This window comes from Dipodomys merriami, unplaced genomic scaffold (assembly GCF_024711535.1).
Source record: "Dipodomys merriami isolate MVZ:Mamm:240054 unplaced genomic scaffold, mDipMer1.0.p SCAF_9, whole genome shotgun sequence".
In the NCBI taxonomy this organism is placed as follows: Eukaryota; Metazoa; Chordata; class Mammalia; order Rodentia; family Heteromyidae; genus Dipodomys; species Dipodomys merriami.
Genome location: NW_027206512.1, coordinates 28883630 through 29027808, shown reverse-complemented (window position 1 = coordinate 29027808; position 144179 = coordinate 28883630). Strand labels below are relative to the sequence as shown.

The following is a 144179-nucleotide window of genomic DNA, read 5'->3' as shown; positions in this document are numbered from 1 at the left end:
TGTATTAACCTGAAGTTTGTCTTGCAGCTTGGACTGTTAGCCAAGTTATTGTAGGCTTCACATATTGCAAATGTGTTCTGTGTGGTGAAATTTGAAATGTAGGAATCTGAAAGGGGGGAGTCTGGGTTTTTAAGATTCACTGTATTACTATTCTTTCATAACATACATTGTTGTGGAATTATTTGTATATTAAAGAAGTTAAAATGATGGCCTTTGCCAGGGGAACTATAATGTAATGAATAAAAGCAAACAGAATCTGCTTTAAGAAATTAAAGCCATCAAAAATCCCTCTTGGGTTTAGTAAAGATAATTCACAGAAGTGGACTTGGCTAATGATGAGGTACCTGGCCAAAATGCAAAGGATTCTGATATCTTTCTGTCATTCAAAAGACAAGTAAGGAATTGTTTAATGTAATGCCTGAGATAAAACTTTGAATCTAATATTTCTGCCACAAGTACAAATTCACTTGGCATGATTTTAAGATGTGTGTCTAAGATTTAAGTTTACTAAATCCAACATTTCACTTGGGTATAAAGGTGAAATTCTGAAGACAAAATGTCTCACAGTGTTTTAAGGATACCATTTAAAATGCCAGGTAATGGATTGGCATTTAGTTGTCATTCAGAAAATGTTAATTGCATTTTTCATTTTACATGAGTTATTTAAAACTCAACAAATTTTAACAATCTGTCTTGACAGTGACAATCTAAAATTGTATTTTCAAATGGTGACATTGAACAAGGTAAAAATAATTCCTGTTTTTTTCTGGTCCTTGAAATATTATAATGGCTAAGTCTTATTCTAAAAAAAAACATGGATTTTATACTACTTAATTTTGCCCAGTAATAAAAGTAGTGGTGACTCTCATATAGTTTTTATTTCAAAAAGTTCTCCTTATGAACTAAGAGTGGGTAAGAGACATTCATTTTATACTGTAGGAAAAAAAAAAAAAAACAGTGCAAAGCAAAGCACGAGAGAAAGAGTGATTTTTTTCTTTAGCTGTTCTTCAAAGCTGGATTAAAGATTATTGAACTAATTTTTATAAGCATAATATGTTCTGAGACAATGGCCCTGTGATGCATTATTAAACTCTATTCAATGACAAATATTCCACAGATAATATTACCCTTATCTTGTATGTACTAAAACCTATAAATCATTTCAGAGATGGAAGAAATTAAGTTTCTCTCTTCTCTTTTTCATTTTCTTTATCTCTAATGCAAGATAAAAATTATGCCATCAGTCTCCATTTCCTTTCAAATACCCAAAAGACCTCTAATAATTCAAAAATATGTATTTTTCTGTGGAGGTCATATCTCCAAAATTTCCCTTGTTTAAAAATAAAAAATTAAATTAATTTGTTTCCACTTTCATTTAGTATAATTACAATAGTTCATCAATGGAAAATTAACATTTAAAAGCTGTGTACTTGGAAATGTCCTATATACAAGGTTGAAAATAATACCTTGGTGAATCAGTAAAAAATGTTGTGATTATAGAAGAAAATCTCATTAAGAAAAAAATTGACAATTATTATTTATTTTTTTATCCATCTTTTTTATTGTTGCCAACTTAAAAAAATGTGAAATTATTTAGATTTGTCTAATGGTTGGTGATACAGAGTACTTTTTTATTGTGAAAATACTGTACAGAGGGGTTACAATTACATGGACAAGATAATGAGTACATCTTATCAAGCAGTGTAGCCTCTTCCTTTGTTTCCCCTTCCCATCCCGATCTTCCTCCCCCCAACCCTCCTCCCTGCCCCTACCAAAGTTGTAAAGAATACTCAAACTGCTAAAGAGTATGTATTATTTAAGTGAGATCAAGTAGATTATGATCGGTGTCATCTATGTCCTTAATATGCCAGACCTGTAAAAAGCAGCAAATTCATCTGCTTAGATATTTTCATGAAGTTACTTGAAATTGTTAATTATACAGTAGTTGTCTTTCGAATATATCATAGAAACATCTGGCCTTTATTGCTTCTTTATAAGCAGAATGTCTAATCAACATAAATATCTAATGTCACAATTATATGAGGTTATACTTTTCCCCCCACAAAGCAATGGAGTATCAGGCATAATCCTGTGGGTAATCTATTCACTGAAAATAGAGAAGCACACAGAATTTAAATGGAAAGTATGACAGTATTATAAAAGACATTCTTTTAGTCCTCTGATATGATAATTTAATAATTCAACACTAGTGAGATGACATATTGGTATATTTCTTCTCAGTACGGCTGCTTCTCATCACACCACAATGCCAGTATTAAATCATCTTCTTCTTGGTGGTAGAAGAACTTTCATTTGAACAGTGCTTTATGACTTACAAAGAGCACTTTCATCCATTATGCTTTCTGTGTCCGGAATAATTCTGTTAGAAGTCAGATAACTCATAGTTTTAAAAAAATGAAGAAATAATGGTCCAAAAAAGACTTGTAGCCTAGTTACAACAGCTTAATACCTACCTAACCTTGAATCCTGTGAATGAACCCTTGCACTCATATTTACTGCACTAAATTAAACTCAAGGAAAATGTTCTATAAATTAAAAAATCAAATGACCAAGTATCATATTTTCTCAAGGATATTAATAAGCATTCAGTATTTATATTAATTTTTAAGATGAAATAGATGTAAATAATTTTATGCAATGGCAAAGTCTCCAGGAAAATAGTACAAGATTCAGATCCATGAATATATAGACATTATTTAACAACTTTCTTCTCTGTTTTTTTTTTAACCAGAGGGGAAATTCCATGCCTCACTTATCTACTACATTGAGTTTTCAAAGAAAATTTGTACTCTTATTTAAATCAGTCACTGCTATTTGGTTGTCAGGAGGCTTAAAATCGGATGCTGGTGGCTCAGACCTATAACTCTGTCTACTCAGGAAGCTGGGATCCAGACCATCTAGGTTTAAATCTAAGCAGATTAATCACCAGATAAAAATATTTTGTAATCCTAATTTATTTCCTAAAGTTTGTTAAGTGCATACAGTTAAGTTTATGTTTTTTTTAATTTCTTGAGCTATTCACAAGGTCACTTATTTGTTATAATAAAATGACAATAAGTACTGTTGTATAAATACATTTTAAATGACTTTAGAATATAAACATACTTTTCAAACATTCAAATATAATGTTGTACACAGTCTTGGAAGAAAACTATAATCATTTGACTAAATAAAATCTTATCAATTCAGTACATTGGGCTTGTATCTTATAGTAAAGTTCAGAAATTGAGATGGTATAATAAATACAGATATTTATTTTAGTATGCTAGAGCATTTTGTTAACGTCATTTAAAAATTTTCAATTGATTAAAATGAAATCTTAGCAGATGTGGTTAATAGATTTGTAGTTTGAAGCAATATGTAGGTCAGTGTCTGTGGAATAATTTGTTAGAAATGCACTCACTAAGAAACCGAATTTGGGTAAAACAACATTGAGATTCCACCTTACCCCAGTTAGAATGGCTATAATCAAGAACTCTAATAACAGATGCTGGAGGGGATGTGGACAGAAGGGAACCTTACTGCATTACTGGTGGCAGTATAAACTTGTTCAACCACTTTGGAAAGCAGTATGGAGGTTCCTTAAAGGACTCCACATAGAGCTCCCCTATGACCCAGCAATTCCACTTTTGGGCATTTACCCAAATGATCACAAACAAGACCATACTAAAGCTACCAGCACAACTATGTTTATTGCAGCATTATTCATCATAGCTAAAATATGGAACCAACCAAGATGCTCCTCAGTAGATGAATGGATCAAGAAAATGTGGTACTTACACACAATGGAACGACACCGCCTCATTTATTAGGAAATGGAAAGACTTGGAAAAAAATTTATTAAGTGGAGTTACTCAGTCCCAAAGAAACATAGGTCCCATGGCTTCCCTTATTTGCAATAGTTCGTATACATATAGGATAATCTTAACAGATTAGCTGAAAAGGTCAAAAACCATGTACAAATGACTATATAAGATGATGCTAAGTGAACTGAACCCCAAGATATGGACACAAGAGGTCTGCCTTTAGTGTGATTGTTTTAAATGTACCCTGTGAATTTATTTTGTTGTTGTTTTATTTGTATGTTCTCTTCCTTATGGCATACCCCCTGCTGTCACCGTACTTGATTTTGATACTCTGCATCTTGCATATACAGATATACAAGGGAAGTGGGATAACACAATGCTGAAACAAGGACACAGGATGACTCATTGCAACAAGGACCCACAGGACAGTATATTGGAAATGAACTTTACAACTACAGGTGGCCAGGGGGTTGAGGAGGGGTAGGAGTGTAGGAGATGGGGGAGGGGAGGGATAGTGGGAAAACAAGGAAAGGAAGGGCTACAATGATAGACAAGTAATGTACTCCTTGCCTCCACCATGTAACTGTCACTCTTCTCTACACATCTTTACAATATAATATTTTTTTAAAAAAGAAACTGAATTTGGGAAAACAATATTATTGGATATTATATACTAAATAGCAATAATGATACGTTGCTAAGATCAGAATTTTCACTAAAATATTTAAAACTCTTAACCAAATATGTAGCTCATTCAAAACTTGGCAATGATTCTGGGAACTGTGCTGAAGATATAAATATTGACATATTAGTGTATGTTGTTGATGCTAAACAAAATTGTTAAATATGAAAAAGCTACTTTTTGGGTAATGATTTCTAGTAATACAAAAATATACTATTTTAATATCTAATCTTGACTTCTAGTACTTAATTCTAACTTCAACTAGTTCAATATTTAAATATTTTTAGACATTTGCTGAGAACCCGTTAACATGACTCTTAGCTGCACACAAATTTGTTTACATTCCACTTACAAATAAATGTTTTCTTAATATAGTTTTTAATTGTTATGTGATGTATGAACAATCAATGTTCTAGGAACCAAAGTCAGATTCAAAGCCTCACTTTAAAACTGAATTAATGTCTGGAAAGTTCTATGAGAAAATACACTTACTTGATTAAAAATGTCCTTACTTGTGATGTTTCCAGTATCCCAAAAATATAAGCCTGGTCTGACAACTTGATGTCTATATCTTCTTCTGCAGTTGTTTCCTGCAGTCAGGCAGTAATCATTTCAATGTCTCAATTTGTTTCAGTAGTGGTTCTTCCTTTTATGTTTACAGAGAGGAAAAAAATAATACATATTGTTTTATGCTCATCACAGGTTGATTTTATGCAATTAAAATTCAATCTGCTTTAAAATAATCTGCTGAAGTAAATGAATCACCCATCCATTCTTATATTGCTTGGAAGCCATGATACTGCTATCCAGTCACTTTAACTCCAAGGTTTCTTTATTATTCAGGACTGTTTAACAAGTCCTGGGTTTGCATTTGAATCCAGTGTAAAATAAAATAAAATAATACAACAGATGTAAACAACCCACCATCTTCCATTCATGCTCTTGGCGTGGGGACAGGTATAGGTGAACTCATAGAAGATGTCTTATATGGAAGCGTAGCTCATCAGGAAAAGCAGAAGACTTGGTATCTTTGCAGCCCATGGGTTTTTCTATTTAGGTTAAAATTTGAAGAAACTCCTGTATAAACACAACTGTGAATATCTTTAAATATTTGAGTTACAGTTATATAACAGATTATTAAACTCGACCAATCCAAGTATCCTTCTCCTACAGGAAAATTGGATATGAAAAATATAGTGTCTCATTCTCAGGTCTCATGGTACTTCCTCATAAATAATCTTGCAATAAGATCTAAATAGCTGTTAAGATTCTCACCTTGCCCAACAATTTCTGTTATGTTTATTCAACTACTGCTAGAATTAACTTCATTCAAAATTGCTACTTAATCTTTTTTCTAGATAAGATCGCACTGGCTTCCATCCTCACCAACGAAAGTTTTTTTTAATTATACATTGTCATTACACTTAGACAATGCACATACATTATTCACTAAAAAATTGACAATTTACACATGAAATAATTCTGAATTTTGTTGGCATTCTTAAGTTTAATCTACATATGAATTGTAAATTTTACATACATTATAATTCACAAAATATAATCTAATGTGTTTATATTAATTTATGATTTAAATCTTTTTTGTGAATTGTTTCCCCTCAATTTTATTAATATATCACTGATTTACTCTTAATTTTCTTACTATTCCAATATATCAATAAATCTACACATACATATAGTATATATATGCAAATATTTTCTTATAGAAATCATTAATGGAGAGTCCAATTTGATATCATTCACAACTCACTTGTTTGTGTGTGTGTGTGTGTGTGTGTGTGTGTGTGTGTGTGTGTGTGTGTGTGTGTGTGTGTGTGTGTGTGTGTGTGTGTTGTTCTCTGTGCTTGAACTCAGGACCTCAGTACTTTCTCCATGCTTTGTTGCTCTGGCTTTTAAGTTGTTAGTGATCAGAATGTAACAGATTTTCTTTCTGGGTCTGGCTTTGAAATACAATCTTCAGATGATACATGACAATTGCAACTCAATCTTGTTTTCTTGTTTTTTATTTTTTATTTTTTGTTTTCTTTTTCCAGTTCTCGATCTTGAACTCAGGGGCGGGGCACTGTCCCTGAGCTTCTTTTGCTCAGCGCCACTTCTGGCATTTTCCGTTCAAGTAGTACTGAGGAATTGAATCCAGTGCTTCATGAATGCTAGGCAAGCACTCTACCACTAAGCCAACATAACCAGCCCTTGCATTTCAATCTTAAACACAAATTCCAAGAACTGCTACTTCGTGTACACAAAATAAAATTATTTCTTAACGTGTATACACACACAAAGAATTACTTTGAGAGCTTCTAATGAAGAATATCTTTTCAATTTGTGGATCAGGATTTTTTGTTCTTTAAACATCTCATGTTGCCGGGCATTGGCGGCTCATGGTGGTAATCCTAGGTATTCAGGAAGCTGAGATATGAGAATTGTAGTTGGAAGCCAGACTAATTAGAAAAGTCCCCATCAGACTTTTATCTCCAATTACCTACTGGAAAAAAAAATGTAGTGGTACTGTAGCTTAAGTGGTAGAGCACTAGCCTTGAGCACACACACACACACACACACACACACACACACACACACACACACACACACACACACACACACACACACACACACACACACTCAATTTTATGGAGGATTCATGTCCAGCAAAAGTAGAGAACATTGGAAACAGTCCTGTACTTCCAAACCAAGGATTTACAAAACTTTCTAGTTTTCAGTTTCCAACAGACACACTGTTAGAAAAATATGGAACAGTATGATCCTCAACATACATACATTGCTCACAGAGTTCTTTATTTCTTGATATACTTGAAGCTCCTTTAAAATTTTAATCTCTTCCTGTTCTAGAATACAATGTTCTACCATCATCATAGAAGGAAAGTCCATTTCCACTTCCTGTATTTTAAATACAGTCAAGAGGGATTTAATAACAATATACATTTATGTTTGAATGAAAGTAATATAAATTCAGTCTAAAGGAGAATAATAGAATCAGCTAGCTACCATGCATGTTCAAATCCGTTATTTTATCTAAGAGCCCTGTTCTTTAATCATGTAGAAAATTTTTCTAGCACTCAAAATCTTCTACTTCTCTTTAAACTGCATCACACCGAGGGAACAGTTGTACTTTTCCAAGTATTGAGACTGAAAATATTAATCAACTGATATAAAATAATTTATTTTATACTCTGAAATCACTAAACATAAATTCTAATCATTTTATGCTACATAGCATTTAAAAACTAATGACAATTTCTCCTTCTTTTTAGCTGCCTAAAAGTAAGATATGTAAGTGCACTAGAGGAAAATATAAATCAACTATTTTATTTTTTTGCAGTATTTAGATAGCATGAAATTTCAAAAGGATTTAGGTTTTTAAGTTGGGTTGTGTCCTCATATATGAATTATTGAATTTTTTAGGTTTCTAAATCAAAAACTCCTAATGCAATTTGGTGAATTCTAAGTAAATTTATAATTTAATTTAACAATAATGCTACAATAATGCCTATGGCTTATGTTGCATAAAATTATTTAAGTATAAAGTAAACAGTAAGAAATGAGAAATATATCTTAAGTATAGAAAAGTTTATTCAAATTGATAGTGCCTAACAAGATAAAATAAACATGATCCTATTGTATTGAAGATTTAGTTAGTCAGTGCTCAATTAGGCTTTCAATGTTCCTCAAGTTTACATTCCTGCCAACAGTGTCATGGAGTTCTATTTTGGCCACATTCACGCCACCCTTTGTTATTGTTAGCTTTCTAGTTGATGGACATTCTAATTGGTGTGAGATGGAAGTCAGACACAGAGAAACACAGGTTACATGATTTCCCTCACTGTGGCAACAGAATGTGCTTATTAATCTATAAATAAACATACTGGGTTACACTTAAATAGTTATAAATGAATTAACAGAAGTATAACAGAATCTATGGAAAATGAAAATACTGTAATACTTCAGAAAGAGTAAATCAAAATCTAACAAAATAAGTACTGGAAAATGGATACTTTCAATGTTGGGGGGCAGGCAAAAAGAAAGGGGCAGAAAATGAATGGGACAAATGCGTAGAATGCAGTCAAGAATGCATTATAACCACAGAACTGAGGAAAATAAGGGAAAGGGTAAGTGAAAGGCAAGGAAGGGGGAGGAGGGTGAAGATGTTAAAGAGATAACAAAATTCATTATGTGAATAAATTGCTTCGTTAAATGGGAAAAATCCATAAATAACCTAAAAATTAAGAAAAATGAGGGAAGGGATGGGGTGGAGGGGTGGGTAAGAATATTAAAAGGGGAGATATTGATAAAGAGGTGCTATATTCACCAGCTTCTCTGTTGAATTACAGCAAAGAAAACTCAAAGAAAATACAAATATATTTTAAAGTAAACTAACTATATTTTGTTTTACTGTTGCTTTAGTTTACTTGTATTTTTTCAGTTCTCATCAAATATCAGTTATGTTTTGTATGACTTTATAGTTAACATTTTAAATCAAAACACCTCCTTAATATTAATTGAATGCTGTTTTATTTATTTATTAACTTTTACCCTTTCTACTGTAACCTTCTCTTAAATAAACAGTAAGTGTCCATTGATATATTGGTATTCCTTTATTTTTCACAATTATATTGTGGCATGTTTTAAGAAAAAAACTGCTGAATACCCCCAGTGAATTATTAAAGTACCAAATTCCTCTTGTAAAGAGAGAGCTATACATTTCTTACCAATATTGTATATCACCATGTTATAACAGAATGACATTAATACAAACATTTAATGTCAGTAACTACCAATATTTATTAACTATGTCTTCATACATAATTCAATAACCTAGAAATGAAATACTGAACAGCAACATATCAAATGTTAGAAATACAATTTAATAATATTAATATTGTTCTAGTTGCATACAATAATGCATGCTTAATGATGAACTGTTGACAAATATCATCATAAATATTATTATTTAGTTCACATTGATATAAATATTGAAAAGATTATGGCCTCCCTATTCATATACTGAAGTATTATCTCTCCAGTGTGTGGTATTAAGAATTAAGACTTATGGGAAATAATTAAATCATGAAAGTGTGATCCTTATCCATGATATTAGAGTCCTAATTTATGTTAATTTATCTTCTATTTTAACACCTTTATCAAACATATATTGAATGTGAATATTTGGAAGATATACTTTTACTATGTATAAATATGCAAGATAATCTATAAACATATATATAAATGCATATAAAAGGCTTAATATTTTTATTTTCAAAGTTTAATATACTCATTAATGTAATGAATGTATACATATCAGTACCTTAAGGCCTTTAAATATTACTTTATATGAACACCTTGTACCTGAACAAAAAGGCAGGGGTTGGCTAGAGTAGCTGGATGTTTCCCTATTAGGGATGTTTCATGCCCAGTCTTGGAAGTAGAGAAGAATAACCAAGAAGATAAGGTGACAGGGTTAGGTCAAGTTGTAAGTGATCATGAATGATAGAAGAATATAAGTGAGCTCTTCCCATGGCTGAATTCACTTCGGTCAGAGTAGACTTATTTGAATGTCTTTGGAGGGGTATTCAAAGTTCTTCACTTGTTGACAGGTATAATGGGAAGGGTTGGTACTTCTTGACTCTTTAGACTGGTTCTTGGCTTGACTATGGAAGTTATCTAACTGGTACTGTTGATACCTTGATCAATGTAGGAGTAGCGATCAGAAGAGAATAGAAACCCTTCCATAGGAATTACATTTGGCCATAGGAGATCCTTCTGGTTTTTAATGAATATCCTCCAGGCTCCTTAGTTTAGATAGGAGCTGTTGATATCTAGTCCCCATATATTGTCCATATTGGACTATTCAGACTTATACTGGCTTCAGGCTCTTTATATGCAGTTTTAGTGTAAAAAGGAATGCCTGTTTGAAAAAAGGGTCACTCACAGAAGATTTTAGAAGGACCCAAACAGTCATCTTTTCTGTTTTTCTTTAAGTTTTGCTTACTGTCATCACATTTAAAAACTAATTTAAGTAAACATTTTGTTTTTTCCCTTTCCATCCCCTAATTATACTGACATAAAATTCAGTGAAAACAGGGGTCATACCGTGGTGGAGGGACATACAAAGCAACAAAAAAAAAATCACCTGGTTCCTTATAAATATGTTAGAAACAATAGCAAGCAGAAAAAAAACCACTTGTGTACCTATCTCGGGGTTCATTTCGATTAATTTCAGCTTATCTGGTCATATGTGCATAGCTTTTGACCATTTCTACTTGTCCCAGACATATATTAGCTATTGCAAATAAGGGAAACCATGGAACCTATGTTTCTTTGGGCCTGGCTTACTTCACTTAATATAATTTTTTTCAAGTCTTTCCATTTCCTAAAATAGGGAGGATGTCATGCTTTCTGAATGTTTAAATAAGGATACAGGTTGACCCAATGTAACAATGACATATACAAGAACTATGTTGAAAAACGAACTTTACAATTTCCGGGGGAGGGGTGGTGGTGGTGGAGAGTGTAGTGTGGAGGTAGGAGGGAAGGGATGATAGGGGAAAACAAAGGAGGAGGCAACAATGCTTGATAAGATGTACTCATTACCTTGCTCATGTAACTGTAACCCCTCTGTACAGTACTTTCACAATTAAAAAAACTTACTAAAAAAAGAATTCTTATTCCTAATTCTCATGACAGAAAGAAAGAAAGAAAGGAAGAAAGAAAGAAAACTTGCTTCAGTGTTCTAATGATATAATCTAAGAAAAAATACTACTTTATGACCGTGGACTATTGAAACTGTTTGAAAGTAGCAAGATCGTAACTTGCACATATTTAATGAAATTTCTTTGTCAAAGGTTTGAGTTTATCTTTTGCATGCAGCCATCTGCTGGAAAAGTTTTCATTGTCAGTCATACATTAAGATACCCTACTCGATAATCTTTTTGCTTTAGTAACTTTAGCAAGGGCTGGTATAAGTAGCACCATTTTCCTTTTTAACATTTTCTTCTTTGTCTTTGAGGAATGTGGTCTGAAAGTATGGGTCAAATTTAAGCAAAAATGTAGTGTATGCATTTGATCTTACTTGGAAATCTATATGTTTATATTTCTTTTGTCTAGTAGGTAATGTTCTAGCCTTTTAATATGCTGTTTAATTTATTTCATAGAAGATTTATTTTATAGAATGTCAATAATGAAAATTGTACAATTTTTCAAGGCAAATAAAAAATGAGTTAGTAAAGAAAAATGCTATGGTTTTTTTTGTTTTGTTTTGTCAGTTGTGGGGCTTGAACAGAAGACCTAGGTGCTGTCCCAGAGCTACTTTGTGGTCAAGGCTAACACTCTACCACTTGAGCCACAGTGTTACTTTCAGTTTTTTGTTTTTTTTTTTTTGGTCGGTCGTGGGGCTTGAACTCTGGGCCTGGGCACTGTCCCTCAGCTCTTCAGCTCAAGGCAAGCGCTCTACCACTTGAGCTACAACACCACTTCCTTACTTTCAGTTTTTGAATTGTTAACTGGAGATAAGATTCTCACGAGTTGGCTTTGGACCATGATCCTTGGATCTCAGGCTCCTGGAGCAGCTAAGCTTACAGGCGTGAGCCACCAGAGGCTGGTAAGAAAAGCATTTATTTAACAAATAACATACTTGTTAATTTTTCTTTTCAAATTTGAAAATATATTAAAGAATAGTGAAAAGTAGATGACAAAAGTGTTGAAAGAGTTATGCTTAGGATTTTGAAGCAAGTTTATGATAATGATTGTGCTTGGCCAAGTAATACCCCACAAGATGTTAATTACCAATATGTAATTAAATATAACTATTGATTGCCACTGAGACTCTGTCCCACTCCAGAATTGACCTAAGTATGCTCATATGTTAGCAGTGGTTTTAGAATCCTGAGTTATACGTTCCAGGGTATTCTGTGAAATTGCTCAATTTATTACTTTATGACAAAGTCATTCAGAAATCAAAATTCAATGTGTCTATGTACCTCTGTGGGATGGACAGCTTTTTCATGACGAAGCAATGGATGGAAAAAGGGAGATCAGTTTTAGTAGGCTGGCTACACATGGTAGGTGCTGGTGTTTCGGATCCTTCCTCAGGGTGTCTAGGAACCTATTTTATGGACTCTGAAAACATGTTGTAGCCGGGCACCCGTGGCTCACTCCTATAATCCTAGCTACTCAGGAGGCTAGATCTGAGGATCATGGTTCAAAGCCAGCTGGGGCAGGAAAGTCCGAGAGTCTCTTATCTCCAATAAACCACTAGAAAACTGGAAGTGGTGCTGTGGCTCAAGCAGTAGTGCGCTCGTCTTGAGCTGTAGAGCGCAGGGAAAGCGCCCAGGCGAGAGTTCAAACCCCACGACTGAACATGTTGTAATGAGGGGACTTGCAGCAGGGCTTCCCTTGGTCTATTTTTTGGCAGAATCTGGTTCATGTAAAGAACCATAAAAGGTTAGATACATGAGGCTTCAAACAATTTGGCTGTTTCTGGCAAAAATAATTAAAGCTGTGAGATTAGATGTTTCTCATGTCTAAAGTCCGACTGAATGATCAACACTGTCATACTCCAACCCCTTTGTTGTTAAATTTATTGTTGCAAATTTTGGTGTCCTCTACAATGCAATTTAAAAGGACCAGAGCATGTGCCCCTATTATACGTTGTAGGCAGGTGGACAGTTGAAGAGTAGCAAAAATGAGCTCATGTAGATGAACAAAGTGGATCTTTTTTGTCCTTGGTATTGATCTACTCACAGAAAGTCAAAGCGTGGTCATGCAGGGCTTTTATGTAAAGTATGAAAATGCCAGTCATTTAAAGATAGATGTAGACCCCCTGTAGAAGGGTATTTATTAATGAGAAGCTTAGCATGTTATATCCGAAATATTGAAGAAGAGGGTGTGGGATGTGGACACATACTCGTTCCCTTTTATGTCTAAGATGTCTTCTAGTAACATATCCTATTGTTTATAGATTGGTTACAAAATAATCTATAAATATTCAGCTATGACAATTGCTACAAGCAATTATTAATAAATTAGGATATGTAGGTGGGATGTGCATAAGATTCAGAGAATATAGAATATAGGTTTGACTCCTTGTGTAGCTATATTTTTACATTTTAATTTTCCATGACTACATATTAATACTGTCTTAATTAACTGACTCTTGTCACTTATAGTCTCACGTTTTCTTTTAGACTAATATAAACACAATTGTAAATGTATCCTTGTATGTTCATGAAAACTACAACTGGTTATTGACAATAGACTTTTTAAATATAATTCAGGTTTTCAAGAAAGAATAATAAACGAATATTTCATTTGAACTCAATTAGATATTACAACTATTTCCTCCAGAAGAATTTTTTCTATGAATTATAAAATCTCATTCTAAAGAAAAGAAATGCTTCCAATGACTGTTTCAGAACAAAAACAGTATTTAAATTAGAAATATGAGTGTAACCTTGATCTTGTCATCATCATACTACCTGACATTACTGTCTACTGCTGGTGTTCCCTCTCTCTGAAGCTGTTATTTAGACACTTACTTCCTTGAATTTTACTCAGATTGTGTAAAATATATTATTCAGATTGGGAAAATTATATTACTCTAATGTGGTGTGTCATATTATCAAGAGAACTTAGAGTCATAGATGAATAAGTCGTAACTTTAAACACAAGGAGAAACATCATTACAGGCTTCACTGGTGCACAGCCCATTTATTTAACACCTTGATTTCTCTGCTTCCATGAGGCTTGTTCAGGAGAAATTTCAGTGCTTCCAGTTTCACCTGGTGAGCAGCTAATAACTCAATGTAGTGATAAATGGGTTATTTCCCTTGTTGATTTCAATTGTACCTTGCAGTTGTGTTTGTCACATATTTCTACATAAAGGAATACAATTTCACCCAGTGACCAAACCATACAATCTAAGTTTTTCCAAATTCCCATTTGCATTACTTTCTTTCAAAACACATACATTCTTTCAAAATCATCTGCATGCCTATTGGTGCATTTGCAGATTCATTTAACATTATTTTTAGTTCTTGCTTAGCTTCACTATACAATTCATTCAGGGAAGACTATGCTCTAAGGTATCAATAATCCATTTAATTAAATTAATTTAGGTATTATCTTTAAGGATATTTCAGGATATCTAATAATTGTGAGGCTCAGCCTTTAGTCATCCCCACTATTTTGATGTCATGAAGATAAATGTTTGTATCAATAAAAATCGTGTGATTAATGTCATTGTTATTCCCCCATAATTAATTAACTACATCAGCCAGTCTTCATAAAGAAAAGACTTGGTTTACAACTCTGCTTAGATATTAATGATATACTTTCTTTCCAGATATAAGAAAACTGAAATATTTTTGAAGAAACAAAACAGTAAAAACTGATCTGCTTAATGTAGAAAAATGGAATTAATCTTAAAGAAGCAAACATTTGTAACATTACATTTTCTAGTAATCATTGTAGTCAGTGAAGAAATGTGAATTGCCATGTGATTTGCATTAGAATTTTGATATAAATTAATTAGTGTTGAATTCATTTATTTATTCACTAATTGATGTATCTTATTTTCTTCCATTTGAAACAAGCTCCCAGGGGAATATAATCTTATACAGTACAAAATAAATGTGTTGGAAATCAGGTGTGCAAACCACTCAAATGTTCATTCTTGTTACTGAAAGATGGCAAAAATCAAATATATTTAACAAGCATACAAGGTAGACTCATTTGAGATGAATAAAGACAGGATTTCTATAACATTTCATGTTCTTAAAAATCATTCTGATGCTGGGTGCTGATGGCTGACATCTGCTATACTGGCTACTCAGTAGACTGAGATCCAAGGATTAAGATTAAAAGCTAGCCCTGGACTGGAAAGTCTATGAGATTCTTATCTTCAATTAACCACCAAAAACCCAAAGTGGAGCTGTGGCTTATGTGGTAGAATGCTGACCTTGAACAAAATAAGCTCATAGACAGTGCCCAGGCACTGAGTTCAAGTCTCAGGGCCAACATAAAACCAAACAAAAAATATCAGATTGTTTTTAGTTTATACTCAGTAATGTGTGCATTTGTGTGCTTTCTTTACAATTTTCTCTCAAGTACATTCCCATTGCAAAGATGAAATATAATTTCTTCAGCAAAATGATTCACCTTATGGATTTATGAGGAAAAAACATACCTATTTTCCTTTCAAAGCTCTTCCTCTGGAGTCTAGTACTTATGCTTAGTTCAGTGTTGACTATTCATCTGAAGCGAGCTTCTGATATAGTAGGGTTGATAGTTCTGCATTACTGCACCCCACATTTTATTGGTTGAAAAGGGGTCTCACAAACTTTTTCCCCATGTTTTCCTTGAACCTTGGTCTTCTGATTTCATTAGGCTGAATAAGCAGGGTTAGAAATACAAGCCCCAGTCTCAGACACTTTTCAATATTTATTCAGTAGTTATAATACCATTATGTTTCGTTAATCACTATATAGTGTTATGAAAGTTTCTTTTTTCCTCAAAATCAATATATTGATATTGTACACCCCAGATCCTTAGATAACATTTCAAGAGGGACTCAAAAAAAATTGGGTTTCAATAGTTGTGGTGGTAAACACCTATATTCACATCATTTAGAAAGTGGAAGATCTCTAGCTAGAGGCCATATGGGCTATACTGTACAAATCTTACTTGATATATAAGAATGAGTGGGAGAAAATCCAAGCCAAACAAAACAGAAAGATAATTCACTTAAGAGGAGGTTATGAGAGTGGGGCTTCTCCAGTGGAGATTAACATTCTCTTTATCCTGCAAGACCCAAGGAAGTAGCTGCCATCTTCAAACCAGGAAGAAAAAAACAAAAACTTTACATTCCATTGTTTACATATCTGCAAAATTTCTATATATTGGAATTTCAATGTACATGCTAGCAGTTCAGGGTGTTATAGAAAGAACGGTTTGGGGAGCACCAATTATGTCCTCATGAATCAGAATTAAAAGCTTGCAGAAGGGCTGCATAGAACAAGCTAAGTCCTTTGCCTTTTGCCATGGATGATGTAGTAATAGGAGCCACCTTGAAAGAGTCAGCCCTCAGCTGACCTTGAATTTCCTGGCACCATGTTCTTAGACTTCCTACATCCCAGAACTGTGATAATTGTACATTTCTATCATTTATGACTTACCTTATTTATGATATTTTATTAAAGCATTATGATACCACTAAAAACCTTTTCTGAAACTTGACTATTTTAGTAACCTGATATTGGATGACTAGCCTCTAGAACTGAAGACAGAAATCCTTTGCTGTTTGATTTCAAAGAGTCTATGGGATTCTTTAGTATCTTCTGTAGAAAACGGAATACATTTTAGAATTATTGTATACACACATATGACTTTGGTAACAATTAAAATAGGCCTATATATCTTTGGGGAGAGAATTGAAATCCTATGTTGAATCCAAACATCTGTAAACATAATAGGTCTCTTCATGTCTTCAGCTCTTTCATCAATGTTTTATAGTTTTCTGAATAAACTATCATAAATATTCAATTGAGGTTATATTGAAGTAAATTTTTGAGTGAATACATATCACGTTATTGTTTTCCATGTGTACATGTTCAGTGGTGATGTCTGTTTATGCAAGCGAGTTTTGTATTACGTGTATCTTACATCACTCACTCTCTCCAAACTTGCTGTTTACTTTACATTTTACAATTTAGGTAATTGTTGACCTGTCAGAACTCAAGCCTGTCATTTATGATTTCATTTGTGTTTAGTTATTTTATTCCTGGTTGAAGGAAATAAATAATAATAGAATCTTAACAATGTTTATATGAGTCATAGGAAGGCAATATAAATTAAGCAGAAAGATAAGAAGGAGAATGTTATGCAGATCTACCAGTGCCTCCATGATTTCCTCAAGCATGATCATATTAGTCTTATCATGAAATAAATCTAGGTAAATTCCAATTAATATGACCTCTATCTAATACAGGACCAATTTTCCTCAACAGTCTCAAGACCATCAACACACACACACACACACACACACACACACACACACACACACACACACACACACACATCTTTCAAAACCTTTCCTGGAGATGCTGGAACATATTTAAACAGGTAACAATTAAGGATATCTAAGAAAATTGTCTGCTTTATTTAATAATATTGTATAAAGAGTAATGTTTTGTTTCAACAAAATGTGTGATATTAATGCCACAGGAAACTGAGTGCAGAATATCTGAGGAAATCCATATATAGAAAATATTATATACATATATGTATCTTATATAATCTTGGTGGACATATGGAGTGAACATATTCAGGAGAGAATTGTATTGTATTTAGGGAAGGAATTGTTGGATGCTTCTGTAATAATCCACACCACTGAGGGTATACCCTGCCCTAAGAATTATCAATAAAGATAGAAAATTGAAGAATTTTTTAGAATAATGAAAACTATTGGTCTGGGCAAAATGATTAAATATCAAAATGTCAGAGATTATCACTTGGGTTCAATAAATAGAGAGTAATAATGACAAAACAGAAAGTCATTGGGCTAGGGAGATGCAGTGAGTTTCGTTTAAGATTGCCTCTCAATGTTCATGAATAGTTATGTAATATTTTATTGAAAGGCATGTATGAATTATGAGATCCATATAAAAATACATGCATTCAAACATCTGCAACAGAGTGAGGAAAGTAAAGCTATATGCATTGATGAATTTGGACAAGGTCATTGCTTCTGTAGTTTACTTGCATTGAGGTTGTCTTGGTCATAATCACAGACTCAAATGATAAATGGCTTTCAAAAGCTGTTTTCTCCTTTGAAAGTGTTTGTCATAATTCCTAGGGTTGTTTCCTATTCAAGTGTGTATACATGGTCTTAATATTGTAAGCCTTTAAATGACAAAAAGGTAAGTTGATATAGCAGAAGTACTAGAGTAAATAAGTAAATAAGTACTGGAAAATGGAATTTTATTATTATTGTTATCATCATCATTTTGTGTGCCATTCAAGTACTGGGATTTGAACTCAGGGTCTAAAATTCTCCTGTTTGTTTCCTCTTTTAGACTGACAGTTAGTACTCTACCTACCATTTGAGTCATAACTTCACTTCCAACTTTTTGCTCAGTAACTAAAATATGAATCTTGGGGATTTATCTATCCAAGTCAGCTTTGAATCACAATCTTGTATCTCAGCCTCCTGACTAGCTAGGTTTACAGGTGTGAGCTGTCTGCTAAACTATCTAGGCTTTATCTGAGATCAAATCAGTTGAACATTTAAGTCATAAGTATATTCTACCTGCTATCAGATATTAAATTAGTGACATATAATCTGAACTGAAACTATAGCCTTTAATAACATTAGGGCATATGCCCTGTTTTATAGGGTTAATAATTTAGATGATTTGTATATTTTTAGTAATGTATGTGATCTATTTTGGAAAATACCTTGATATTGTTGCATTTCATAAATATACATTTTCTGACCCCAAACATCACACCTAAATAGAATATGCATTTATTGTAAAATAAATGAGTAAGCCAATTCATCATTTAAAATGCAATAAATGACTATACATTAGCTTTTGTCATTAGATATCTCTGTCACAGAATTCAGTAATTGTTAGCCTGGAAAATAAGATATTTCTTGGATTAAAAAGGTATACAATTGGTAATACCATTTTCATTTTCTGAGTTTTAAACCATTTGGTTCAAAGTCTTATCACCAACTGTATCACATCATTTTTTTCTTTGTCAAGTTTCCTTGACAAGAGCTGTATTTGTGGATGTGTTTCTTGACAACACTATATTTTTCCCTTGAGAGAGTACTGTTCTCAGCTGTGTTGCTGATGTCAGCAAATCCTGCTTCTTTGATCTTCATAAGGTTATGCTTTGAAAATTAATGGAACAGCTACATATGAAATAAAAATCAATTTACCATTTTCTACAGTGGAGAAAGAATGAATTATCAATAGAAAGTGTGGAGCACTGTAATGGCTGCAGTCTCCTCTCACTCTCCTTATTCTTTTTAATAAACTGTTCATGCTTTACTCTTGTAGTTTATGATATCAACAGGATCCCTTGGTAAAATTACAGCAATAAATTTCACCTTATGCTGGACAGATTTTACTTCTGCTTTTTTGCCTATCTGTCATCTTGTTTTGCAAATAATAAGGCATGACAAAATTGATTAAAGATTTCTTTTGCCTTCATGAAACACAATAACTGCTTTGCTGGGTGGGGGGTAGGGGAAGGCAATGTAAATGCAAAGCAAAATTTAGATCAAACTACTACTATGTAACTCCACTCACAGAGACAAACTATATTTAGGTGAACCAAGAGAGAGTTGTCATTATTATCATCGAATATTTAATTTTCATGTTCTCAGGTAAAGTGAATTTTATTATAACCATTTGGTAATAGTTGTTAAATACTTATAATAAATGCATTATTTACTACCATCTGCTGTTACATCTGGTTTATAATTCATGAGTCCAAAGGAATTTTATATGGATTCAGTACATAACAGATACTGTATATTTTTAAATCTGAGGGAAAAGATGGTGTCAAAATATCAGACAATAAATTTATTATTGTTTCCAAATACCAAGACCAGCAAATCCTTCTGGAACAAACTTTAAACGAAAATCTTGTACTTATTTCTTGCATTTAAAACAAACATCAATGTTCACTCACTGATTAGGGTTATTTATTTTGGTAAATTATCTGTTCATCATTAACTCTTAGAGTCTACTCCAAATCTCAATGTTTATAGTTGTTTTATAATCCACTCCAGCATTGGGCACTTCACTGCACATTCCTAGCTTTTAGCTCTTTTTATGTCATTTTGGTAGCTAACTACCTTTCTTACTTTCCTGTGCACTGAGGACCTGCTTTACAATACCTGGGATGTATCATTTTACCTCTAAATTCAGAAGTATTTTTGTGTTTTTATTTTATGGTTTAGATTCAGAAGTATTTGTTTCTAATTTATGGTTTTTAATTAATCTTCATTATTTTGCCTGTTCCCAAATTAACAAACTTTTATTTCTTTATATAAGTATGTGGTCACTATGATTGACTTATCTCAATGTGTCTCATTTTCAGAGACACTGTGCCTCATTCTACTGGAAATGTATTGCCATGTCGAATGTCTCTTCCATTACAATAATTAAATGATTATGATACCTACTTTGAAAGTGTGTCTTCTCAATTCTTGTTTCAAAATTTTGAATGAAAAACCAAGCTTCTGGCTTTTGTCTTTAGGTTTACAGTTGATGGCAACTCTTTAATCTCACTTTATTACTGGATCAAGTAATTAAAATAGTAAAAATGTATAACTATAGCATAAAATATATCTAAACCTTGGTTATTCCTTGGTGATCCATAAAGTTATGAACTCTTGAATTAGTCTCTAGAACTCTCTTGTTTCCCTCCTCACTCACGGTCCCTAAGATTTCTCATGAATTACATACCTATCTACCAAGGCTAGTCTCCTGTCCAAACTGCTACAAGCATCCCCTTATAATATGAGCTGCTTCTCTGCATGCTTCTTACACTGTTTGCCCTTTACCTGTGTTCACAGATCCAACTTCAACATATCAAATATATCTTATTATTAATTTCAAAACATCTGAGGTGAAAATAAGATCAAAATGTTAAAATGGCACCAAAATTAACAATTATATGGTGGCTAATATAATTCAAAACAAATAGCAAGTAGACTTCAATATTATTACATGCTAATTTGTTCTTAGAAAACAATCTTAGACTGACCTGAAATAGACAATCAGAGCTGTAGGTTTGTCTCAAAATGCTTTTCCATGTCTGGGTCTATCAGCATAAGTCTGACTAATGGAAATCTCTCAATGCCTTTGAGGACTATTATTAAAATTAATCAATATGTAGTACAGTAAGCTTTTAGAGTAGCAATATATATGTTTGGATGACACTGATGCTTCAACAGAAATGCCATGATAATTAGAACTTTGATAATAAATATTCAAAGGCCCTCATATTGAGAATCAATTAAAAATTTGAAATTGTGTTGAAGATTTTAGTAGCAGGTAGTCTAATGAAACACAGAATGTGAATTGGAATAGCAGATGAGATTAATGTTGTAAAAATCATTACTGAAATAGGCTCACAAGGTCCATTAAGAAGCACTGCCTGCATTTGTTTAAATTCTAGCTTGTTGTTTTCTTTATTTTTATTTTTGTCCATAATGGGGCTTGAACTCTGGGCCTGGGTGCTGTCCCTCAGCTCTTCAGCTCAAGACAAGCACTCTAACACTTGAGCCACAGCACCCACTTCCGGCTTTTTCTGTTTATGTGGTGCTGAGGAATCAAACACAGAGCCTCATGCATGCAAGGCAAGCACTCTACCAGTAAGCCACCTTCCCAACCCAAATCCTAGTTTTTAAGAAAGTAAATGTAATCTATTGAACTACTAATCCAGTAACATACATTTGAATAAATATGATACATGGAAACAAATTATGTAAAATAGTTGACTCTGAAATATTAGCTTTTTAATAAAGCTTTTCTTTTTATTTTGCAACAAATGAGTCCTTGTTATAATGCTGATCAAAAAGATATTTCAAGAAGCTTTTCTCTTAGGAATAGACAATACAGCTATTTTCTCTTCATTTTTAGTTGGAAAATGCTTTGTGAAGATTGAAATCTAGACATCATTTTCTGAAGCAAATTGACAGGATTATACCTCATATTAAAGATGGAGAGAAGAAAATTGGAAAACAATACAGCAAACCCACTTATATATTTTAAAAAGCATTTGTTTTTCCTGAATAGTAGTCAGCATACCTAGTCGGATAAAAGCAAGCAGGTTAATAAGGTTTTGATGCTCCCTCTTCATAATGCATGTATGGATGGACAAGATATGCTATCAATTTTACTAGGTATACTCCATTGAGGTAAAACTAATAGTAAGTACATTTTATTCTATTGTCGGTGTGGGACTTGAACTCTGGACCTGGGTGCTGTCCCTGCACTCTTCAGCTCAAGGCGAGTACTCTACCACTTGAGCTACAGTTCCACTTCCAATTTTCTAGTGGTTTATTTGAGATAAGAGTCTCATGAACTTTCCTGCCCGGGCTGGCTTTGAACTGTGTTCTCAGCTCTCAGCCTCCTGAGTAGCTAGGATTACAGGCATGAGCCACAGGTGCCAGGCTCCCATTTTATTTAGATTTATAGCTCTGGGGCTTGAACTAGGTCCTCCCACTTGATAGGCAAGCAATCTATCCCTTTTTATTTTAGTGTGTATTTTTTATTGGATTATTCATATCATAAGTTTCCAGAAAGCAAATGTGTCCAGAACTCCATGGATGAACAAGAGTGTTCACTGGAAAGTGAGAACAATGCAGAGTGATATGATGGCCACATTCTCAATGTACAAATAGTGCAAACTACAGTGTTATCAGAACTTAACTCACCTTGACCTCTGCAAACTACTTCACAAAAATGTCCCCATTACCTTACGTATGTAACTGTAACCCCTCTATACATCACCTTGACAATAAAATTAAAATTAAAAAATAAGACTGTGTACAAAGATAAATATAGACCAATGGCTTCTTTTAAAAAATAGCCAGGTGCCGGTGGCTCACGCCTGTAATCCTAGCTATTCAGGAGGCTGAGATCTGAGAATCGGGGTTCAAAGCCAGGCAGGAAAGTCCATGACACTCTTATCTCCGGTTAACCACCAGAAAACCCGAAGTGGTGCTCAAGTGGTAGAGTGCTAGCCTTGAGCTGAAGAGCTGAGGGACAGCGCTCAGGACCAGAGTTCAAGACCACAACCAAAACCACAAACTTGATAGTCTATTTTAAGATGTTCATTTTCAGTTAAAGTTGTAAAATTTTACCATAAATATAATAAATATAAGTTTGCTGCAGAGCAGCCCAAACCTTGATGAAAATTCTACTTTCTTATTCTATCAGAAGAAAAGACATTTCCCCAAGCATCAATTATCTTGAACGCTTTGGAACAAAATAAAAAAATTGTGTTCAGATTAGAGTTACATAAGACAGGTGAGAAGTATATTTCTTTTTAAGAAGGTTACCCTTTCCTTTCTTTTCTCCCAGTTTTTTCCTCCCATCTCCACCCACAAGTTTTATAGCTCTTTGTCAACATAGTGTCTAGTGAGTACCACTGTTGCATTTGTTCACCTTTTGTCCTCCATTCCCTGTCCCACCAAACACTGTCAAAGATAGACAAAAAAAAAAAGAAAGAAAACAAAACAAAACAAAAAAAACAAAGAAACTTTTTGTTTCCATTTCCTGGAGTTTCTTTCTATAAATATTATTTTATATGATCAGAGGCACATAGGCATTGGCCCTTTGGACTCCTCCTCTAAGAGGAGGAGTCTGTGTTTAAATGTCTAGAGTCCTACATAATTTATCTTGTCCCCGTATATTTTAAATCTAGTTTCTGTATATGAGAGAAAACATGGGCCTTTTGTCTCTCTGAGCTTGGCTTACCATACTTTCTATTCCAGGTCCATTCATTTCCCTGCAATATATTATGCCATAATATTTTTCTTTCTAATAGCTGTGTAAAATTCTGTTATGTATAGCTACCACACTTTTGGGATCCACTGACCTATTGCAGGGCATCTGGGCTGTTTCCAACACTTGGCAATTGTGAATAGTGCAGCAATGAACATGGATGCTCAAGTGTCTTTATGGTATGTGTCTGCTGATGTTCTGGGTAGATGCCCAGGAGTGTTATAATTGGGTCATAGTGAAGATGTATGTTTAGGTTTTTGAGGAACCTCTGAAATAATGTTTGAGTTCTCTGTCTACAGAATATTTGCCTTGTATTTTCTTGAAAGGGTTTTTTTGTAGGTGGTGATGTTTCCTGCTTTGAATAGATTTCTTCTAGCTCCTCTGTTCCTTGTTCCAAATCTAGTTCCCTCCCTTAAGTATTTCCCACCCAAAGAAGGAGAAGGAGAAGTGGGAGAAGACCCTCTCCACCTACAGGAGACCAACTCAATAAGCAGGTCCTTCACTGGCCTCACTCACTGCCACCCACAAGACTCTTGCCGCTGTTCTTGATCACAGTATAAGTGTGGCATCGGTTGGAGTGGCTTTTTTCTGTGTAGTTGTCTCTCCCTCATTTCTGTCGGTGTTAAGGTTTTGGAGAAGGCAGGGATAATCTCTTTACGATACAGACAAAGCATCCCTTAAGCAAAACTCCTTGAAATCATTGAAGCTTTGGATAAGTACATCTAAAAAGGAGATTTTAACATTTCTAAATCTTCTTAGCAGAGTTGATCGAAGTCTCCATGTCTAAAGATCCCATCTCAACAAACAAGCCACAGGTAGTGGTAAAAACTATAATACCAGCTTTGGTGGAAAGCAGAAGCAGAGAAATAACAGTCCAAGTCCAAAACCAGGCCAAATGACACACTTCCTGAAAAACAACTAAAGCAAAAAACAAAAAACAAAAATAATAAATGAGGGAGATGGCTCAAATAGAAGAGCATCTGCCTAACAAGCGGGACATCCTGAATACAAAAACACAGACAGGCAGTGTGAGGTAGGAGGCACCACCTCTGCCTTTTGGCCTGTGGAGAACACCATGAATTTCTCTTTTTTTGTACATTTTTTATTGTATAAATACTGTACATATGTAAATAGCTTTTGACCTTTTCTACTTGTCCTACACATGTACTAGTTATTGCAAATAAAGGAAAACATGGGACCTATGTTTCTCTGGGCCTGGCTTACTTTACTTAATATAATTTTTTTCCAAGTCTTTCTACTTCCTAACAAATGGGGCAATGCCATTCTTTCTGAAGGAGGCATATATATATATTTTTTTTCTTGATCCATTCATCTACTGAGGGGCATCTGGGTTGGTTCCATATCTTAGCTATGGTAAATAATGCTGTGATAAACATAGTTGTGCTGGTAGTCTTAGTATGGTCTTGTTTGTGATGGTTTGGGTAAATGCTCTATGCGGAGTCTTTTGAGAAACCTTCATACTGCTTCCCAAAGTGGCTGAGCAAGTTTATATTCCCAAAAACAATACAGTAGGGTTCCCTTTTGGCCACACCCCCTCCAGCATCTGTTGTTATTAGAGTACTTGATGATAGCCTTTCTAACTGAGGTGAGATGGAATCTCAATGTTGCCTTAGTAATCAAAACAGCTTGGTACTGCCACAAGAACATACCTGAGGACCAATGGAATAGAACTGAAAACCCATAAATGAACCCACAGACCTGTAGACACCTAATCTTCGATAAGAGAGCTAAAAAAATAGAATGGATGAAAGACAGCCTCCTCAGTAAATGGTGCTGGCAAAACTGGTTAATCACCTGTAGAAAACTAACGATAGATCCTTATATATCACCCTGCAACAGAATCAACTCCAAATGGATCAAAGACCTCACAGTCAAAGCAGACACTCTGAAAACATTACAGGAAGGAATAGGAGAAACCCTAGATCTCCTTGTCACAGGCTGAAATTTACTTAATAGTGACCCAGAAACACAACAAATCAAAGAAAGGTTAGACAAATAGGAGCACATGAAGCTGCAGAGCTTCTGGATGGCAAAGGACATAGCTAGCAAGATCAATAGAAAGCCTGCGGATTGGGAGAAGATCTTCACTAGCCATACAATGGACAAGGGTCTCATATCCAAAATATACTTGGAACCAAAAAATTAAATCCTCCAACAACAAATCCTCAAAGAAACAACTGATAATAAGTAAACTAAAGACTTAAAGAGAAACTTCTCTGAAGAGGAAATAAGAATGGCCAATTGACACATGTAGTATGTTGAACCTCTCTAGCCATAGAAGAAATGCAAATCAAAACAGCTCCATCAATTTCTGAGAATCAAGGGTGTGGAGGCCTTTCAAAACATGACTTTGCAGTTGTCCCTGGTTGTTCAGTCACCTGGGGCCCTGATAGAGTTGGCCCCTCTCTTTAGTCATATGGCAATAGAGGTTCTTGTGTGTTCACTGTTAGGCCTCTACAGAATTTTCATTTTTTTAAATTTTATTTTGAATGATCCTCCTCAAAAAGATCTCTAGGCTTATTGTCTTCAACCTTTTCCTTGTCAATCAATCCTTCACATATGGAAGAACAGTAGTACTCTCTAAGAATAATATGGGTACTAGGACTTGGTTATAGGTGATAAAGTTAGTACTGTAAGCTGTCAAGACTTGGCTCTTGTTTTCCATCCTCTACTCCTCCCACCCCTGTTCCCCTTGTACCCTCTACCCCCATGAAGAAACTATGGTACCCATGGGTTGGAAATGTTTCATAAGTCATGCAATGAGAACATATCTTTTTGAACAATGGCACCTCTTCCCTAGCTCTCTCCAATCTGTAACGTCCCATACCCACCCACGGTTCATGTGGTTCATTTTGAGCATAGTGTCTAATGATTATCACTGCTGCATTTGTTCACCCTTTGCCCCGCCATTTCTGTGCACCCCACTTGTATTTTGTTACTTTTGATGATTATTTTGGCAATTGTATTCATAGCATCATTATGCCTAGACTGGTGCTGTACCATTTGAGCTATATCTGTATCTGATCTTTTGCAGGATATTTGGAAGGAATCTAACTTTTCTGTCCATGCTGGTTTCAAACTATGTTCGTATAGATTCCAATGAGCTGGGTAGCTAGGATTACAGATATGAGCCACTGTTGCCTCTAGTCAGGAAATTTAAATATAATAGTTTAGTTTCTGGAAAAAGAAAAATGATAATACTCAGTGTGGAAATCGCACCCTCACAATTCTATTTTTTGATGTTACTACTTTCTTTGTAAGTATTTTAATGTATCCATATTTCAACTTTATATAGGAAAATATATTTCATAGTGAGATATATCACATAATTTGATGTAAAAACAATTTAAGCTTCTAAACATAAAATTATAGGTCAGTTGTTTACTTCAGTGATAACTTTATTATTGGGTAATTGCCTTATTCATGTGTTCTCGAAGGGCAAATTTTAAATAAAATTTAAACAGTTTTATCAGTAAGTCTGCATATACCTTCATATTTATTCTCAAAACTCATGAGAAATGTACATTTTTACAGGATTTTCTTTCAATAGCTTTAAAGTTTTCCATTCAGACATAGTGGTAAAAAAAATAGACTATGGTAAAATAGATGTGTTTGCAAAATTCTATTAATACTTATTTAAAATGTTCAGACATGAAGATGATAAGAAATTGCTGTAAAAGATGTGTCTCTCAGCCAGAAGGACAGAAAAAGCTCCTTATCTGTATATAAATAATGGCCAAGCTGTTGTATCCTACTGTTTCTGATAAAGAAGAGGTCATTTTTGTAGATATTTTCTGACAGAATGAGGACGTTCCTGTTATCCTTGATTAGGTGAATAATGTCCCATGGCATTTCTTGCACTGATGCAACTTAGAAATGACACCTCATTTGCTGCTCCACCTGACCTTCCTCTCCTCCTCATCCTATGTCTTCAGCTCACAATCAGCCTGAAAGGAATCTGCATGTCTAAAGCTCCCATAATAAAATGCACTTATTTTCTGGACTTACAAAATAAAAATGAGATAATTATCACTAATGATTCTTTCTGCTTATATTTGTCTCTGAATAAGTATATATTTCCAAATCAAAATCATTAATACTTACAATTACATACACTGGTGTTTGGTTTGAATGAAATTATAATTTTAGTTTTCCAAAGAATTTTTGGTAGTCCAAAGTACATATATAATATTTTATTTTAATTATATTTATATAATTTATATGCATCCAACTTTATTTTTATATTTAAGTGTAAAACTGTGAGAAATTAGTATGATAAATGATACTTTTCCTTAGGTGTTTATTTTTGTATCATATGAAAAAAATTATCAGGAAGACAAACGAAGTTTTGGGAGAAATAGTAAGTGCATTTTTCGCACACACATAAAATGCACACATTGAAATAATTTCATACACTTTAAATAGACATCATATAGAAAGCTAGCAAGCAAGCAAAAAAGACAAGCAAGCAAGAATGAAAGAAAATAAGAGAGACATCTGCTTTAGCCATATTTATAGAAAAGCATAGATTCAAAGGTAAAAAAACAAACAAATAATACTTCATATAAAAAGAATTGCAACAGATAGTTTAATTCTCCAAGAAATTTTCTAAATTCTGATAGCATAGACAAGATAATCATCAAGCTATACAAAACAGATTTGAACAAGGGCTATGGTGAATGAATTTGTAATTTCAAAACCCAGTAGAGAATCAGGAGAGCATGTAGCAAATTTACACAGCACAATATCAAAATATGTTGGAGCAAACGATAGAAATGGCACAGAACAGAGCAGTCACATTTCTTTGTCTTATTCACAAAACAATTAAAAAATCTTTACCAAATTCTGATTCATTTTTTATGTTTTTTATTCTTCAAATCCAAGGTACATGTATATTTGAAGTCTAAATGAAAGCTAACAGGATAAACCTAGAATCCTTCTGTATATTAGCAAATTGAATAATATGTGCCAAAACATCTTGTGGAACATGGATCACCAAAGCAGAAATTAGGAAATCACTTTATACTTAATTATAATGAATCATAACTACCCATCAAAACTTGAGCAATAGAACTAAAGTCATGATTATTGGAATATTTTAAAAATGGATTCATATTATGTAGAATAAAATTTAAAATGTGTTTCATAAATCTACCTCATAAAACTAACTAAAGTAAATACAATAGTAATGATCAGAATAGATATTAATAGCAGAAAAAGTAGTTTCCCTTTACAGAAAAATCAACAAAGTCAAACAGTACTTCTAAGAACTCTTAAAAGGTACAACCATTCCTAGTTTCCTTTGTGATTTCATTTTGTCTGTGTCACGTATAACATCTCTTGAGTTTCTTGTTGCCTTTCTTCAGCTAACTTTGTGAATAAGTAGCTCTTCTTTCTTTCCCTGCTTTCCTAAGGCCAAAGTGAGGTCTTTATGTACTTGCTATAAAATTCACTCCAACTCCAATTTCTTTGGTAGCACACAGAAACTGGTATTTCCTGTGAGGGAAGAGTTCCACTCTACTACCCAGAACCTTTGTGCTTTTATACCCTTTCTTACTGGAGTTAGGAATATAACTAAAACAAGCAAAATCACACCAATTTTATTAATTTTACATCTTCGTGTGGATCTTTGCCAGAGAATGAAATTTGAAGAAATGACATAAGCAAGGTACTGTTTAAATTTTTAGACGAATTATGATGTATTGGTGTAGGAATAATAGATCTCTGGGGTAGACTGTCCCTGTTGGATTTATAGACGAGGGCAAAAGGAAGATGAAGATCTCTTCAAAGATTTTATTTACTAAAATGGATTACATTATTATTATTACTATTACATCAATTATTATTCTCTTGTGACTAACCCTTTTTTCCCCAACATGATATAAGAGGTTGTTCCACTCCAAAGAATCTTTAGGGCTTACAACACTTAGGAAAAGACCCGATCAACTACCATTTCTGAAATCACATTAGAATGTCAGCATATTTTGAGCTGCCATATCCTTAACTCAATATTCATTCATTTTCAAATTCCATGTTTGTTTTCTTTTGACTCATGGGTTATTTAGAAATACATTCTTTGGCTTCTGAATGTTTGAGTACAGCTCATATATTTGTATTACTTATTTCTTATTAAATCCACTGTGGTCTCAGTATAAACTTTGTATTACTGAAATCCATTTAAATTTATTTAAACATTTTCTTGCTAACAGTTCTAATAATTATTTTATATCCTATTGATGATTAAAGCACAATAATTCCTTCTACTTTGAGATTCTATGAAGTCTTAAAGATTTTAGAAAATAAACCCTCTGGAATTATGAATAGAAAGTAGAACATTATGTAGTAAAAATGAATTTGAAGACTTCCTCAGAGAAATTCTAAGAAAGATGGTGTGAAACAATAGTTTTGTGACTGTTGTGAACATTTCTTAAATAAATATATATATATTTATAGAATGTAAATGTTTCCCTAGCACCAGATATATAGATTTCATTTCTTAAATAAAGATACAAAAATGTATCTTTTTATTCCCCAGAAAATAAACTTGGTTTACTATGTAATAATTATATAAACAATTCTGAGTTTTAATTTATTTTCATAAGTTTCAAGCACTCTAACAATAATACACTTTAAAACAAAATTCCTGTTTTTGCAGATACTTCTGTCTTAGGAAAATTTTAAATACATTTTAATAATGAAGCTTCCACTAAAGGAAGAGTAATACTAGGTTTCCTATGCACCAGTGTGAAAATTGAATTCTAAGCAGACTTTAAATAAATTCTTTTAAGTTATTATCATTAGGCAAAAATGCCTTTAATTGTACTTATTAAGCAACCTTTGTTCTAATCGCTTCTAATATTTAGAAATAACCACAGGATTTCCTTTCCCTTTTTAATAAAAACATAAATATTTTTATTTTGATTAATAAATAGTATTTTCATTTTTATTTTGGTTAATAAGATACTTTTTGTTAATCAAAATAATCATTGTAGTTATTGATTCTCAGTTTTTATTCCATGTGCATAAATGTTATAGGTGACATCAACCGAATTTCAGTTACTTAAAATTGACCTCATTATGAATCTTGGATATGTTTTAATTTGTAAAAAAGGATAAAGTATTCAAAAAATTTGTGATTTCCCTTTAGTTTTAGGGAAGAGAACTTTTACACAGATATGACAACATATACATTTAAAATGAGAAAGTTTTAATTTTGTATGTGTTATTTTAAAAATCATATAAAATATACTTTTCTCTGTGTGTATGTGTGTATGTATGTTTATACATGAGTAGCTCTCAGTATGTCAAGAAACAAAAATAAGTAATAATTTGTCCACAAATAAAATCTTGCTAACATACAAAATGACCCAGATGTCTGATATTTATCATGCCTCCTGAAAGAAAATTAAAGTACAAGCAAACCTTAAAAATTACTATTTGAGAAAGAAAGGGTGTAGCTGTGATGAAGTATAGGGATCAGGACCCTGTGATGATGTGGCTGGCTGGACAGCTAAATTAAAAAAAAAAAAAAAAGTTTTTCCTAGGCAAACATTTTTGTTAGTGTATGAAGTTGAAGACATAGTATTGTAAAACACCATGCCTTTGCAGATTGTTTTGGGGGTACTAATTACTATTCCAAATAATTATTCCAAAACCCATTTTTAGAATAATGATTAGATTCAATGAAAGATAATGTTTCTCTCCAGAATGTATGCAATTGGCATCTAGTAGACAATTTTTATGCTACTTTACCCAATCGCATCCATTTTTACTATATCAAAATATTTACTGGCAACTATTCTTAAATTCTAAATGAACACATAAAGCTGGAGTTTGATAAGAGTTAAAATATTGGGAGATACAAACTGATGGAGGATTTTATTTTTTCATTCCTACTTGAGGCTGCTTTTCGGTTATGTTTGGAATAGGTTCTTTTTCAGTAAACAGATTTTTTTTTTGTATTTTCTTGCTTTCTTCTTTGTTCCTTTTTTCCTTCCTTCCATTTCTCCTTCTTTCTTCCTCTCTAGTCCTTTTACTTTTAATCATTATTTGCATTTATTTTCCTTTTTTCTTTTTTATATTCTTTTAATTGTAAAAATACTGTACAGAGGGGCTAGAGTTACATGTAAACTAATGAGTACATTTCCTATTGAGCATTGTTACCTCTCCTTTGTTTTTCCCATCTCTCCCATCCCCACCTCTCCAACTCCTCCGACCTCCCCCCAGGTTGTACAGTTAGTTTTCAACATAGTGTTATGTACATCTTATTGTTACAATGGGACAACACGTATACTTATTTCAGCATTTTGTTATTTCCCTTCTTCTCCCCAAATTAGAAAAATGTATATGCAAGATGCAGGGCACTGACATCAAATACAAAGAAAGCAGGGATTATACCATGGGGGAAGAAAATATAAGAGAACCAAAAAAAAATCACATAGTACATTTTAAATATGTTAAAAACAATAGCAAAAAAGAAAAAGCCATTTGTGTCCCTATCTTGGAGTTCACTTAACATTATCTTATATAGTCATATGTGGTAGCTCCTTTTTTTCTTTTTTATTCATTTTTTTCCTACTTGGACTTGAATTCAAGACCTGTGCTAGGGAGAATTTCTGTTCTTTGTGTCATGCATCCTGTCTTGTTTTTTGAGGCAATGTTCTGTAATGTTGCCAAAATCTGTTTTTGGATGGTGTTTATACTACCCTCCCATTGTGATTAACTAAGACTACAGGTATAGATCACTATGCCTAGCTTGTTTCTGAGATAAGGTCTTGATACTTTTCTGCCAAGCTGGTCTTGAATTCGATGCTCTGGTCTCTGCCTCCTAAACAAACATCTGAGTTATTTAAACAGTTTCTTTTAGGCTTTAGGTTTATAGTTAAATTTGTAAGTTTTCTGAATTATCTCCAGCAAATACCTTTCTCTTTGACACCAAATCCATGGTGATGTAAACACAATCAAGGCACACAATCCATCTATGCTGTGTTAAATGATACTTCTGCAAAAGAGCACATCATCTGAAATAGTTACCTGAGGATGTACTGATGGAACAGGTAAGAGAAAAAAATGAGATGATTTTACAGATTTGTTTCATGCAAATATGATGTTTTTGTACAAATTTTTATGGTGGTTGGGATAAGAAAAACAGGGGCTTATGATAATTTTATGACTAATCATGAAAATTCACTATTGATGGTTCTTATATGTTGTTCAATAGTTTCATTCTAGCTTCAATTTTATTTCCTCCATAGGAGAAAAAATGTGGTAGGACAGGGAGTTCATAAGGAAGGACTGCTCCATATTAATATCTAAAACACAGCTGTTGATATTTAAACCCCAAAATTAGAAGACAATTGAAGGTTTTTTTAAAAATAATAAATAAATAAATGAAAGGAAGCATTGGCAAGAAACAGCTTGCCAGAGATAAAATACATAAGAAATTAAACAAAGCACAGATAATGTAGGCATGTAGGTAAATTTCTGAATATATGTATATTCTTTCATATACAGCAACTCTAAACATATACAAGTAAGTTTACATTATAGAAGATTTAAATGTATATCTGGTTGCTATCAGATTATACATGTTGATTTTGTATTGATATAATAACAATATGTTCATCAGTTCTGTATTCTTTGATGTCTTTGATGAAAACTTTTTATCCTATCCTTTTCTCCACAACAAAGGTTTCCTAGTCATAGAAAATGCTCATTATTCCAGTCTAGCACCAGGAAGGATTCAAATAAAAAATATAAAATATTCATAGTTGATTGATGCAGGCATTTTTTCCTATTGATGATCAAATTGATAATTGCATTAGTTTTATATGGTTTAATGCATTAATGATTCCTTTTAAGACCATTGAATGATATCATACTGATAGCCTACATACTGAGCTGATGGTAGGTAATTAAAATTATGAGGTGGCCTTCTATGTATTTTTAAAGCATACAGTCAGAAAACATAATGAATGTTTTTGATTGTTTATTTAGTAGCTGGTGAGGGGGAGCAGTCCTGGGGTTTAAACTCAGGACCTGGGCCTGAAGACTTTGTTCAAAACTAGTGTTCTAACACCTGAGTCACAGCAAACTTTGGTGGTGGTGGTTGTTGTTGTTTGAAAGTTAATTGAATAAGTACAACAGTGGTACTCACTAGACATTATGTGGAAAATGAACTGTGTAGAACTTGAGGTTGACGACAGGAGGTAAAAATTGGGAGAGAGTGAGGGAAGAGAAGAGATGGTTCAACAAAAATTGTATTTATTAGCTGACTGATACAATAACTATAGCCCCTCTGTATATCACCTCTACAATAACTATATATAACTATATATATAACTATATATAGCGATATATAACTATATATATAAAACTATGTTTTATATAAAACTATGTACATATAGTTTTATATATATATGTATATATAAAACTATATATATTTGGTCAGTCATGGGACTTGAACTCTGCGCCTGGGTGCTATCCCTCAGCTCTTCAGCTCAAGGCTAGCGCTCTACAACTTGAGTCACAGTGCTACTTCCAGTTTTCTGAGTGGTTTATTGAAGATAAGAGTCTCACAGACATTCCTGCTTGGGCTGGCTTTGAACCGTGATCCTCAGATCTCAGCCTCCTGAGTAGCTAGGATTACAGGCTTGAGTCACTGGTGCCAGGTTCAATAAAATATTTTTAAAAGATATTGTAAAGTTTGGGCATTTACCCCAACAATCGATTACAAACAAGACCATATTAAAGCTACCAGCACAATTATGTTTATTGTAGCATTATTTACCATAGCCAAGATATGGAACCAACCCAGATGCCCCTCAGTAGATGAATGGATCAAGAAAATGTGGTATATATACACAATGGAATTCTATGCCTCCATCAGAAAGAATGACATTACCCATTTGTAGAAAATGAAAAGACCTGGAAAAAATCATATTAAGTGAAGTAAGCCAGGCCCAAAGAAACATAGGTCCCATGGTTTCCCTTTTCTGCAATAACTAGTATATGTCTGAGACAAGTAGAAAAGATCAGATAAGATGATGTTAGGGAAATGAACCCCAAGATAAGGGCACAAGTGTTTTTTTCTTTCTTGCTATTGCTTCTAAAGTATTTATAAGGTACTAAATGATTTGTTTGTTGCTTTGTATGTCCCTCTCTCACGGTATAACCCCTGTTTTCATTGTATTTTATGTTGGTATAATTTGTGGAAGGGAAAAAACAAATTGTTTAAACAGGGATACAGGTCAACCCACTGCAACAATGAGATGTACAAGAGGCTATGTTGAAAAATGAACTTTACAATTTAGACGGGCGGGCGGGTTGGGGGGAGGGAGTGTAGTTGTGGAGATGGGAGGCAAGGGATGGGAGGGGAAAAACAAAGGAGACAACAATGCTTGATATGAAATGTACTCATTATCTTGCTCTCCTAACTGTAACCCCTCCTCTGTACAGTATTCTCACAATAAAAAAAACTTATTTTTTTAAAAAAAAAGATATTGTAAAGGTTAAAATGAGAAACATATGCAATAAATATAAAAGGTTTAAAAAAAAGTAATTTGCCAGGCGCCGATGGCCTGTAATCCTAGCTACTCAGGAGGCTGAGATCTGAGGATCAAGGTTCAAAGCCAGCTCCTGCAGGAAAGACTGTGAGTCTCTTATCTCCAATAAACCACTAGAAAACTGGAAGTGGTACTGTGGCTCAAGCAATAGAGCTAGAGCACTTGCCTTGAGCTAAAGGGACAATGCCCAGGTCCAGAGTTCAAGTTCTCAAAAACTTTCCCAATGAATTTGGCTTCAAACCACAATTTCACAGATCTCAACTTCCAGAATAGTTGAATTACTGGCCTAAGCCACCAGAAACCAGAAATAATGAAGATTTTAAAGGATAGTTCTTCCTTTTCTTGAATAGTTGGCTACATGTATCTTAATACCAGATGGTTACTTGGTAAAAACATGCTTACTTTGCAAAAATATTTTGCCATATTTGTGTCTCATTTAACAACTTCAGTGACAATATTTTATAACACATGTATTTAATCTGACAACTGGAAATGATTGATAAGCAGTGCTAACTTCAAAATTGATATAGAATTTCCTTCAAAATTTTACTTTAATTTTTATAATGTCCATCATCTTTAATGTATATATATGTGGTCACATAAACACTTAAAACAACTGGTTTGCAAAAACTAAACATTTAAAATATTCTATATTCTAATAGCTGCATAATTTTGCCATATTATATATATTATAAATGTATATATTTCAAAACATATGAATAATTTATATATGGGTATAAATATATAAATTTATACATGTATAAATTATGTATGTATAATTTATGAGTATAAACAAATCATTTACAAATGCACATTTCAAAATATTTCAAATTAAAAACATTTAATGATGCCAAAATAAAAACTGAATTGTTATATCAGAATTTTGACATAAGTAGATGATGAATAAATAATATACATGAGTATTTATGAAAAATTCACTTTTAATGTCTAAAATTCACAAGAAATTAACTAATAATACAAGAAATGTAACACTTCAGTGTATTAGACCATAGAGAAAGAACTAATTATCAAGGTATTATTTGATATTAGTACTATTTAAAAAATCTTAACTTTCAAAAATGTTCATAAATTTGTTCAAAGTTCCAGTGCTTGTGATAGTCCCAAAATTATTTTTCATTGATTAACTGTAACTTCACTTTCATTACTAACTATGTTAAATTTGGATCCATCATGCAATTGTATAATTTTTTCAGTAAGAACATTGTTGTTCATGAACTACCACAGCATTATAGCCAGTCTTGACTCTATGATTGGGAAAGTCATATATTGTGTTTCTGGATATGTTGAGAAAACACCTTTTATTTTTTTTACAATAAAAATGGAATTATTGCTGATTTCCTATGCACGTATGAATTGAATTTCTTCAAGTAAATCTTATGCTTTTTTTGTGCCCACAGAGACATCTGGATACTCATCAGGAGTGTAAAAATCCCAACTAGAAGGGAAAAAGAGAAATAATTACCCTTCTAAATTTATATGATGGATGCAATAAATTAAAATTGAATATATATAACAAATATTTCTCATATGTTACATAGCTTCTTGTCAATTTCTTCATATTCATAAGATATCATCATACGTTAAAACAGTATAGCTTGAATAAACATAGAGCATCTATAGGAAAATTTACATAAAACTCTACATTTTTATATCCCACTATTACAAAAATAAATAATTTTTATGAATGCTTACAATCACAGTGTTTCATATATATATGACTTACCCAGGTATTTTCATGACATATATAATAAACCACATAATGATTTAAAGTTATTATCAAAAGAACAATGAATGAAATGTATCTCTGAACATACAGAGAAATCATGCAGTTTAACTTTCTATTTCTTTATGAAAATGACTGGTATTAAAGAAGACCTTCTCAATTCTCCCTAGGCCAACTTTTAGATTCATTGGAACACAACATACCCAGCCTGAGCACATGTAGAAGCAATCCAAACTGAAGTGCATGGATACCATTACTTCTTTCCAACAAAATCTCAGTTCTTAATATATTTGATTTATGTTTCCTTGTTGCATTTAGACAATAATTATACAGAAATAAATGGTAAATATTATCTCAATACTTTAATATTGGTAAAAATCAACATCAAGATAAAAATAAAAGCATAAAATAATTTTACAAACATTCTAACTTTATCTTTATAGGAACTTATTCCAAGAAAGTACTTCTCATAAAAATGAATTTCTATCTTCACTTAAAGATTATAATGTCAATAAAGCTTACCTGGCAGTGTTTGAGTCATTATTGTAAAACTAATCCATGATCCAATCTGTGAAAAATAGACAATTTTAAAGCATGCACATTGGAAAAGCTATATGTAGAAAGAAATTTCCAGAAAAACAATGTTTACATATGAAAGTAAATTTTGAAATTGTATCATATAAGGCAAAGAATGGCATTAAAACTTTTGATAAATATTGAAATTCATAAATATAACTTGGGTTCTGGAAGCTTCTGGGAGGTTGAAATTGGCCAGGCAGTAATTGCAGACTAGTTCAAGTATATATACAAGACCTCTCCTAAACCAATGGCTGGATATGGTGATTGTGCCTGTCACTCCAGTTCTGGGAGAGGCTAAAATTGGGTAGATCTTGGTTTAAGGAAAAACTAGGCAGAAAATTAGGAGATACCATCTCAATAGAGAAAGTTATGTGTGGTGACAAATAGGTGCCATCATAGCCACAACATTAAATAGGAAGATTAAGCTGAAACTGGTGGCTCATGCTTGTAATCTGTGGCTTAAGTGGTAGAGTGCTACCCTTACACAAAAGGACTCAGGTTCTCAGTTCGTACCCAAAACAGGTACACATACACACACAAAGAAGTCCAGTTAGGGAATCAGGGTCAGAAAGCAAAACCTTATTTCAGAATAACTAGTATAAAAAGGAGCTGGTGGCTCTTGCCTTTAATCCTAGCTCCTCAGGAGGCTGAGATCTGAGGATAGCTGCTCAAAGCCAGCCAGGGGAGGAAAGGCCATGAGACTTTTATCTCCAATAAACCACTCAGTGGTGCTGTGGATCAAGTGTTAGAGAGCTAGTTGAGCTGAAGAGCTGAGGGACTGCACCCAAGGCCAGGGTTCAAGCCCCACGACCAACAAAACAAAAAAAAAATGGGTGAAGGTGTGGTTGAGTAACTGCGTCATAAATTCCAACCATACATACACACATACAAAGGCAACATTTCAAAATATTTTATGACAAGGTATTTATGAGCAATTTGTCCTTCCTGCAGTAAAAATTATGGCTAAAATACATTTGTATCCATGTCTTTGATAGGAATTGAGTTTATATTGTTGATCTTGCATTTTAGTGAAGATCTCCATATTTTTTATTTATTTTTTTGCCAGATCTAAGGCTTGCATTCTGGCCCTGGGCACTGTCCCTGAGCTCTTTTTTGTTCATGGCTGGTATACTCTTACCACTTGAGCCACAGTGCTATGAATAATTGGAGACAAGATGGAGACAAGAGTCTCACAGATATTTCATGCATGGGCTGGTTTTGAACTGTGATCCTCAGATTACAACCTTGTGGTGACTAGAATTGCAGGTAAGAGCTAGCGGTACCCAGCAAAGGCTTTCATATATATATATTACATATTAAAATATGATACATATAAAGCATATATATATATATACAATAAATTATCAAATACTACTTTACAGATAAATATGACATACCTCATAAGTGTAGTTAGGACATGAAACCAGGAAAAACATCCATGTAAGAGGGTTATAATTTGGACTTGGGAAACAAGCATTATTTCCTTTTAGAAAAAAATAATCAGTGATGTTACACATTGAAAGTTTGACTATATGCTTATTTTACACACTAGATAATATGTAAGCATAAATTTATGGCCATCTAATTTATAAACTCCAAAGGAATCTACTTTCAAATGTTTTGAGCGTTTTTATGTTCAAATTTATTAAAATGTTATGAGCTTTTCTTTATTCTCATATTTATTAAAACTTGAAAATTCAAACAGTAATGCCTTTCATTATTTTCAAATGTTTATTACAAAGGTAATGTATAGAGGGTTTACAGTTACACAAGTGAGTTAATGAATACATTTCTTTTACAACAGTGTTACTCTTCCCTCATTTTCTTACAGATTTTTCCCTACTATTGGTAGGAATGTAAACTCATTCAGCAACCCTGGAAAGCAGTATGGAAGTTGCTCAAATGAGTAAACATAGAGCTTCCTTATGACTCAGCAATCCCACACCTTGTCTTTTATGAACTGATCAAAAACCAGCCACACTAAAGTTACCAGCACAACCAGATTCAGTGCAGCATGGTTAAGATATAGAATCAACCTAGATGCCCCTCAGTGAACAAATAGAGCATGAAAATATGGTACATAAATGTTATATACATATGTATAAATGTGATGCACACACACACTCACACAATGGAATTCTATACTTTCATCACAAAGAATCACATTGTCCCACTCATAAACAAATGGAAATACTTGGAAAATATGATATTAAGTGAAGCAAACTATACCCCCAAAGACATAGGTTTCATGCTATAAGCTTTGGACTTGCATCATATTGTCTAACCACCTCCATGACTATTTTATTTAAAAAAAAACACCTCAGATACATGGAGGTAATCATTTTCTTAAGATTTATATAAAAGAATAAATATGATTATTTTGTATATATTTCTAGATATAGCTGTGTTTCATGCTAAAAGTACAAAATATGTTTTGATAATTGCATGTATCTTCAAAATCCTCTTTGCTATCAAAATGCATGTGTTTGATTAAGATTATTAAATACTTCAAAACAGTACTGAAGTAGTTAAAATCCAAAGCGAATTTTATAAGAATATTATTTAAATCAGAAGAGTCTGAAAAATATGTCATAAGAGTATTAAACTGAATCAATATAGTTAATTCTGAAATGCCATATGAATTATGTCTGCTACAAAATCAGGAATATTATTTACGGCTCTCATCATGTCCAGCATATTGTCACTTAATTTCTATTTTTTGTTTTCCCCCCTCAGGAAACATTTTTGAAAATAAGCAATGATTTCCAGTTGAACTTTGAGCTGTGACATTTGTAAAGATAAATATGAATTACAAAACTGTTGTTTTATTCACTGTACTAGGTATACTCAGAAAAACAAAGCACTGAAACTCTTTTAATTACAACACAAAAATCATAATAAAAAGTCACTGGGGTAGAAATATCAGCATAAAAAACATATACAAGTACTCTGTAGATCTCTGCAATACTCATCTTTAAGAAAGAAAAAATATGTATGGAATTTAATGCTACTAGTACTGCAGCACATCTAGGTAATTAAAGCTATTAATCTATTAATTAAAATGCTCACACATTACTCAAAGGACTAAACAGTTGAGAAAACTATGCAATTTAAAGCTACTGATTTTCAGAGATAGAATAAGTACACAGGACAGTATGAGATATGACTCCATAGATTCTGGTTTTCATCCCTAGAAGTGGGGAAAAATCAGAAGTATACAAATTCACATTTTTTAGCTTCTTTTTTAAAATATTTTTATTGTACAGATACTATACAGAAGGGTTACAGTTACATGAGTAAGATAATGAGTACATTTCCCCCCCCCTTTGTTTTTCCCCTTCTATCCTTTCCCTCCGCACCTTACCAACTCCTCCCTCCCCCATCTCGAATTTCAACATAGTGTCTTGTACATCTCATTATTACAATGGATCAACCTGTATAGGATGAAGTTAAGTGTAATTCACATTTTTTTTTTTTTGGTTCTGGTCGTGGGGTCTGAAATCTGGGGCTGGGCGCTGTCCCTCAGCTCTTCAGCTCAAGGCTAGTGCTCTACCACTTGAGCCACAGCGTCACTTCCAGCTTTTTTGTTTTTGCTTATGTGGTGCAGAGGAATCGAACCCAGGGCTCTGGCATGCAAGGCAAGTGCTCTACCACTGAGCCACCTTCCTAGCCCCTGTAATTCACATTTTTGTACATGTATTTTTCAGGTTAAATACTGACTATGTTATATGTAAAGAGACATATATGTATAAAAAGTAGGTTGATTATTTTCATTGTACTATCATACAAGTTTATTGTGTATTACTAAATAGTACCATCCATCATGATATTTTTTCAAAATATAGTTTTAATACAAAATCTGTTAAATGAAAAAATAGAGTATTCATTGCATTAAAATCTTATATAATCAGGCTTCATCCCTAATTATATTGATAGACTGACTGCTTTAAGTAGTATTGCTTGAAGAAAGATCTCACTTGTCATCCTGGCTCTCTGATTACTGCTTATTGAAGAGAGAGCAACCTATGCCAACACTACAGTCCCTTTTTGTTTTAATTTAAAACTTCTCTTGGATCAGTATTTTAAATTGATGACTCAGTTCAGGACAATCCGGGTTGTTCAACCTCTCTTTAGAATGTTCTGTTCTTTCTTTGCAGACATTTATTGTTACTGTTAATCTTTGAATGCAAACATGATTTTTTCCTCTTTATAAAGTCATTTCTTTACTATCATTGTAATACTTTTCTCCATCTTGCATTTCAAGGATGCAAGTTGGAGATCAGTATAATCTGCATTCATGAAAAATCATTTGCACCATAAGTTGGCAAAATGAATGACTGGTGAATTCCAGGTATATCACTCACAAACATGTCTGTGGTGAGTTAGGAATTATCATAATAGGTAGGCATCCTATAGTTGAATATATTCATACAGTGCTACAAATACTTGGAATGATAGGCATAGGAGAAAGAACAAACAGGATTGCCAGAATGAACATTAATATGTAAGTGGACATGAAATATATGTATCAATTGCGTATTTGATGGAAGAGTTAATAAACAATTGAGAAATAATGATATTGTTCCATTTGAAAAGAAATAGGGGAGCCTGGGAGGAGAGGGGAGGGAAGGTGCTGGGCGGCCGGGGGAGGGGGGGAGATGGGAAGAATGGGAAGAGATGGTAAGGGGAAACAAAGGAGGAGGCAACAATGCTCGATAAGAAATGTACTCATTACCTTGCTCATGTAACTGTACAGTATTTTCACAAATAAAAAATAAAATAAATAAAATTAACTAAAATAAAGTACCCAGAAAAAAAAAGATTAAGAACACTGAGCTAAGCGATGCGAAGGAAAGTGATTGGTGAGAATGTTGAAAAGGTGACATCGATCAAGATACATTCTATTTATAAACTGCTTTGTCAAATGGCATCTCCTTTGTACAGCTACATAAAGATAAGAAAGAAAAAATTTATAAAACAAAGGATGGGGTAACAATGCTTGATAAGAAATATAATCATTACCTTATTCTTGTAACTGTCACCCCTCTGTATAGTATCTTTACCATAAAAAATTCACAAAGGTCTATCAAAATCAAATACAGGGACAACAAGGAATATGCCATAGGGAGAAGAACATACAAAAATATCACTTAAAAATAACAAAGAAAAACCTCTTGTATCCATATCTCTTGGCATCACCTTGTATGGTCATATGTGCATAACTTTTGAGATTTTTCTGCTCATCTGATAAGATTGTCTTATATGTATTCTAGATATTGCAAATAGGGGAAACCATGGGACCTATGTTTCTTTGGGTCTGGCTTACTTCATTTAATGTGATTTTTTCCAAGTCTTTCCATTTCCTAACAAATATAATGTACATTAATCATATTCACATGCTCATTAGAACTGTACAAGAAGACCCAATGTTGACCATATCTATTTGAAGTTTGCAATCTTTCATTATGTACAGTAAGTTATTGGAATTCCCAAACTGACCTAAACTGTCAGAAGTCTTTGAGTCAGTAAATTACATAATTAGCACATTTTATAGAGATAATTAAGCAATACATTGCTTTATTGTCAATTTTATGTTACTCAACTTACCTAATTTCAGATATCAAAAACAGGAGTTTTGCCTAATATTTGCATGGATGGCATGGTGATATCCAAGTGCATTTCATTTTAAAGGAAGTACTATGTAATGCATTTGATTCAAATATAGAAAATAGGAACAAGCTGGGCACCGGTGGCTCAAGCCTGTAATCCTAGTTACTCAAGAGGCTAAGATCTGAGGATCATGGTTCAAAGCCAGCCTGGGCAGGAAACTCCATAAGACTCTTATCGCCAATAAAACCAGTAGACAACCGGAAGTGGCTCTGTGGCACTGGCCTTGAGCTGAAGAGCACAGGGACAGCGCCCAAGCCCAGAGTCCAAGCTCCACGACCAACAATAAAAGAAAAGAAAAGAAAAAAACAAAACAGGAACAAAACTAAAAAATGTTTCTTTCCTCATTCCAACAATTACTAAAAGTTGTATAGCTTCATAAAATAATTATTAACAACTTCAATCTGAGAATAAAAAGGAAAAGAAACTAACCTGTGTGATTTGGATGAGCTAACATCACATTGATGAAATGATTCCCAGCTTCACAAATCTGTAAAATATATTAAATGTTTTCAGTGTGAAATTTCTGTTCTTATTTAAATATATTGTAAACAAATATGAACCCAATTCAAGATATTAAATGGAGAGATTATATATATGTAAATATACATATGTTATATGTGTATATTATATTCTTATATTATATATGTATTATTATATGTATATATTTATATACTATTATATGTATATATTAATATAATATATGTATCTACAAATATACATATATACATGTATATGATTATATACATATTATATATATTATGATATATAATAACTGTAAGAAGAAATTTTATGACAAGCTGTATGTGGGCATATTAAATCCAATATTACTAATCATGGTAGGTTACAAATTACGAAGATATTTTTTGGCTCTCTTTGATAACTAATTCAATATGCCTCATTAATTAGAAGGTGCTAGCCAGACAAACTAGTGCATTCCTGTAATTTCAGCTTCTCAGGAAGGGGAAGTGGGAACACAATAAATTCAAAGCCATCCTGGGAAAAATTTAAGCAGACTTAATTCCAAAAATAAGTATAAAACAAAATGATTGGGGTGCATGTCTCTGTTAGGCCTGAGGCCATGGAAGCATCATAAACACTGGAAAAAAAAGAAGAAAAGGGATCAAAAAACAAAGGAAGAAATAAAGTAGGAAGGAGAAAGGCAGCAAGAGGAGAGATAAAGGAGACAAAAAGGAAAGGAGAGAGAGACAGAAAGAGACAGAGAGAAGGCTATTCTTGTATATAATTAGAGTTTGATGTAATGACACAGACATCTGAAAGATATTTTCGTGGGATCTCTTCATTATATATGTTTTACCAGTAATCCCTTTCATAGGGCATTATGATTCACCAAGATCAAGGGCTTGCTACCTACTCCTGGGCCTGCTACCTACTTCTGTCCCCAATTCTGAATGTGCACTATCTAAAGTGAAGAGTCACATTGTTTGCAATGCTTACCTTACCTGACAACACATTGGTTCCTCACATAAGGACTGTTATGGATAAAAGATTATGACATTCAACAATCATTATTGCTTAGACTTAACTTTTATCTACAATAAATCCCCAAGTGGAGCATATTATTGAAACAATTTCCAAATAGTCTTTTAAAACATATGCAATTCCATTATTTTCCTTTCAATTATTTCTGTGTGCATTTGTTCAGATATAGTACGTTCTATATGCTTGAATTTCTGAATGACTTAAACTAGTGAATAACAGCATATATTTTGATATATTCAAATAGGAAAGAAACAGACTGAAAGGGATTTATCACCTTTTCTATTATATAAAAAGATTTATTGTCTTTTCTGTTATAGAAAATGATTTAACACCTATTCTGTTACATAAAAATGCCATTGAACCAGTCATCTTCAGGGGATTAATTCATTTAATGTTCAATTTTTATTTGAAGAGCCAGGAAACAATGTAATTACAAATTTCATACCAAAAATCACATATTGTAGTTGGAGGTATTTTATATCCTAAATTTTCACAAAAAGGGCAAAGTTGAATTTTGGATATTTATTAACCTTCATTGGGCAAATTTTGTTTCATTTTGGTATTTTCATACATTTATACAATGAATCCCAATCAAAGTCAACATGCTTTTTCTTTTAATATATTCAGCAGGGGCTGGGAAGGTGGCTCAGTGATAGAGTGCTTGCCTTGCATGCATGAGGTCCTGGGTTCGATTCCTCAGTATCACATAAGCAGAAAAAGGCGGAATTGCCGAGGGACAGTGCCCAGGCCCAGAGTTCAGGCCCCATGATCACAATATGACATACATACATATATATGTATGACATACATATATATGTATTCAACAATTTTTATTATTCTGTTTGCATTCATATGAATAAAATACTTCAAGCATGTTCATCTTTATTTATCCCCACTATTATCCCTCCTCTCTTCTGCTGGAACTCAGCCCGCTGCAGAACCTCTATCACTTTCCTACCATTCTTCATTTATCAGTGAGCACTAATTATAACAAGGGATTTCAGATGTACATATATGTTTATAATAATACCTCTTTTAACTGCTTTATCTTTCCCTATCCTTACAACCCTACTAGTCATACCTTTCATTATGGTTCTTTATGCCATCTGTATATATACTTGAAATTTATCTTGAAATCCTTTATACTCCATCATTCTTTTTCCCGCTCCCATTCTCTTCATCCCTATAAACAGTCCCAAACTTACTGTGCTCTCAATCTCTCTCTCTCTCTCTCTCTCTCTCTCTCTCTCTCTCTCTCTCTCTCTCTCTCTCTCTCTCTCTCTCTCTCTCATTGTGTGTATATGGGTCCATGAATATGTATGCCCTTTGAATCTAGCATCCATAATATAGGAGTAAAAATATACCATTATTTCTGGTATTTGAAGAACCTTCCTAATGATATCCCTAGTTTTTACACTAATTTACATTCACACCAGGAGTGTATGGCATCAATGAAAACATTTGTTTTTGTTTTCTTGATGATTTCCATTCTGGCTATTTTTTGCAATGCCATCTTAGTGTATTTTAATTCTTATTTCCATTATAGCTAAGCATCTTGGTCATTTTTTCATGTTCCTATCAGCCATTTTGGATTTCTTTTTCTGAGAACTGTTTGCTCTGTTTCTTAACTGGGTTATTTGCTCATTTGAAGTTTAATTATTTGAGCTATCTTTATACTCTTTGAGTTATGTCTTGGTTCTGGAGATTGTTTTATTGTTGTACAGACAGTTTGCGGTAGTTCTACTTGACTACTCTTCTTTTTTCCTCTTGGGGAAATTCAGAAGTAAAAAAAAAAAAAAGTTAACTATGTAACTCCCAAGGTTTCCCTTATGTGTCGTGTATTATATTTAAAGTTTCAGGTATTACTTCAAGTTCTTTGATATACTTGGAGTTCAATTTGATATAAGGTGAAAGATAGAAGTCACATTTCTAGTCTCTTATAAGAAAATAACTAGTTTTGCTAATATCATTGGACAAATAGGTTGTCTTTTTTTCCCCAAATGTTTCTGTATATTTTGAGGTCATTGGTCAAAAATCTGATATCTGTGGTGTTTTATTCCTAGGCTTTCTTTCTACTCTTTGTTCTTCAGGTCTATGGGTTTCTAATGGCTGTTTAAGTAATAGTTAAAATGACCTCTTCTCATTATTTTCCCCCTGGAGTGTAATTTGAACTTTGACCTTGGGATACATCTGGCATTACATGTTATCTTGAGATTATTTATGTTACTCACGGTCTTTTATAATTCCACATGAATTTTGGATTGGTTTTTCTGTTTCTGTGATGACATTGTGGGTTTGATATGCATTGCACTGAATCTATAGATTGCTTTTGGGGAAAGAGCCATTTTCATGATATTAATTCTGGAAATTTCAGAGCATAAGATATCTTCCCATTGCTTTTTATCATTATGTAAATCTGTATGCAATATCTTTTTTCATTGCATTAATTGATAATAGTCATTTCATTCATTAAATTAAGATAAATAATCTACCAAATATTTCATTCTTTGTTTTGATTGAAGGATCACCTATTTTTAATTTCTTTGTAACAAAAATGATAGTGCCAATGGCAACAATAATCATAAATTATGTTTCATATTTTCTTATATTTGAAATTATTTTTTGATTTGTGAATTTGTTTTAATTACAGTATCTGATATGTATTCATAGTGTAGAATATGATTTGATAGGATAAGCCAACATTTATTCAGATGAATAAATCTCATTTGTTATAACGCATATTGTATGTTAATAAACCTCCACATATTTTCTGTTGAAGAAAATTGAAATATAATAGAATAATCAGGATAGTAAAATATTTATTAATAGGTACAAATTAACTTTTGAAAATAGTGACAAAACCTAAAATAAAACTTCAGAGATTACATTTATTTTGTGTGTGATAAAAATACATTATAATGTAATTATATTTGTAAATGTATTTGGTAAACTTATAAAATAAGATCTTTTATTGAATAAATTGTGCTGTGATAGATTCCACATTAAGTCATAAATGACAAACTACAGTATTTTATTTTAGAATTTGTATAAAACTGTTCTATCTTCTGATTTTAATTTGAATTATTACTATTCCTATCAGCATGTTTCAAGTGAAAACCATAAATTATATTAAAACATATATTAAGCTAACATAATGAAATTTACAAGTTTAGTTTCTAGAGAAAATTTTGCTGGACAAAATATCAAGCATAGGTAGGTAGGAAGCTTGATTTCTGTGTTTGCTATTATTATTAGAGGTGATTTGGAGGGCTGAGTTGAATGTAAAGGGCAAATGAGGACATCCTACAGAGCATTTGTTTTAATTCTGCAATGGAAAATACCTGTAAATTTTTATATGCTTTTTTATTGTAAAAATACTGTACAGAGGGGTTATAATTATATGAGTAAGGTAATGAGCATATTTTCTATTGAGCATTGTTGCCTCCCTTCTTTGTTTTTCCCCTACCATCTCTTCCCTCTTCACCTTCCCAACTCCTCCCTCCCTCCCCTGAAGTTATAAAGTTAGTTTTCAACATAGCGTCTTGTACATCTCATTGTTATAATGGGTCATCCTGTATCCTTATTTCAGCATTTTGTTATTTCCCGTCCCCTCCCCAAATTATAAAAATGTATATACAAGATGCAGGGCACCAGAATCAGTAGATGAATGGATCAAGAAAATGTGGTATATATACAATGGAATTCTTTCTCCATCAGAAAGAACAACATCACCCCATTTGTTAGGAAATGGAAACACTTGGAAAAAATTATATTAAGTGAAGTAAGCCAGGCCCAAAGAAACATAAGTCCCATGCTTTCCCTTATTCGCAATACATCTAGGACAAACAGAAAAGGTCAAAAGCTATAAACATATGAACATATAAGATGATGTTAAGCAAAATCAGCTCCAAGATAGGCACACAAGTAGTTTTTTTTCTTTCTTGCTATTGTTTTTAACATATTTATAATGTAATATGTGATTTTTTGTTTCTTTTGTAAGTTCTTCCCTCACAGTATAATACCTGTTAATACCTGTTAATCTTTACAATGAGTCGACATAAGTAGGAAAGTAATGTTATTCTTCATAACCCAGCCAGAACAAAGTGCTGGAAACTAAGGCTCTTCACTGTAGCTTACTATTTGTCCTTGATTTACCTCATTCATAAGCATCACTCTTTTCAAAAGCAGTTTCCTGGCTTTTCTGTGGTTCTTATTGCAAGGCTCCACATGCTACATCTATTAAAGCCGTTAATATATTCTTCCCATTGGACTCTTTACTAATCAAAAATTACCTCTTCTATGCCTAAGGCTCCTTTCACCCAAATCATACAAGACAAGGCGTGCCTACTTGAGACTCACATATTTTTTCTTCTCCAGGAATATTTGATTTTTCTAAAAATAAAATCCCTGAAATGAATGGCAACAGTAAAGACAAAAATGGGCAAAGTGATTTTCAGGACTTTAAATACTTACCTTAAATGTTAATAGCTACATGTTTAATTTGGTAAGTTGCTGAGCAGAGTAAAAGAGAAAATGGAAACAAATATTTAAAAAATACTTATTGAGCTAACTGGAAAGACATAATTGCTTTCTACAATGTGAACATAAAGTGGAGAGGAAACATTGGTAATGAATATAGGGATTTTTACTTACATAAAACATAACCCATTGACAACTTTGAGTATAGTAATTTTATTTGTAACTAGGATTAGATTGTGAGAATGAAAACGGTTAAAGTATGAAGAAATGAAAATAGTCTCCATAGGTCCATAGTTTCCTTTATTTGTTATAATTAGTATACACCTAGGATAATCTTAGCAGATGAGACAAATAGCTCAATAGCTATGTACCTATATGGCCATTTAAGATGATGCTAATCAAAGTGAACCACTAGACATGGACACGAGGCTTTTCTTTGTGGTTGTTCTTAATGTACTATATATTTTTTTTCTTTTGTGATTTTTCCCCCCTATGGTTTATCTCATGTTGTCAGTGCGTTCAATTTTTGTACCCTGTGTATTGTGTATAAATTTATTTGAATTAGGGGAGTGAAGGGGAACAAGAAAATGGTTAGTCAAAGGACAAAGGGGAACCTACGCAACAGTGATATTCACAAGGTTAGATGTTGGAAATGATCTGTACAACTTGGGGGTGGGATTTAGAATGAGGGATAAAATGAGGGAGTAACAAGTTCGACAAGAAACATACTTATTACCTTACTTATGTAACTTTAACCCCTCTGTATATCACCTTGATCATAAATTAAAATTAAAAATAAAAAAGAAAATAGTCTTTATCTACTATTTTGACAAGAGTAGAACAAATTTGCACCTAAAGCTTTTAAACATTAATATTCTATTCTCTATTAATTTTTCTGTATTTTTATCTGTTTATTTTTCCCTGTAAATTTCTGAATCCTGGATATACTAGAATGATCAAAAAGTCAGAAAATATTAAACAAAGTACAGAGAAAATATCTTTACAATATAACTTTAATTTGGCACAACTCATTGAAGTCAAATAATATCCAAGAATAAATTAGTTGCCATATTTTGGTTTCCATTATGTGCATAGATTTTGTTTCATTTACAATATATTTTGCATAAAATATCAGATAATTCTACATGGCAGTAAAATAAATCACAGGGAGCCAAAGAGAAAATTATAATTGTTAATAGATCAAAAAATAAAAGCTACACCTGACTAATCAAGAATCAACTACCATCAAAATAGCACTCTATGTAATTCTAATATGTCATTTTCTTGCCAGATGATAAGCTAATTCTTCATAACAACAGAAGCTTGATCAACTTTAAATGAGTAATGTATTTTTTCATTTGTTAAAGAAGTGACAAGATCAATAAATAGGAACCAGAACTTGGGCAAGTATAAAATGTGAGCAGAAATTAGTAATTTTCAATTGAGATACAATTTTGGTTTAATAGTGAATTATTCAGGGGCTGGGAAGGTGGCTCAGTGGTAGAGTGCTTGCCTTGCATGCATGAGGCCCTGGATTTGATTCCTCAGCACCACATCAGCAAAAAGAAAAAAGCCGGAAGTGGCGCTGTGGTCCAAGTGGTAGAGTGCTAGCCTTGAGCTGAAGAGCTGAGGCACAGCGCCCAGGCCCAGAGTTCAGGCCCCATGACTGGACCCTCCCCGCAAACAAAATAGTGAATTATTCAATACCAATCATTTTATCTCTCATTCTTTTTCTCTTGCAATTGAATTCACTGTATGCTGTTAAACTTTTAATATAAAATGAACCAAGCAACTCAATGGCAGCAATGGGAAAGAGGGAATAGCCGACACTACGCAAAAAGAAAGGAATGTACACATCACCCAATGTGGAAGAAATAACTATTGTCAAAACTCATAGAACTCATGAACTTTATAGACTACAATAGACAATTTGCCCCATGAAAGTTAGAATGTGTTTGTGACTTTAACTGATCATCCCTATCCCACAATACTGTAAAATTTGTGAAATTATGTAATCACTTAATCACAATAAAGAATTTGCCAAAAAAAAGGAGAAAATTTTTTGGGTGTAAAATATGTTGTTTATTCTTTTCTAACAATTTCTATCTATACATTAAGAATTCATACCCACAGGTTCTCAATTATCCTGAATGCGTTCAATTAACATGAATGACTTTGTGAATTTTCCTTATACATGGAATCCTGAAATATAGGAAAGTCTCCTGGACTAGATGATCTCTGCATATTTTATTAGATCATCAGTTATTAATCCTTTAATGTCATCCAGTTACTAAAATGTATATAAATTAGAAACATTATTTGTAAAATATTAAATCTCATTTGCATACATATGGTAGTTATTAAGAAATACCAGGTCTGGTAGGCTTCTTGTATTTGTCATCATTGTTTTTGTTTTTAGGAAAAGCATAGCATCTCTCATCTGATCTGTGATTTTCTACTTGCTATGGAATGAAATCATATTCATTATTTTCACTTTTACTTTTTTTTCATATTCTCAACACTACCTACCTATCCTGAAACAATAAACTTTTCTTTTTTTTATCTTATCTATTAAGAACAGTAATGAGAGAAGAATTTTAACAATGGAGGATGAATTCATGTGGGTATACTGTGTATTAAAGTGAAATAATTATGTACCTAATAAAATAAAGCATTTCAAACTATATAGTGTAACCACATTGACTTGTATAAAATTCAATGAAAATTCATGCTGGCTTATAGAATGTTGTGAAGAATCAGATTGAGAACAATCTGAAAATAGCTGATATCTTGGATAAAATCCCCAGAAGAAATAAAGTAGAGAAGAGAAAAAAAGAAAGGAAGGAAGGAAGGAACAAACAAATGAATGAACAAATAAATGAGAGCAAGAAAGAAAAAAGAAAGAAAAAGAAAAAAAGAAAAAAGAAAACCTTTGTGTTCATATTGAATTAGATAAATTCAACATTCTTTTTGAAAGAATTTTGGATATTTACATTCAAATTCGTATTTTTTTTTACTCCTAGAGGTTTGTAAGTTGGTAAATGTGGAGATAACAGGAGGAAGAAGTGACTGTGAATGTGGTTTTCCCCCAAATATTTGCTATACTTTTAATTCTTGAAAGATTTAGAATGCTAATGACTAGATTACAGAGTTATTTGACTTGCTCCATTGCATATATTTTCACATCTATCATATCAAATAGATTACATTCATCACATAGAAATTCTTCATATACAATGCATGTTGTAAGCTTACCAAAAACAAAGTTGAAGAAGTATCAAATAGACATGTGATACCTACCAGAAAATTGATAGCAGACACTGTGATTTGCCTGGTTCCAAATGCTAAGCAATAGGAAAAGAAGACATTATGGGAAAAAAAACTTTATTTTTCTGAGTCACACTCTGCAAAAATACACAGACTTATTTCCAAGTATTATTGGATATAACTACTCTCTAACCAACTATTATTGTATATAACTATCTCTAACCAATGGTGCTGTGCATAGTACATCTTCTCTACCATGACCAAAGTGTCTTTAGGTGGCTGCTTTAAATTCTATGCTGTTTTAAATTCTATAGAACTGGTTATATAGTCTTGGAAAAGTGTACACAGATACTTAACATTTTTCTAAGAAATAATGGTGTTGATTCTGGACCTTAATTTTTTTGTAGCTGAGATTATAAGCATGACCTACCAACTTTTTCCTTCAGGTGGAGTACCACTGACTTTATTTGGTGTAGCCTTGAACTTCAGCTCTTTTATCTCTACCTCCAAAGTTAATAGAATTATAAACATAATCCCTGGAAGTTGCCTGAAAATTTATACTTTTCTGCAAATGTTTTTTAACCACTGATTTATACATTAAGAAAATATGCTTTTATTACTTTGTATTTCATGTGAGAGGGTAACCTTTCCACAGCTCCTCTCATTAAACGTATATGAAATAACATATCTATGTATAAAGGTTTTATAAGCATGTCTTATGATGAATTAGTTAAAATCAATTATTGTCATTTAAATGGAAAAGAATTTAATGATTTGATTCCTCTTGTGTACTTGGGCTGTGGTATGAGAAGAGAAAAATTAATTCTAGATAAGAAAATGGAATTGCTCAGTCACAACAATAATATGAACTAGGATTTGATCTTGACTCACTGAGCTTTTCTCAAAATTGCTGCTGATTTGAGTCAAGTAATTACTTAATTAAGTTAAAAGTAGAAAACAATGTGTTGGAGAAACAAATGCTTTATTTTTCCATAATGAATAATATTTAAAATAATGATTATATTAATTTTAAACATTTGCTAATTAATAGTAAATAATTGTATAACTATATGAAAATTTTCCTTTCCAATCTTCACCTTTCCTAGTGTCAAATTTCATAGTATTGTATCATCAGTTAATTTGACTCAAGATTGTTTAGTGAGTAAAAAACTTGAAGTAAAAAAACAAAAACAAAAACAAAAACTTGAAGTCAGCAATTTAGTCTTTCAGGTCTTTCATTTGGATGAATTGTGATACAGGAACAGTTTAAACTTGACAATTTTAATGAAACTTCTAAGTATATCCTACTGCTTTTGTTCTCAATGAGATTCATATCAGAGCTTAGATATTGGTAATTTAGTGTGGGGTTAGTCAAGAAGGAATTTCACCTACATGGTGGTGTATATTGTGGGTGATTAATGTAGTAGGCAATCCAAGAAGTGAATATCCAATAAAAGGCACAACCCTAAAATTTAAAACAAAGCAAAACAATAATTATTAAAACAATTACTTATATTTTATGATTTTAAATTTATATACTGCAGTATTTAATAATAAATGTGTCTTCACACAAGACAATGGAATTTTATCTCTAATAAAATATGTCCATTTTTATGTATTTCATTAACCTTTGAGATTTTGTGACATGTTAAGTTTAACCTTCATAGTTTAAAAGAATGCAACAATTTTTCCTTTGAAAATATGGTCTAATCTTTTCACAAAATATTTTTAATAAATGAATAAAGGATAAAACATTTAAACATTTGTACTATTCTATTTTGCTTTAATAAGAAAATAAACTATCTTCAATTTGGGAATAGTTGGGTTTAATACACAACTCTTATTTTTATATGGTGATAAAATTTCACATCTTGGTATTTTTCTGGACTATCTACTATAAATAACCATGACATACAATAATGATTAATTTCCTATTCACCTAACTGGGAACACAAATAAAAAAGATCACCCACAGCTGTCATTTACAAAATACTTAATATACAGCAACAGCATTAGTCACAAAACCTTAGTCTTACAAAGAAAATACACGACTGAACATTTTACAAAAAAATTCAGAAGCAAAAATTTTCAAGAATAGTTAAAATGTGAAACATATTAACACTTACCTTCATTAAGTTTTTCAAAGGTGTATATCCTGTAGAAACTTTGTGAACAAATAAAGTTTCCAAAAGAAATCGTATGTAGTGAATACAATGGCAGAAGCAAGCCAAACTGGAAGAAACAAACAAACAAACAAAAAGAACATAACAGAAACACAAATAGACATTAATTCTTTCCTTAAATATGGGTCAACATTTTCATAAACTTTTAAATTTTTATTAGTTGGCCAAAATGTTCAGTTAGTTAGGAAGTGTTATTTAGGTTAATCAAGCATACTTCTTTTCATTTGAACATTTCATTCTAGAAATTTCCAGAATTTATTTAGTAATGAAAGTTAACTGTTATGAGCCTCCAGATTAACTCCTAATTAAACTAGAAATATTTTATAATACCAATCATAATTATGTTCACATCTGCCCAAGGAATAATCATAAATATAATTTCAAATGTGTGCACATCAATGTGTTAAAAAGGAAACAGACATTTTACAAGTTTAAAAATACTCAAATCCTACTTAGAATTCATTTGACATTTTATAATGCACCAATACCTTTTTAATTATCCAGTTATCCTTTAGAAAGTGCTAAGATTAAAAAACTTGAATTTCATTTTCCCTTCAATTATAATGCAGCATTTTGTTTTTATTATAATTGTTTGATGTTTTTCTGTGTGTTTTTCTATCTAACATGTATATAGCATTTTGTTTGTTGGTGTGTTTGTTTCTATGGTGTTCTAATTTAACATCTCATCATTTTTATATAGTTACTATTTCAAAAGTAGATGTCAAATATGATGTGCAACAGTACATATTCCAGTATATAATAATGCTTTCCACTTAGCTTTATGCTTACGTTATTATTTTAAAAAAGTAAAATCCCCCAAAATTGTTTCTTCACACACTCTATGCAAAATTATAAATCAAAGACATTAGATTTATTTTTGAACTGTCATTTATTTTAAGAAAATGGGTAATTTTTTATATGATCAACTGTGAATTTAATAAAAATAAAACATACTACACCTCATTAACCTAGTTAAGAAAGTAGAGTATTTTTCTTTATTTATTCATACAAATATAAGCAAATATCTGTTACTGAGATACACGATCTATCTATGTGCATGCTAATAATTCTGAATATTAGGTGATGACACACAATTAGATGAGTGCAGAATCAGCTTTGTACATAGCCCAGTTCCTGACATGAGAGGATGTTGTGGTTGCTCTCTGAACATTTCTAAGTAATAGAGCTGTCCATTTTGTAAAAAAAAAAAAAAAAAAAAAAAAGCACAATGTACTATGTGATTGTTTTTGTTTCTCGTGTATGTTCTTCCCCCACAGTATAACCCTGTTTACACTGTATTATAACCCTGTTTTAACTGTATTTGATTTCAGTGCTCTGCATCTTGTCTATACATTTTTCTAATTTGGGGAGGGGAAAAGAAATAACAGTATGTTGAAACAAGGATACAGGTTGACCCATTGTAACAATGAGATGTACAAGACACTAGGTTGAAAATGAATTTTACAACTTCAGGGGTGGGAGAGTTGGGGAGGTTGAGAGAGAAGGAATGGTAGGGGAAAAAGAGAGGAAGAGATAACAATGCTCGATAGGAAATGTACTCATTACCTTACTCATGTAACTGTAACCCCTCTGTACACTATTTTTACAATAAAAAAACATTTAAAAAGCATAAAAATTTAGCCCAACAATACAGTACAGTCTTGTACAAGAAACTTGGGATCTACATTGTCATTGGCTTTTTGTAAATTACAATACAAAAGTATAGAAACAAACATACAAAAAATTTAGAGCCTTGTTTAAACAATGTCACATTAGACAGCCCCTGTTATTCATTCAGCAAGTTGATTTCATTATAGAGCCATATTTTCTCTATTTAATTATATTTTACATCACATAAAACATTAAGATTTTCTTTATCCATTGTTAAATTAACTGTTAGTGAAATTTGGATTTGACACATTTTCCCCCAATTATAGCATTTGAAAATATCATCAGTTATCAAGTAAGTGTGAAGAGATGAGGTTTAAGACCAATGACTTCAATTTTACCGATCTGCAGTAGGTGCTCATGAGGTTGTAGGTGAAAAATTGGTTGGTGTCCAAAAAACAGTTAATGGGCTAGAGGTTCTGAAAGCAGATATGCCTTGAGTTTCAGTTTGAAGGACTTATGATACGTAAAGAATTTTGTGGTGTTTGAATCATACATAGAGATCTGCCTCTTGCATGAAAATTAGCAAAATTGAAGTTTGACTGGTTGTTATGACTCAAAGCAATTTTGGAGATTTAATATTTGAATGCATGTCATTGGATTGTTTGGCATTTTAAAATTGACTTTACACTTGTAAAAAGAGGCCATCCTGACCTGACAGTAGTACCTTAGCATCTTCAACATTACTTTATAAGGCTCTACTAAATTCCTAAATTTTCAAAATGTTTGTGTTTCTACTCTGAAATTATTTAAACTTTACATATTTACTGTTTGGGAACAATGTTGCATAATTGTTGCTTTAAAACATGCTGTGCTTGTGTTTAAGAATACTAACCACTGTTAATCCATTTGTTACCGAATGCTGCTAAAAATGATTTTTCTCATTATGCTTTATGTCACTTTCATGGTACATATTTGCTATAAAAATATGTGTTCCTATGTATCTACCATACTTCGGTTAATATACTTGTGTGCTATCTTGAAGTGTATAGTAATGCATTTATAAATGAATTCTAGCTTCCACATTTAAGAGAAAAATAGCTCAAATTGTGTAGTTTCTTAGGAAGGCTAATAAAATAAAAACTAGGGAACAGGTACTTGAAAGGGGAACTGGGATCAGTGGTTGAGCATAAAGAGGGGAAGAGGAGGAAATGCAGTTGAAATTTGAGGGAAGTTGTGGGATTGGAAGAATGATGAAGGGGTGGACAAGGATGTCTGTTCTCTCCATTTCTCTTCCTTATAGTATTGGAATGCCTAGCCAAAGCAGTAAGGCAAAAGGCAAACATAAAGAGGATACAAATAGGGAAAGAACAAATAAAACTCTCCCTCTTTGTAGATGGGATGACCCTATATTTAAAGGACCCTATAGACTCCACTCCCATTATTTGAACTGATCCAAAATTTTGGTAAAGTATTAGGGTACAACATTAACCCACCAAAATCAGTAAGTTTTCTGTAGCCTAACAATGAGAAGAGTGGGGCTGAAATCAGAAAAAAACTCCATTTTTAGTAGCCTCAAAAAAAATACCTAGGAATTAACTTAGAAGTTACAAAGATGTAACCAAGAAGTGAAGGACTTCTAGATAAAAACCCTAAAAATGAGAAAAAATAAATTAAGCAGATGTAAAGAAGTGCGGGGGAGAGGAGTGGAAACACCTCCCATACTCCTAGTATCACAATTCAACCCAACAATATCCCAAAAATATCCTTTAAAAAATAGAAGTAATCCAAAATTTCATATGGAGTAATAGAAGACCCCAAATAGCAAAAACAATTCTTAACAGGAAAAACAGTGCTGGAGGAATAACACTGTCAAACTTCAAACTCTATTGTAAAGCCATAGTTATAAAAACAGCTTGGTACTAGCTCAGGAACAGGTATGAGGACCAATGAAATAGAATTAAAGACCCAGAAATGATCCCACATACCTATGACCACCTAATCTTTGATAAGAGAGCCAAAAATCATCAGATGGAAAATCAATAGTCTCTTCAACAAATGGTGCTGGCATAATTGGCTAAACATGTGTAGAAAACAGAAGTTAGATCCTTATATATCACCTTGCATCAGAACCAACTCCAAATGGATCAAAGACCTCAAGGTAAGAGCAGATACCCTGAAAATATTATAGGAAGGGATAGGCAATATATTAGGGCTCCTTGGCACAAGTTGAAACTCCCTTAATAAAGATCCAGAAACACAACAAATCAAAGAGAAGCTGGATAAATGGAATTGCATTAAACTGCACAGATTCTACATAGCAAAGGACACAGCTAGCAAGGTAAACAAAAAGCTCACAGATTGGGAGAAGATCTTCACTAGCTATACAACAGAGAAGGGCCTCATATAAAAAATGTACCTACAGCTAAAAAAATTAAACCCCAGAACAAATCCTCAAAGAAACAACCACTCCAGTAATAAGTGGGCTAAAAAGATTAAAATGTTGTCATAATTTTGGAATGAAATATTCTCACTTAAAAATGTTCTTTGTTTGGTCACATGCACATAGACTATTGTGCCATTGTGATCCTCTCCTAAGAATCAAAATGAACTCTAAGAAATGGAAACAAAAAGGTTTTTTTTCAGTTATTTTTTTTTCCTTTGGATTTTTTTCTCTGATGTCACTGTTTTTTATTTCTATACCCTTTGTCTTGTACATCATTTTATATGATTTGGGGAAGAGAGGGAAATCACAGGAATGGTACGACAAAGGGTGAATCAATTCAAAAGTGATACTAGACACTGTGTTGTAAATGAAATTTGCAAATTATTAGGGAAGAGGGGTCAGGAGAGGAAAAAGTGAGAGAAAATGAGGGAAGGGGTTACACTCTTACAAAAGAAATGTGCTTATTACCTCACTTATATAACAGTAACCCCTTTGTATATCACCCTTATAATAAAATTTATTATAAAATGTTATTTAAACATGCATTTGAATTATAAAAGTAAATTACGAATCTTTATTGGTACATTGTATCTGTGTGTTCAATATTGCCTATGTTTTATAGAGATGAATTTATATTTTGAGCCCTATAGATTGATTCTTTATTATTTTAATTATTTCTCTTGCAGATGCTTTAAATTTTCTCATTTGTCTTGTATGCTCTGATCAGTATTATTAGTGAGTACTGTGGCATACTTAATATAGTTCATGTTTATAAAATTGCAAGTTTGTATAAATATTTGTTACCTAAAATAAACTTTCCTCCAATTAAGTCTTTTTTTAATTACATTTCCATACAATATTAATTAACAGTAGTTGCTTACTTCAGAAGGTCCTGGACTGTATTATGGTATGGCTACCCTATCTGTTTAGTACCTATTATTCTTTGAAATATGATTTTTTAATGCTTTCTTCATCCTGGTGCTAAGTGCCATGATACATTTTCCTGATGCTGATCAGATGACAGCAACTTCATATCAGATTATCAAAAATGGTGAACTGTCAATTCTCTACAGTGTACTGTCGAAAATTTCTGTTCTAAAATTTAGATGTATAAAGTGCAATATTACTTAAGATATTTTCATTTTTGATGGGTTTACCAATGTGTCTATCAGTCTGAGAGCATTCAGAGTCATCTTTTCTTTTGAATTTACAGTATATACTGTATATAATACTTACTGTACTACAGGGTGCCGTACTTTTTTAGAACTTTCTTTCACATCATATATATAGGAGATTCTCAGATAAAAGAGGAGGTATATTAGCAGAGGCCCTGTGTATTCAGCCAAAAATACCTGAAAATGAGAAGGTGGTTTAGACTGAGCAGTCAAATTTTGGAGATGATTTAGTAAACTTACCTATGAGGTGGTGAAATGGACAAGTGAATATCATTCTGCCATGTGAACTGTCTTTGACTCTAAATAGATTTACTAAGGTACTTGATTCTGTTTCTTTACTTCCCTCTTTTCTTACTTCATATTTTCTCTTTTTTCTGTCTGCTCCTAGAGGCACTATGGAGTGTGGACAAGATGAGTAAATATCTTCAAAAACTTATGCACATGTGTGGAAAATGAAATAATAAAGGTTGTTGAGTATCATTTGGGAAATGAGTGGAGATGAGACGATGACAGGTGTGTCTAATCAAGTAACACTGTATGCACATTTGTAGACATGTAAAACTGAAATCCTCTTGTACGGCTAATTGATACTCATGAAAAAGTGGGAGAAAAAGAAGTTTGTTCACAACCCTGGAGGGATTCACTATATCTATATTGCTTAAATAAATGAAATACATGTGTGTATATATAGCTCACAAACTGGTCATAGTGGCATGTAACTAAATCTAGTCAATAGTCTTCAATAAAGTTTTATCAAGTGGTATAAGGCATTTATTCAAACATCTGATCTAATAAAATAAAATTTGAAGCCAGGAACCAGTGTCTCATGCCTGTAATCCTAGTTACTCCAGAGGCTGAGATATGGGGATAAAAGCCATCCTGAGCAAGAAAGTCCCTGAGATTCTTATCTCCAATTAACCATCAGAAAGCCAGAAATGGCAGTGGAGTTCAAAGTAGTAGAGCATTAGCCTTGAGTGAAAAAGTTCAGGGACAACACAAGGCCCTGAGTTCACACCCCAAAACTGACAAAAAAATCAAATTTTGGCAGATGCTATTGAAATTTTTGAATAAACTAGAAATGAACAATGTCATAAGTAATAGTTACACTAGATTACATGACACTATTTATTACTATTTATTACATTAATAAAATCTTATCACATATCACAGGTCAGATACATGAAGTTTCTTTGGGTCAGAGGAAATTAAATTATATTCTTAGCTCTATCATTTAATTCAGGAAAGTGTTTTTGAATACTTGAATATTTAAGAATCTCAATATTTTATCACAAATACTGATACTGAAACATAATGGTTAGAATAATGACAAAATATGAAGTATATATCTTGAAGGCACTGGAGAATAACAATAACTTTTGAACAATGTAACTTTCAATATAGTTCATTTGATTGTAAATGTAAGAAATGATGAAAGTTGTTTGTATTAAACTTAGAAAGTAATCAAAATCATTACTGTATTAAAAAACCAAGGATATGTGCACAAATATTTATATGAGATATTCTGTATATGGATTTTTTCTTATAAAAAAGTAAAAACAAACCCAAATCAAATTTAAACAAGAATGCAGATGAATATATGAACAAAGTAAGTTATGAGAATTTACCTTCAATAGAAACTCCATTACAATTCAAAAGTAAAGATTCTATATATTTATAACTTATTATTTTGAAGGTGCAAATATAATTAAATTATAATTTAGCTCCATTATAAGATTTTCCTTGTATCCTTTTTCTACCATGTGTAATAAATTACTTTGTTCTTTTAATAAAAAATAAAAATCCAATGATTCTACCAGGCAAGCAAGTATCTGGGAGACTTTGGAATCTCTACAGACTTTTCAAATTTAGATAGATAGATAGATAGTTAGATAGATACATAGATAGATAGATAGATAGATGGATAGATGGATAGATAGATAGATATAGATAGATAGATAGACAGACAGATAGATATCTTTTTTACCTGTGGGGAAGTAATTTCACAAGTCCTGCGTATATAAAACCTATTGAGGTAATGTCCCTTGTACATCCCATTTGTATATCATTGACATATATTTTCCTGTATTTTCTAACACCTGCATTTCTTACATAAGATAACAAAATCTTTTATATAATTAATTGGCGTATTGTATTCTTTAAAGTATGAAAGATTGTTTCTGTATTTGTTTGTTTGTTTTTTGTTTTTGTTTTGTTTTGGGGTCTGGTCGTGGGGACTGAACTCTGGGCCTGGGTACTGTCCCTCAGCTCTTCAGCTCAAGGCTAGTGCTCTACCACTTGAGCCACAGCACCACTTCCGGCTTTTTTCTTTTTGCTTATGTGGTGCTGAGGAATCGAACCCAGGGCCTCAGGCATGCAAGGCAAGCGCTCTACCACTGAGCCATCTTCCCAGACCGAAAGGGTGTATCTGTACAGACACAACTACTGTAGGTTTTACTATGTAGTATAGGATTCATAGCTGGTTGAATCTATGTAGACACGGCCTACATATACAGAAGACCAAATGAGAGGGCAATAAACTGTTTTAATAACTATGAGCTAAAACAGGAAATTGAAATGTAATTAGGACTCATGTGCTTCTACCAGTCATTGCATCTCATATTTTCTAGCTTTGTAGTAAAATTTGAGGTCAGATTTTGTGCTAAAACCCTCATTGTCCTTTTTGCTAAGGATAGATTTGGCTATTGAGGGTCTTTTGTATTTCTATATGAATTTTTTTAAAATATCGAGGTAAAGAATGGATGGGTGATTGTTTCATGAGAGAGAATATGTAGGAATAACATGACAGAGTTCTCTTCTGCGGAGAAAAACAATTATTTATCTTGATTTGGGTGGTACATATATAAATTTATGCCAGAAACAAATTAAAACTGAATAAATAGACAAATGTAAATATAGGCAATGAAAGACCTTCAGTGAGTGAACACTAAGATCTTTTTTTATTAGTATATTGTTATATCATTATATTAAACTACCATCCAAGTCTTTTAGTAAGGGAGGGAGGGTTTTTCTCAGTTGTTATGATACACCCTTACGTGGTAAAAATAATATTCAAATAATAATTTTATCCTTGCTAAATTAGTTTCCCAAAACTTTACCAAATGTTTTTTATAGGAATGTATTTTTGTGTGCTTTCAAAGTCTAAATTATAGGATCATATTTTAATATTTAAGGAATACCTAAGAATGCTATAGAAGGTACAATCCTGCTTTTGCTTATGTAGTTAGTTGAAATAAAATGGGTGTGATTGCTATGTAATATGTATTTTTAGTATTTAATAGAACTGACTCACTTGAAACAAAAGAATGTCTGAAACATAGGGCTGGTTTAAAAATATTTAGCCTTTTTCCAGCGTTCCCTTTGTCACTTTCCTCTCAAATAAGATATAATTTTCTAGTACAGTAACCATAGAATCCTACATCACAGATTATCTTCTCAATGCTAACCCAAAATATATAGATAGAAATTTCCAATGAACTCATGGCTAGTACTGCTCTCTGAAAAAAAAAAAGAAAAGGTCTATAAACAAAATTCTTTTTTCATCATAAAGGTAGGCAGAGACTTTTGGAATATTTCAATGTTCTTGGTAAAAATCAGTATATCTAACAACTTCCAGTACTTTTGAGTAAGTTATATAATCAATACGATACTCAAAGGTTGTTCATGAGATGCATATACCAACTATACTTTTGGAGGAGTTAGAAAATTGTAAATTGTGTTTGTGGTACAACAAATTAGCACTTAAAAATGAAATACACTTTTTAAACTAAAATAATCATTTAGCAGTAACAGATATTCCTTCCAAAATATAGCTCATAAGACAACATTTTATTATGAAATGTAAATTTAATTTTCTCTTTTAGAGAATTAAGGAACAAAGCATGAACTAAACTAATAATATTTTTAAAACTTACACAGAATAAAATAACTTTTAATAGTATTAAAAGTCACATTTTAAATATAAAATGCAATGTAGTTGATAGCAAAGACTTTCAAAGTTTAAATAATACCTCAGGTGTTTTCTTTGTGAAAAAAATACACTATACAGCACACTATTTTTTGTATATCAGTGTCAAAATTATTTATCAGATTGCCTCATTCACTGACATTGAATCCTGTATTCTTTACTCTTGCTATTGAAGCATTGCTATGGTTTTATTCCATCACTCAGAAATTCAAACTTCAATATTTATGACTAATGTCAATTATTTTCACTGCGTTTGAGCCCTTCATCTACTTTATTGCAGTGCTCCTTTTTCTGATGGCATTGATTTCACATAGGACTATTCTGAAAACTTCTGTCATCTGAGAAAAGTGAAAGGTATATTTCCATAAGTGAAAAGAAGTTTTGCTCCTTCATTCTCAAACTTTCTGAAGTGTTGACTTCTTTCTAATGCTTCCATTTTTATTGTTGTTCTTTTTTTTTTTTTTTTGTATTTATTTTGTAGTTCATGGGGCCTGAACTCTGGGCCTGGGCACTGTCCCTCAGCTCTTCAGCTCAAGGCTAGTGCTTTACCATTTGAACCACAGCACCACTTCCACCTTTTCCTGCTTCAGCTCTTCAGCTCAAGGCTAGTGCTTTAACATTTGAGCCACAGCACCATTTCCACCTTTTTCTGCTTATGTGGTGCTGAGAAATCGAACCCAGGGCCTCATGCATGCAAGGCAAGCGCTCTACCACTGAGCCACCTTCCCAGACCCGTATTGTTTGTTTTGATTTTAATTAATTTAATTTTATTGCCAAAGTTATGTACAGAGGGTTACAGTTACTTACTTAAGTTAATGAGTACATTTCTTGTCAAACATTGACCTCCTCCCTCTTTTTTTCCCACTTTCCCTACACCTCAACTCCCTTCTGCCGAAGTTGTAACATTCATTTCCACCATATTGTCTTGTGAGTATTGCTGTTGCAATGGTTCAGCCTTTGTTCTTTGTCTCACCATTTTGTTGTTTCCCTTTCCTTTCCCAAATCAGATAAACTTATATTCAAGCCACAGGGTGCCAAAATCATATAGCGTGACAACAGAAGATTAATCAAAGGTGAAAAAAAAAAAAGAAAAAAATAACTTCACACAGTCAATGAAAAACAACAAAGGCCTGGCACCAATGGCTCATGCCTGTAATCCTAGCTACTCAGGAAACTGAGATATGAGGATTGCGGTTCAAAGCCAGATAGTTCAGGAAAGTCTGGGAGACTCTTAATCTCCAATTAACCACCAGAAAACCAGAAGTGGTGCTGTGGCTCAAGTGGTAGATGCTGGCCTTGAGCTGAAGAGCTCTGAGACAGTGCCCAGGCCCAGAGTTCAAGCCCCAGGAGCAACAACAACAACAACAAAATCCTCATTTCCATATCTTAGAACATCATCTTATATGGTCATATGGTTTTGATTTGGGTTTACTTTATTATTTGTGTCAATCATACTTCATGCTCTTGCTTTGCATTTACTCATGACTACTATTTTGTCACTTAAGCCACACCTCCACTTTTAGCTCTTTGCTGATTAACTGGAGCTTCCCATGGATCTTTCTTCCTGGACTATATTCAAACCTTTATCCTCTAAAAAAAGTTATGGAATGTTCATCTAGAAATCTCCTTTAAAATAAAATATTCTGCCTTTCCTCTTTCCAATGTCAAGAGGATCTCTGATATTCTAGACTCCTAGAGGCAAAAGGTACAGACATTGACAAGAGATAGGAATAGCAGATATGGAATTCTCAGTCATAAGATGGGTTGATGCTAAAAAGGGGGGAATTTATTTCTTTTATTCAACTATAATTTCGATCAACCCAAACTTGAAAAAAAATTATGACCACTGATAAGCAAAAGAAAATAAGGTTAATAATACCATTCAGGATAATACTTTTTCTATTAATAGAAATTACTTAAAACAAAATATGGCACATGAATATTGCATTGCAAATTACACTTACGGTGGTCCAACTGACTTGTCGACCCAGGTCTGTGAAATAGAGGGTGACAATTGAGGCTGATGCAACCCTTTGAATGGAAGTGCAGTCCTTCAGAAAAGGTCCACCTAACCCATAAACAACAAGAAAATCACATTTAAATATAATGACAAAGGTTTTTTTTTTTTGGTCAGTCATGGGTCTTGAACTCTGGGCCTGAATGCTGTCCCTCAGTGCTTCAGCTCAAGGCTAGTGCTCTACCACTTGAGCTACAATGCCCTTCTGGTTTTCTGATGGTTTATTGGATATAAGAGCTTCATGGACTTTCCTGCCCTGGCTGGCTTTGAACCACGACCTCAGATCTCAGCCTCCTGAATAGCTAGGATTACAGGCATGAGCCACCGGTGCCCGGCAGTGATAAAGAATTTCTTCATGTAATTTTATATAGAAATTATGTCTTCAAATTAAAATCAAAGATGAGCAATTCTATTCTGTAAAATATTTGTAGCTTTTTTTCAAAAGCACAAAACTTTCTTAGTTGAATTTAATCAAAGCTAACCAAAGTATATTTCAACACTAGCTACATTTATTTTATTTACAGGTTAGCTAAAATTTATTTATGATTTATGATTTATTTATTTATGATTCAAATTTATCATCCTTCATGATACCTGCCCTTAATTCAGGGCGTCTGAATAGGATAGGCTATCACTTTGTAAATTAAGGCATGTTATATGGTTTTAAAAAGTTATTATCCAGTTAGATGTAATTCAATTAAGTAAGATTTTAAAAGTCTTTATGTACAGTCAGAAAAAGAAGAATCCAGAGTACTACTGTTGATACATGTCCAAGATGAAGGTGGTTTCTGGTATAAAGAAGAGCCTCTACTGAGTGAACTCACTCAAGGAAATTGGACACACAAATATGGACAGCAAACAAACACAAACTAAAGCGGAAAACAAAACACCGGACATCAAACAGCTAGAATGTGGCTGGAAAGGAGCATTATTTAAGGATTTTCAGGTGAGAATTCAGTTCAACCAAAATTTTGTTCCCAAATTTTTCATCTCTTGTGCAGAAAATCCAACAGTTAACGTGAATTCAATCTAGTTAATGAAACTTGAACACCTAAAATGTCATCATCTTTTATAGAGAAATAGAAAGTTGATGCAATATTGATCAAAGTAAATAATTTGATATCCAAATGTTTAACAATACAGTGAAAACTCACGTATTAAAAGTTATTGAGAAAATATTAGTAAGATTAAAAAGATGATGGCTTAATACTTAATGAAAGTGTGCTGAAACTGTTTCCAACACATACTGACCTCCACCATAAGGAAGGAATTCATTTATACTATTCTGCAATGCTTGTCAATATTAAGAAAAAGAGGATTGACTTTATATGTGGTTTCACACACATACATATGTGTGTATACATATATGTATATATGTAACTGTACACACAGTTACATATTAATACAGACAACATTCAGACATACCAATAACTCTTCCATACTAGGCACATAAATCTGCCACCCTGATTTTACCACTTAAGTCTCCCAAGACTATGTTCTTTTCTGAAGGAAAATGTTCTCTTTCTAGATCATGTTTCAGCTAATTAAAGATCCCAAATTTCCTGCCCAAATTAAGCCACGTATAAGTTGTTTCGTCCCTAGGATGAGTTAGGTATTGGGTTGTATATCCTAAGCCCAGAATATTGTCAGAGCTGAAGAAGTTAAAGATTTTATGTATTGGCTACAACCAGTGATCAGAGATAAAGGGCAATTCAATCCATGTTTTTTGCATTTTCTAGTCACAATTAGAAATTCAGCACACTCAATTCTGGGTCATTGTGAAACATTTGCTAAGATAAGATAGGAATAAGATATATTTTTGTTTTATTTACAAGTTTTATGACAGATCATTGTAATAAAAGCTCTAATTCTTCACTGTCTCTCTATTCTTCTCATCACAGCATGGATTGTAGTTCCCCCGATTAACATCACCATCTACCTGCCCAACCCTTACCTATGCAATAGCACATCAGTTTGCTGGGACTAACAAAATATGGGTCAAATAATAAATATGGATCAATTAGTAATTTTTTTCAGTTTCAAAGTTGGATCTCAAAAATTATTGAGTGATTTTTTTCTCACTGTACATCCAAACTTTCCCTATACAAACTCTGTTATACCAAAGGAGGACAGACCATATAGCACATGCACATTAAAAAAAATCTGTTATTATTGTACCATAACCTATACAATAATTATTAGCCATTAAAATAGAAAAGTGATCCTAGATTAAAGAAATGTCTCATTGAAAATTGGTTCTTACCACATTCTAGCTGTAGGCCAATCCGAGAAGGATACCACTTTGGACCTATTAAATAAAATAAAAATACATACATCAAAACTAGGTCAGTTCTTATCAAAAGATTTACAAAATATTGGGAAATAAATACTTTGACTATTCAGTACTAACATGGAAATAATGTGATTACTTCTGATGAGTGGGAATTTTTCACTTGCAGATGTACACCAAATCTTGTGGCCTTTGAAACAACCAGTCTCCTTCATTTAACTTATTCTTTAATTAAAATTTTCACACATTTACTTGTAACTTGAGTATGTGATCTCATTTGAAATTTATTGAATATTCATCGAATGAGCTCTTCTTCTCTTATAAGACAGTCTATCATGTTATCATGTAATATTGATTTATTGAGTTATACATGCATTGATAGTAGCAAAAATGTCACTTTAGCGCATTCTATTTAATCTGACATTAGATTTAGTAGAAAAGTACTTTCTATACAGGAAAACTCCGATATGTTATCATGTCATTCCATAGTGAATTATTATTAGTTACCATAGTATAAATTGTTTCTTTTAAAATAATTTATAGTGAAGTGTCAATGGCTCATTTTATAATCTTAACTACCAACAACTCTGAGATAAGAAGATTGAAGATTGAGATATCCCCAGCAGAGAAATACAATAGAGAATTACCTCCAATTAACTGACAAAGGCCCGAACTGGCAGTGTGACTCAAGTTGTACTCCCTAACCAGTGGAGTAAGAGTCTGAAGCCCTGAATTCAAGGACATGAAAAATGTAATTCAAGAAGTTGCAACAAGCAAACCCTGGAGAAAGAGCTTTCTGCAATATCTGCCTTGTTTAGTGATGCCTTGCAAAGGTTTTTTTTTTTTTTTTAATCTCAAAACTTCAAGGGATACCAACTCTGTGATAACAAAGCAGGCAAGCATCCTGGGGATCAGTGTGAAAACAAGCAACTGGATTCACAGGCAGAGATCTAGTTGGGTAGGAAGGTGGAGTTCAAATTACAGTACAGAAGGAAGCTGAGGGCAAATGTATATTTGGAGCTGCACCCCTAATGAGTAAGATGAGAGGGGACCAGCTGTGGGAATACAAATAAATCAGAACATGTGGACAGCATACTAGCATCATTCCAAGCCTTATACTTTAGCCTTCCAGCACAGATTACTTTGGCCTGATTCTTTTGAATGGAGATTGTGTGGAAAGCAGCTGTTACTCTGGAATTTTCTCTACCAAATATGCATGCAAAAAGAGCTTGACAGACATATGGGATATTCAGCTGGGGCCCTCAGGCTGAGTGGTTGGGAACAAATCAAGGGTGGTTCCTCTATCTCTCATTTTGTCAGGCCTGCATACAGTAAAAGTGACTGGAACTCAGCCTGGCAAGAAAGGCAGGGCAATGTTCCTTCAGCAAATACACAAATACACACACACATACACACACACACACACACACACACACACACACACACACACACACACACATTACATCTAATCTATTTGAAGAGAGAAAAATGTCTTTCTCTCACACAAAGTAAAATGAAAGAGACAAGACTGGGATTAAAGAACAGATAGTAGAGTTTTTGTTTTTTGTTTTCATTTTACTCTCCTGTTTCTCTACTTTCATCATTAGATTATATAGATGTCCCAACACACACACACACACACACACACACACACACACACACACACACACACACACATACCAAAACAAATTAATTTCATATAAACACTAAAGCCCAAACAAAATAGGCTTAACATAGAACATTCAATAGAACATTCAATCCAGAAAGAGCCCATACAACCTTTTGCAACACTGAATACATTTTAGGTCACTAAAAAGGAAATAAAACAAGAAATAACATGTTCAAAAACTCTGAAATGATACCCTGAAATTTATGAATTTATAATATAATAAAATTTCAAGTCATTAGTAAGAGAAACTAAAAGTATATAACCAAACAGAAATAGAATGATATATTTTTAGCTAAACAATAGTCATTAAATAAGCTAAAGAAGAAATCTGAAAATCCTGGTACTCACATGAAAATAATAATACAATTTACAGGAATTTTTTATTAAATTAATCTAAAATTTATTAAATTAATCTAAAGAGAGTACCCACATTGAAAAAATCAGTGAGAAGAAGGTAAACATCTATATCCCAATTTCTTAGGAATTAAATGCAGGAGAATCATGAGTCTGAGAAAAGTTAGCAAGACCTTACTTAAGTTTAATAAATGTCTATTGATGTTGATCTATTGGTGGAGCAATTGCCTTGAGCACTTGAAGCTGTAGGTACAACCCCCAGTATCATGAAAATAAACAAGCAAGAAGCAAAAGCAGAGAGGTCTCAAATTATCATCCCAAAAAGGAGATCAAAATTAAATACAAGTTGGTATAGGACTACAGCAACAATTCTTTCAAGGTTCACTATAAAAAGAAAGCTTTATAAGAAATGCTCATGGAAAAAAATAATAATTCATTAGGTAAAGTTTTTGGTCAGCAGTTAAATTTTGTCTAGGATTATTTCTAAGCAAAATTTATGAATAGAATGGCATGCAAAATAGTGCAAATACTTTACCTTTCATCATTTTTAGAAAATATAAAGGAAAATGTTCTTTTGGGTTATTTTTGTGTTTACTAATAAAACTGGCACTATTTACAGAGGCATTAGTTACTTGGGGATATATTCTAGTGTAATTGGCTGAAAAATACCTTGATTGTTGTTTGTTTTTTATAGAGAGTGAAAATATAATGTTAAAAATAAAATGATATGCAGCAGAAAATTCTTTTAATTGATAATTTGGACAAATTAAGGATATTGAACAATTTATGAACCTCATGAGAATCTCTTTGTATTTGATAAACAGTAATTGAGTTCCTGTGAAGAATATGAATGAGTTGTCCAGTTCTTTCCATTTCAATATTCTTCACTGAAGGCATCATTGTGATAGTACTTATGGTACCTTTTATGATGAAAGTGACAAAGAAAAACTAACCACACCCTAAGAAAATGAATTTGTCTATAAATTAGATGACTGGATGATGACAGTTATTCTTTTTTTGGAATGAGCTTGAAAAGCAGCCAGGGAAATGATAGATAAACAGTAGTGCATAAAGCCTAAACGACATGCTACATTATTTGACTAATGAAGAAGCTTTTTGTCATTCAGAATGGATTCACATTGTGCCATTGATTCACTGCTGATTTATGTGCATTTGCAAGAGCATAAACAGTCTTCATACTCAACAATATGTTAACAACTTTTCAAATCAGATATTTTAACTATACAAATGCTGAGAAAATCTATAATAAATCACTAATCTAAGTTAAATTAATATCTAAATGGCCTAATTTAGATTAACATTAGATTCTATGCTCAGTTTATCATCTTTCTTATATAGCAAGATTTTTCCCCTAATTTTATCAGTTTTCTTTCCTAATATATCAGGTTTATTTTTAATTTAACCAATTAAAGGGAAAAAAGAAATGAAATAAATGAGTGTGGGACAATATATGTTGCCACACATTTTCCTCAATCACTTAATTATTTGATGATTTGCCTATATCTTCTAAAATATTTTGCTATTTCATTATTTTTCTTTTGCATATTAAAACTTGACACATTTTTGTAGAAAATAGATTCAGCATTTGACATTTAAATTATTAATCCTATGTGTGTATTTTTTATTCTGTGAAGCCCCTGCTTATAGACTGCTGTTATACCAAATCAATGTTTATTATCTATGTATTTCCTATAAATAAAAATAGAAATATGCTTTGATGATATGCATTGTAGTTAATCCCCACAATGTGCCAACTGACAAACTATTAAGATATGCCTAGCATGTTCATCACTGTTCACTATTCATAAACTAAATATGAAACGACTAATTTGACCAGATAATGTTCCATGTGTCAATTATAATAGATATCTGGATTCACAGATAGCAGGACTGTTAACGTCAAAGTGTATTTCGTAGAAAAGGAGAGCCAAAACAGAGCCATTATTAATAGTTAACATATAGTCAGATGGAAGAACATAGAAAAGTGAGATGAAAAATATCTGTGAGTAAGTTTAAGGTAAATGTTGTCTTTACATAATAGTAAATCAGAGTCTAGAGGAGAATCTGGGGGCTAAACAAGCTCTCGTGTAGAAAGCAGTTTTAGTGGTCCAGTGAAATGTGCAAGTCTAGAGAATCACACCAAGTGTGTCATCATAGCCCACAGAGTTTGACCAGAGAGAAAAATTCAGGCAGCTTCGTTAAGAAGACAGATTTGAGCACTTGCTGGTGTCCCCAGAACCCATATCAACAGACAGAGCCCCCAGAACAAAGGCACCAGAGACGCCGAGCGCTAGGATTCTACTCACCAACAGCAAGAACTGACAAGGAGCAGAAATCTTCATCCTGTTGACCAGAGACAGTCACAGAGTGGACCAAGGGAAAGGGATGAGTATCCCAAAGACATCCTCTCTCCTTTTCGCAGAGGAGCAGTGGGAAGGTAGCTGCCCTCCCACCACAGAACTTTATCTGATACTGACAAAGACTGGGCCAGAGCAACTACATCTTAACACAGGCCTTGTGTTAAGACAATAGGAGCCATTCAACAGGTAAAAGTAAGTAGACCTTCAGGGCTCAGCTCTACCCCTCTGGGAAAGTTGTCCTTCCTAAGCAGAGAAAGCTCCGCCCAGGGCATGGCAACTTTCTTCACTGGGTAAACAAATCAAGAGGCTGCCACACCCCTGTGTAGTATAGGCAGAAACTCCAGCTGCAGGAGGGTAAGAGTAAAAGAATTGGAAACTGGATAGAATAAATCCTGAGAATGGCTCCAAACTGAGCTGTGTCTCAGGAACTAGCCCCTTAGGGAAAAGTACTGACTGCTGAGAAGCCTCAACCCTACCTACAACCTAGTTCCATCATAGCAACTCCAAGCTAGAGGAGACAGCCATTGCCCTCTTTTGTGATGTTCAAAGTAGATCACTCTCCCACTGAAGTAGCCAGGGAGGAGGGTTATAAAGTCTGGGGTAAGGCAGAGCTGCATTCTGCCTCTGCAAACAAACTGATTTAAAAAAAACTAATCAAACCACAAGAAAACCAAACACCACAAGCAAACCAGATACTCCACCAAAAGACTGGTTATGGGCACAGGGGAAACACAAGATCTCCTCCTAAAAAAATAGAAGAATTCTTTTTTCTACTTAATTTTTATTTATTTTTTTTCATTTTGTCCAGTTAGAATTTTTTTATTGTGAAAACACTGTACAGAAGGTTACAATTACATGGGCAAGGTACTGAGTACATTTCTTATCAAGCATTGTTGCTGCCTCCTTTGTTTCCCCTTCCCATCCCTTCCCATCTCCCATCTCCCCCCTCCTCCTCCTCCTCACCTAATTTTTATTTTTTTTATAGTTTTCTTTTTTGTCCTCATTTTTATTTCAGGATTTTTAAAAATTCTCTTTTTACGCTTTTCTCTTTTGGTCCTTTTGATATTTTGCTTTACTTAATTGCTGTTCTGTTTATCCCCAGATACATACATCTTTGATTATGTATGTATCCTTCAATGAAGGATAACCTTCATTGTGGGCATACTTAATCCAGATATTGATTCTCCAATTCACAAACTCTCTGCCTTAACTCCCTTAATGTCTTTACAATTATATAATATTTTAAAGGTTTCATTTTTAATTTTTTTTATTTATTTTTCCTTTTTCCTTTTTCTTTATCTCTCTTTTCCTTTCCTTCTCTCCTTTTCTGCTCTCTGAACATAGGTCTTAGTTACCTTCCCTCTCTCCCTTTCCCTCCCTACATTCTCTAATCTTATTTTCTCCTCACAATTCTCCCTAAAACTATTCATTTCTGGTTTGCTGACTCCTTTGATTTTCTTACTCCATTGATCCCTAATTGATTGTTGTTGAACTAGATTATATCTGTGGAACTAGATTGTACATGTACTCATTTTTACTGTGTCAAACAATCTGTGCAACTACAGGGCTCTAGTTGATGCTTGCCTTAAGATAGTATTGTAGAATGGGATTGGTTTTGTTTTCATACCCAAATGGGCAGAACAAGCCAAAGAAACACAAGTAAAAAGGAAAGTCCAGGTATCTCAACTCCTATTCATGATAATTAAGCAACAGAGAAGTTAATTAATAATCCCAAGTAGAGCTCACAAATTGCTCTACAAATACTACTGGTAAAAATGCTGAATGATTAATACAGGAATGATTAATACAGGAATTTCACGAGTCTGAAGAGGCTACCTAAGGATTAATAGAGGAATTGCTTATGACCACATAAGATGATGCTACGAGAAATGAACCCGAAGATACGAACACAAATGGTTTGATCTTTCTTGCTGTCGTTTTTACTATAGTTATAATGTAATATGTGAATTTTTTGTTCCTTTTTTATGTTGTTTCCCCATGGTATAATTACTATTGTCACTGTTTTTGATTCTGGTGTCCTGAATCTTGTACATACATTTTCTTAATTTGGGGAGGGGAAGGGAAATAACAAATTCTGAAACAAGGATACAGTTTGACCCATTGTAACAAGGAGATGTACAAGACACTATATTGTAAACGAAATTTAAAACTTCCATTTGATGGGGAGGATTTGGTAGGTGGGGAAGGAAGGGTAGGTAGGGGAAAAACAAAGGAAGGGGTAACAATGGATAGGAAATGCAGTCATTACGTATGTAACTGTAAGCCTCTGTACAGTATCTTTATAATAAAAGAAAATAGTAAAACCCTACCTGCTGGGACTAGGGGTGCAGAACACATTGTAAATCCATACAGTCAAGCAAATTTAAATCTATAAAAATATTTTCATAAATTTAACAAATCAAAAACTATATAGAATAACAATTCTAGTTACTGAGGGATGATTGATGCCTTGCATTTCCATAGTCAAATAATTGTATTTGTAAATTATAGTCATATGAGCATAACTTTCTAATATATTCACATCAGTAATGACAAAATATAAAAATATCATTATGATGTGAAAAATCAAGTGAATATATTTAAATATAAGCATATTTTTAAAAACAAGTATTGGAAATGTAAGTGCATTAATATCCTACATACAAGGAATGAGGAATCCTATACTGCATCTACTCTATGAAGAAAACAATAGGTTTCTACTGCATTCTACTGCAGAATTGTTGACAAAATGTGAAGACGGTAACAGAGATATGAAAATAGAAATCTGATGAAAGTCTGTCCTGTTAAGTTTATGTACCTTAGTGAAGTGTTTGTTACAATAGGTTGCCAAGCAACACTGGAAGGGGTACTGAAGGAAGTATGTTTCAAGAGCTGGTTTACTGTCTGAAAGTTTAACACATTTGCAGAAATGAAAGTTCAGATTCTTTCCTGAATGCCGTACACTAAAAATAATTAAATTATGCATCCTGTCTTTCTGTAAGGTTATTGAGATCTACTATTTGAAACTGAACACCAAAGATTCTTTGGCCAACTAATATCTTCTATACATGTATGACTATGCTCCATGTGTAAATGTAATTCAGTGTTTTGATTGAAAATATGAAGGTTGCCGGGCACCAGTGGCTCATGCCTGTAATCCTAGCTACTCCAAAGGCTGAGACTGTGGCACATGGTTCAAAGCCAGCTCAGGCAGCAAAGTCCTTGAGATTCTTATCTCCAATAAACCACCAGAAAACTGGAAGTGGCACTGTGGCTCAAGTGGTAGAGTGCTAGCCTTGAGCTAAAAGGCTGAAGGACAGTGCCCAGGCCCAAAGTTCAAGCCCTTTGACTGACCAAAAAAAAAAAAAAAGAAAGAAAGAAAGAAAAGAAAAGACAAGAAAATATGAGGTTGATAATGGTGGGGTATTCTTAATAGTAGATCATGTATAAAGTATTTCCCAAGAGAAAAGACTGTTTTCATTAATGTTAGAAATTATTCCCTCACTTTATCCCAAGTAAACAAACATGGTGAACAAATGTAAAGACATAGCGTCTCGTACATCTCATTGTTGCAATTTAGGCGGGGGAGGGGGAGGTAGTGTAGTTGAAGAGGAGGGAGGGAAGGGATGGTAGGGGAAAAACAAAGGAGGAGGCAACAATGCTTGATAAGAAATGTACTCATTACCTTGCTCATGTAACTGTAACCGCTCTGTATAGTATTTTCACAATAAAAAAACTTATTAAAAGTAATAAAAGTAAAATAAAAGAAAAAATGTAAAAACACTGGTAGATAAACACAGGTAAAATAGATAATGAAAATAATGGGTTAATAACCAGCAGGGGTCCAATATTCAGCATGGCCCTGTGGCCCAGCCAGTTGGAGGGAGGGCATCAAGAGGTGAACCTCACAACCCCCAGGACCTGGCCACTGGAGGGAGAGGGGCATCGAGGTGCTGACCTCACAGCCCCCAGGGTGTGCTGCTGGTGGGGGGGGGGCCTGTGGTGCAGCTGAAAGGGGAGGGACATGCTGCCAAAGGTGCCAGGTATGCCTCCTAAAGGCTGCAGGGCATGCTACTGATGGGGTGGGGCGACCAGCCCCACATTGTGAGCTGTCAAGAGGTGATTACACAGTGGGCAGCTTGGGGGAGGAGTAGGAATGGCAGTTGAAAGCCATTAGTCCTGTGGAAGTAGAGGTGAGAATGACAAAGGAGTAGAGGGGAGAGGTGGAAGTAGAGAGACAGAGAGTGAAGTGGAGAGTAGAGAGAAGGTGGAGAGGGAGACAACAGGCACGGAAAGCAGGCAACAGGCCACAAGCAGAGCAAGGCAGGCCTGGGGAGGGCAGGCCTCCTCACAAGTCCATCTGGGAACTTCTCCAGAGGCCATTGGGGCCTTCTTCTTCTCAAGGCCTGTGGAGAGGCGCCCACTGGAGAGCCGGGCAGGCCTGTGGAGAGTGGAGAGGCCTGCAAAAAGGTGGAAAGAAAGAAAAGGAAAATCCTCCCCCTTTGGAGATTTGGTGCTTTGGGTTGGGGGGGTTTTCAGACTAATTGGGGGTTTGCAGACCAACTAATAAAGGTGAGAGCTGCTTTTTGGAGGCTTGGAGGCTTGGTGGTTGAGGTGGTTTAGCCCAGGACAAGATAGTCGCAGGCTCCATGTCTGGTGTAGTGTTAATAAATTCGTTATCTTTATCCATGCCTCGATAGATTGTCTCACTCTTTTGAGGTCATAAGTATATCTAAGGTATAAAAATAAATTTTAGAACTAAAATGTCAAAGAAAATCAACATATAAATTTGAAAGAAAATCAAAATACATAATGGCTGAGAGTAATATAGGACTTATAAAATGTCAAAAGATACATTATTTTAAGAAATGCTCCAAATGATTATATATCATATATGTGTATGTGTGCAAAATGAATAATGAAAATTGTATGAGCAAATTTATCAAATTGTAACTAGTTCTAAATTACATCCAAATGAGGTGTTGGCCAAGTATCTTTAAATGAAGCATCCTTTAAAGAAAGTACAAAGGCTCGGTGGTAGAGTGCTTGCCTAGCATGCATGAAGCCCTGGGTTTGATTTCTCAGTACCACATAAACAGAAAAAGCCAGAAGTGGCACTGTGGCTCAAGTGGTAGAATGCTAGCTAGCTTTGAGCACTGGGACAATGCCCAGGCCCTGAGTTCAAGCCCCAGGACTGGCCAAATACAAAGGCAAAAATGTGGACAATATTAGTCTGACAAGGATTTGGGTCTAGAGAACATTTTTTTTTCATTAAATGAAGTAAGATATCCATTTTGAGAATGAAGAAATAACTAACTGCATAATATTTAAAAAACTGTCATAAATATTAACTCTGTATTAACTGTATAATATTTAAAAACACTAACAAATCTATATAATACTAAAGAACATCTGTATAATTTCAATATATAAAATGTAACATTAGTAACCATTATAAAAACATAATATTCAGAAATGAGCCATAAAAAAGCAGTAGTTGTGTTAAATGTCAAGTTCTTTGAACACCTACTTTAAGATAATAAAATTAAAAACTTAAAAATGGGCATTATATTTGGATTCTATTTAAAAACCTTGGAACATTTAGGAAGAATGTGGAAATATCAAAATACTAGATTATAATAAAAGCATTTTACTTGAATAATTTTATTAGTAATGTTTTATACTTCCATCAAGTTAATATATTTCTTAAGAAACATTTCCTCAATAAGTTGCTCTTTCTCATTTTGGTATTTAAAGTTGTATACAACACTTTCCTTTCTAGCCAAGCAAAAACGCTGTCACAATGAAAAGTGTTTAGTTGAACAAAATAAAATAAAGTAACCACAGGTATTACCTATAAATTAGGATATTATATAAATGATTTTTTGAGGTAAAAGAAATAAAAATTATATATTTTAAATGAGTTTTAATGTACTACCAAAATTTATTCCTTTGTGTGATGTACTAAAAATACAGTTGTTGCTATATTATTGTGAATTAGTTATTTTATTTATTAGAAATTATTCATTCAGCACAGTATACTTCAGTAGAACAAAACAAACCATTTCATTCCCTGTGAATGTTTCTTTGCAGTCTTCTGAATGCCACATGTGTACTTAAGTAACCAGCCCAAAATGAAACAGAGAATGTCAGTAAGATATCTACTGTTGTAGTATTAGATACATGATAGTGTTTGTGAATTCTAAAAATAGGAATCTGTTTCTTCTCTCATCTTCACCATGAACTCAAAACATTTATTTCAAATCTGCATCAATAAAACACATAGAATTTTGCTGACCTTAAGAGAGTATGTTTCTGCTCGGAAGTTTGCTATTATAAAGTACTCAAGTAAGAAAGGAAGGGTGCTATCATACTGTATAATCTGCAACAGCTAAAGCAGGATTCTGGGGCCAATAAAAGACTTGGTTCTGAGAAAAATTTAAACCTGTAAAACAAATTTTCAAGATTCAAAATAAAAAGAGAACAACAAGATAAACAAGCCTCTACATCAATAGGATGGAAGGCATGACATAAAATTTATGTAGGAAAGTAAAAGACATAGATCACAAACAAACAAAAAATGGTTCATTATCTTGTCTGAACTTTATAGCCAATTTATTCAATGACTCACTGGAGTCTAAAGAAGCACCAGAATTGGACACCAGACCTAAGGTTAATAGAGTATGGACACAACAGTTAATCATGATATTTCTTCATCTGTTATCTGAGTTTGTCAATTAGCATAATAACACTTGTCCAAAGGTCAGAAACATCAAATTCCACTAAATGTTTTCTGAACTTTCTTGTTTTAATGAAAAATGCCTTTGCCTGGGGATTCATGCCTACAATTCCAGATGCTTTGTATCTTCTTCAAGAGTTAAAAAAATATTATTCATAAAAATCCACTCAATCAAATATCAGAAAATGCACAAGAATCCCTGCTTCTTACTAAATATTCCTCAAAAGCATGTGTTTTGCCATTTTCCTGTAAAATGTTTGCCATTGGTATTTAACAAATAATCCAGTTGATTCTTATTGCCATATCACAAATTATCTTATTACCTGCATTCATGATGAATAGTCTTCAGACCAGCCTTTCTGTCAATAATTTTATACCATTGTTAGGATTTTCATATCATTTTAATTTCCTGTCCTTTTGATATTAGGTCTACTCAAATCCTCAGACCTTCTATTGTCACTTATATTAATAAAGCTACCAAACACACAATTCCAACATAATCATTCTCTCCATCCTGCCTACTCATGCAAATAATTCTCTCAAGTATTTTTTATCTAGAAAATCTCCTAGCATTTTCACGGCAATAAATTCCTTAATTTTTCTCTATTTCATTCATTGTACACTACTTTTTCCACACAATTTTCATATCACTTTTTAGGATCCTCACATAGAACACTCTCTAGCAAACAGGCCTATTTACCTATACTACTACATCATCATTCCATTAAATGATGACCTCAAACCCTTCTTATATGTAGTCTCCTTGCTGAATTAAGGAATGACATCTTTACTCAAAAAATTATCTGATAAAGCACATTGACCAGATGCATGTATTACAGATCTTTTCCCCCTGTTAACCTGTTTTAAATTTTCACATCTAAAATTATTTTGTATATTGATTTCAGATATTTAGCATCCATTATCTTTTAAAATTATATAATTTTATGAGAACAGATACTTAAGATCATTTTGGATACAAAATGTATGCAGTGACTATAAGATTGCTGAATAGAAGCTGGGCACTCGTGGCTCATGACTGTAATCCTAGCTACTTAGGAGGCTGAGATCTGAGGATCACAGTTCAAAGCCAGCTCAGGCACAAAAGTCTGTGAAATTCTTATCTCCAATAAACCACCAGAAAACTGGAAGTGGTGCTGTGGCTCAAGTGGTAGAGAGCTCACCTTGAGCTGAAGAGCTGAGGGACAGTGCGTAGGCTCAGAATTCAAGTCCCATGACAAAAAAAAAAAAAAAAAAAAAAAAAGATTGCTCAATTGAAAACAATAAATAATTTTATGAAAGTAAAATAAGAATGTGAGCTTCTGGAGAATTAATAGAAACAATACATTATGTTTTTAATTAACTGTAAAATCATTCTTTATAATAACCCATTTTCCTGTCTGAAGACTGAGTGCTTTATTAAGCTACATGATCATCAGTGTGAGTGGTATATTCTGGGTTTACATCCTTAGACTATAATCTGTGTCCTGTCATTTTAAGAATATCTTTCAACACTTGGGAAGTGGTCCTTGAAAGGGGTAGAGTAGGCTCAAGACGAGATATTAGACAAATGAAGAGTAGAAGAATGCAGTCAAGAATTTAATGTATATTCTACAAAATAAAGAAGTGAGGGAAGAGATGGCTTGGAACATTGACAGGAGTGTCATTGATCAAGATGCATTGTATTCATAAAGTTCTTTGTCAAATGGAAACTTCCTTGGAGAACTAATTAAAGTTAATGTACAACTTCAAAAAAGAGCCCTTATCAATGTTTGTTCACTCACCAATTAAGCAAAATGAAAGCAAATACAAATCAGCAGTATAATAGTGATATCTATTAGTATTTTCTGATGATGATGAAGATAGATTGATCACAGACAGGATAGATTGAATATTGGTTTAAATTTTGATATAAGGATTGAAAAACTGAAATTACTTGTTTAGTGTTAGAAACTCTGTCCTTAAACAAAGTAATTCAATGAATAACACTTTACCCCACTTTCCCATTGGAAAGTTTGAGTTTTTATGTGAGTTTTAAAATAGACTGAAGGCAACATCACATCCATTAGTTTGCAACCACACACACACTTATAGTAAGAATTGAAAATGGTGTTGCCTATTTCAAGTGTACTTTCAAGCACAGCTCTTACCTAATATGTAATGTCTGAGAGGCTTTGAATTCATCTATATAGCAAATGCATAATGCAACCATAATTCACAACACAGAACAAATGGTAAGAGAATGCAAAGGAAAAGGAATTTTGATCTTAAAATTGTGTCTCAGGGTCTTTGATATTTCGTCACTTGTTTTAAATTATAAAATTATAACTTCTATTATTGCAAACATCAGAGCAAGATGAGATGGACTTTTTCTTTGTTTTTTTTCATTGTGAAAATACCATACAGAGAGCTTACAATTACACGAGCAAGGTAATGAGTACATTTCTTATCAAACATTGTTGCTCCTCCTTTGTTTCCCCTTCCCATCCCTTCTGTTGTAAAGGTCATTTTTCGACATAACGTCTTGTACATCTCATTGTTGCAATGGGTCCATTTATATCCCTATTTAAACAATTTGTTTTTTTTCCCTTTCCCTCCACAAATTATACCAACATCAAATACAGCGGAAACAGGGGTTATACCGTGGGGGAGGGACATACAAAGCAACAAAGAAATCATCTTATAAATATGTTAGAAACAATAGCAAGAAAGAAAAAAAAAACATTTGAGTCCTTATCTTGGGGTTCATTTCGCCTAACATCAACTTATCTGACCGTTTCTGCTTGTCTCAGACACATACTAGTTATGTGAAGTAAGCCAGGCCCAAAGAAACATTTGTCGGCAATGGGGGCTGAACTCTGGGTTTGGGTGCTGTTCCTCCTCTTTCGCTCTACCACTTGAGCCACAGTGCCATTTCCGGCTTTTTTCTGCTTATGTGGTGCTGACGAATCAAACACAGGGCCTCATACATGCAAGGCAAGCACTCTACCACTGAGCCACTTTCCCAGCCTGAGATAGACTTCTTACTTCAGTGATATGGGAACTGGATTTATCCATCCTAAATTAAGTGAAACTAAGATTTGTAAGTCACAAAAAGATCTCAGTTATGGTCATCTTCGAAACAGCTAAACTGTGTGCATGTCACATTCAGAGACGAAAAAATGAAATTCAACAATAAGCACAGATTTCTGAAAATTCCTTCTGGAGATTAGGAAGAAACATTTGTTTGCCTTCCCACATTTTAGGGTGGGAAATAAATACTGGTAGGTTTAATTTAATATGACTGGATTAAGGCATATGTATGTAGCTTATAAACAGTATTCCTCTGTGTGTGTTTGTGTGTGTGTGTGTGTATGTGTGTGAAGTAGGTGTGTGTGTGATGTTTCTGGAAGAACTTAGCATTTGGTAAAGAAAATAAAATTCATCGAGATGGGCAGGACCAGTCAAACCTGCCGAGAACTTACACAAAGAAAAAAGGCAGAGGAAGGTCATAAATCCTTGAGACAGAACATCTGTAATCTCCTGGCCCCAAAACGTGACAGTTGTGATTCTTCAACTTTAGACCTGAAGTTGGCCTTATGACATTGTTTTGAATGTTTGTGGAACTTTGGATTTTTTGAAAGTGTATAACTAACCAGTTTTTCTGAGTCTGCAACTTGCAGATGATAGCAGTTTTGAACTTCCATAAACATAATACCAATAATAGGTCTCTCCCTATATGTATCACTCTATATAATTAATTAGTAGTGCTTTTCTGGAAGATTATGACTAATCAACACTTTCTGCAATCTTATTAACTGTCAGTGACCTTTTCTGACAATATCCTGGGGATAATATGAAGAAGAAAACCACTCCTGAAGTTTTCTCACATAGCTGACAGGAATTTGTAATTTGATTCATGAGCATTGAAGTACTACCTAACTCTAGAAATTACAGAATGAGTAACATTGTAGATAATGTAAGTTGGTTAAAATAATTAAAATACTAATTAAAAGTCATAGATATAAGAAACACCATTAAATCTAAAATAACTACTGATATAAGCAAAAAGAATTAATATAAATATGGCTTGAACTTGCTAATGCATATTTTCCATAGATTCATCTATAAATCAGTTGTAAAAAGTCAAAGAATCTGGGAGCTTGTGGCTCATACATGTAATTCTCAGGAGGCTGAGATCTTGAAGATCATGATTTGAATCCCAGGTAGGAAAAGCTATGAAGCATGTATCTCAAATTAACTACCAAAAAAACAAAGTGGAGCTGTGACTCAAGTTGTAGAGAGCTACTCTTGAGTAAAAGAGCCCAGTGACAGCCCCAGGCCCTGAGTTCAAGACCCATGACTGACAAAAAAATTACTTATTATTTTCCCATGACTTCTGTTGTACATATTGTTTGATAGTATCATGAAAAGTTCAGGGATTATCATTTCCTATATGATAACTGGTCTACAATTCCAGAAAGAACAATACAAAGAAACAATGTAAGGGAAGGACAAGGAAATTACTTTCAAACACACAAAGGGTATAAAGTTGATCAGAATAGTTGAAATCAATGTAACACTTTGCCAAAAAAAAAATAGTAGGGGGATATAAGCAGTACTAAGCTTTGACATTTTAGTGGAGAATAAGGACAAAGTTAAGATCAGAGGGATTTGTTACATGCATCGCAGAATGAAGAATGTTCTTAGATCACCTGAGAACATGTATTTCTCTTATGTCGCAACAAAAAAATACCAGAAAAAAATGATAAATGCAATGAACTAAGAAAGTGAAGTTTTTAATATACTCTGCTAGGGACTCAAAAAATAACTAACATTCTTTAATAGCTTATTCAGATAAGAAATTTTGAGCCATACCAACAATTTTAGCTACATAAAGAATATAAAGATTGCTGTAGGTTTTTCATATTCTGTCTTTTATAGCAGTCATGGAAACATTTTATGAAAGCTATGGAAGCTGCAAAGTATCCTAGGAAATTTCTTGGAATTTTGAAAGGCTTAGTATGACATTTTAACCAATAAATAGCACTGTGACCAGGTTTTTTCATAATACACATACATTTATATTTGTGATAAGTTAACAAACCTGTCAGTGTTCAATGAAGAAATATGAACAAATTTACCCACTGGAGACAAATTTAATTTTAATCCTCCTTATCATCCACCAGACATGTCCATGAATTGGTCCCTTTCTCAAGGAAATTGCAGGAAGTATTTATACAATTTTCACAAGTCACTGGGCTCTGGTGGTGTATAATTGTAGCTACTCAGGAGGTTGAGATCTGAAGATTGCATTTCAAAGCCACCCAATGCAGCAATGTCCTTTCTTAAAATTCCCCATTTGTATGTGCATCCTACAATGTAAACTACTGGTGCAGTTTAATGTCCCAAGCTATAATTGGGATCTCATTGTACATTTCCAGACTATTTGTTATGTTTATATATTGGTACATACTTAATATCACTGAATGCTCATATTAGTGTTGAATATCCTGTTTACTTATGTTATATATGATGGTTTGCAAAAATATTAGGAGATATACTGCTAGAAAGTGCTGATCATTTTACCTGTCAAGGTTCTAGTAATAAAACTCATAACTAGTAATAATTCTTGTACTGCACTCAGTGAGATCCTGTTTATAAATGTTTTATTTTCTCATTACACTGAAACCTTATAGCTATCTGTTGCTGTACAATATCAAGTGTCATAGCATTGCATAATACCTCATAACATTCATAACAAGTTTCATTTATCTTTCATAACATTACTGATGCTTCCCAGGCTTGTTATGCTTAAAAAATATTTTATAATCCCCAAGCTTCTACCAAGTGGGTGAACAATATTTGCAGTTTAACAAGTATTTAGATCATCATTGCACTGTGTAGAAAGGGGATAGTTTATATATTTGAGGATGTTATAAAATGGCATTTAAAATTCAGTAAAAGATAGATTCATACATACATATATACAAACATACATACATACATACATACATACATACATAGAAAACCAGTCATCTGTACTCTCAAAAGAATTATTGTGGATAAGAAGAAAGTAACTCACAAAGCATGCAAACATCAGTAACATCACCTCAAGCTTAAATAAATATTTTTCTTTAAATTTTTGCTTGTGAATTTCAAATATAATTGCATTTTAAGCAGAGTTATGAGTTCTAGGAGTAATGAGTAACACAAAGGAAAAAAGAAGAAAGTGCTGAAGAAAGACTCTTCCTTAATCATTTTATGTTACCCTCCTTAAGAGGTTTTTATTTTAGAGGTTTTAATTTTTTGAGCTCTATTTATATTCTGGATATTTGGCTCTTGTCTTGTTTATAGGTTACAAAAATATTCTCCCATTCTGCATGCTTTATTTTTAGCTTATTATCTATGTCTTGTGCTTTGCAAGAACTTTGAAATTTGATGCAATCCCATTTATCAAGTCTTTCTTTGATTTGCCTTGCTTCTGGATCTATATTTAGAAAGTTCCTACCTGTGCTCAACATCCACAGTGTTTCTCTGTCTCTTTCTGTACATTGGTTTCTGATGCTTTATTAAATGGAATTTCCTTTGTACAATTACTTAAAATTAATAAATATTAAGATAAAGTAAAACAACAACAAAAAGTTTCACAATAATCTGGAATGACTCAAGTACATTTCAATAAATAGTCTGTAAGTATACATGGACTCTTAAAATGCTTTATCTTTTGTGCTTTATTACTGCAAGAAGATGTGACAAATTTTGATATCCATTATCTCATTAACATAGATAAAATGACTTTTGAAAATATTAAAATGTTTTATTCAAACTACTTAGATTCTGAAATTTTCAGTTTCTTGAAAATTTACTTAAACTCACTGTTGATTTCCCATGTAATAGTTGTCATCACAATAATTTATACTGTTGCAAAAATTAACAATGAATTGGCAGCCCTGCTTAGGGATTAAGTTTTATTTGATTTCTTAGACACACGTAATTCAATACAAGGAGAGTATTAGGTGGAAGGAATTTTTGAATCATACAAATAAATGGAATAGAATATTAAATATTTTTATATTTTGCATAGATAAGAATTTCTTTGAATTATTTGTTATCGCTCATGTAATGTTTCTTTGAAAATGAATATTTTGAGAAAACTGAAAACACAATTTTAAATAAATTAGAGTGAGAGAACATAGGGTGAGAACATTGAAATGGGTGACTGATACTTGTCGAGGTATATTGTATTCATAAACTGCTCTGTTAAATGGAAACGCCTTTGTTCAACTCTCTAAAGATAAAAAAGTTAAGAGAAAATAAAATAAAATAAAATGAGAGCATTGAAGGCTAAAACATCAGTCAGAAATTAAAAGTGAGACCCTTTAAAATCAATTCCATAAGAAATTGGCTCCCATACATTTTCCATAGTTATTTTTAACATATTCTTACAGATAATTTTGAACCTATATAAAGATGATAGTAATATTACCCCAGGATATATATAAAACTTACATGTTTTGTGAAATCTTTGTTTAACGTCATGAATAGTAGATGTTTGTGGCATCTGGAAAGAAAAGAAAATAGAAAGGGTTATGATTTAATAGGTGCTATTTTTATATACTTTTGTTAAATATAAAAATTATTCTAATAAGTGTAAATCATGAATTATAAAACCGAAGTTTTGTTTTGTTTAGCTTTTACATTACTCCTATTTTTTTCAAATCAACACACAGATTGCAAACACTGAGAATGTAATTTAAAGATTATAGTCATATACCAATAATGATGTTATTGTGTGAATTCAACACTCAATCTCAAAACATATTTTGTTCTTTTCTATCCAAAATATTCTATTTTCAAAGCTCATGAGTGTGAATTAAAATTTAACTTGATCCACAGGGGGAAGTATACATGCAGAGGAATGAACTAAGGAAGTTAAATGTTTACGTGCTTATAGATGACAGACAAAAGTGTGTGTGTGTGTGTGTGTGTGTGTGTGTGTGTGTGTGTGTTTTGTGGTCGTGGGGCTTGAACTCTGGGACTGAGTGCTGTCCCTCAGCTCTTCAGCTCAAGGTTAGCACTCTACCACTTGAGCCACCGCGCCACTTCCAATTTTTGGAGTGGTTTATTGGAGGTAAGAGTCTCATGGACTTTCCTGCCTGGGCTGGCTTTAAGCCATGATTCTCAGACCTCAGCCTCCTGAGTAGCTAGGATTATAGGCATGTGCCAGCCATCTACTTCCAGCTTAGAAGAGGAGATTTTTATACCACAATTTCATGAGACAAAGTCATCTTTTTAAACGTTAGGCTATATTTAAAAAGATTCAAACTAATAAAATATGTATACTGAAATATATTATCTGAATTAAAAAAATATACAATGGTTGTGTGTGTGTGTGTGTGTGTGTGTGTGTGTGTGTGAAAATACCATACAGAGGGGTTACAATTACATGGGCAAGGTAATGAGTATATTTCTTATCAAGCATTGTTGCTTCCTCCTTTGTTTCCCCTTCCCAATAATAATCTAAAAATAACCAGAAAAAAATGAATAATATAATCATACTCATCTAAATTTCACAATTCCTCAGGATAATTTATCTAAATACTAAAATCCATCACATTTTATTTTTTTGCTTTCTATTAAACTTAAACACACAAAATGTAGTGGTCCTCACCTTGCATACATTGGCATAGAAAAAAGCCAGCCAACATTAAAAACATATGTAAAGGGTCATTCTTCAGTATATATTTTCTTTATTTGAATATGTATTGGCAATTAATCAGACCAATGATCATCAATATATATATATTTTCTTCAGTATTTTTTATAACAAAAATCTCATGGCTCGTTGGAATGGTTAAGTGAAAAATTCAAGAACTGTCTTTCAAAGAAGTTCTCATTAATATTGTCATATTGTAATATGATAAATTATCAATGCTCTATTATTATAATAAATGCTTTTATCTTGCCTTTCTTTAATAAGTCTTAGACAAATATTTGACATATTGCTCAAAAATTTTACCTTTTTTTTACAAATTATTATTTATATAGATAGCTGTAGATGTCAGTACTACTGTATGATATTAAAACCCATATCTGTTACTTTATAATTAAAAAGTAACTAAATTTTTCTATATGTATGAAATATTCAAATATTTATAAATTTTAATAAAGATGATAGCAAATGCATAATAATACCCTTGTATATATTTTACTTTATTTTAATTTTTATTATTGACTTTTGAGATTTGAATTGCCTATTTTCATTGCGGTTTCACAGAATATGTTATTTCATCTTTGTATAATTTCTTACACAGCATTTTTGCATTTTTCTTCTGACAGTGTGCCCCAAAACTCACAATTGAAACTCAAAATTCTCATAAAACACAATTCTCACAATTCATTATTACCCAATTAGCTCAAGGAATATATGAGTTGAAAGAAAATTCTCATTCTGAGTAGTATCTCAATTCAGGCTTGATAGGTGTTGACCTAGATCTTTATGAGGGCTCATTATCTGTGTTTACTGCAGTTGGTTTAACCTGAAAGAATCTAGAGAATAATGTTACTATGTTACTGTTGAGTATGTTTCAACAGATAACGAACTACATAGTGTTATAATAACATCTTTACTCTTATACAAGTCAAAAATATAGTTGTAAGCACAAATTCACATGAAAAGAATAAGAATGAAGTTTCTAGACCTTTCCTCAAGATAGAATAATTAAAATGACAATGTGCCTTGCCATAATCTATTTTCTCAAGTATGCACACTTTTAAGACTAAGATTATATTTATCCGAAAGAAACCCACATGTTGAAGTGGATTGTCATACCAACTTTTGCAACAATTTTTTCTTAAATTTCTACTTGACTTTGACATACTATAAATATGCTGATGCATAAATCTTTTGGAGTGCCTTTTCCAAAGTGCTTTTGCACAAAAACATTTAAAAAAAAATAAAAGAATTAAGTACTGAATGCTTCAGACATCTACTCACTTAACTAAAAGATCATGTTTATCCATTCTTTCCTCTAGTTGTACTCAAAGCACAGGAAAATACAACTATGATAATTAACAGAATATATAAGATTTTTTGATTGCTGAATTAATGCCTCAAGTGGCTTTATCAAAGAGTTCATTCTTATCATCTTATTTTCACCCAGGTCTTCAAGATCTAGAAAAGGACAAATGATCATTAAGGTAATTTATTCAATTTTATGAATTACACTTAATTGTAAGAATTGGAGAAATAAGTGCTTCTCTATTGGAAACTTTCAAATTCTCTTCATTATATGTCTTTCTCATTAGAAATATTAAGTATTAAAATAACAAGGAGAAAAGTCAAATGGTATTTATTAGCTGAACTAAGAGTGTACTTCTAAATTTTAATGGATCATTAATGAGATTGGCTTACAACTTAAGATAAACTTTAAGTTGATGAACAAAGAATAAAAATCAGTCAACAGTGTGGTTTAATTTGTCCTTGTAAAGTTTTATTTCACAGGAAACATTCTCCTCATGGTAAAACTACATGATGGTAATTTTATGAGGGCTTCCTATATGAGAAGTTGTCACGAAAATACTGAAAGGAACGAAAATTAAGTGGAAAGAAAAAAACTTTTAAATTTATTAGAAGGAAGAATTCTCTTATCTATTTGTTTATTTTCTTCTTTACTCTTAATGTTACAACAAAGGTGACGCACAGAGGGCTTACAGTTAGATAAGTCAGATAATAAGTATATTTCTTTTTGTAGTTTTGTTACTCTTATCCTGGCAGTTTCCTAGTTTTTCCACAAGTCACCCAGAAAGGGTACTCACTAAGCACTATTCAAAACAAACGTATTATACAACTTGTGGATGGGGAAAGGGCATGAAGGAAGAATTCTAATATGCAAACTACAAACTGATATTGAATATTGCAAGAGTGAGAAACATATCTACCAGCAAAAATAGAAGAATAAGTGACAAATGGAATCATTAATTATAAAATGTAAAGATATTTAAACACAATTATAAGTACACTTGTGCATATTCATGCACAAAAAATCCAAAATATCCAGTTCACACAGCATTCCTTATGACAAGGGCTCTTTCTGCTGTTTTTAACCATATAAAAGGAGAGTCTTAGCCTAGGGAATCTTGGCTTAACATTTATTAACTCAGGAAAGCAGGAAAACAAAAACAAAAACAAAAACCCCTTGAGATTGTTTTTTTTTTTTTTTTTTTTTTTTTTTTTGTCAGTCATTGGGCTTGAACACTAGGCCTGGGCACTCTCCCTAAGCTCTTCAGCTCAAGACTAGCGCCCTACCATTTGAGCCACAGAACCACCTCCAGTTTTGTGAGTGGTTTATCGGAGATAAGAGTCTCATGAACTTCTTTGTCTGGGCTGGCTTTGAACCATGATCCTCAGATCTCAGCCTCCTGAGTAGCTAGGATTACAGGCATGAGCCACCAATGCCCACAAATTTTTTTCTTTAAATGGCTTTATGTGAGTGAATAGAGTATGAAATTGAAAATTTTGTTTATGAGGCACAATGGTTTCTTATGTAAATGAACGCTATTTTGCTAGTTTATAGTCTTCAGTTTATAAATACCGTATAATTAAGCAGTCAATTGTGAATTATTTTTAATCATATTTTTCTTACCATTAAATAGTTGCAAAAAGGAGTTACCATTAAACAGAGCAAATTATGAATGTAGTGCATCTTGACTGAAGTCACCCCATTTCTCCAATCCCTCCCAACCTAAACTTTCTCCTCAATTTTCTCACAATTTCCCAAGATATACATTGTTCATGTGCTTTGGGGGATTTCAAAGAAAGGAGGGTAAATGAAAGAAATTTTTTTCATAACTTTAGAATTTATTTTTGGTTCAATTTCATTTGGTTTGTTTTGATTAATAGAGTGTTTTTCTTGTTATTGCTGTTCTTTTAAGAGCAGCCTTTCTGTGTAGGCCACTCTTGAACCAGCTGAGTAGTCAAATTGTCCTAAAATTTTACTTCCTTCTCCTGAGTACTAGGATTACAGGAGAACACCACTACACTTGATATAGACTGATTGTCTCTATAGAATACCAAAAAATTCACGATAGAAATCCTCTTCACAACAGTATGCTTCTTTCTGCAATTGTATACTTAACATCCATGTCACATAGCAGGCTCTAAATATATCAATCAGAACAGAATATTATATGTACTGATCATTATTGTATATATCATATATATTAAAATAATGAGCACTTCTACCTTGCTAATTAAATAATGCTCACCTTATTTTTCAAAATATGGTTTTGATAAACCTTATTTGATAAATCTCCCAATTAATAAACCAGCAGTATAATATCATCTGAGAATTTTTAACATTCTTTTTATTCAAACTCAGATTTGGAATTGGGCTTTCTAGAAATCCAGTCTATACTACACACTCATTAAAAATCTATAATATTTAGCATTTAATGTATAGGCTAAATACTTAACACATTCAACTAATTGAATTGCCCTATGGGAAGAATACATTATTTTCTTTACATGATATACAGTTTCATGAAAGCATTATAGCCCTAATGTCCATGCAAAGATTTAAGAAGAAACATTTGGCAGTTATATATATATATATATATATATATATATATATATATATATATATATATAAATTCTTTCCACCTTTTTCTTTGTTAAAGATTTTGAAGTGATTGAAATGTCTTCAATAATGAACTGACAAACATCTTCAAAGAAAGCTATCTTTAATTCTACTTTAATTGAATTTTAATACAATGTGCCTGTTAGAAAAGTCGAGGTAGAGCTGTATAATTCAGCCATAACAACTGATTGTTATTTTCCACACTTACACAGACATGGGACATAGTGGCTCACTGTCAGCTCTGTATGTTCCTCATATATCTGCACAGATAAAGCAGACATCTTTCACGACATTGTTTATTTGTAAGGCAGTTTTAAAAGTGGTGGTATCAGTTGAAGTTCTACCAGTTTCCCAGTGATCATAAATGCAGTCTTCAGCCTGCATTTCACAGAATGAAATAACGTACATCAGGAACATAGCAACTTCAAATCCATCTACCTATATGAAAATCAGTTTTAAAATCTTCATAAAAACTAGCAGTTACAGAGTCTGATCATCTAAAATTTGGCTCAACATAGCTAACATTTTCACATGATTTATTTATATGGAAGCAGTGCAAAATGGCTTCTACTAGTGGAATCAAGCTAAAAGTCCAGCATACAGATGACATGACATACACCTCCCAGATTCTAGGAAAACTTACAATTTTCTTCATAGTCAATGATGATTGCATTTAAGTCTCAGAAATGTCAGAGTTTATTAGCTGAAGTGGATAAATATTTTGAAAGTAAATCTCATACATTTATTTATTTATTTTTGTCAGTCGTGGGGCTTGAACTCTGGGCCTGGGCTCTGTGCCTCAGCTCTTCAGCTCAAGGCTAGCACTCTACCACTTGAGCCACAGCAGGACTTCTAGTTTTCTGGTAGTTTATTGGAGATAAGTGTCTCAGGGACCATCCTGCTCGAGCTGGCTTTGAACTGTGATCCTCAGCCTCCTGAATAGCTATGATTACAGGCATGAGCATCTGGCACCTGGCTCTCACACACTACTTTTGTACTTTTTTCCAGCACTTTGAGCTAACTTTCCTATAGGTTCATTTCATTGGGAAGGCCTATCTTCAATCATCTATAGTAACTCCTTTGAAGTGTTCATTGTTTCTGTGTCCCAACTCTAGATCAGTAACTTCAATAGATCTGTACCAGGTCTTTATCATTTACTCTAAACAATACATTTTACCAATTATTTTAATTTTCAATGTTGAGATTAAGATATATTCCCAGGCTCTCCCTTTCCGTCCACCAGTGGATAATTAAGATATTGTTATATTGTTTAAATATGTCCTGTATAACAATTCCATTCTTAGCATCCTAATTCATCAGAATCATATGTGATATACTTGGCTCACAAATTCCAAAATTCAGAGTCTCAAAACAAAAAATAAACAAACAAAAAGTTGTTTTTTTTGTTTGCTTGTTTTGTTTCTACATGACCATCATAAGATCCACTCTTTTCCTGTTTTCCAAGTTTGGCATAGAAGGGGAACAGTCACCATCATCTCATCGATTGTTGACAGAGGGTAGAAATAACTATTCCAAATTGTTCTTGATTTCAGTCTTGACATAAAATGTCCTCTATAAATTCCTTTAATACATCCTTATTTGTGAAATATGTCACACAAGCTCATTTAACCTTAAAGGTTTAGAAATGATTTGCTTTTTACTGCAAAAGGTGGAGGATTTTAATCTCTAATGTTCAGTGCAATATATATATATATATATGTACATATATACATATATATATATGTACATATATATAACTTGTTTTAAGTATTACAGGCTTGTAATTACAAAAATTCACTTTATAAGACAAATGCAATTACTTTGGTTATAATTTAATGGACGTTGTAAATGGAAATGAATGTGGAGATATTTAAGTTTATTAACATGTCGTTCATTAGAAGAATTTTAGATAGGTCTATGACTTCGCTTCATATCATAGGTGAAACACCCTTAAAGTTTTATTTGGCTAAGTCTACTCAAAGTGTTAGTAAATAAATCCATGAAGAACTGCAAGGAACCAGTAGAATCTTATTTCATTCCCATTCTACACATAATCCTGGTAAATTAGTTCAGTGAGAGGAATTAAAACAGTCATGTTTCAAAGACTTTCATTACTAATACTTGTAGCGTCAGATGATGTGGGTTCCTTCTTAATCAGACAAATTTTATAATGTGAACATATACTTTTCTTGGGAGAATATTTATTATTGAATACCAATTTTGTCATTTTTATCAACCCAAAATATTTAAAATTTGTATCATGTAAAATGTGGAAGAAGACAAAAAAAGATGATATTATCATGCCTTCTGCAACTTAGAGTTCACTGTACATTTGGTTTACTTTTTTGAAAAATTGTCTCTGTCTTAGAGAGTTTGCACTCTTCAAAATTCATGTTAAGAGTGTGATTGTCAGTGAAATAAATTTTGTAGATGTGTCCTTGAAATGGTAATTTGATAAGGACTCTAACCTACATGATAGGCTCAATATCCTAATAAAAGGAATGCCAAGAGTGGCATCTCCCTTTTGGATCTTCTGCAAGTCTGCAATACAATAATTGATACTCTTCCTGTTGCCTTTGAAGTACCATTTTTAGAAGTAGAGACAGAGTACTTACCAGAACCACATTTGCAAGTGTTTTGATCTCCAAACTTCCAAAATTGTGAGAAATATTTTTAAAATACAATACTGAGCTATATTTCATCACAGTCAACAAGGATTGCTGGCAGGAATTTGGAATCTAAACTCATTCTTAGCCTTATTAAATTCCTAAAATCTATATTAATTTGGAAAAGAACATGAAATAGCCATATCTCAGTGGTTTTTATAATCACAGCATAGACTAAGGAAAAAATATGTCAATGTTATCCATGTATGTGTGGATAAGTATGTGTATAGGGCTTTTATTAAAATACATATATAAAAATCAGTTTCTTTTCTGCAAAAATGCATATGCTCTCCAAGGCGTGTTTTTCCTTGAGCTAAATGAAAGTGAAATGGACAATATCTTCTGATATAAAGTATATAATCAGTTGCTTATATAATGTGAATTGTGTTACCCGTACTGTTAACATGGGCATATATGATGATCATAAAATCATAATTGCAAACATTGTTAAAATAATTCCTTGCTATATTATTATGCCCTCTCCTCCAATTGGTTCATAACAATTATGAAACAGGTTCATTCATTAGACAATTTTCTTTTTCTTAAAAAATCATTCATTTTTCGCCGGGCGCTGGTGGCTCACGCCTGTAATCCTAGCTACTCAGGAGGCTGAGATCTGAGGATCGTGGTTCAAAGCCAGCCCGGGCAGGAGAGACCGTGAGACTCCTATCTCCAATAAAACCACCAGAAAACCGGAAGTGGTGCTGTAGCTCAAGTGGGAGAGCACTCGCCTTGAGCTGAAGAGCTGAGGGACAGCGCCCAGGCCCAGAGTTCAAGCCCCACGACCGACAAAAAAAAAAAAAAATCATTCATTTTTCTATTAAAGTAATAAAATATTTAATTACTTAGATTGAAAGATGTACTGATTTATTGTCTAAACAAATAGACATGTGGCTAACATAACCTTGTTATGTAAGTGATATTAAGTTGCTTTCAGACAAGAACAAGAAAACAACCCAACTTCTACAAGATATATACTTGACAAGGAAGTGGCGCTGTGGCTCAAGTGCTCACCTTGAAGTGAAGAGCTGAGGGACAGCAGCCAAGCCCAGAGTTCAAGTCCCACAACCGACAAAAAAAAAAGAAAAGAAAAAATATATACTTGACAAGCTGAGATGTGAGAATCATGGGTCAAAGTCGGAAGGGTAGTCTTTGAAATTCTTGTCTCCAGTTAACTAGAAAATAGCCAAAAATGCAGGTGTGGCTCAAGATAAAGTGGGAACCTTGAGCACAAATGTTAAGCAAGAATGAGAGGCCTTGAGTTCAAGCCCTAGTACTGACATACCCACACCATTTTATATATATATATATATATATATATATATATATATATATATTTAACTATTATATATATATATTTAACTATTTTATATATATATATTTAACTATTTTATATATATATATATTTAACTAATGCGCATTAAAATTGAAATTAGGTACTTATTTAATTATTTAAGTCTTATGAAAAGTTGTTATAGAAATACTCATAAAAATTACCTCATGATTATTTGTACAATGCTGCAATTCTTAGTGAAAAAAGCTAATTAATATAGCTCTATTTTTATAATTATAAAAATTACATTTCATCTTTATCACTATAAAATAAAGCATATTTTATTTTAACAATCAACAGCCAGAGCTAGAGCTCTTTTACTGTTAATATTCTATTAAGTCATGAGTTAAAAATAATTCTCCATAGAAATAGCTCTGAAATAAATATAATTTAGTAAGAAAAAATGAAAAGTTTTATATGTGCAGCAAAGAAGCAGCTTGGGATCTACTTATTTTATATCAATAAACTCTGCTAATGTCCTTCTTAAATCAATTAAGCTCAAATTGAACTGACATATATACTATTTTTAACAAATAAAGGACACTTTAAGAAAACCTGTACTTGTCAAAATATGTAGTTCAGTAACCAATTATATTAGATTATTGTTTTCCTAAAGTCAAATATCTTGTAATTGTGACATCTAAAGCCTCAAAGCACATAGTAACAATGATTTATTTTAGAGACGCTAAGTTTAATATAGAATTCCCTGATTTAAGAGTAAGAGCAATTCTAATTTGCAATATCTACTATCTAGCCATGGTAAAGACTTCAAAATAATCTGTCTGAAATAGAACTCACTTTGAGAAGACATCAAGTGAGTGTCACATTCACAGGCTTTATGTGGACACAGTCTAATGGGCTCAGATTAGTCTCTTAAATCCCAATAGATCAACAGGGATTGAAACTTATTTGAGGATTTTCATTTGAAAACCAACCAATAAAATATAATATAATAATAGTATGGAGACTGAGGTTCACACATTAAAATCCCTAAAGTGGGTTAGTAGTATGTCTTAGAATTCTTAACTAAACTCTTTAGTGGTGTCTATGTAACACAATATTTTCATTTGAGACATGAAAGACCACAGATGTAAAGCCCTTGAAAGAGATGATTTCTACTTTAGGAGATTGCCCTTTACTCTCATGCATATCCCCATAATAATCCTTCTGTGTAGTGAGACTCTGGAAGAGATTTCAAGAGCTACTCTTAATTTTTTTCAATAGAACACTACCTTCTGGCCTCTGGAATTTTCTCAATGTGAGAATTTCCCTTAGTGTCTATAAGAGGCTGGCCCTGAGACCCTCCCACACTGATGCCTGCTTAAGACAGGTAAGTGTTCCCATCTCACATGCACATCCTCCTGTGTGGTTTAATCCATTTCTATTTTCATGACACCACAAACGTGCAAATGCTGCATAAACAATGGTTTCATTATACCTTTTAGGAAATAATTACAAGAGCTATGAGCCAGTACATGCTCAACTAGAAGTTTAAAATTTTCAGTTAACTATTGTTTAAATCTCTGTAAAAAGAACCATCATAAAGGTCTGACTATGTTGAAGAAAGAACAATTTATAAAGGGAGGAAAGAAGAGAAGAATCAAAAAAGATGTGATAATGTTCCAGGATTATGCCTCTGTAAAATAATATTGTAGATGATGGATTATCACCAAACACTAGGGATGATATTATCTTCACATATGCTTTTGATTCTTAGAGATGTATCATGTCACTATGCAAGTAAATTTTTCATGGAGCAAAGTAAGATCTACATAACTGTATGTAAATCTGAGATTACTCACAATTGTGCGCAATTTAGAACTCTGCATAGGTACTCTCATTATACAAATTCTAAGAAACAAGAAATACATTTAATTGCTTCTGTGTTTCTAATAATGCAAATAGGGCCTCAGGGAGCACTATTTTTTGTGCATGAGAATGTTAAATTTTAATGTGGTATAAATATTGTTATCTATACCTGCTTGTGTTTGCCCCTTTAGGCTACTCCAAATCTTTAGATAATTTAACATGTTAAGTAATATCATATTTATACTTCAATGATGCTGAAATGCCTCCTAATTTATTAAAGGCTAACTTTGTGAAGAAGTGGTAATGAAAGCCAAGGTAATTCAATGATTTTAGCACAAAGTAAATGAAAACAATTGATTCTAAGAAAGCAAACAAAATCTGTGGAGCCCTCTGGGATGGACTGCTTAAGCTTTAAGCGAGGCCTCCTAGAAGTGCCCATGTCTTCTGCCATACAAAACCTGCAGGGATAATATGCACGAAGAAGACCTAACTAAACACTGATTTTGCTAGTGACTTCATTTGGGACCACTTGGCCTACAAGGCCATGAGAAGTAAAGTAATTTGTTTTTTTTTTTCTTTTCTCTTGGAACCTCTGTTCATTCTTTTCAATACATCACATTTTTTAATACTTATACACATATATATAATTTATTCTATCTTATTGGCATGCAATATATACATAATTATAATTCAACACATGTACACAATGTATAAGCATCAAAGGAGGGTAATTATTATGAGCATTTTTATTGCCCCAAATATTATCGTTTATGTGTGCTAGAAACTTCAAAATTCTTATTCTTCTTAGTTGTTTTTTTATTGTGAAAATACCATACAAAGGGGTTACAATTACATGAGTACATTTCTCATCAAGCATTGTTGCCTCCTCCTTTGTTTCCCCTTACCATCCCTTCCCATTCCCTCCACCCCACCCTACCCCCATCACATTTTTCTTTACAAATAATCTACTTGAAAGGTTGCAATAATTATCCACATAATTTTAATTCACAAGTAAACTACTAAGTTTAATGGTAGAACACTGGTGTAACATATTCAATTCTCAATGTCTGATCTTCATTTTCCCAGAACCGGAGTATGCATGTTTATGAATGTGTATGTATATGTGTATCTGCATGTGTAGATATGCATATACATATGTATACACATCTACACATACAACCTCAGACCTGAGCTAAATATGTTCACATTCAGATTTCCACTGAGTTATGTATCTATTTTACAAGAATCTGCAGTTTAGATTGAACAGCAGTGATTTCCAGTGTCCTACTTGTCATAAAATAATAAAAATTAATTAGTTAATTAATAATAAAACCATAAAAATATACAGTATGTCACATGAGCCTTAGGATCTGTTATACAAGGAAACATTAACTCAAGATCATATTTTGATCCTTTCCAAACCTGTTACCCTTGACAATTAAGTAGATCATATTTTGTCCTAGTTCCTAAGTATCTATCATTGTCCCATATTTATATGCATCCTATTTACTATGCAGGACATAGATAAGAATTATTTCTCAAGGGAAGTGTTTTCACACAGTTTTCTTCCTTTCTTTGCTTTGCTTGAATTATCTCAAATACATAAATAATAAAGCACTCAAGCAAATATTGGAACAAATATCTACTTATGCATAGATAACTGATTATCAAACTCAAATGTGTCAATGGGGAGAGGTAGAGAATATTGTAATCTGGCAAATCTAAACTAATCTCTAAATATGTATTCTATTATATTTACCTATACTGACGTTCTAAATGAAGTATCTTGTCTCATATATAAGGAAATAGTAAGGTCATCTTTGCAGACAGACAATTGTATATTTAAGTGAAAACTGCAACCATTTCTTCTAAATGAATTCACATAATCTATTTGCCACATAATTCTTATTCATATATATGTATAGATTGGTTTCCAAAATATGTTTGTCATACTTATTTCAGGAATGTATAGCATCTAATTATTTTTTAAAAAGACTAAAATGAATATCACAAAAATTAAATTACAATAGACTTAATTGGAAAAGATTATTCAAATTATTTTCTAACTCAGACTAAAAAGACTTTAAATTAGTATTTCTAAAAGATCCTCAGCACATAAAGCATAACTTTCATTTTTAGGATACTAAACACTAACCAAAAATAGTGCTAAAAATTAAATTCAATAGAGAAACTTTAGATGATAGTGGAGGATATTTACAAGAGTTTGGTTAATGTAAACATAAAAATCAAAACAGAGAAGTATAATAACAGTAGTGAAATAAAATGCTAAGCCCATAAAACCATAATTTGCAAGGTTGAAATACAGATTAAAAATGTCTTTTACTTCCAAGAATAAAATGAGCAAAAATTAGGGAAAATAAATATTGTCTCTAATTACATTACATACTGTTAAAACATGATATGACTGATTTCTCTAAGAAAATAAAATTTCCAGTAGGGAATGTTAATCCATATATACTGATTCTTCTGAAATTAGAACACATGCTCTGTTATAGAATTCTCAGTTACATTCATAAAGATTGGTGGGTATTGGTGCTTCCTTGGGTTCATAGAAATTAATTATGTTAATTTCCATTCTTGGGAGAAATGATTAAGCTCAGTTCCCATCATTTATAATTGTATATGAATTTTGATTACATATTTTATCTTAATTTAGCATTAAAGAGACTTTCAACATACCTACTTTATGTGTTTGAATGTTAACTGATGCTATTTAATTTCAAATATCTAAATTATATAATAATTATGGGCCCTCTTTTATGTCAAAAGGGAAAGAAAATAAGCAGCTATCTTAAAACAGCATGTCTGAATCAGAAGTCAAATGAGTCTACCATGAAATTAAGTTGAAACTGAGAATTTGGGCTAATGCAAATATTGATATCTGTTAGTTACAATGTATAAATATTCACAGAATGTGAAGCTTGATTCTGCTACAATGTTTATCTCAAATTATGCCCAAAACATCTTCTCCTCTCTATAGGAAGTCTAATAATGCCTAAATCATTTTTCAGAAAAAAAAAATATTAAAGGTCAGGGATATTGAAACTTGTCTCAGAACAAAAGAAAGCACATTCTCAGATTTATATTAAAATTCTGGTCTAATAGAATTCAAAATTTGTGACTTAAATTATGCATTGCTAATTAAAATGATTTCTTATTCGAAGCAATAGAACTGAGAAGACAAGGGGCTGGGAAGGTGGCTCAGTGGTAGAGTGCTTGCCTTGCATGCTCGAGGCCCTGGGTTCGATTCCTCAGCACCACATAAGCAAAAAGAAAAAAGCCGGAAGTGGTGCTGTGGCTCAAGTGGTAGAGTGCTAGCCTTGAGCTGAAGAGCTGAGGGACAGCACCCAGGCCCAGAGTTCAGGCCCCACGACCGGACCCCCCCCCCCAAAAAAAAAAAGAACTGAGAAGACAAGAAAAAAGAAAAGAATGGAAGGAGAAGATTAGAAATAAAGGAAAAAAAGGAAATGAAAGAAGAGAAGGAGGGGAAGAATGGGAAGGAGAAAGATGAAACGGGGGAGGTGGAGTTAGAAGAGGAGGAGGAAAAAGGTGGAGGAAAAGGAGGAGGAAGAGAGGATGTTCTAAAATTTTTCATATTTTATAGGTGAAAAAAATTACTGAGTTTGCTACACACCAAGACAATACATTAAGAAATTTAGTGGAGGTCTAGGAATGTGTCTTAGAGGTAGAGTGCTTGTCTAGAATACATGGGTTTGATTTCTCAGTACCACATAAACAGAAAAAGCTGGAAGTGGTGCATTGACCCAAGTGGTAGAGTGCAGCCTTGAGCAAAAGAAGCTCAGAGACAACATCCAAGCCCTGAGGTCAAGCCCCAGGAAAAAAATAAATCAATGGCAAAATTAGGAATGTTCAAATTTCTAAATAATTAAAGTTACATTTTATTATCTTCTTCTTCTATAGTATTTCTTACTGTTTTCTGATAGGATGGTGGCTTTTTTTTTTTTTTACTATAATAATGACTGGAAAATCATTGAGTTTTTTTTTTTTTTTTTAACATTTTTGAGCATTCTTTAGAATGGGTTTGTGTTTGACATAGACTGCAAACAAAAGAAATAAACAGTGAGCTTGAGGTCAGTTTCCTTGGAGAAAGATCAAAGGGAAGAAAAGGGAAGATTTGGGAAGCATTTGTCAGCTCAGCTTTTAGTGCTCTTACAGTGCTCTTGAATCAATGTCTTATCACCAGATAAGCTCTGACACTTTCCAAAACAGAAGTGAAGCAGGAGAGTCAAAAGCTGAAAATAATGCACTGTTAAATGTTAAGATTTAATGTTCTTGTCTCTTATATCTTTTGGAGCTCTAATATACTCCTTGAGAATATATTTTAAACCCAGCTAATTTATAAGCTCTGATTAGTTGTATATTTTTTTAAAAATTACATTCCTGGAATAAAACTAAAATTTGAGTAAATGTCTTCATCTGCCACATAAAACGTATGTTACCTTATCATCAGAGCATGATTATCTGTTAATTAAATATATACTATTATAAAGCTAAATTTGGAACTTAGAAAATGGTGGTAGGTAATAGAATTTTACATTTACTCCAATGGTGACTTGTTTTAGTAAATCACACTTCATATTATAATTATAATGGTTAAACGTGAATATGAAGCCTGAAAATCATTTAGCATACACTGGTTCAACACTACGTGAAGAACTAGTTTAAATACAGAAAATATTAGAGTTAGAACAGCCACATTTGTGAAGCAAATATCTGTAAATGAATGAATTAAATAATGTGAAAGCATGTTAGGCGTCCTTGAGTGGAATACAGAATAAAAGAAAGATAATAGAGAACCCTGGCAGACTTTGCAGTCTGAATGATAAGGAAAAGCTTTCAGGAAAATGTGTGATTTGATTCTGAGGAAGGCATGCAGTAGTTTTGAGGACACAGCTTCACCTGCTGGTTGTCACATAAGAAATATTAAATGTGATTGAGGTAAAAAAAAAAAAAAAAAAAAAAACAGAGTAAAGGTTTACAATGCTGCCAGGAGAATTGAGAAATTCTAAGAGTGTGGATACATTTTAAAACACCTTTAAGAATATGGCTGGTATGTGTGGCATGAGATTAAGGTGAACCCTGACTCCTCCAGGTGCTTGATTTAGGAATTTGAAAAATGCAGTTACCACTTATTTACTTGAAGAATTCTATGCCAGATCAATGTTAGTGCTCAGTTGTAGATACCATGAGATTTGTACAGAAGATACAGATAGATAGATGATAGAAAGATAGAGACATTAGATTAATTAATGGTTTTATAGATGGAGAGTTGATTAGGAGAAATGTAAACTATGTTATACAAATGTAAACCACAAGTGGATTAATAATAGTTAGAAACAGGTTTATTATGGTAAAGAACTATAAGTAAGAAAAGGGTTTTATAATGGATTTTGTTCAAAGTTCACACCTTATAAGTCAAATGATGAAAAGAACAGGAAAGAAAGAGAAAGCCATAAAGTAATACAGGATACAAATGTGTGTGTGCACATGTACATGTATAAATATTTACATACACGTATTATTGTACTAGTCTGAGACTCAACAAGAGTATTTGGAGAAGCCTAAGTATAACTGATATACTCACATACTCCAGAAGAATGAGCCTTTAGGTTTAAGGAAGTCATGCCTCCATATTTAACTCATCAAGCTCATGTCCTAAGCAATGGAGGCTGATACAAAAGTGGAGTAGACTTACAAAGAAAAAAAGAAAAAGAAAAAAAAGAAAGCAACTAGGGAGATAATATCATCAACACTTGAAGAAAACAATTAGAAATAGAACAGAAAGCTGTAGGAGACAGCCAAGAAGGTGTATAGTTGGTTTTCTTTTGTTTTGTTTTTGATGTGAGGGTAGAAGGGGGAAAGGAGGAGAGGAGGAAAGAAAGAGAGAGGAGGGGAGAAGAAAAGAGGAGGAGAAAGATGGGAAGGAAGAGGAGGAGGAGCAGTGTGAGAAGGCCAGGGAAGAGGAAGAGAAGGGATAAAAGGAGAAGAGATTAGAGTAGAAGAGAGGAGAGGAGATAAATACCAGTCCTCTTGAGATTCAAATCTAATGAAAGGGGTTGACACTGATAAAGAAAAGTTGTATTCATGAATACCTGCTTTGTTGAATAGCAGCTCCTTTGTTCAACTACTTAAAGATAAATTTATTTTTATTGTTTTGTTGTTTATTGTTATTGTAAACATATATGCAGAGGGGTTTCGGTTTTATGTCAGGTATCAAATATATTCCTTTTTGGAAAATCTCACCCCTCCTTTTATCTCAGGTTTTCCCTCCTGTCCTCACACACAAGCTGTATAATTCATTTTGAACATGGTGTCTAATGAGTACCATTGTTAAAGATAATTTTTTAAAAGGTTCAAATGTGAGCTTTCCTAAGAAAAATCCTCATCTCTGAAGAATATGCTTGTGGATGCTTGTTAGTGAAATGTAGCTTAGTTCCCAGGAATTCAAAATTTCCTGATTACTTTCAACTAAAATCTCAAGTACAAACAAAATAATTAGGAACTGATTAGTTTCTAGTTTCTTAATTTAATATTGCTCTTCTGGAAGATTTTGAATGGGGTTTGGGGATTTTGCAAGCCCCAGTCATTTCCAGATGAGCAGCTTAACTTCTAAGTTTATGTAAAAATTAATTTTTACATTTTACAAAGATTAAATTTAAAAAATCATGTCACTTAGGAAATCCATATATCAAAATTCTATTTCATATTGATTAGTTACCTGTAGTCTGAGGAGAAATATACAAAATCATACAATTTGAAATTACATGGAAATAAGTGGTTTTGAATATTTTAATATTTACTTATGACTTGTAAATGCTTTATTATTTTGTGTCTAGAAATAAATGCTATACCCAAATAACAGGTGAGTCAAACTGTTGAAATTATAAAACATGGAAATATGTACCATCTTCTTGGACATTGTAATAAATAAACAATTTCTTCCCCTTCTTTTTTCTTATCTAGAATCCTAGCTAGGACATTTTTAAATGTCACAGTGATTTTTGTCTTTAGAATAACAATTATATGCTAACATTTTTATAATGACAAGTAAATGAAATATTTACTAAAATTATCAAGGCTTCTCAGAGTAAGCGACTCTTTTCTTTTTAGCTGATAAAAAAGCAGAATGTTTGAAATATTGTCCTTGGATATGTACCTATACAATGTACACATGGGCTCCTACTTTAATTTGATTTAATTGGGTTATACATATTTTATCATTCCTTTTTTGAAACAGCTATGATTATGAATATAGACGGTATTCTTTTCAAGAACTCAAAGCTTAGTTTGAGACAATTAATTTTTCATTGTGAGAGGATTACTTTTTAAGCAGGTACATATCTCAAAATAATGCTTTACATTTACTAATTTAGTGTATGACAGCCCTTATATCAATCTTGCTATTAAAAAATTTCCATGGCTTTTATTTTCCACTTCTACAAATAAAATTGAAATTCTATGGTAACTCAAAAATGAAATGTAGTATGATAAGAGAGACTATTTTAACTCAGACTTCACAGACGAACATCTTCTATTTTACATCTGTATGGATAATGGTCACCAAAAGCAGGAAAACCAGAACTTCCCTATTAGTTACCATTCAATTCACTTAAGTTGACAGTGAATGATGAAGCAGTTACTTTTCCTGAAACACATGATTATGTTTTCCTGTTCATCTTAAAATTAAAGCTAAAAGTCAGGAAAGTATTTAAATACAATCCTATTGGCATTTAAACACCTGATTTATAATCTGTGGGTCCAATAAGAAACATTAAAATAAATAACTTGTAATTAAAAAAAAACACTCACCTTATCCAAAATACATATCTGTTTCCTTGTGTGAGCATCAAGTATTTCGATCTCAAAGTGAGTGGTTTTTGAATGTCTGGCTGCTTGATTTGACTTCAGAGGGCCCGCTGAGAGCACAAGTTGTGACAAAGAGTGAAAATTTCTCATAGTCTTCATTATGGGCCGCGGAACTCCTGGAAAGACTAATTCTCCCTTGCGTTCAAGGGACTTGTTCTTTTTGAACATTGTGTGAACTTGCAGGAGAAATCTGTCATGTAAACAGGAGCCACTTGCAAGAGTGTTCCCTCTGCACCAGTTAAGTCCCGCAGTGAGCCCCAGGGAGGGCGAGTAGCATGCCTTTCCCCGCAGTCCAGTTTTATTTAGCAGGCTCGAAAACAATGACTGATCTTATTTCTATATATAACACTTTTGAGAACTGCTGCAATGTAGATATTACTTTACCAGCATTTGATTTATTTCTTCCTTGCTCCTTTTTTATCTCTGCTTCTTATTATGGCTACTCTTATCTGAAATTCCAAAGCAAGAAAAAAAATAGTGTTCTTATTATCTCCGAATTCTAGATACACTAATCCCCAAATATATACATACTAGCACAAATTCATCGACATTTAGATACATTTATAGTTAGCACAGTCTCAACTTACAGTCTGAATTTAAAAAATATACATTGTTATATAACACATTTTAAATGTCTACAGGATTTAAATGTCATATATGTGTTTTTCCTTATATGTGTATACACATATTTATATACAATACATATACATATAGGTGTGTTTTTCTAGAGAAAAATATTTTCATTAGTAAACTTTGACTATTTCTGAATGGTTGATCTAAATTCATCTAATCTATAGCTTTTTAATTTCATCTACTTCTAAGTTCAATTCTCTCTGTGTTCTTATCTTTGCAATGAAAGCTGTATATCTAGCAAGGCATGATAGAGCATACCTCTAACACACTTGCTAGCACACCAAACCAAGTAATAAAATATTTACTCCATACAGGAAATGAAAAATGGCATAATATGAAATTATAATATGTGAAAAGTTATTTTGTAATTTGGGGCACAGGAACTAATTTCATTTCAACATTTCCACCATATTCTCTCATTAGACTATTGTTTTGTTGATACACAAATTCAACACTAAGGACTTAGTTCTGAAAAATTCAAATTATGTAGGATTAAGTACGAAACCTGATAAATTGCAAGTACTTCTAGAGAGACTCAGGGCATTGTTTTAAAATCTGGTGAAGAAACATATATAAAACTTTTATTTACTTATTTATTTTAAATTTTATTCTAAAAGGTGATGTACAGAGGGGTTACAATTACACAAATTATATGAGTACCTTTCTTTCTCTCACTCTCTTCTTTTCCCTTCCTTCCTTCCTTCCTTCCGTCCTTCCTTCCTTCTTTTCTTCCTTCCTTCTTTCTTTCTTTCTTTCTTTTCTTTCTTTCTTTTCTTTCTTTCTTTCTTTCTTTCTTTCCTTCCTTCTTTCTTTCTTTCTTTCTTTCTTTCTTTCTTTCTTTCTTTCTTTCTTTCTATGTTTCTTTCTTTCTTTCTTTCTTTCTTTCTTTCTTTCTTTCTTTCTTTCTTTCTTTCTTTCTTTCTTTTTTCCTGGTCCTGGGCTTGAATTCAATGCCTAGGCATTGTCCATGATCCTCTTTATGCTCAAGGATAGTGCTCCACCACTTGAGCCACAGATCCACTTCTGGCTTTTTCTCAGTAAATTATTGGAGACAAGAGTATAATGGAGGGACTGGGAAGGTGGTTCAGTGGTAGAGGGCTTGCCTTGCATGCATGAGGCCCTGGGTTCAATTCCTCAGCACCACATAAGCAAAAAAAAAGCTGGAAATATTGCTGTGGCTCAAGTGGTAGAGCGCTAGCCTTGAGCTGAAGAGCTGAGGGACAGCGTCCAGGTTCAGAGTTCAGGCCCCATGACCAGACACAAAAAAAAAAAAAAAAGAAAAGAAAAGAAAAGAAAAAGAGTTTAATGGACTTTTCTGCCCAGGTTGGCTTCAAACCATGATCCTCAGATTCCAGCCTCCTTACAGCCTATGAGTACAATTATTTTTGGACAGGGTTACTCACATTCTCTTTTTATCCCCACTTTCTCCTCTTGATGTCCCTTCCCCCAAGTTATAAAGTTCATTCCCAACAGTGTCTAGTGAGTATTGCCATTGCATTGCTTCACCCTTTGTCCCTGTGATTTCCCTTTCGTTTCCCAAATCAGATAAACATATACAAGACAAAGGGTACTGAAATAAAAACAATGGCACCAGGGGAACACCCTCCCCTGGCCCAAGAAGAAGGAAGGAAGGAAGGAAGGCAGGCACAAGACTGTAAACAGTAAAACCAACAAAAAACAAAACAAAACAAAACCTCTTGTTTCCATTTTTTGGAGTTCATTTCAAAAAGCATCATTTTGTATTGTCATATGCCAATAACTATTGTGGTCCTCTCCTAAGAATATCCTAGAGCAATTTCAGTTATTACCAATGAGGGAAACCATACAGCTTATGTTTTGTTGGATCTGGTTTACATCACAGCCAAACTCATTCTATGGAGCCAGCACAACTCTCATCTCAAAACCAGACAGGGCCAGGCGTGGAGCCACCTGTAATCTTAGCTAGTCAAGAGGCTGATATCTGAGGATCATGATTCAAAGCCAGCCTAGGCAAGAAAGTCCGTGAGACCCTTATCAGCCACCAGAAAACTAGAAGTGGTCTATGGCTCAAGTGGAAGAGCCACAGCCTTGAGATGGAAGAGATCAGAGACAGTGCCCAAGCCCAGAGATCAAGCCCCATGGCTGGAAAAACAAAATAAAACAAAACAACAACAACAAAAAGGAGACTCATCAAAGAGAACTATAGACCAATCTCTTTGACGAACATCGATGCAAAAACGTCTCAATAAAATTTTGGCCAACCGAATTCAACAACTAATTTTAAAAAATGATGCACTATGATCAAATGAGGTTCATTCCCTGGATGCAAAGCTGGTTCAACATATGCAAGTCAATTAATGTAATTCAACATATTAACAAGAACAAGGATGAGAACCACATAATTATGTCAATTGAGGTAGAAAAAACATTTGACAAGACCCAACACCTCTTTATGATAAAAACTCTGGAGAAGCTAGGAATCCATGGAACAGTCCTCAATGTAGTAATAGCTGTATATGACAAACCTACAGCCAGCATTATACTTAATGGGGAAAAATTAAAACTATTTCCAATAAAATCAAGAGCAAGCAAAGGATGTCAGCTCTCTCCACTTCCCTTCCATACAGTTTTGAGATTCTTAGCTAAAGCAAGAAAGCAAGAGACAAGAAATAAGTGGATCCATATAGAGAAAGAAGTAAAACTCTCCCTCTTTGTAGATGTATTTAAAGAACCCCATAGACTTCACTCCCAAGTTACTTGAGCTGATCCAAAACTTTGGCAAAATAGCAGGGTATAAAATTAATCCACAAAAATCAATAGCTCTTCTGTATGCCAAAAATGAGAAGATTGAGGCTGAAATCAGTAAAGCTTTTAAACTACATCGTTTCTCACTCAGAACAAACACCAAAGGAAAATATTGCTGAATGATATTGTGAATAAAGCATAAAATGGAATTGACTTCAATTAGAAGAAATTTCTATGACTATATATGGGACTATTATTTACTGCTATAAATAAATAAAATATTTGATTATTATTGTACCACCTTTAAAAACATTTTAGGCTTTAACTTGGTCTTGAATTTAGCAGCCCAACACTCTAACCCATAAGGCATGACTAGTATTTTTTTTTCTTTTTTATTCTTTTTATGTTACTGTATTTTATTTTAAGATAGAAGCCCTTGATTTCCTAAACTGGAAACTTGATGTCTTTATATAAACCTGTATATAGGCTTATGTACATGTCCAGCTTAGCTGGGATTCAAGGCACGTAGCATTATGCCAAGCCCAAATCTTATGTTCTTATTACTAATTGACCCATCAGTCTATATTGGAAGATGGTACATTTCAACAAGACTGTGGTAAAATTACAATCTGTAAAGCAAGGAAAGTGGGCAGAGATTTAATCTTTAAGAAAAATGTGGGAAATATGTTGTCTTCCTTATGGTGTACTTGTAAACTTACTTGTTAACACTATCTTGTAGAATTAAAAAATCCAGAGAAGAGGAAAAAAAAAAACAGGAAGATTTACTTACTTCTGTCAACTTGACATATATGGCACATATATTCTTATATTGATTGAAATTTTATATGTCTACTAAAATGCTTGCTATTAAATGATTGCCACAAAGATACCATAAGTTCTTTAATACATTTTTGATGAAGGTTTACCTCTTGCATTCTATTAAATTTCTTGATTTTCATTTGTAAAAAAATGTTGGTGTTTTCCTTCTCTTTTATTCTTAAGATCATCCTGGAGTTTCTCAAGCACTCCAACCTGCTTTCTTCAGATTGGCTTTCACAGCCCTTGTGCTCCATGTGTGAGCACTCACTGGCTTTGCTTTAGCAGCTTTGGCCAGTCATTTCTTCTTTCAGAAATTTCTTACTGTGAGTCATTAGGACTTTAAAGCAATTTTATCCATAGCTTATAATAGCACTGAGGGAAAACAAAGCAAAACAAAAACAAACAAAACCCCCCCTCAGCTTTTCAGACTTTAAAAGAAAGCATTTCCTATATAGCATTATCCCTAAATAATGTGGTAAATTGTTAGATAATGAAGCCAAAAGATGTGGTTTAATTAAAGAATAAAAATACACAGTGTTTTATTTTGCAATGCATTTCTTTGTTTCCTTAAATTTTAAAATACATAACAGAGATAATAAGAAAGGGAAAGTGTACACTTAAATTCTTGATCTCCATAGTTTAAAACCAAGTAATGTTATTTTCACTCAAATATATTATACACATTTCTAAGATTTGCAGTTTTCTTTTTCCTTTTTTTCTTTCTATTTTGTTTCTATCCTTCCTTCCTTCCTTCCTTCCTTCCTTCCTTCTTCTTTCTCTCTTTCTTTCTCTTTCTCTCTTTCTTGCTTCCTCTCTAATTTTCTTTCTCTTTCTCTTTTTCTTTCTCTCTTGCTTTTTCTCTTTTTCTTTCTTTTTTCTTCTCTCTTTCTTTCTCTCTCTCTTTCTCTCTCTTTCATTCTTTCTCTCTTTCTCTCCTCTCTCTTTCATTCTTTCTCTCTCTCCTCTCTCTCATTTTCTCTCTCTCTCTCTCTCTCTCTTTCTTTCTTTCTTTCTTACTTTTTCTCTTTTTCTTTTTTTCTTTTGTTGTGTACCAGGAAAAGTAAATCCAAGGACAACGTATATTGGTTCTAAAGTTTTGATGAATGGAGAAGGGAAGAATGGAAAGAAACTGCTTATGAGTCAACTGTTTGTTTTAGAGTTGAAGAAATGTCTCAAAATTGGTCAGTGGCAGCTCCACAAATGTCCTAAACAACCTTAAAATTGTCGTTAATAATTCACCCTCAAGTGAGGTTACCTCACGTTCGGTGAACTCAGAAATTTAAAGTACAATTTTTCTGGGAGAAGAAAAATTATAATCATCACCTTGTCAACCCTTGTGTGTTGATATTTCTTTCTCAGACAACCAGACAATGATATAAACTCACAGATAAGTAAATATTTGAATTGTTTATCATTGTTCCTTCTCAAAACCTAGTATATCATATGAGAATTCTCTATTGAATGTACCTTGATATTAAGCAAAGCAGACAATATAAGTGAGTCATATATTGTTGCAGGTGAAAATGGACTACAATTTAATGTTTTGTAATCATAAAATTTTTAATGGTCCAAAGAGGCATAGTAAAATACATACTCCACTGAAAGCTAGAACATATTTTATACCATAAGCTCTACATCTCACAAAACTGACCATTTTTAAAGAATTTTAGAGGACTAATGAGTCAGTTTACATGAAGAAATAAAAATACTGACTTTTATGTCTTAAGACAGATTATATTATTTAACACTTGAGAAGAAAAAAGATTAATATACTAGTCTATCAATACAAATACATATACTAAAATGTCATTAAAAGTAAGTGTGGAAGACACAAGAGATTTTGGTTTTCAGAAAAAGGGAACATAGTGACTAGACAATATAGCCAACACTTGTTTAAATGTTTTAACAGGTTTTTATTTCACAAATGTTAAGAGAATGTTATAGCAAAGTTGTTTTTCTACATAATAGTACATGTACTTTATTTAATGGACTATACTCTAGGCTTTTCGCATTCTCCATAATTATATACTAGTAGTTTGGATTTCTAAATTTTTTTCTCTAGCAAAACCATCCTGTAATGTCTCTATATTTCACATAATTTGGGTTGATGTACATTGGCTTGTCACACCTACATGATATATTCATTCAGTTATTCTGACAAGGAATGACACAGAAGAGAAGAGTGACATGAAATATTAGATTTATATCAAATGTGAAACAAATGTACAGCTGATACAATAAAGAAATGATTACTTATATTTTGCAGTATTACATTTTTAGAGAAAAACACAACTATCATTGACTGATTCAAAAGACTCAAATGAAGCTTTATCTATAATCATGTTTTTCCATAAGAGCTTAGCCTGCTGTGTGATTTATGTTATAAACTGCCATTATATTAAATTATTTTGCATCATGAAAATAGCACATTTTCAAACAGGTGTCCTCAAAATCACTAATTATTTCTATGTGACATTTTGTTCAACATTATTTTATTTTATTTTTTTATTTTTTATTTTTATTTTTTGTGAACATACTGTACAGAGGGGTTACAATTACATGGACAATATAATGAGTACGTTTCTTATCAAGCATTGTAGCCTCCTCCTTTGTTTCCCCTTCCCATCCCTTCCCGTCTCCCCCCCAATCCCTCCCCCATCCCCCCCACCCCCGCACCAAAGTTATAAAGTTCGTTTGTTCAACATTATTTTAAAAATGAACCTTAAAATATGTATTCAAATGTTTTTTTTTTCTTTCATGCTATTGTTTCTAACATATTTATAAGATTATTTCTTTGTTGCTTTGTATGTGGAGGGGAAGGGGAAATCAAATCGTTTAAATAGGGATACAGGTCGACCCATTGCAACAATGAGATGTACAAGTCATTATGTTGAAAACGAACTTTACAACTTTGGTGGTTGGGGGGAGGATTGGGTTGGGGGGCGGGGGGAGGATGGGAAAGGATGGGAAGGGGAAACGAAGGAGGAGGCTACAATGCTTGACAAGAAACGTACTCATTATCTTGCCCATGTAACTGTAACTCCTCTGTACAGTATTGTCACAATAAAAAAATGGCTAATTTTTAAGGTAAGTTATTTACTACTGGAATTCCTGATAGTTTTCTGAAATTTTGTATCTTAATAGACATCAGAAAAGACCTCTTCAAGTTATTAATATGTTCTTCTATTTCAAAACACTTGGTTAAGAGAAAACTAAGTTCCTCTTAATTGTTTAATCGTTGTTCTTAGTTGTACATTCATTTTCACTTTGAGTTTATCTTGAGAAAAAATGTTTTTCTCATTTTCCACCTAATTTATGTAGGTATGTGTGTACTTTAATTGAGGAAATATTATTGAAATGAACTAAGTGCCTGTGGCTCACACCTGTAATTCTACCTAATGAGAAGGCTGAGATGTAAGTATTGTGGTTGGAAGACAACTCTGGCAAGAAAGCCACTGAGATTCTTATCTCTAATTAGCCACTAACTAGGCAGAAGTGGAACTGTGGCTCAAATAGTACAACAGAAGCTTTGAGCACAAAGCTCAGGAACAGCACCAGGTCTTGAGATCAAGCACCATGATTGGCAGAAAAAGGCAAGGAAGGAAGGAAGGGAGGGAGGAAGGGAGGAAGGGAGGAAGGGAGGAAGGCAGGAAGGGAGGAAGGCAGGAAGGGAGGAAGGGAGGGAAAGAAGGAGGGAGGGAGGGAAGTAAAGATTTTAAGAAGTTCCTTTTTCAGTGTCATTACTCATAACCTTAAATCATCTATATTGAAAATTTAAAATTTCCATTGTATAGAAACACCAGTCTGTAAGGAACTATGCAAACACAGGTCTTTTGCTGGGTTGAGTGCATGAGGTTGTACCCTTGTCTTGTATAGTGGAATGTTGATGGGGTCCAAAGACAGGATAAGCAGACATTTTTTTTTATCTCTAGAGAAGTGTTAATTCAAACAGCTCCCTTTTCAATAGGGCACCTAGCTTCAGCTGAGCTCCTAGGGCTGACTGATAGACATTGTTAGTTCCTTCACATGAAAGTTACAGCACAGATTCCAGGTTAACCCCCTAACTAGGATGTAAGCTTATGACAATTGAAAATTTTTGATAGTACTGTTGGTGTTTGCATTGCTGCACCTTCCTGGTATTTTCCCATTACTTTAATTGTCTTTGTTGAGAGGCTAGCACCACAGTTTATAGAATGCTTTATTTCTTTTTCTGTGGTGTCATGTCTAGTCTCTTACATGGTAGCTGATGGATTTCTTCTCATGTTGATGGTACTGAATACAGCAGAGACACTCATAGTGATTCTTTTAAGTGGTTTGAAAAGAACTGCAAAATATACCAATAGATATATTTACTGTCAGTAGGTTATATAAAATTTCAAAATTAACACTTCAGTGCTACCATTCACTTTTATTCTGTGATGACTAATAGTTTTCATAGTATTCTCTCCCCTCAGGTTGGCTTTTGTTAGTTTGTTTGATTCAGTTAGAAGGATTCCTTTTACTTAGACCAAAAGTATTTGCTATTTTCCCATTCTGAACAACATTTGTTTCTGTATTGGACTAAAAATGAATCTTACATGTGTGGCAACAAATTATCTTCATAGAATATTGAAGAGAACAATGCAATCATACACAGACCAGGTTGTACATTTGAGGGAAACCATTTAGTCAAGCTATTATACTAAAAGAACAGAAGACTGTAGGGAAATCAAGAATGTTATCACAGAAGTGAGTGTGTCCTTATACGTGTTATATCTTCCCACTGAAATGGAAGCAGCATCTAGCAAAACAGCTAGATTACTTTGCTTATTTATATGTAAAACGTTTTAGGTAATCAGTCACTATAATTTCAACTGTTACATTTCAGTGTTGGTTAAAAAATGAGGAAATACTTATATATAAAATAAGTATTATTTTCAATTATACCCAAACTTAAAAGAAGATACTATTTTTCAAAATTCCAGATATTGTTAAAGATAATAAACAAAACCTAAAAAAACACATGATTTTATCCAGAATAGTTTTATTACTTCATAATATCAGAAGAAGAGAGAGACAAAGGGAGGGAGTCTAAATAAGCAAACTACTTCACCTGCAAATTGGTAGAAAAATCTAGGCCTTTATCAGACAATAATTAAAACTGTCTTTAGAGATAAGGAACTTATAATTTATTTTGTTTTCATTGAGCAATAGATTTCTCATTTTTGACACAAGATTGCTTCAAAATTGCAATCTATGAAAGTAATTAGTTGGATAGTGTTGTTACTTTCCTATCTAGCAGGAATAAGTCCATGGCACCTAAATTTAGCTACAATAAATAGACTTCCTTTATCATCTTGCTAAATTTTTACTCTATTTTCTTTTCAATTAACATACAAATAAAAGTAGTCTTCGCACTTCAAAAACTTTATTTCTTATTGTGCTGATCTTTATGAGAAATATTGTATGTGGATGTATGTGTGCCAGTCCTAGGGATTGAACTCAGGACATAGTCAATGTCCCTTAGCTTCTGTTCTTCTTAGCTTCTTTTCCACTTGAGCCATAGCTACACCTCAGAGCTGTTGCTGGATAATTTGTAGATAAGTCGAGGTGTTTTATGCTCAGCTTGTTTCCATCCTCAATCCTCAGGTCTCACCTCCTGATTACCTAGATATGAGCATGAGTTGCCAGCAGTGGGGTATAATTTTTTAAGTCAAGAGGAAAAATAACATATATTCCCAATTAATAAGTATATCATAAAACAAGTTTATGTTTTATTTCTTTTAAAATGTTAATTGACAGCAATATTTTATTGAATATTGCTAGAATGTAAAATTTTAATCTAATGTAATATAAAATATTAATGTTCTGTTAGATTATGAAAGATATAGTATTCATTTAATAAAAAGTTAATACTATGACAAAACAAAGGAGATTCCATAGAAAATTGCTATCTAGGGCTGGGAAAGTGGTTCAGTGGTATAGTACTTGCCTTGCATCCATGAGGTCCTGGGTTCGATTCCTCAGCACCACAGAAGCAGAAAAAGCTGGAAGTGGCACTGTGGCTCACGTGGTAGAGCACTAGCCTTGAGCTGAAGAGCTGAGAGACAGTGCTCAGGCTGAGAGTTCAGGCCCCATGACCAAAAAAAAAAAAAAAGAAAAGAAAAGAAAATTACTATCTGATTGTATCAGACCTTAATCCATTTTTACTAAATATATTCTGGACATATTAATGTATGAGTTTATCAGAGATGCCTTTCTTAAATTTTTTGCTGCTTTAATGAAATAGCTCTTGACTTTAAAGTTGTACAAATTTTAGTTTAGTTTTATTACTTTTTATTTTCACTATTAATTAGAAACAATAAAGAAAGGGAGAATACATAAGTGCAAAATCTTGATTAGTTAACATATCAGTATTTGTTCTAACATATTAGAATAAGAGAAAAATAATACATAGAATATAGTCTACACACTAGACTATGCTGATTTGACAGAAGAGTGGAAAATAAGCATTGTTTTGAGTTTTCTAAAAGAGATAAAGAACATTGAATGTGTAGGAAGGGTTTGCAGGTGTAATGAAGAGCAGCATAGGGAATTGATTACTATATAAAAAGTATTTACAGTAACTTAAAAACTTGAAAGGGATAATGACTAAACTTAGAAAAAATGATCCTAGAATGTGAAAGTAAACAAGAAATTATAAAAATTATCAGATTATTTGAAAGTAAAGCAAGTGAGGTAATTCCTATGCTTTACATTTCAATTAATAACTTAAGGAACATTAACAAGAACAGAATAGATCAATTCAACAAAACCCAATCCAGACAAAAGTATAGACATAAGCTTAACATAATCAAGCTTGGCATTCTGTTCACAGCTGGTCCACTACCACGCAAACCACAACTTCAGTTCTTAATTGTACTGGTTAATTGAAGATGGAATCTTGCAGAATCTTTTCAGCTATGGAAACCTGGATTACAGATATGAGTCACCAGCTCTAGACTCCCTTGGTATTTTTTGGTACCATATTTTGTTTTAAGATAAATGACAAAATGTTTTCAGTGGAAATTATATTTATTATGATGAATACTTAATTATAGTTATATAGTTATATTGTTAATACTAATTAATTGTAAACAACTGAGCAGTTACACATGTTAAAAAAGATTATAGAATAAGTACTGTTAATGTCTTAAAATATATCCATTAAAGTCACACCACTCAATAAGTGATGCCAAGAGAAATTATTTCTGGACGCTGAAAGATGATTTCAAAATATACATGATAGAAATTTGAAGGTAGTAGTATATTGTCTTAACTCTTGATTAAAACAAATTTTGTCAAATTGTCCTACCATTTACACTAGAAGTATACAATAAGTAATTAGGAGTACACCATGAGTACCAAGTGGATAAACAGATACAAAGCTACAGGGTCTAACATGAAGGTAGAGCCATGAGTTCAATGTAATTGCCGATACGTTCTACTATGATAATATCTAAACTCTGTGGAAATAATGTGCCAGCTACTTGTTACCATTTTCATAAATTATTTTATATTGCTAAAAACAGATTCTATAAAAGCAACTTTCCCCAAGCATGTAACGTGTGGAACCACCATTATAATTTCAGAATAGAAAGAAGATAAGGAAGAACATCACAAAACATAAACATAAGATGCAAAAATGCCTTCTTAGAACATCATCAAATTCCACCATAAAAAGTAAAAGCAACACAAAACCCAGTTTCATCAATCAATTAAAAACTGAATGTCCACATGGAAAGGTAACAGAAATAGGAAGAGACATGTTTGATCCACATACAGATTAAAAATGTCCAAAATTACATGTCAGCGACATACAATTGGATTTTAAATAGAATTATATCTAATATAAAGCTTATCAGATTGCCAAAAATATTTCCATACTCAAATATTTGAATATAGTCAGGCAGTTATGTTGATAAATATGCTATATAATGAGAAATTTTAAGGATGTAATTCTCTTCAATGTTATCAATAACTCATTTTGAATATCTGTTTTCTCAGACTTATAAAATGACTAAGAATAAAAAGACATAAGTCTAATAGACATTCTTATCCCTAGAGAAACTCTCAGATACTGGCATGAAAGCTGGATCAAAAGCCCATAACATCATTACATGATAAGGTAAAAGGTGTTTCTCAATGAGACTATAGAAAAATTAATCATGCTTCATTTATACAATGGGATATTATGGACCCATAAAATGTAATGGACTGGAACAACACAAATTGACAAAGATGAGCATCACAAATATGTCAAGCAAAATAACAATAACAAGAGCAAATCAAGCAGCACAAAAGAAAACAATCACCAAGTGTAATATGATTCTTAGGAATATTAGAACATGTGAAGCAAAACTGTATCTTTTATTTAAAGGTGTACACCTATACAAAAATAATAGAGAAATACTAGAGATGCTTTTGGGGATGGTGCATTATAAGCAAACTACACAGGGCATTTTATTTCTACTATGAGCATTCACTTCTCATACTTGTTTATGTATTCATTTACTTATTTATTTATTCATTTATTTATTTTGTATGTGTGCCAGTCCTGGAGCTTGTACATAAGACCGGAATGCTGTGTCTTAAACTTTTGTGCTCAAGGCTAGCACTCTAATTCTTGGGCTACTGTAAACCATAATGTTCTTCAGGTTAAGCCATTGTATCACAGTGCAGGATTATGTGCTTTTTATAACTGAATCCTTGGAATCTTTCCAAAAGGTTTATATTAAACTGTTATCGTGATCCCAGGATGAACATGACACTGGTACATGTAAAGACCTTAGAAATATGGTAGTATTTCAGTACTATTATTACTTGAGTCAGAAAATAATTTGCACTTTGAGTGCTAGAGTTCTCTCAAGTGCTTCAAGAATATTTTTTTTCATACTGTTTTTTAGTATGGTCATGTAGTAATCATTATTACAACTTAACAATTGTTTCAGTGTGAAACAATAATTTAATTTAAGAAAAGTGTAAACTATTGACCCAGGATCATAATGAGAACTGAAATTTAATACTTTAAACTTTAACATAAAAATAAATATCTTTACCAGCATTTGTTCTAAAAGGCCAATTTAGTAGTCAATTATCCTGACAAGAGTCATTGCTTACCACCCGATAGCTGGTAGGCTTTCAAGTTATACATTTTATTTGTCACACTCTGCTTATCATATCTATAATGTTCTGTCAAAAACTGCCATCTTCAAGGAGTTATCTTAATGAGTGAAGGAATAAATTCTAAAATAAGAAGATGTAAAGACAATTATAGCTTGCCTCCCAAAATAGAAATACATTGTACCTGGAGGTACCTACCTTATTACTCTATGACTTCAATATGAACAGAAACACAAAAATCCCCAAACCTGAATAGTACTCCACCAAAGGCAGGCAGTTTTATAGGTATTTGCAGATAAGGTTTATGGTAGTAGATTAATCTGATGCAGCATAAAGAGACCAAAATAACGACTGTTAAGGTTCTTTCAAGCAAATGTACAGTCTGTGGTTAAATAAGTCTCCATTATTAGACATTACACTGTTGAAATTCTTCACTCACTGAAAATATCCCTCACATTTTTTTCGTTCAACAGTATTTCATAAAATATTGTAGCAATTTTTGAGATGATATACATATTCTCAGAGAAAATAAAGTTGGGTTACTTTAATTTATTGTAAACTTGATGCATAGAGGGGTTACAGTTACATAAGTAAGGTAATAAGTATATTTCTTGTCTAACAGTGTCACCCTTCCCTTGTTTTCTCCCACTTTCAGTCCCCCTACACTCACCTCGCAGCTCCCCTTCCCCCAAGTTAGAAATGAATTTTACAACTTGAGGGGTTACATTAAAGAAATTGTTCCTGTATGATCTTCAAATATTTAGTGGTCTGTTTTCACTGAGTGTTACAGTGATTGAAGAGTTCATTATAACTAACAAGATGTTGACTTTGTAATAATCAGATGTCTTGCTCTTATTTCTTTGTCTTTAGTATGATTTAATAACTCTTATATCTGTACTCTTTCTACAAAATTCTAATATGTGGTGTTTACCTAACAAGACATATTCTATTTCTAATACTCCTTGGACAGATAAAACATCTTTTTACTCAAAACCATTATTTAAAGACAAAGAATCATTATCAAAACATAACCATTATCATGTTCTTTTGAGGCTCTTGATCTCGTTTAATCTATAAGGAAGACTAATCTCTACATATGAAGTATTAATAAGGGGATAATTCTTTTTAGCATTTTATGAAAGATAAACAATGTGCCTGAGAACAAGAGCAAATAAGCACAACTAGGCAGACAATTTTGGAGGAAATTGAAGCTATCCTTTCTTACCCAATTAAAGGAAGCAACATTTGAAAATTAATTATGTACATATATGTACATATACACCTGTATATGAATGTAGATAGACTGATTAGTATATTATGCGTAATAAAGAAGAATGAAATTAGAGTTATTTGTACTTGAGGAGATGGAACTGGAGACCTTTGTTTTAAGGGAAATAAGTTAGATTTAGAACAAAATTCCAATGCTTTGTCTCACTGTTGTCTATGAAAATATACCTAAAATCTAAACATACACAAACACATATTGCGATACAAATACATACATATAAAACATGTTTGCAATTGTAAAACTAGAGATTAACGGAAGGGGAGAGGAAAAGAAAAAAGTGTGAACAATGTTGGCATTCATTGCATCTCTAAATGAAGATTGTAAAAGTGAACTGAAAAAGCAACAATGAAAACAAAACCCTTCCTGGGACTTGTTGGATACAAGGGAATATGGGGATGGGAAAATTGAGAGTAAGAGAGAGGGCCAATCAGATTCAAGGACTGTAAATATATGTGTGAAATACTACAGTGAAAACTCTAAAATCGCAAACACTTAACAAATATTGAAAAGAACATAAACAAATCTATACAGGATGCAGGTGCTAGTGACAGTGGGGAGAGCAACTTGAGAATGTGAAGGAATATGATTGAAATACTTGTGTGAAAATGGTAAAATGTAACGTTCATAAGATTGGTTTGGAAAACGTGGAAGGGGGTGGAGAGGGTTTTGGAGGGATTAAATCTGGTCAGGATGCATCATTTACATACGTGACAAGTCAAAATAAAACATCATGGGTATACTAATTGATGCTAATATTAAAATGTGGATACAATTATGTTTCTAAACTGAGTCCCAATTATTGATTTGACATTATCATACACTAACATTGCTAATCCTACATACTGGCAAGATTATGTGATTATATAACTTCTCTTCGAAATTACCATTACCAAAACTTAGCACTAATATTTTCCTTACATATTACAAAAAGATAAAGTTTTGTTACACAATATACCTATTGTGTTCTCTAAAATTTTTCTCTAAAAGTAAGTCATTGGATTTTCAAATTTAGAGACATAGCTCTACCTAAGAATTAGACACTAGTGATGATTTTAAATGGGTCAGGAAAAAATACCTGATTATTTTAGGTTTGTCTGTTGGCATGAATTTCCTTAAGAACTTAAATTGCTATAGACTTAATATTTCCATAGGAAATGACAATAGAACTGTATTAAAGTTACAGTTCCCAGGCCCTTTCTACTTTTTAGTTATTTTTTGGATAACTGCTCTTTTTTTTGCCTGTAGTTAGCCTTGGAATTTGTGCTACCTCCCACATGGCTAGATATGACACCCAGCATTGTATCTTCCCTAAAACAAACCTACAATGTTTTCACCCAATTTCCTGCATGGTCATAGAAAAGTCCAAATGAATTAAAAACTACTTGTACTTCAAAGATGTTTCATTTTTTTGAATAATCAAAGAACCATAATTTAGATCAGATTGCCATATATATCATAGGCAAATGAGTTCTCAGATAAATGTTATGAATAAACAGGGAAACAATATAAGCTGAGAGGAAGCTTACTACCATGCAGTTTTATGTTTGACAGTTGACCATATTATGAGGTTTATCATTTATTTCTATATTACCAAATAAGTACATTCCAGTACATTTAATTGGATTAAATGGTCCCAAATAACTTAATTTGGAATTTATCACAGATAATACCTGCTAGCACTGACTATGTATAAAGTTTCTAAATATTTAGGGAACTCCTAATGAGATGTAGGGTACCAGGATTCAATCCAGTGGGGCAGCACTACTGTACTACTATATGTGTGCTATGTAGGTTCTGTCACAAAAGTTTATTTTATGTAATTGTTGGATGTGAAGTTATTCACTGTAAAATTGCTGGGCCATACCTGCTGATACAATGTTCAAGTGTGTTTCAGACTGAGAGAAAGGATGTGTGCAAAGAGGAGAAAAAAATCAAATGAGAAAATGTAAGGACAGCTGAGAACCCACATCCTTTATTGTGCCTGTGATATTGATGGTATGTGGTTTGCTCTGAATAACCTGGTACCTTTACTCCATTTTCTAGAAGCCTCTCTCAAAAGTGGAAAACTGAGGGTGGATCCAGGGAATGGTAGAGCAGTTACAGGTTCATGGCTACCTCCTGTCAAAGAAGCAAACCAGTAAAATAGTAACAACTTATGCAACTATACAATAATTGCTACTTCATTTCAGCCTTCATACAATGATTGAGCAAAAGCCTGAAATCTGTCCCGTATTCTTAGGGAGACAGAGAGAAGAAATCTTGGTATCAGTCATCATTTCCAGGTTGATACCACAAAATCTCCTTCACACGGAACACAAAACAGGGTACTCATATTCATCTGTTTTACTGTCAGATCTCCAATTTTATTGTCAAAATGTTCTGTTGTTTTATTTTTTTTCAGTATGAAATTTGAGCATCAATACAGTTTTTTTGCAGTTATGTGAGATACTTCAGTTTCATTCTAAATTTCATGAATATAACTGCACTAATATTTATTGAGTAATACAATGTTTGGATATATGTGGGAAGAAAATAATCATAGTCTTCATTATTAGAGGAAGGGAAAAGAAAAATCTTCTTTCTACTGCAGGGAACAAATTTACATAAAGGAGAATCTGAGACTCTAAGCATAATGTAGCAGAAACTTTATTGTACATACATTAAATGATCTGTAAAATAAATTCTAATAATCTGCTGCTTTTTAAATTCCTAATACTCTGGCTCATGCATGCCATAATTAATCTCTTATCACTTTTGCTGAAAAGAAAACATTATATTTATTGCATTTTCCATAGTAATTTTCATTTTCAGATGACTAAGATAGTATTATCGGTTGCTTAATGTACAAGCATCATAAGGGGGTTTTAATTGAGTATTTTCTACATAATGTATCTGATAGAAACGGTCTTAGGTTCCTACACTAGTCAAACATGCCCATCAAGGCTGATGTGCATACATTCTCAGTGTTCTCACTAAATCAAAATATATATTATATTATAATATTTTATACATGAGATAGAAAACATATCAATACTGAGAAGATCTGGTTATATCCACATGTGTGGATAAGTGTAAGATCAAATTATATCAGTATTAATACATACCAGTTGAGAGCCCCAACATTAATCCCCATTGATAATTACTACATAACTGGGAATGAGCTCAGAAAATAAACTTGGCTTCTGCCTGGGAACTCTTTGGCCTCAATTGCTTCTATTTTTGCCTCTTCCCTTCTTCACTGACCTTTGCTGTCCTGAAATCTCCTGTCAACACTCACCCTTAGCTCAAGGCTTTGAGAACTGGTCCCCTCAGGGTGAAGATGTCCTCTGCTCACCTCATCTGCCCTCCACACCCTGAATCTACTGCCACTGGTGTTCATGGATAAAAACAAACAAACAAAAAAAAAACAACAAAAAAACTAGAATTCTATGTACAAAAAAATATTAGTTATTTACAGAAAAGCGTATGAAGTTGTTTTTTTTATTCCCACAACATTGCCATTCTAAATAATCATAATTGATGCAATAGAAAAATGTTAAATGGTTAGATTATTTAAAAGTCAATAATCAGTAAGAAATCTACTGACTTAGGACTGTCTATTGATATAAATATTAATCCTATTTTTAAAATACCATCACAAGGGTCTACAATGGTGGTTCATCAAATGCTTGATACAGTGATTTTGAGAGATAACACATGATATCAGTTATAATGCCTTCAGTGAAATTTAAAACAAAAAGCAGAGTAATTATGGAGAAATTCAACTTCTTTGAACATAGTAGCATACACACACATTCTTCTGATTGTCCTGGGTGCAGGCTGATATCGAATCACAATTGTAACCATTTTTAGTGTGTGCAAATGCAGAACATTCTGAGTTTATGCAAAATATTAAAATGTGATATTATAAAATGGTGCATGTCAATAATATTCTGAATTATCCAGAATTTTGTATACTTTTTACTTAATTTTGACTGTAGATGTCAGAAGTTTCTGTGTGGTTTCATTGGCTACTGAGCATTAAAAAAATAAAATAATTAGTATTATCAAGTGCACTTACTGACCCATTGTAACAACATGTTCACATGCCATTTTTTAAATCTTTTAGATAAAATTAGATTTTATCATTTTTATTCTTAAATGTAAGTGTATTTACTGTATGAAAATGGTTGTCATAGCAGCTGATTTTCAGACAATATTTATTAAATCTTCATAGGATGCAATAACGAGATAATCTAGTGATTATGGGCTTGACTTGATAATCACTTGGGAAACAATCTTTTTTATTGTTACCCTTATTTTGTTATTTTTTCTTTAAGTATTATTTTATTACCATTGCTCAGGTTTGGGGAAATAAGTGAGTATTAAGAAAAGAAAAGAAAATAATTTTAGAATAATGAAAAGGAATTTGATAAAGACCCATAAAAATTACTTTTTTTGGCTGAATTTTCCCAACATTTTATTCTCAGGTTCTTTTTAAGAAGTGGGAATACTGATATCCTTCATCTGTCCCTGGAAGTGACAACATTCAACCTCATTTCTGAAAGGGCATAGATATACTCATTGTTTAATATTAGGGGGAGGCACTACAAAAATAGTACATGATGAAGTTGTAAGTGGTTCATGCCTGTAATCCTAAAGATAAATGAGGCCAAGATCTACAGGATTGTGGTTCAAAACTAGCCTGGGCTGAACATTTCAAGAGACACTTATCTCCATTTCCCCAGAAATGTTGGACTAGATGCATAGTTCAAATTATAGAGTGCCAGCCTTGAGCCAAAATGCCTGAGCATTGCATATAATATGGATTTTTTCCTTGCCTAAAATCTCTGTTTTATTTTAATTGATATAATGTCCTTATGAATTGACCAATGTTCTGCTTTTCTTTAGGTTCATGCTTTAAACAGAAAATTCTCCCTCCCTCTCTCTCTCTCCTCTCTCTCTCTCTCTCTCTCTCTCTCTCTCTCTCTCTCTCTCTCTCTCTCTCTCTCTCTCTCTCTCTCTTCTATTTCTCTCTCTCTCTGTCCCCATCTACTATTTATTCTGAGCAAAGGAACTTCAAAGCAAAGTTTAAAAAAATATGAAAAATATGAAAATGATCCAGGATGAAAGAATAAAACATCATATAAAGATAAGTTAGATTATTTATGTATTTACCAGAAACTTCACCTGCTATTGTTTTGTTTCCACATATTTTTATCTATATCTTCTTGTGTGCTGAAATAAATATAGGTATAGAAATCAATTTTACACTTTTGTGAATATTTTGTTTTATTTTTGTTTGTTGTTGTTGTTTTTTATTTAATCTGTAATATATTCTCTGCCATTTGCTTTTGTTTGTGCCCCAGAAGGCTGACTTTTTTGGCATTATTCTTTTACCCTGGCTTCTTTTTGGGTTTACAGAAAAACCAGAGTTAAGTAGAAGGCAAGTCATAAGAAAATATTGTCTCCCTGTTTGGGAAAATGCTTGCTAGTCTCAGTTATTTCCTTTCCTCATTGCTAATTTCATGTACTAATGGTCCTCATTCAGCTCTAATAACAATTATTTTCCTGTTGCCTCATAAAACCTAATACAGTACTATTTCATGGTTGCTCTTCTTTGGATATCTCCTCATCCATTTGTGGTTATTTAGCTGAGAGTATCATAATATCAACTCTACTAGCCTGTAATGCCAGCTGATTATTCTTGTAAGATCTTTTCTATGCATTGTACATCATTTAACCACATTTGCTTGCTTGGATGTTTGTAGAACCTATGTTCTCAATCGTGAAATTCTTAATATGCAAATTTTGCCATTGCCAAATGTCCCAGGGAGACATGTGACATTGTCTGAAGTGGTTTTATTATTAAAGAATTTTGACCATATGAATTGTAATCTAATTTCTAAGTGAAGCCTAACATATAAAACTGTTCTATTATTGACAATTTTGTGAATGATTCTCATTTTTAAAATAATGGGTAAATACTTAAATCCCTAGAGATTTTTACATTTGCTGTCATTTGGTGCTACCCAGAACCATATTTGAGAGGAGCCTACTCTGAATCAGAGTTGACTGCCAGCTGATTAATTAGCAAACAAGTTTGCTATCAGCACCTGTGGAAGAAAAGTAAAGAAACTAGAGCAGGCGGAACAGCCTTAGCCAACACCACAGGCTGAGTCTTATAATGGGTTGAGAAGGAATGTCTAGCTCTGTATATTCCTTGCCCTTCAATCAGTCTTGCCCTATTACTTATGAACCACTCCAAAAGAATAGGATCAAGGGCAAGTTCTTCTTACCTCCTCCTCCACCTCTCGCCCTTTCCCCTCTCTTGTTCCAGCGATTCAATAGAGTTATCAAACAACATTGCAGAAACAGTACATATGCAAAGAAACTGGGTGGGACACGGACTTATTCTGTCCTATAGACAAACTAACTTCAAATTACTTAAATCTGAGATTTTTTTCTAGCAACATCATATTATGTGTCTACATTTTAATATGACCAGTTAATGTCTCCTTTCAAAACATGCCTAATGTACTCATCCTGTCTGTCTCTTTCTCTGTATGTCTTTACACATATCCCATATGCCTAGTGGATATGCCATTTTAAATTAGCTTTTTGAACGTTTTATTAGTCAATTATTTTTGCCAACTGCATAAAATGACCTTTTCCTCATTTCCTTTCATAATCAGCAATATTGAAAAAAATCTAATTTAACTCCTAAACATCTTCAAAATGCAAAGTGATTTGGCAATAACTTTCAAGTTTTCAGAAAGAGCTTCAATTACTGACAACTGGGGTTAAGAATTCATCAGACACCCATTCTGGTCACTGGAGCCTGAAAAATCCAATGTACCTTTATTAAAACAGGAAGGGTTTTCTCTCAGGAAAAAGCTTAAACTTTTTCTCTCTGACCAGTTAAAATAGGATATAATTAGGGTAGAGAATGGGAATCTGAAGCTCAAACAAAAGGGTGTATTGTTATGAAGTTTAAAGGTGAGTTTGAACAAATATCAAAATCTAATTAAGCAGAGCAGGTGATATTTAACTAGTTTGAAACTTCAAAAAAGAAAATTGATTTTTGTCTCATTGGATTAAATTACATTTTCATATTGATTGACACAAAGTGTTTCTGTTACTTCCCTTCCAGACAAGGTAAATATGCTAGCTGCTATTTATTCATGAAACCCTGTCTCTCAAAATTGCATACAATGTTATTCTAGCATATTATTATTGAGCAAATATTTTGACAAGTGATGATGTTTTGGAAGATAAACAGAAAAATGCATGTAACTACTTCCTCTATGTAATTTAGACCTAGAAACTAAGCCATTGATGTGATAGAATGTATTCAAAAATCAATCTTTTCTGGGCCTGACTTAGATTCAGATCAGTGGAACTGATAACATTTCACAAAAATTTGACCATTAATATTTTTTTGGCAATCCTAAAACTAATGGGTTGAGCTAAGTGTTATGATAGTTCAAGAATCATTTAATTTCTTTTTCTAAAAAAAATTATAAAATAACCATGGATTAAAAAAAATAAAAAATTGAAATATTCACCTGAAAAGCAGTTAAGGAATGTTCATCTTTTTTCAAAATAAAGGGTCAGGGAAGAACATAAATTATAGAGACTTAGATACTAAACCACAAAAGACTCCCCAAATTCTGTTCCTCTCAGAGACTTATAAAACCAAGTGTCTTAAATTATTGTAGCTTATTGTTTTATTTTGTTATGAAAGGTGAATAATATGACACAATGCTTGCAAGAAAAGAAAAAGGGTAGTATCATAGTCAAAAATAATTTTGGTTTCTTACTATGTTGTTGAGATATTCAAGATAAAATCAGGATAAAATGTCTTCAAATAGAAGGATAAGTAGAATGTTTATGCAATAAACTCCAAGTAGAAGTATATTAAAAGCAAAATATAACAAAACACCTTTTGAAAGTTCAGAAATAACTTAGAGAAAAATTTTATTATTTTTCTATATGGAATCCTGTTCAAATCTTCAAGCCACAAAACTAAACTTTTAATGACCATGGAAAATTAATTAAATATTTTCCCTAGACTATGATCTCACTTCCTATTATTCTGCATAGTGATACATTCTATTCTAGCCACTATGGAATCATCAGAATTTTGTAAATATTTCGTTGACACAATTCAACATCTATGCAAAAGCTACACCTTACACCCTAGACAGTTCTGGCAATTTTTTTCAGTAATCTGTTCAAACCAAGGAGGACATGGTAGTATCAAAGGATACCATTTGCTTTAATCTTTCCTAATTTTCTTCTGTTTCAGTTACCAGACTTCTATGATATGTATTTGGTTGTAATTTATTGTTTTTGTCATTCATTACAAAAGTACCTATCTACTCCAGAAGAGACAGTCTGTCTTGTTTATTGTTATACCTAGCATTTGAGAATTATCTATCATTATTTTTAATGAAAAATTTCCTCATCTCCCCACAAATTTTTTTTCAGGATAAAATAAACTTCCAGCTGAATGTTATGAAATTAAATCAGAGTTTGAATGCAGCTTTTGGTAAATCTCTAAAATCAATTCATCATAGAATCACCTCAAAACTCAGTTAGTAATGGTAACTGCTGAACTAGACAGCCATTGTGAGTGAGTAAACAAAAGCAACTCATAACATCTTTCTAACAAAGGAGGAGGCTACAATGCTTGATAAGAAATGTACTCATTATCTTGCCCATGTAATTGTAACCCCTCTGTACAGTATTTTCACAATAAAAATAAAAATAAAAATAACATCTTTCTAGTATACTTGTGCTAAAAACATGGATATAAATAAATTGAGATGTCTCAGGCACTGGTTATTTATTAAGATGATATTCATATGGTATAAGAGAATTTGGTTAAGTTACATGCCCTGGAAACTATATAATATGATTTTCATGTAGGGCTTACTGGTGATTTATTTTGAGGGAAAGATAGAAATAAAGAGACCAAATGGCTTACTATAGATAAAATGCTTATCAAAGGTATTCATCCTCCCTGGTGAACTTTTATCAGTAGCTGCAAAGCAAATAATTTGAAGCTTAAAATACCAGAGAAAGAGAAATTGTCTGTACATACATTCACAGAGCAATCATCATATCTGACTCATCTTAATCTTTCTTAAAAACCAGGCTGATGTCCATCTTTATTATTTTTTAAGGCCTCCAAAAAGCATTACCCTTTTTCAGAGGAAAATTAAAAATATAGTTCTAATATTTTTGAGTGGTAGAAGAGCATATTTCTCTTAGAAATACTAAGAAATTAATTACATTTTTCCTCTATCAGCATACTAACTTGTTAATCATGAGATGCGAACCAACAAAAACAGGAAAGGTACTTGTTCCAGATCATTCCATTAACTGGCTGACTCCATCAATCCAATTGATGTGCTAGATGATTAACACTAACAGAGTTTTAGGAAGAAAGAGAAAAAAAAAAAACACAGAAGAAAGAGGTTAAGGTCATCACTGAATCTGAAGCAAGCATTGACATGCAGAACTTTTGTTCACTATAATTTCTACAAAAATTATGTTTATCTCAGAAAAAGGATTCCAAAACATTGAAATTGTTGATTGTGTCACTCTAGTTCATGAATGAGAATGCTCACCTGGCTTTGTTTTAACTTCCATTCTACATACATTAATAAGAATATTAAAAAGTAATGAACATATGTTTTTGACAAACTAACACAACTGAATTATTGTTCTGAAATAAGACTGCACAGCGTCTGAACTACAATTCCAAATTATATATTTCATACTATATTTTAAGAATTTAAGATCAGTGTTTATCAAATTTTCATAATATATTCACACTACAATCATATAAGATGGTAGAACTGAAAAGTTTTAAAGCATTGTTCAAAAATAATATTTCTTGTTATTCTGTCTATGGCTTACCCCCATAAAACACAACTGGGGAGACTTAATGTACTGTGAGTCCAAAACTGCAGCTAGTACACCATCAAGAAATCCATGAAATTATTCTGAAGAATGATCACACCAAATTATTTCTTCTGGAATAAGAAGGGATATTTTTCTTCACCATAGATGCTATGATCATCATAGGTCTGAGTCAAGACATTCTTTCCTATTTGTGATACAGAATATCCTTAAATAAATTCTGCAACCTAGAGCCTTGCAGCAGTTCACACCATGGGTAGAACAGACCATATAGATTCACATTACCATATATATATATATATATATATATACATACATACATACATAAAAACATATACATATATATAATTTCCTCTGGATTTGGAATACAGAAATAAAGGATGCACTGATTACTACCACACATATAGGATTCAAATCTTGTAACAAAAGAGCCAAAAAAAAGTCTAAAAAATTGTCTAGCATGTGAAAGGCCAAAACAGGTGGATTGTCAGTTCATGAGTAAAATCCTGTCATATCATGAACATAAGGAAATTTGAAAACTACTGCTCCAAATCAACTTGTATGAATGTGCTAGAGAAATTTGTTTTGGATTATTACACTCAGTTCTTTTATACATTGAATTCAAGAATTTAATTCAAGACATTCAGTTTTGTTTTCCTTTTGTCACATAATATAATGGTTCCTTAACTTTTAATGTAACTGAAATAGCAATGCAACAAAATAAAAACATACCTATTACCTCCAATATGATAGTGTCATTTACAAAACAAAATAATGTATCTGTAAATAAATAACAAAGATAGAAAATGTGAAATGGGTCAAGTGTCTCAATCAGAATGATCCATTCTGTAAACCTGCCATTGTCTAAAATGAATGCCTGAGAAAATGTGGTATGAAGCAAAAGTTTTTTTTTTTTGTTTTGTTTTGTTTTGTTTTGTAAGTTCCCTGGACAACTGCAAAACTATGAAACATTCCACATTTCTCTCAGTGACAGGACAGCCGACGATGCTGATATATATATATATATATATATATATATATATATATATATTTTTTTTTTTTTTTGATTGAGCCATTTGACAGGCTAGATGGCAAATCACAGCTGAAGAGACAGCTGGTGTTGGGCATGACCCATCAGTCTTATGCCAGAGAACATGGTGAGCACCGCACGGAGATGTTCAAGCACATGCTGATCAGGTTTATTATCTAGCATCGTATCAGAAAATAGCACAGGGTGTTTTCCTGAACTAAGAAAGTGCAAGTCTACATCATATCAGTGTTGGGTTGTCAGAAAGCAGTTTCCCTCAGTGGTTTGGCTAGTGCTGACAACCAATTGAATATTTCATATACATTTAATATAAATGAGAAGAGAACATGGGGTATCCAATTTAATTGATTTAATTATCATAATGATGGTCAACTCCCCACATCAGTTTATTTTTTTTTGAGCAATTGTAACTGAGTGAACACTAATCTCTGAGTCATAAAGATGAATACAAATATATAGGAAGAAAGGAAGAGGGAGAGGTTGGTATACAGTACACTTTATGCTAAAATACATAGTAATCTTTATTCACATTTTTATCAGTGGTCTAGTGTGTTGAGTCTGTTGACTTTATTTTTTTCTAAAACAAAACACTAACTAGAAGGAAATTTTAAGTAAAATCATTAAAGACTAGTTGAAATTCTCATGTTTAGTAAACTAAAGCCATTATCTAAAAAATATACAGAAAGAAAATATAAAGCAATAAATATGGCTAAGTACAATTTTAAGAAAATATAAAGCAATAAATATGGCTTAGTAAATTTATTCCAAATGTTGTTTCAAAGCAAACATAGAAACAAATGCAGTTTCTATTTCAAAGACATACCAAACAAGTTGTCAAACACTGTCATTCATTGTCAAAAATAACAACACACTGAATCTTCCTTTGTGTCATATATGGATATAAAATATAATTGGATATAAGTACATGCATATATCATATTTTACTGGAGCATCACCATTTCATTTTATATGAACTTCATTAACATATTTCAAGCAATGACTTGACATTAATACTATGTCGAATTTGTCATATGAAAGTGCTTGTGGCCAAGAGTCCAGTGGCTTATGCCCGTAATCCTAGATGCTCAGGAGACTGAGAGTTGAAAACTGTGATTCAAAGTCACCCTAGACAGGAAACTCTTCTTGACTCTTATCTCCATTAAACTCCAAAAAGCTAAAATTGGAGCTGCTGTGGCTCAAGTGGTAGACTATTAGCCTTGAAAGAAAACATTGCTTGTGAATATTTAGTACAGTTATATAGAATTTAAGATGGAAATATTGTTTTCTAAGTCTTAACAATATGTACACATAAATGTGTTGAAAATATATATCAATAATAAACAGAGTAGTACAATTAGCAATAATATGGTAACATTGATTCTCCATCCCTAGAAATTACTAATATATACTAAACATATGATTGATTTATACTTTGTGAATCTGTGAAAGAAATTAAATCTATGTGTACAATGTAAAATCTATGATGTTTTGAAATAATGTTGGGATTTCTTAACACTTGTTAGAGCTTAGAGCATATTTCTGTTTCTAGTGTCATTACTTCCAATTAGCTTATCACATTTACCATGCATGGAAATATTTCTCCAAAATTATACTACCAGAAAACCAGTAGTGGGGTTTGTAGAATAGGCATCCATTTTATTTGGACTGAAACATACACAACTTTCATAAACAGCATTCTGGAAAATTATTTATATAACATGATTCCCTTTGCCAGACATTACATTGGAAGTGTTTTACACACATGTGAATGTGTTCCTCTATCTCACTAAAGGCCACCCCTCTGCTAGTGAAAGATAATTTACAAGTTTGCATCTCCTTTTCACTAGTTTATGGGGTCATGATAGCGATCAAAAATTAGTAAAGGTGACTATATTAAATAACAAAGCCAATTGTTTGCTTTGAGTACTGTTTTCTTATAATTATTGTTGATGTGATAGTTGTTTTGAGTTTATATATATATATATATATATATAAAATTCATATATGTCCATATATATGCATGGTGTCATACTCAAGCAGTATTACTTTAATTTCAAATCCATAATATTATGGAACTAAAAACATAGCTAGTGCAAAGCTTTAATCTTGAAAAAAATGTGTACTTAGAGTTTCAAATATACCTTCATTCATTTAGATTTGACTATTAAAACAATTTGCCGTTCTTGATTTACCATTTATCGTCTCTAATATATACTTTAATGTGAATATATATGTACAGATAAGCATTGTTATTACTTTGAGACCTACTTGAAACATCATGCAAATAGGTCTATAAAGATATAAATGTATTTTCCTAACATATGATTTGTATTTTCATGATAGAGCTACTGAAATCAGTAAATTTGAAGTTGAACCATTCCTACTACTCAATAACTTATAATTGTACTCAAATTTTGTTAATTTCTCAATATCTCTCCCTCAGAATTTTCCAATAATAGATTCAGTGTAAGACTACACATTCGATTTGCTATTCACAAATTTTATCTAATTTGTATAAAATTATCAGTCATTCTTCTTTTGTTTTAATACATTTTTATTGTAAAAATACTGTAACAGAAGGGTTTCAGTTACATGAGCAAGGTAATGAGTACATTTCCTATCAAGCACTGTTGCCTCCTCCTTTGTTTTTCACCTACCATCCCTTCACTCCCATCTCCACAACTGCATCCCCCCCCCACTGAAATTGTAAAGTTCGTTTTCAGCAAGTCTTTTGTACATCTCATTGTTACAATGGGTTAACCTGTATCCCTATTTAAGCATTTTGTTTTTCCCTTCCCCTCCCAAAATTAAAGAAGTGTATAAACAAGATGCAGGGCACCAACATCAAATACAGTGAAAACAAGGGTTATACTGTGGGGGGAGGAACATACAAAGAAACAAAAAAAATCACATGGTACATTATAAATACGTTAGAAACAATAGCAAGAAAGAAAAAACCACTTATGTCCCTATCTTGGGGTTGATTTCACTTAAAATCATCTTATCTGGTCATATATACATAGCTTTTGACGTTTTCTGCTTGTCCTAGACATATATTAGTTATTGCATAATAAGGGAAAACATGGGACCTATGTTTCTTTGGCCTGCTTACTTCACTTAATATACTTTTATCCAACTTTTGGGCATTTACCCAAGTGATCACAAACAAGACCATACTAAAGCTACCAGCACAATGGTGTTTATTGCAGCATTATTTACCATAGCTAAGATATGGAACCAACCCAGATGCCCCTCAGGAGATGAATGGATCAAGAAAATGTGATATATATACGCAATGGAATTCTATGCCTCCATCAGAAAGAATGACATTGCACTATTTGTTAGAAAATGGAAAGATTCAGTCATTCTTTAATCATCAAATCAGATATTTTAGGCAATAGGTCATTGATTTGTAGATTTTCTCTGGGTTTGGGAATGTCTGATTGCTCATTTTCATTTGAGTGTGCATTTTGGTCAATAATAAAATACAAATGCTCTATTTTAGATGAAGTATATCAAGAGAGATTATGATATCAATGTTTTCTAAATTGTTGATATAAATTTTAATCACTAAAGTGAAATAGTCTAAATTTCTTTTTATTACTGTGTAATATCTAAGCAATGACAATCCTTTATGACAATATATACTATATCCATCACCAACATGTCATCCACTAGATTCAATGTTCATGTCTGCCATACTTTATTACCATTGTGATTTTTCCATCTGTCTTAGTTGATAATCTGATGAAAGAAGATATGCCCCTTCTCTTTTGCTTATGTGTTTTTGTAGTGAAGATACAGGAATTTGGCTTTATTTGAAGGATTAAAATCCATTAATATCCTTATTCATATTCATGTTCAAATTTTCCTTAACTAGTGACTATTAGTCCAATCACTGTACTTGTAATTCCAGTGTGCTTTTTATTATCAACACCAAAGCAAGCTCGAAACTTATTTATTAACTCATTTTGATGCACTCATGTGACATACATTTATATTAAAAAGATAATACAATATACTGGAGTAATAACGATGTTATCACAACTTGATATGATGTATCAACACCAACACATACAGAAGTTTCATTAAATCCATGAATATTAAAAATGTGAAAGATTTCTTAGAAGTTACCAGCAAGATTGCTCCTTCCCCAAGTCCAATGAAACTTTAAGGGGAAAAAAAAGGAATGACACATAAGATGCAACTAAAATAATAATTTTAGTAGAAAAATATTGACTAATAATATGATGATGGAAGATGGTTCTAAATTTTCTGGGAATATTATATTGGGAATATTCAAATTAAGATTAGGAATATAAATATTATTCAGATAAAATTTATCACTATCTCATCAATAGAATACAGAAACTTGAGTCTTAGCTAGTTCATAAACTCATCATACCTAATCATATTGTATTAAAATTTGCCTATTTTTCCTCCCATGGTACATGAAATATTGTAACATTTGTTCACGTTCAATGAATAACAAAGAAAGAAAAAAATTATAAAGGTCAAATTAGTACTAGAGACAAAAAATAAACCAACAGGATATCCAGGGTATAGTTCTACTTAGGAAGATCTTCACCTTTAAAGAGAAGATGCTATAGTACTCCAGAGTTAGTAGGGGTTGGCTATTTCCATACTCACCTTAAAGGGTCTTGTTCTCTAAATGAGGGAAAGTTGGTGCAATGGAAAAATAAAGCATGCACATGTGGCCTCAAATCACATTATTGTTAATAAAAGAATAACATGTACTATGTATGAGCTGAAATACCAATTTGTCAAAGATGATTAAAATTTTATCTTGCTTGAAAATAAAGAAAAGTAGCACTGCCGAAAGAAGAGTTTTCAGTACAGCAAGTGCATGGATGACTAAACCTCTAAAGTAGGTTTTAGAAGAACAAATATTTCCTATTGTTTGTAATTTGAGAAGATAGAGAGCCCTGCAAAGCTAATATAAATTCACTTATTACTCCAAACCATTTTATCAAAAAAGAACATATACTGAATTCAAATCCAATAATTCTTTTAATTATATTTTTCAGCAAAGATCACAATCCTATTCTTCTCCTGTGAAAAAGCATACTTCAAAATACTTTCTAAACAATTCATTTCTGCCCATCTATCTTTTGTAGCATCTTGCCATACCATTAGTAGCCAGTGCATCTTTTTATAATTTTTACTTTTCAACTTCTCTACTGCTGTCAGGTTAGTAACTCGATAGCTTCCAAAAATAAGAGAGATGACAATGTCAACAAGTGTACTACTACGGTATAATACAAATCATACAATTTTACCCATCTGCCTAGATGTTAAACTACTGCTACATATTTTAGCTTATGGCCGTAGTAATATATTTATATAATAAAATTTCAGAATATTCTAAGTGATGTGACCATAATATGTAATTTTACTGATTACAGTGGTCTAATTTAGTACTTTTTAAATACAAAGCTTCATTACTCATTCATATTCTCTTGGAATGGAATCTGAAAAAATAAACACCGATCAGATGATTATTCATCAGTTTAATAAAAGAAATTCACATTATCATACTTCCATCTAATAATAGGGGGTTAAGATTGATCCATATATAGCAGCACTTTTAGTTTAGATAGTTTAGTTAAAGCAGAAGAAAGCAAAAGAAGCTAGAAGGTAAAATATATAAATAAATGAAGTGTGCCTCAATTACTCTACTTTACATTTCATTGAACACTTGAAAGATAAAACAGGCGTAGGTAATACATTACATTTTTATAATATTGATGTATCATTTTAATTAAAATTTAAAACATACCAAAATACTGTTAATCACTGTTAGCTATCATGAAATAATTTCCTCTTTAACATAGTCCTAAATTTATTGATAGCATTTTTGCTGATAATTTATGTAATAAATTTAACTTATAGATTACTGTAAATACTACACATTAACACACCCAAACTTAAAGTATTCTTTAAGAAGTTCTGGTTGGACAGTTGTAAATACTGTTTTAAATTTATTCAGAAGGTATCCAAACTAACTGCACGTATCTGGTGAGAAACAAAAATTTTCAAATGTTATCAGTCTATGCAGATGAGAATTTTTTTATTTTTTTAGTATCTGTTTATTAGCCGAAAAATGAAATGCTATAAACCTAGATGGACTAAATTTCACACCAATAATTTATACCTTTTAAAGATAATCAAGCATTCCCAGCAGGTTGATATTTGAATATTTTATGATTTGATTCAGATGAAAATTTTTGTTTCTTAATTTAGTATCCTGCTTATTAACTTCATGAAGCATTATCAATTTATAAGGACTAACTTTCAGCTTAATAATTAACAATTTTTTTCAAAGATATTCAAGCATTCTCAGTAGTCAATGGAATGAAACCTAAATTCTTACTGCGTAGTCTTTTCTTCTTTTGTTTTCACAAATGGACAGGCTTGAGATCTGTCACTGACACTCTGAAATTTATCAGAGCAAAAGAGATCACGACACTTCCCTATCAAATTAATGGTGTGCACTACACTGACTTTGAGGCAAGGTGTCTATAAACAATTTCCTTATGTTTTCTCTGCCAGTCTGGGAGTTGATATAGCAGAGAGGAACTTGTAACAATGTACTAGTAAAAGAACAATGCACAAGGAAATCTAAAGAAAAGTAGTTTAGACAAATACTTGCATTCTTTAAAAATCATTCTCTTTATTATTGATAGGGCAATTAGTTACTTAATAGGAGAGGAAAGACAATAGGAAGAAAGTCAGGTCCATTGACATTTTGTCTGGATTAAACTGTAGCATTTATCTTCTAACAAAAACTGAATGAAGGGGTTTATTGTTAAGTACTTAGGATACCAATAGAATTCTGTAAAAAGCCCTTTAAAGATCTTCAAATTATTTTACTCCTCATTTTTACCTAGTAATTCTAAATTTTTTATATATAATCACAATTACAGAATTATTGTTCACAAATACCAGTAAAGATGTATTACATCCTATAAAACATAAGGTAACTTCTCATTTCCAGTTCTACATTTCTTTCTTAATAACAAATATTGCAGAGTTCAGGGGGGAAAAAAACAACAACAAAAAAGAAACTTTCTTTGGATGGTAAAGAAAGTGGAGAATATAGGTCTACATATCCTGAGTTGAAAATTTCAAATCACAAGTGATAAATTGGTGCCAACAAGTTTGAAAACAAAACAAAAAAGAAAAGAAAAGAAAAACTCATAACACACAATATTGCGAGCTATAAATGTGGGGGAAAAAAGTGATATTTACCTCTAGGTTTTGACCAGATTCAAAGTATAAAGAGAACAAAGAATCTTTGGAAAAATATAGCAGAATAATCTGTCCTCCCCAAGTCTTTACTTCAGGAAAAAGCAGTTAACCATAGCCTAATCTGTTGTGGCATTGTTAATGCCTAATGACCAGGGAAAAGGAAATATCCAACTGCAGACTTCACTATGCATCCTATCCATCCTGAGGCAGGCTAAGAGTCTGAAAAAATGCCTGCAAAATTCACAGCCCAGAGACAAAGGCTCTCTCCAGACAGAGATCTAATTGCAGAATGCATTTTCTCCTCACAGTTGTATTCTATAGTACTAATTGTTTATCAACAGAAGTTCCTTTCAGCTACTTTGCCTTTCGCTAATTATCAAAAACATAGCACATACTAAAAGGAAAAACAAAACCAATAAGCAAGAGCAAGCCTTTGAACCAGACAAGGTAGGGATATTAGAATTACCATACCAGGAGTTTAAAACAACAATAAATTACATGAGATGGGTTCTAAAAAGTGAGAGCTAGCTGCTAAACCATGAGAACAGATAAAGTTGAATAGCATAAAGTACTTAATTAATTAAAGTCACAAAATGTAAAATAATTAGTAAAAGAAAAGCTTGAAATATGGAAAAAGAAGGGCAGTATAGAAGAAGGTAGGCAAAATGTCAACAAAGAGATTCAATTCTAAGAGAGGGCCCAAATGGAATGAAGTCAGAATCACTACAAGGCAAATAAACAATGCCACTTTCAATCTTATTAGTAGATTTCAGACAGATCAGAAAAGGATTTCTTACCTTAAAATGTATCAATTGCAACTACCCAAACTGAAAAGCAGTGAAATCAATGGCAGAGAATAAGCAAAGGAGTGAAAGAACAGGAACCTGGCTCAGCCCTGTAATCCTAGTTACTCAGGGGATGCACAACAGGAGAATTTTGGTCCAAGGCTAGTGCAACAAAAAGGTACTGAAATCAGATCTCAATGACTATCAAAGCAAGTGGGCCAGGCTGGTACTAAATAACTAAATAACTAAAGACAAATAACTAAAGCCAAAGTGGCTGAAGAATGGCTGAAATGTAGAAGTTGCCAATGAAACACTTAAGGCACCAAGTAAAACCTCGGGTGGTGGGGATAAAAAGAGATAAGGAGAGACAGAGACAGAGATAGAGAGAGAAAGAGACAGAGAGAGAGTGAGAGAGAGTGAGAAAATGTAATAGATGTGATATATAAAGTCCTGAAAGAAAAAAGACAAAAGAATACAGTGGGTGTGTAAAAGAATAACGACTAACTATACTCAACACTGAGCTCTGAGGATCGAAGTTAAAAGCCAGCTAGGGTAGGAAAGACTCTGCGACTCCTGTCTTTGTTAAATTACCAAAAATGCAAGCACTGGAGCTATGACTTAAGTGGTAGAGTGCTGTTCTTGAGAAAAAAATCCCGGAGACTGAGTCCTGAGTTCATGTCCAGGGACTGGCACCAAAAATAAATTAATTAATTAATTTAATTTAATTTAAATTTAAATTAAATAAAAGAAGGAGTAACAACTGAGAACTTCTCTAAGTTATTGTTAGAGATTAAGCTACCAATCCTGGAACCTTACAGAAAATTAAATATGGAACTGCCACTATAACAACAACAATAATGATAATAATAATAATTGAGCCATAAGGAAGAAAGAAATTATATCATTTATAGAAAAACTAGTTGGAACTGGAAAATATCATGTTATATGAAGTAAGTTATCTTCAGGAAAAGGTTTCACTTTTTTCATATGTATATTCTAGAACTAAACGAAAATCTTACATGTAAAATTACAGGAACATGTATATTTACTGAACAGTCACAATCTTACAACACATACGTGGAGATTTCGGCAGAGGAAAATATTGTTGCAGAGGATGAAGTGTACTGAATTTTTTTTCATCTGTGAATGAAAATGGAAAAATAAAACAGTAAAATCTGTTAAATAAGAGAGAGGAGTTAGACTAAAAAAATTACATATAAACAAGAGGGTTAACCTAGTTCTAACATTACAGATATGTGTGAAATATAGTGAAATCTGTTAGAAATATTAGCATACACTAGAAAAATTGAATGACAATAATGTAAAAAAAAGATCCTGTTCATATTGTGGACACTAGTGAGAGAGTGAATGCAGAGGGTCAAAGATGTTATGCCATGTGCTTGGCTATTGCAAATAGTGGAGCAATGAACATGGATGTGCACTTGTCTTTTTGTTATCCTAGCTTTTGATGTACTGGGTAGATATCCAGGAGTGGTATGGCTAGGTTTAGGCTTTGAGGAAACTCCAGACTGCTCTTCAGATTGATTGTACTAGTTTACATTCCCACCAACAGAGCAATAAGGTTTCTTTTCCCCCATATCCCTACCAACATTTGTTGTTTAACTTCAGGTCATTGGCCAATCTAACTGTAGTCTGATGAAATCTCAGAGCTGCTTTTGTTTGCATTTCTTTTTATGGCCAGGGATGATGAGCATATCCTATGTGTTTCTCTGTCATTCTTACCTCTTCTGAGAAGTCTCTCCTTAGTTCCTTTGCCAATTTAGTGTTAGATATATTCAATTTGGGAGGCGTTAGTTTCCTGAGTCCTTGTATATATGTTTACATTTCTTTTATGTTTTCAGCTTATCATAACTGACCTAGGAAAGTAAATCTTTACTTTCTCTTAAATTATGTAATATCCATCAAAACCTCTTCAAAAGCTTGGTATAAATAATAATGAAACAAAATGCAGGTGTCAGCTGAGTTGCAAAACAGACCCTACTTCTGGAATTATTAAATGCAAAAATGACTAAATGACTAGTGAGAAGGAACATACAAAGGATCAAGATTTACATATAGCTTTCTTTAATCACTTTATATCCTTCTCCCTAAATCCCAACTATAATACTACTAATATGAAAATACTCCATTCAATTTTTAATAAAGAATGTAAATTTCATGTTGTATTAAGATATATAAATCAATTTCAAATTTTTACTGATTTTAATAGAGAAATATAACATCAGAAGTAGTATTTAATTTGTTCACAAATTAAGTAATAGTTTGTAGTGAGGAGGAAGAAAAAATTTTACCAGTATCAAAGGGGAAAAATAAATTCAGTGATTTTTAACAATCCTTGGAACAAGCACTTGGGTGTCAGGAACTTTATCATCTAACTGGTCAATTTTACTGACGTGTCTCTCAGGAGCATAGTGTAATTACTAATATCATTTTTAATCTTAAGCAACAGAAATTCAACATTGACTAGTTTAAGACAAAATATATACTGGTTTATGCATTTTGGGGTTTACTGACACATAAATAAATTGAAGGGGAGAAACTGGCTTCAAGGTTCTTATAGTTGACTACCACCAATATTTATTCTAATTTGTCTTTGTTAACATGCATTCAGTCATCCTATTCTATATCAGATCTTCATCAGTGGTTACATATATAGGCAACATGAGGTAGTGTTTAGAGGAAGCATACAGACAGTGAAAACTTAACTATTATAATCCCACTATTAGGCAGTAAAACTAAAATTATTTCTCCAATATCCACTTCAAAATGATCCTAAAATAAGTCTTTGTTCACTCAGGTTGTTGCTTACAGGACTGAACAACCCTAGAAACAAAAATAAATGATAAGAGGTCCCATGGTTTCCCTTATTTGCAATAATTAGTATATGTCTAGACTATCTTAGCAGATGAGTAGAATAGCCCAATAGCTATGTATATATGACCATATAAAATACCAGTAAGGGGGCTAGGAAGGTGGCTCAGTGGTAGAGGGCTTGCCTTGCATGCATGAGGCCCTGGGTTCGATTCCTCAGCACCACATAAACAAAAAGAAAAAAAGTCGGAAGTGGCACTGTGGCGTAAGTGGTAGAGCTCTAGCCTCGAGCTGAAGAGCTGAGGGACAGCACCCAGGCCCAAAGTTCAGGCCTTATGACCGGACCCTCACCCCAAAATAAAAAATACCAGTAAGGGAAAAACACATGGACACAAGAGTTTTTTCTTTGTTGTTGTTTTTAATGTACTGCGTGTGTGTTTTTTGTTTTCTATGTATGTTCTTCCCCCTATGGTTTATCACCTGTTGTCACTGTATTTGATTTTAGTACCCTGGTATAGTACATATGTTTATTTGAATTAGGGAATGGAAGGGGAACAACAGAATGGTGAGACAAAGTATAAGGGGGAACCAATGCAAAACAATATACACAAGACAATATGTTGCAAATGATCTGTTAAACTGGGGGGAGGGAAAGTAGTAGAAAAATGAGGGTAGGGGTAACAAGTTTGACAAGAAATGTACTCATTAACTGATGTAAATAACTGGAATCCCTCTGTATATCACTTTTTTTTCCTCTGTATATCACTTTTATAATAAAAATAAAAATTCAAAAAATTTCAATACTTATTTAGCATGAATGTGAACTACACCCACTTCTGCACAATGACAAGATGAAGCTATGTAAGATATTAGAAGCCATTTTACAAAAATAATAAAAGACTAAGGAAATTCCTCAAAGTGAAAAAAAATCAGGAGTTTCTGAAGAATGAGTACCTTTTACTGTAGCAGTTACTAGAAAAGACTATTGTACAAGTAGAACAAGAAATGTCCAACTGATGAACGGCTGGCTACCAGAAATGTGAGGAAAATATTGGTAAAATCACAAAGCTTTAGGACTTTGAGCATTTAGTAAATACCTTTAAATATGTGTATGTATTTGAGAGAGAGAGAGAGACAGACAGACAGACAGACAGATGGACAGACAGACAGACAAGAAAGGAAAGGGATGATAGGAGAGAGAGTTAGAGATGGAAGAAGGAGTAGAGGAAAGAAGGGTAGAAATCAAGGAAAGGGAAGAGAAAAGAAATGAAAAACTAAAGGGCCCGAATTAGCACCTTTTATCACAGTGTTAATTATTTATGTTTTAAATAATATAAATATTACCAGGATTTTTTGTGCCTCTCAAAATATGAAGTGATTTTATTTCCTTGGAGAAAAATGCTTCCTTGGTGTTTGAGCAATTCTTAGTATGATCTGTTCAAATGATGCTACAGTAAAAAGTACTTTTAACTTGAAGTTTCTAAATCTGCTTGATAATACTAATCAACCAAACTGCTCCTAGCATTTTTGGAATGTGGAAGAAAACTGCATTTCTGTACTACACATGGATGGCCAGAGAGAGAGAGCTTATGTGTCTTTGTGAAAAAATATATATGTATATATACACAGTCAGTCTTGTAGAGGCAACTGTTG

The 144179-nt window shown here is 32.8% G+C and overlaps 1 protein-coding gene across 1 annotated transcript; it reads right to left on the bottom strand.

The window, feature by feature from the left end:
* Positions 1-36672: 36672 nt before the first annotated feature.
* Tecrl (trans-2,3-enoyl-CoA reductase like) lies at positions 36673-106457 on the bottom strand. Its single transcript, XM_070013079.1, has 12 exons — positions 106016-106457; positions 87228-87279; positions 68570-68614; positions 66254-66357; positions 60366-60481; positions 55019-55124; positions 54285-54357; positions 52926-52969; positions 44076-44133; positions 39374-39459; positions 37920-37965; positions 36673-37109 (listed from the first exon to the last, which is right to left on the bottom strand). The coding sequence occupies exons 1-12, from the start codon at positions 106238-106240 to the stop codon at positions 36982-36984; spliced, it is 1083 nt and encodes a 360-aa protein (XP_069869180.1). The 5' UTR covers positions 106241-106457; the 3' UTR covers positions 36673-36981.
* Positions 106458-144179: the final 37722 nt, after the last annotated feature.

Bases quoted from the DNA above. Each gene is read 5' to 3' on its own strand.
- Tecrl (XM_070013079.1), bottom strand. From the start codon at position 106,240: ATGTTCAAAAAGAACAAGTCCCTTGAACGCAAGGGAGAATTAGTCTTT. The intron at 87,280-106,015 runs GTGAGTGTTTTT...TTTTCTTTCCAG, and splicing joins AGATATGTATTTTGGATAAG to ATGCCACAAACATCTACTAT. The intron at 66,358-68,569 runs GTAAGAACCAAT...TTTATGGGTTAG, and splicing joins TGGCCTACAGCTAGAATGTG to GTGGACCTTTTCTGAAGGAC.